Here is a 138,769-nt window from a genome sequence, read left to right as displayed (position 1 = left end):
CCAGGGCCTCAGTCATGCAAGGCAAGCGCCCTACCACTGAGCCACCTTCCCAGCCCTCTCCATCCTTTTAAAAGAGTAAAACTATTAGTCTCCAGAAAAAAGATGGCTCCCCAGGGTACCTCACTGACCTTCCCCTTTGTGTACTACAGAGCCCCAAAGTGTGCCACTTCTGGCCAGGTCCCCAAGCACCAACAGGAAGTACCCACCTCTGCCTGTGGACAAACTGGAAGAAGAGATTAACCGAAGAATGGCTGATGACAATAAGCTCTTCAGAGAAGAATTCAACGTGAGTTCATTGTTGAGGCTGGTGTAGCATCAGGGAGAAAGGCAGACCTCAGGTCAGGCCTTTTCACTCAGAAGTAAAAAATAGGTTTTTAATGGTTAATAGAGAAATTTTCTACCAGGTTTTTCTCACTCCCTTCCTGTTTGATCATAGAAATATTTAAAAAGATTTACTTCATCTGCCTCACGTTCCCATCCATTTATTAATCCATCCATCATCATATCTGTTACTTCATTTGTCTAATAAATACCAAGCATCTAATGTGTACCAGGTAACATTCCAAATGACAGAGATATAGTAGCCAGTCTACTCTGAAGGAATTCACTGCCACTAGGGAAACCTTAGTATGAGAATAGAAATAATTAATTGAAACAACAGTCTGGACATGAAAGAGTGGGCATAGTTGAAGGGTCACATTTTTTTTTAATGGTATTATTTAACTTCAGCTTGTGCTTGCTTAGCTTACTTACTCAGCTGGTGCTCTACCACTTGAACCATACCGCCAACCTTGCTTTTTGGTGATTATTTCGATAATGGAGTCTCAAAGAATTTTCTGCCCAAGCCAGCTTCAAACAGCAATTCTCTGGATTCCAACTTCTTTTTTGTTGTTGGTGGTGATGGTGGTCGTGAGGCTTGAACTCTGGGCCTGGGCACTGTCCCTCAGCTCTTCAGCTCAAGGATAGCACTCTACCACTTGAGCCACAGTGCCATTTCCTGTTTTGTGAGTGGTTTATTGCAGATAAGAATCTCATGGACTTTCCTGCCCTGGCTGGCTTTGAACCACAATCCTCAGATCTCAGCCTCCTGAGTAGCTAGGATTATACCAGTGTCCATCGAGAGACCTTTTATAGTCTTGAACAGGAGACTCCATGTGTTCACAGTAAATAGGAGTGAATCAGTGTGGACTAGGTCAGTCAAAGAACACAGGCCTCATCTTGAATCTTGAATATTGAGATTCATATTTTTATAACTCTCCAAAAAGCACAACATGGAAGTAGTGCTGTGGCTCAAGTGGTAGAACACTAGCATTGAGCAGAGGAGCTGAGGAGCAGCGCACAGGCCCAGAGTTCAAGCCCCACGACCAACAGAATAAATAAATAAATAAATAACAGAAAGCATAACATGCAAACCACCAGTTGGTAATCCCAACCCACCAGCTCAAAAGAAATTCCTTGAAGAAGCAGCAGGAGTGGCAGGAAAATAGAACTAGGGAACATTCCAAGATCTGAAACTAGCAGGAACAAATTATTAGGAGTAAAGAAAGCCACATTGAGAAAATTAACGAAGGACTCTGAGTAGCCTCAGAAAGGTCAAGAAAGTTGTGAAAAATAAAACTAAGAGAAGGCTAGGCTGGGGTAATATTCCAAAAAGAAATTAATTATTTACCTGACTCAAGTAAATATAATCCCTGTGTACATCACCTTTGTAATAACAATAAAAAATTTAAACAAAAAACACTAGACCAGACCATTGATCTCAGAGATTGTCTTGAAAGAATTAGAAAGCCATGAACTAAGTAGATTTATATTTTGAAAAGATGATTCTGGCTGCTGTATGGTAATAGCCCATGGAAGGCCAGAATAGTTGCAGGACATACAGGGCTTACTGCAGTTGTTAGATCAAAAAAAGCTGGTATACTTAATGGTTAAGGAGAGGGAAGTAGCTTGAAGGGCAGAGAACAGTTCCACAGTTGACCCATTCATCGACTAGATCATTGCTAAAGTGTAAGCTTCCTTCATACCTTTCTGATGTGCCATAGGTCAGCTTTGTCTTATGGAGTAGCCTTTTCATGATGCTGCCTTGATTTGAATCATCACATGGAGATAAAATGAAGTACAGTAAGGAAACGTGACTGTTTCTTTTACCAATGAGGAACAGTTTCCCAGAAGCTTCTGGAACCTTCCCTTGTCACATACTTGTTCTTAAACCAACCATGTACAAGGGAGATATAGGGTTATTGCAGCTGAATAAGACCAATCCATATTATTCCTGGGTCTTAGCCAGCGATCCCACAGAGTGGAAACTCCGGGCGGAAAGTGGAAAGGAGGAATAGTTAATTGGATAGGCATATCAGATCTACGGTGGAAGAGCTGTCTTGGGCTGGGAATGTGGCTTAGTGAGTGCTTGCCTAGCATGCATGAAACCCTGAGTTTGATTCCACAGTACCACATATACACAGAAAAAGCCAGAAGTGGCTCTGTGGCTCAAGTGGTAGAGTGCTAGCCTTGAGCAAAAGAAGTTCAAGGACAGTGCCTAGGCCCAGATTTCATGCCCCAGGACTGGCAAAAAAAAAAAACAAAAAACACTGTCTTCAATATAAAGAAAAATAGGAGAGCTGGGTACTACTGGCTCACACCTGTAATCCTAGCAATTTAGGAGGCTGAAATCTAAAGATTATGGTTCAAAGCCAGACTGGGCAGGAAAGTCAATAAGACTCTTATCTCCAATAAACTACTCAAAGAAAGCGGGAAGTAGCACTGTGGCTCCAAGTGGTAGAGCACAAGCCTTGAGCCAAAGAGGCTCAGGGATAGCACCCAGGCCCAGAATTCAAGCCCCAGGACTTTGGGGCGGAGTGGAGGGTGGGCGGTGGGGAGATATAGAAAGGAGGCAAGACTTAGAGCCAGGGACCATTACAAGGCAAGATGTAAGAGTGAATGGAATACCTTGTAGCTTTCTCTTTATTTTTTAAACTATTGAAGAAACCACACCATCTAATATTCCTTATTGATTGAGAACATTTACCTCATCTGGTAGGACAGCACCCAGCCTCAGCACCACAGCTGAATTTGGTAGACATGGTATTATTTAGATATCTGTAATATCACTTGCTCTAGGTAATGAGATATGTGATACTGTTGTCATATTTTTCTGTGAAATGCACTTTTTGTAGTTAATATTTCCTGATATCTCATGATAAAGCATTCCAATAAATCCTTGGAGAATAGAGCATTCCTAGAAATACAATAGAGAAATTGAGGTAGATTATAATGATAACCATTTGCTATGATAGCCATGGCTATTCATATTCATGAGCTCTTCAGGCTAGCACTGGGATAACAGGAAAAGAGTGACCAACATTGCCTGGATTCCTGGCAGTGAGTGCTATCTGGTAAATATTCACATGGAGCCTAAGTGTTTCTCTCTCTTTTGTTCCCATTACTCACTACTTAGGGATCAGCTAAGGTCCTGACCTCCAGTAAGATAGATAGTATGAGGACTTGCTTGAAGTTCTGTTTACTGAGATTTCAGACCCATCATTTAGGTACTTAACACTATATGGGTCTTCTTTCTGCATTGGCCATACTGTCACACAGAGCCATTTGTATACCATGCTAGACTTTTTACTTCCTTAGATGTTGACATCAACAGGAAATTGGAAATTTTTTTTTTTGTCAGTCGTGGGGCTTGAACTCTGGGCTTGGACACTGTTCTTGCACTCTTCAGCTCAACGCGAGCGCTCTACCACTTGAGCCACAGAGCCACTTCCCGTTTTCTAGTGGTTTATTGTAGATAAGAGTCTCACAGACTTTCTTGCCCGGGCTTGCTTTGAACCTCGATCCTCAGATCTCAGCCTCTTGAGTAGCTAGGATTATAGGTGTGAGCCACTGGCCAGCTAGATAAAAATAATTTATTGAGGGAGTGAGTGGGATATGGTGCTGGTGTCTCTCCACACCACTTCTATCTTTGGTAAGATTCTGGTTTGTAGTTTATTAGATTTTTTTTTGTAAGCCCCTTTCTGTCTTGGGGCTTGAACTCAGGGCCTGAGCACTGTCCCTGAGCTTTTTCAAAAGCTCAAGGCTAGCACTCTACCACTTTGAGCCATAACATCACTTCCAGTTTTCTGGTGGTTAATTGGAGGTAGGGGTCTCATGGACTTTCCTGTCCAGGCTGGCTTTGAATCGTGATCCTCAGATCTCAGCCTCCTGAGTAGCTAGGATTACAGGCATGAGCAACTGGTGCCCAGTTAGATCAGTTTTGATACCTAGCTTATGATGGGGAATTGAAGTCACCTTAATGCCTAGTGTCCCAATCTGTACTATAAAGCCCAATTCTAAGCTAGGATCCTGACTTTGCTGATGATCTTGAGCTTGTTACCTTATCATGAGGTTTTTCATTACAATTCTTCTATTCAGCCTTATCATGGGCATTTTAGGGTCTCAGCAAGTCTACCAACGCCAATTCCTCTCTGGCCCAGACAGCTAGAGAATTTGCTATTTTCAGATTATTCAATAAATACAGCAGGATACCTGCATGTGATATATTGTCTCCAAACTACAAAGTTTGGCTCAGTAAGCATTGCTTCTTCTCTTTAATGAGGAAATAAAAGTAGAGCAAGGAGTAGCAACTAGTCTTCTAAGTTGGAGGAGATATACTGACATGCTGAAAGCTGTTGACCTTCAGACAACTCAGCCGAGGTGACAAGCAACAGCTTTTTTTTTTTTTTTTTTGGGGGGGGGGTCCGGTCTTGGGGCCTGAACTCTGGGCCTGGGCGCTGTCCCTCAGCTCTCCAGCTCAAGGCTAGCACTCTACCACTTGAGCCACAGCACCACTTCTGGCTTTTTCTGTTTATGTGGTGCTAAGGAATCATGGTCTCATGCATGCAAGGCAAGCACTCTACCACTGAGCCACCTTCCCAGCCCCAAGCCACAGCTTTTTAATCTTTGTTTTTTTCACTCTCTGTCATATATCCAAGTTACGTAACTTTCTGCTTGTCAGGTTCTTTTGGCTTAATGTTATCAGCCTGATTGTCAGAATAATGTCAGAGAGTAAGGTCCTGTGAACCAATAAGACAAAGTCCTCATGAACTGGATCACAGCATAGATAGGTCAGGATTATTTATACTGAAGCAGCTCTTTTCATAAAAGGGAAATTTCAAGTAGTTTGCACAACTTAAAAAATACACACACAGCCGGGCGCTGGTGGCTCACGCCTGTAATCCTAGCTACTCAGGAGGCTGAGATCTGAGGATCGCGGTTCAAAGCCAGCCCGGGCAGGAGAGACCGTGAGACTCCTATCTCCAATAAACCACCAGAAAACCGGAAGTGGCACTGTAGCTCAAGTGGTAGAGCGCTCGCCTTGAGCTGAAGAGCTGAGGGACAGCGCCCAGGCCCAGAGTTCAAGCCCCACGACCGACCAAAAAAAAAAAAAAAAAAAAAAATACACACACACACACACACACACACACACACACACACACACACACACACACACACACACACACACACACACACACACACACACACACACACACACACACACACACACACACACACACACACACACACACCCATTAAAAGGGAGAGTCCATGTGTTAATCTGTCAGAAAAATTTCTGGAAAAGCAACTGCAAATCTGCAACTCTAACTTCAGGGTTTTTTGGTTTGTTTTTTTTTTGTCAGTCTTGAACTCAAGGCTTGGGTGCTGTCCCTGAGCTCTTTAATTCAAGGCTAGCTCTCTACCACTTTGAGCCACAGTGCCACAGTGCCACATCAATTTTCTAGCAGTTAATTGGAGATAAGAATCTCATGGACTTTCCTTCCTGGACTGGCTTTGAGCCATGATCCTCAGATCTCAGCCTCCTGAGTATCTAGGATTACAAGCGTGAGACACCAGCGCCCCACTCTAACTTCAGTTTTTCAGTTTACCATAATCTATTTACTGTCTGTCTGTCTGTCTGTCTGTCTATCTATCTATCTACCTATTTATCTATCTATCTATCATAAAGTAGTGTCTCATTTTGTAGCCAAAGCTGGCCTCACAATTCACCTGCCTCAGCCTTTTGAGTTCTGGGATTACAAGTGCATACCACCATGGCTGTCTTTTGTTGACTTTCTTGAAGACTGTTTGGTGCTTGTATGGAAGGTGACAGGAAACATCAATAGTGGTACTAGTAGTTATTGAGCATCCACTCTTATGTTTAGTTCTAAGATGTCCATGGATTATCTCTTCATTGTCCTACAACTTCCTTTTTGCCAGGGGTATGAGTGGGGAGCAGTGTGGGGGAGTCTCATTGTTCAGGCTGATCTTGATCTCTTGTTCTAAAGTGTTGCTCCTGCCTTGGCCTCCAAGTAGATGAGACTATAAATTATGTACCACCTTGCCTAGATGGCCTACACATTGCTAATTCTCTGTAGCACTAAGGACTTAGCTTTTTGGTAAAGAGGCATCACTACTTTGGGACCTTTCATTTGCTCTTTCTGTAATGGTCTTTATCCAGTGAGTTACAGAATCCCTGTGAGTATTTTGCTCCTTAAGAAGTAGCTCCTGGGGCTGGGAAGGTGGCTCAGTGGTAGAGCACTTGCCTTGCATGCCTGAGACCCCGGGTTCGATTCCTCAGTACCACATAAGCAAAAAGAAAAAAGCTGGAAATGGCACTGTGGCTCAAGTGGTAGAATGCTAACCTTGAGCTAAATGCTGAATCGCTGAGGGACAGCGCCCAGGCCCAGAGTTCAGACCCCACAACTGAAAAAAAAAAAAAAAAAAAAAGACGTAGCTCCTAATATGAAGCCAGTTCATGCCAAGACTACTTCCTTCACCTAGCCTGCAAAGGCAGTGTTCTAAGTAGCATATCATAGTCGTCTTCTGAGTTCTCAGTAATTAGTAGCTCAAAGTCAGAACCCAGTAATCCCTAAAAGATACTTTACCCAGTGCACAGTTATCATAAGAAATAATAAATGATTAGTTTCTTAAAGGAAGATAAGGGAGAGACTCAAGGTATATGAGTGTTGATATGTTCTGGTGTGATTAGTCCTCATAGTTGTCTGGCCTCCTCTGTATTAAAGAGACCCAAGCATAGAAGTTAGATGAGCAGGGCCCTTCCCCTATTCAGGGAAGTCTTATAGGACCCCTAAACTAAGCTGAACCATATGCTTCTCATTTTCATATTATTCTAAAATATTAAAGTGCTTTCCTTACTAGGGTAACTCTCCAGCAAGGACCACGTTGTAGATCCCATCAAGGACATAGTGAATAAGTCAGTAGAAAAGTTGAGCCTGGGAGCTGGGAAGGTGGCTCAGTGGTAGAGTGCTTGCCTTGCATGCATGAGGCCCTGGGTTCAATTCCTCAGCACCACATAAGCAAAAAGAAAAAAAAACAGAAGTGGGGCTGTGGCTCAAGTGGTAGAGTGCTAGCCTTGAGCTGAAGAGCTGAGGAACAGCACCCAGGCCCAGAGTTCAGGCCCCACGGCCGGGCCCCCCCAAAAAAAGTTGAGCCTGGCTGGTGGCTCATGCCTATAATCCTAGCTACTCAGGAGGCTGAAATCTGAGGATTATAGTTCAAAGCCAGCCTGGGCAGGAAAGTCTGTGAGACTCTTATTGCCAGTAAACTACTCAGAAAAAGCCAGAAGTGGCTATGTGGTTCAAGTGGTAAAGTGCTAGCCTTGAGTACAAAGAGGCTCAGGGACATTGCCCAGGCCCAGCCAAAAAAAAAGGTGGGGGGGGGGGTGGAGGGCGGGGAGGAGAAAGGAAAAGTTGAGCCTGTGAGGACTATGTATCACTACAATCTCCTCTACTTTGTGCTAAGTGTTTTCCGGCTCAAAAAGAAAAATGAGAAAATTCAGTCAAGAGAGTGGGGGAGAGGAAGAAAAAGGAGGGCAGGGAAGGAAGAAGGAACTAAGCCAGCCATCTACTGGGAAGGCATGGAGAGCTGATAGAATTGAAAGTTGAGTTCGAGTACAAAGCCTTGGAGGTCTCCTAGGAAAGTCCATGTTTCTTCCCAATTTTCAAATTCCTCGAAAAGAAAATCGAGCTCGTTGTTAGTCACTTAAGCTTGCTTGAGTCACTTAGCCCAGAGATACAGGGAAAACACATCAATCTATATGTCTACTGTCACAGATTATTATTTATATAATCCTCAATATTTGTATAATCGTTCTAAGCAAAATACAAGATTCAGGTACCAAAATGGAAAAGACCCTCATATTAAAATGTTAAATGTCTCTGTGACAATGCCATAAAAAAGAAACTCTTGGCCAGAGGTAGACAAAGTCATTTCTGTAATACTATAAAGAGCCTCTGTAAACCTGAGAGAAAAGGGAACTATTCTGGTGACAAATTAGCACCTCATGTAAGAAAATACAAATAGTTTATAAATATGAAAATATTAGCTGCTAAGGAAGTACATAAAACTGTTCAGGGTTTTTTTGTTTGTTTTGTTTTGTTTGCAGCAGTGGGGTTGGAATTGTGCTTGCTCCCCAAATGTTCTACTACCTAAGTCACATCCCCTGTCCTCAGATTTGAAAACTTAAGCTTGATATCAAGTATGGGCAAAAGTAAGGGATTCATGTGCTCTTAATCACAAATGGAGTTTAAATTAGTATAGCATTAGAAGAATGATTTGGCTCTGCCAATTAAAATATAAAATGTTACCGTGTCTAGCTTCTGAGATTCTAATAGAATAATTTTCCAGTGAACAAACATATTTGTACAAATGGTATTCATTACAGTTTTGTTTATAGTAGCAAATAAAATTAAAAATAAGTATAAGCCAAATAGTTGAATGGCTAATGATATCTTATAGCCATCATGAAATTCTGAACTGTCATTAAAATAAATGTGTTGCCTTAGAAAGATACATTATGTAAGAAAACACATAACAAATGAATATAGAAGCATAATCACAGGGGCTTGAACTCAGCCTGGGTACTGTCCCTGAGCTTCTTTTGCTCAAGGCTAGTGCTCTACCACTTGAGCCATAGCTCCACTTCCAATTTTTTGGTAATTTATTAGAGATAAGAATCTCACAAGCAACTGGGAAGGTAGCTCAGTGGTAGAGTGCCTGCCTTGCATGCATGAGGCCCTGGGTTCGATGCCTTAGTACCATATAAGCAGAAAAAGCTGGAAGTGGTGCTATAGCTCAAATGGTAGAGTGCTAGCTGAAGAGCTGAGGGACAGCACCCAGGCCCATAGTTCATGCCCCACAACTGACAAAAACAAACAAACAAAAACCAAAAAAAATCCCAGAAAACAAATTCTCATGGCCTTTTTGGGCTGGGAAGGTGGCTCAGTGGTAGAGCGCTTGCCTTGCATGCCTAAGGCCCTGGGTTCGATTCCTCAGCACCACATAAGCAAAAAGAAAAAAGCCGGAAGTGGCGCTGTGGCTCAAGTGGTAGAGCACTAGCCTTGATCTGAAGAGCTGAGGGACAGCGCCCAGACCCAGAGTTCAGGCCCCACAACCGCCCCCCCCCCCCCCAAAAAAAAAGAATCTCACAAGTCCAGTGCAGGTGGCTCACACCTATAATCCTAGCTACTCAGGAGGCTGAGATCTGAGGATCGCAGTTCAGAGCCAGCCTGGGCAGGAAAGTCCGTGAGATTCATATCTCCAATAAACCAAAAACTGGAGGTGACACTGTGGCTCAAATGGTAGAGCACTAGCCTTGAGCTTAAGAGCTGAGGGATAGCACCCAGACCCAGAGTTCAAGCTGCATGACCGACTTCCTTTCCCAGCTGGCTTCAAGACACAGTTCTCAGATCTCAACATGCAAAGTAGCTAGGATTACAGATGTGTGCCACTGGCTCCATGCTTCACAGTTAAGTTTTTAGGAATATGTGAGTAACTTTGTATGATAATGCAACTATTTTTAAGTTTGGAAGAAACTGAGCTGTTAACAGTAGCTACCTACAAGGGTGATAAAAGGAGAGACATGACAGAGAACTTTCAATTTCTATTAAGTTACTGATTTCTTTAACAACAAGCATATTCCTTTCATAATATTTTAAAAAGAAGGTTTAGAGATTTTGTTACTCAAGATCCTCCTGCCTCATGAATACTGAGATTACATGCATGTGCCATTACACGAGACTTGTTTTTATTTTTTGTTTGTTTTTTAATGAGAAATAAAGTTAATGGTCCACAATCTGCTTTAGTGGATATATAGCATCTAGAAGGAAGAAGCTGCTGTTGTTTTTCTTTTTTATCAGTTGTGGGGCTTGAACTCAGGGTCTAGACGCTCTATCACTTGAGCCATAGCACCACCTCTAGTTTTTGAGTGATTAATTGGATATCAGAGTCTCACAGGGACTTTTCTGCCCAGGCTGGCTTTGAACCACAGCTTCCTGAGTAGCTAGGATTACAGGCATAAGCCACTGGCACCCAGCTACTGTTCTTTTTTCAAAACTATCGGAAGGCTGTAGACAGGTATCTGTGAAAAGGCCTATCACCAAATGGGTTATTGTTCTGGAGAGAAACTGGACAGTAGGTGAACAGCTGAAGAAATAATCAACATAGGACATGACAGCTGTTTTCACTCATTTGACAAGCTGAAAAGAGACTATATAGTATTTCTCTAATCCTCATCATGGTTGGAAGTTCAGGTTATGGCTTTCATCGTGGAGCTGTAAACTAGAACTATTTTATTCACTAGCATTTATCTTAGGAAGAAGTGTTTAATAGAAACACTTTGAAAAGCCCTTATGTATTCAAGGCTTAAAAAGGTAAGAAAAAAAGGTGATCAAATTTGGATGGATCCTTAGAGCAAAAAGAGGTAGAGCCTGCCTGCTGAGCCTGGCCTTCTTCAAAACCCTATATCTTTAGTAATACAATTGAATTCTTGGATTGTCAGGTGAAGACAGGTGTGTCATCTTGTAATGGGACTATAAGGGGACATCTAAGTTGATTTTTTTTTTTTTTGGTCGGTCGTGGGGCTTGAACTCTGGGCCTGGGCACTGTCCCTCAGCTCTTCAGCTCAAGGTGAGCGCTCTACCACTTGAGCTACAGCGCCACTTCATGGGACATCTAAGTTGAAACTGGAGCAGAAGAGCCTCTGCCTTGGTGAGCTATACCACCAAATAAAGGCAGTCAGCCAAAGGAACTGTGGCAAGGGCTCTGGAATTCTATGTTCTATAGGCCTGGGAATGTGGCTTAGTGGTAGAATGCTTGCTTACTAGGGTAACTCTCCAGCAAGGACCACATTGTAGATCCCATCAAGGGCATAGTGAATAAGTCAGTAGAAAAGTTGAGCCTGGGGGCTGGGAAGGTGGCTCAGTGGTAGAGTGCTTGCCTTGCATGCATGAGGCCCTGGGTTCAATTCCTCAGCACCACATAAGCAAAAAGAAAAAAAACCAGAAGTGGGGCTGTGGCTCAAGTGGTAGAGTGCTAGCCTTGAGCTGAAGAGCTGAGGAATAGCACCCAGGCCCAGAGTTCAGGCCCCACGACCGGACCCCCACCCCCACCCCAAAAAAAAAAAGTTGAGCCTGGCTGGTGGCTCATGCCTATAATCCTAACTACTCAAGAGGCTGAAATCTGAGGATTATAGTTCAAAGCCAGCCTGGGCAGGAAAGTCTGTGAGACTCTTATTGCCAGTAAACTACTCAGAAAAAGCCAGAAGTGGCTATGTGGCCTGAAGCCCTGAGTTTGATTCCTCAGTACCATATAAACAGAAAAGGCTGCAAGTGGTGCTGTGGTAGAGTGCTAGCCTTGAGCAAAAAAAGCTCAATGACAGTGTGCAGGCCCTGAATTCAAGCCCCAGGACTGTCAAAAAAAAAAAAAACAACAACAACAAATTCTAGAGAAGGTGAGGGTTCCAGTTTTTCCAAAGGCAGAAAATACAGTAGTTGACATCTGGGTTTACAAGAGAAATATAAAAGAAATTATGAATATGGATGTTGTGTTCTTTTAAATAAATCTATTCTAAGAACTATCTTAGAGAGTAATAAATTTCCTATCACTGCAGATTGTTTTATGTACTGGTGACTTCTAGATGACAATTAGGCTTCAAATGTAAAAGTGAATATTACTCAGCATGTTTGGGAGATCTTAGGCAGCACAGTGAAGCAAGAAGAACTGCAAATATAAAAACAGAACACAAATTTTTCACCAGGAGACTATTAATTTCAGAAAAATCAGACTCATCGGGTTGATTATTAGAATTAGTAAGTCATTTTAGCAAGGTTGCTAGATACAAAAGCAATATAAAAATGGATGCATTTCTGTATATATGCCACAGACAGACAATATAGTAGAATTTTTTAGACTATGCCATTCAGAGCAGGATCCAAATGTAAAGTGCCTAAGAATACATTTCCCACAATATTTACAAAATCTTTAGAGAAAATGATAAAAATATTGGAAGACAGTAAAGAAAATAGTTTAGTGAAGGAATAGAATTAATGAATTTAAGGCTCAATATTGTAAAGATGTCAATTCTCCCCAAACTGATATATAGATTCAATGCAATTCCAATAAAAATCCCAACAGGTTATTTGTGGAACTTGACAAGCTGATTCTAAAATTTATATGGAGGAGAAAAGATCCAAGAATAGCCAAGACATTCCCGAAGAAGAAGAACAAGGTGAGGAGAACTGCCTTACCAGATATAACAAGTTATTATAAAATTTAGTAATTAAGACAGTTTTATATTGACACTGGGATAGACAGATTAGCCCATGAATAAAAAAATAGCCCACAAGTAAATCCAGAAATCTATTTGTGACAGAAATGCTGTTGCCATTTTGGTTGGGGAAAGGATGGCTTTTACAAGAAATAGTTCTGGATAACCAGGCATCCCTCTGGGAGCAAATGAAATGGCATGTTTTTCCCATACCAGACAAAAACATCAATCCAGGTGACATAGGATGAAATTTAAAGGACAAGACTATAAATTATAAAGACAATAGTGTAGGAACATATACTTGTAACCTAACAATATAAAATAAATTCTTAAAATTTTAAAGAAAGACTTAAAATGGATTAACTACATTAGAACACATAGATTCTGCTCATACATAAATACTGAAAAGGAAAATGAAAGGACAAGCCACAAACTTAGGAAGATAGTTTTCTAACAAAAATAACAGATAAAGAAAACCAGACTGTATAAAAAAAACTAATTGGCCAGGCATGAATGGCTCATGCCTATGATCCTAGCTACTCAAGAGGCTGAGATCTGAGGATCATGGTTCAAAGCCAGCCTGGGAAAACAAATCCAAGAGACTCTTTAATGAGCAAGCAAAAAACTGGAAATAAAGGTATGGCTCAAGTGATAGAGCACCAGACTTAGCAGAAAAAGCCAAACCAAGAGTGTGAGGTCTGAGTTCAAACCTCAAGAAAAAACAGATTAATAAGAAAACAATCCACTAGATGGGCTGGGAAGCTGGCTTAATGGTAGAGTGCTTGCCTTGCATGCATGAGGCCCTGGGTTTGATTCCTCAGTACCACATAAACAGAAAAAGCTAGAAGTGGTGCTGTTGTTCAAGTGGTAGAGTGCTACCCTTGAGCTGAAGAGCTGAGGGACAGTGCCCAGGTCCAGAGTTCAGGCCCCACGACTGGCAAAAAGAGAGAGAGAGGAAGGAAGGAAGGAAGGAAGGAAGGAAGGAAGGAAGGAAGGAAGGAAGGAAGGAAGGAAGGAAGGAAGGAAGGAAAGAAGGAAGGAAGGAAGGAAGGAAGGAGGAAAGGAAGAAAGAAAAAATAATCCACTAGAACATTGAGGAAAACACTGTAGACTTAGTAAATTGTAAAAGATGGTGAACTTCATTAAATATCAGCTTAAGTAGAAATTTAATTAAAATCTGACAGCAGATTAGGATACAGAACAAGTGGAACATTTTACATTGGTAGTAGTAGTAGTATAAATTAGTACAACTACACTGAAAACAATTTGCCCTCATCTGGTAAGCTTAAACATGCTTATACCTGGAATTTGTATACATATGCATGAAACACACATGCAAATTCATACTTGCAGCGGGATAGTTAACTAAGCAATGAGTATCAGGAGTAGAATGAGAAAAACAATACTTAATTGATCTCAAATTGGAACACTAAACAGTAAAGAGATGTGTCAGTTATACACAACCTGGATAATCCTTAAGAAAATAATGTTAAAACAGGAGGCTACAATGCTTGATAAGAAATGTGCTCATTATCTTACCCACGTAATTGTGACCCCTCTGTACAGTATTTTCACAATAAAAATATATTAAAAGAAACGAATGTTAGTTACTCCTTCATTATGATTCCATTTTTATCACAAAAATAGACTGAATAATAACAAAATTATATGGGATTAAAATAAAGGGAATGAAAAAGTTCCAAGTTTACTGTGAGAGGGTAAGAAAGATATCAGCAGGGTAGATGAGTCCAAAGAGAACTTCTAAGTTAAATTGAATGATGGATATAATTTTTTTTAATAAATTTGAAGAACTTTAAAAAAAATTGTGTGATACCAGTGGCTTATGCCAATAATCATAACTACTCAGGAGGCTGATCTGAGAATCATGATTCAGTTGAGCCAAGTCTGTGAGACTCTTATTTCCAATTAATCATCAAAAAGCCTGAAGTGAAGCTATTTGGCTAAAATAATAATGTACTGGCATGGGCTGGGAAGGTGGCTCAGTGGTAGAGCGCTTGCCTTGCATGCCTGAGGCCCTGGGTTCGATTCCTCAGCACCACATAAGCAAAAAGAAAAAAGCCAGAAGTGGCGCTGTGGCTCAAGTGGTAGAGCGCTAGCCTTGAGCCCAAGAGCTGAGGAACAGCGCCCAGGCCCAGAGTTCAGGCCCCACAACTGGACCCAAAAAATAATAATAATGTGCTGGCTTTGAATGAAAGCTAAGTGACAGTACCCAGGCCCTAGTATTGGCATAAGAGGCTTAAGCTCAGAGCCTGGGTGCTGTCCTAAGCTTTTGTGTTCAAGGCTAGCACTACCACTTGAGCCATAACTCACCTTCTGGCTTTTCTTGGTAATTGGAGATAAGAGTCTCACAGATTTTCCTACCCTGTCTGGCTTTGAGCCATGATCCTCAGGTCTATTTCCTGAGTAGCAAGGATTACAGGCACGAGCTACCTGTGCCTGGCTGATATTTTTTATTGTTGTTTGATTGGTTGATTGTTTTTTAATGCTGAAATTATTAGCCTTCTTTCTCAAGGCTTGAGTGAGACATTAAATGGTTTTTTGGTGCCATCTACTGGTTTTAGAGAATGTTATATCATCTAGTCTGCTCTTCTGGCTCTTGGGCTAGATTTTCATCCCAGACTTAGACTTTTTAGTCTAAACCTTTGAGTCTATTTCTGTATTCTCCAACAAAAGTCTTTTCTTGTTTCCCAATAAACAATAACTGAGATTTCTTTCAAACTTTTCTTTTAGGAGCCTTAGCCCACTGGGATAGTGTTTATCTTCATTATGACTGTTGGGAAGGGAAGGATAAGATGTTTATATGACCATATGAGGTAGTAGTCATTGTTATTTCTGACCTTTCTATACTAAAGAGTGCCTTCAAGAGTCTTCATGTCACTATCTCTTTTCTACATCACTTTAGATAGGGATGTACAGGAATTGTTAAATTGTAGAGAAGGGCTGGGCCCTGGTGGCTCACACATGTAATCCTAGCTACTCAGGAAGCTGAGATCCGATTATCATGGTTCAAAGCCAGCTGGGGCAGGAAAGTCTGTTAGCCACCAGAAAACCAGAAGTGGCACTCTGGCTCAAAGTGGTAGAATAACAAGCCTTGAATAAAAGCTCAGGGACAAAGTTCAAGCCCTATAACCAACCAAAAAGAAAAGAAATTGTAGAGAAGGGATGGTTTATCCTTCCCTGTGTCAGAATGGAAACCTGTGGAAAACTAGCCTGTGTGAAGGAAGAGAAGGCAAAGCGTGAGTGAATTGGAAAATTCCAGTCTTAAATATGGTTTCTGTTCCAAATAAGAGTTCAGCACCTGAGGTGGGGTGGGGAGAGAGAGGAAAGGAGAGAAGGAGGGAGAGAGGGAAGAGAAGGAGGAGGAGGAAGAGGAGGGGGGAGGAGACTCTTTCCTTCTCTCCCTTATATACTAATAAGCATAAAGTCAAAAGATAACTGTCCTTAATAAAATATAGACCCTCCAAGGTTTTAACTCTGGAAGGAAAAATCTCTTGAGTAGGTAAAGGCAGATGGACAGTGAGACCCTAATTCCACTTCAAGTGTTTTAATTTAATTTCTCTTACCAATACCATTCTGGTTCTCAAGAAATATATTTGTTCTCTTCTTAAGGCACTGCTTCCAGCTGATAAAAGTAGTTCCTATTGGACTGGCATTTCCTTTATCTAAGAGCCATCTTCTTTCTCTCCCTAACCCATTTCTCTTTCCATTCATCTTTAAATCCAGTAGATTTATAATTTACTTCAAATGCATCCATTGTCCTTTTACCATCACCTTTCTGTTTCCACTCCATAATTTAGCTCTTGCCATTCTTGTCTTATTTTCCAAATAACCAGAGTTGTTCTTTATCATGTAAATCAAATAATATTTTTCAAACATTTGGTGGGGGTTTTTTTCACCTACCAAAATCCCTACACAATGGAAATGAATAGTCTGATCTTTTCAAGCTCTTGTCTTCCCACTTCCTGCTATCCTACCAACCTCTCCTTGTGTGTGACACACCCACAGACCTTTCAGGTTCTCATACAATAGAGCCTTCTGCTTCTTGGTCATCACAGATTCTGTAACCTAGGCCTAGAATACTATCTTGCACATTCATCTTCCTAATAGATCCCTACCCTCGATGTAAATTTGGTTCTTTCTGATACTCCAAGAACATTTTCTTTTCTTTCATTGCATTTGTCATGATACGTGGTTATATATTTGTTTTAGTTATTTTATGTCTGACTTTGACCCACATTTGCATGAGTGTAAGAACTATGTGCATGTTTGGTTCACCACTGTTAACCTTGTACCTAGTCTTTTATTTGAGATAATGAAAAGTAACACATGAATGTACTTAACTTTTTACCTATTGCCAAATACTGAGGTGGTTCTCATTCTAAATAATGATAAAGTAAATGAGTTGAACATTTTATTTCCTTTATAGTACATTATCAGGAGTGGATTTGTTAGGTCAAAAAGTATGACTTTTTAAAGCCCATAAGACATATTACCAAATCAGTTACCTGAAAGCATGTCCAGGCTAGAATTTTAATCTATTTCCCTTTTGTTTTCTAGTTTTGAATATGTGGAAGATCAGAACAGTTCAAATAAAATTTAGCTTCCCACTTTCATCAAACTCACTTATTGAATGCTTATTTTGTGCCCTTTTAATGCTTATTAAGAATATAACATTTACTTATTGAGTGGCAGGTATTGGTTCCATTGTTACAGATGAGAAAGTGTAGGTATAGAAAGTTTTTTTAACAGATATATCGCTCAAGTTCACACAACTTGCCTCTCTCTTCTCAAAATATTTCATGCTTCTCCACTTACCTCCCTGTGCTAGCCCAGTTAGATTTACTCTAAAACTGCTACCCACTCAATATCCAGTGCCCCTTCTTCCCAGCTGCAGTACCTGTGTGGCAGTCCCCCTTCCATCCACCAGTCCTGCTTCCTTGACACATACTGTTCCAGGCTAGGGTGCTCTGCCTCTGTCAGACTCCTAATGAGAATATAAATTGACTATTTAGATCCCTCCTACGTGGTTTTACTCTGAGGGGCAGCACATCTCATCTTCACAATGATTACTATGAGTAAATGGCACCCCAGAAATACTTTTGTTGTTGTTGTTGTTGTTGTTGTTTGTGTGTGTGTGTGTGTGTGTGTGTGTGTGTGTGTGTGTGTTGCCAGTACTAGGACTTGAACTCATGCTCTTGGCTTGTGCTCTACCATTGAGCTCCACTTCCAGCTTTTTGCTGATTATTTGGCCATAAGAGTCTTAGACTTTTCTGCCAAGGCCAGTTTTGAACCATGATCCTTAGATCTCAGCTTCTTGAGTAGCCAGGATTACTCATAGGAGCCACCAGCACCCAACAGGATTGGGATATCCATTTTAACCTAGCGTAGTTCCAAGCCCCTGACCATATAGTAATTATGTAAAGAGCACACATTCTGCTCCTGGAGATTCTTGACTTTAAACTCTAAGGATCTTGAGCTATTGGGGAAAGATACAAAGTGTTTACTTGAATCTGTACCCCACACAGGAAGGTAGGTTTGATGAAGCAGGCTGCATGTTTGTTGTTTATTCCCATTAATAACTCCTCTGATTTTTTTAACCTTTCAGGCTCTTCCTGCTTGTCCAATCCAAGCCACTTGTGAAGCTGCCTCCAAGGAAGAAAACAAGGAAAAAAATCGATATGTAAACATCTTGCCTTGTGAGTGTTTTGTAGAATTTCCTGGACTATAACCTCAAATTATACCTGTTGACAGATTTTCTGAAGATGGAAAGAATCTTGCAGTTGGTCACAAGAAGCCTGTAGCCAGAATAGGGTCAGTCCTCAGGTTAGAGTACCCTGGAAATCCCATAGAGACAATTGAGACAGTTGATCAGGATTTCTGTTGCAGGCCTAAAGTTTCTAGAGTCCAAGAAAGATAACTTCATAGGATACAAGAGGATATGAGTGTAGTTTTTGTTGTTGTTGTTTTTATGTTGGTCGTGGGGCCTGAACTTTGGGCCTGGGCACTGCCCCTCAGCTCTTCAGCTCAAGGCTAGCACTCTACCACTTGATCCACAGCACCACTTACGGCTTTTTCTGCTTATATGTTGCTAGAGGAATCGAACCCAGAGCCTCATGCATGCAAGGCAAGCACTCTACCACTGAGCCACCTTCCCAGCCTGTAGTGCTCATTGGAAGAAATTCCAGTACAGAGTTTTCTTCAAACACTGAATTAATTTTCCCAGAGTTAGTCACTGCTAATCAGTTGTTCTTATCTAACAGGTATTTGGCTAGGTATTAGGCACATCTCCAGATAGGATGTGCCTAATCCAACGGGGTATGAGAGAAAGATATTTAAACTATTTGGGGGGGGGGGGGCGGGGGAAGTCAGTCATTGAGCTTGAACCCAGGGCCTGGCTACTGCCTCTGAGCTCTTCTACTCAAGGCTAGTATTCCACCACTTTGAGCCACAGCTCCACTTTGGGTTTTCTAGTAGTTCATTGAAGATGAGTCTCACAGGCTTTCCTGCCCTGGCTGGCACAACCCTCACATCTCAGCCTCCTGAATAGCTAAGACTACAGGCCACCAGCATCTGGCTTGAACTTTATTTTTATTGGCTGTTGAAAACTCTTTTTTTTTTTTTTTGTCCATGTGGGGCTTGAACTCTTCTGGGCCTGGACCCTGTCCCTCAGTTCTTCAGCTCAAGGCTAGCACTCTGCCACTTGAGCCACAGCACCACTTCCAGTTTTCTCAGTGGTTTGTTGGAGATAAGAGTCGCATGGACTTTCCTGCCCTGGCTGGCTTTGTTTGTTTGTTTATTGTCAGTCATGGGGCTTGAACTCTGGCCCTGAGCCCTGTCCCTACATTCTTCAGCTCAAGGCTAACGCTCTACCACTTGAGCCACGATACCACTTCCAGTTTTCTGGTGGATTATTGGAGATAAGAGCTTCACAGCCTTTCCTGCCCAGGCTGGCTTTGAACTGTCATCCTCAGGTCTCAGCCTCCTTAGTAGCTAGGATTACAGGCATGAGCCACCAGCACCTGGTGCTTTCTCTGTTTATGTGGTACTGAGGAATCAAACCCAGGGCTTCATGTATGCTAGGCAAGCACTTTACCACTAAACCACATTCCCAACTTCCAGCTTTTTTGAGTAGATAAGTATAGATAAAAGTCTCACAGACTTTCCTGCCTAGACTGGCTTCAAACCATAATCCTCAGACCTCAGCCTCCTGAGTAGCTAGGATTACAGGCATAATTCACTAATGCTGGGTCCTGCTCAAATTTTTATTGGTGAGATATGGGACCAGAAAAGTAGAGATTATTCTACTAGGCCCTTCCTATTTGCATACATAGATGAGTGTATATTTATTACATAGTTTTAAATACAGTTGGTATATTGTACACATTGTTCTGCCTTTTTTAACATTATTGTCCATTTGTCTATCAAGAAATATTTTTCTTTTTTTTCTTTTGTGCCATTACTGGGGCTTGAACTCGGGGCTTGGGCACTGTCTCTTAGCTCTCTTTTTTGTTTGTTTTTTGGGTCCGGTCATGGGGCCTGAACTCTGGGCCTGGGCGCTGTCCCTCAGCTCTTCAGCTCAAGGCTAGCGCTCTACCACTTGAGCCACAGCCCCACTTCCAGCTTTTTGTTTTTGCTTATGTGGTGCTAAGGAATCGAACCCAGGGCCTCATGCATGCAAGGCAAGTGCTTTACCACTGAGCCACCTTCCCAGCCCCTCTCTTAACATCTCTTGTAAAGTCTACCACTTGACTACTTGAGCCACACGACTACTTTTGGGTTTTTTGGTAATAAATTGGAGATTAGAATCTCTCAGATTTTTCCTAACTAGTCAGGTTTCAAATCAAGATCCTCAATCTCAGCCTCCTGAGTAGCTAGAATTATAGGCATTAGCCTGGCAACTGGTAATTTTTCCTTTTTATCAACTGTTTAGTATTCTGTACTTTGGATATATTATTCCCTTGTGGTAGAAATGTTTTTCAAATTTTGAGTGTTAAAAACAATATTGGGATGCCAAGCATGGTGGCTCACGCAAGTAATCCTAGCTACTCAGGAGGCTGAGATCTGAGGATCACGGTTCAAAGCCAGCCCAGGCAGGAAAGTCTGTGAGACTCTTATTTTTAATAAACCATCAGAAAACCGGAAGTGGTGCTATGGCTCAAGTGGTAGAGTACTCACCTTGAGCTGAAGAGCTGAAGGATAGAATCCAGAGTTCAAGCCCCAGGACTGACAAAATATATATATATATATTGAGGCTAGGAATGTGGCTTAGTAGTAGAGCACTTGCCTAGCATGCATGAAGCCCTGGGTTTGATTCCTCAGTACCGCATACCACATAAACAGAAAAAAAATAAATAAATAAGTGGCACCGTGGCTCAAGTGGTAAAGTGCTAGCCATGGGCAAAAGAAGCTCAGGATCAGTGCCCAGGCCCTGAGTTCATGCCCCATGACTGGTTGTGCGCGTGCGTGCGTGCGTGCGTGCGTGCGTGCGTGCGTGTGTGTGTGTGTGTGTGAGTGAGAAAACAGATATAATGGTTGTAATCGCAACTACTTAGGAGGTTGCCAGGTGCCAGTGGCTCATACCTGTAATTCTGGCTACTCAGGAAGCTGATATCTGAGGATCACAGTTCAAAGCCAGCCTGGGCAGAAAGGTCTCTGTGAGACTCTTATCTCCAACTAACTGCTCAAAAAACCAGAGGTGGAGCTATGTGGCTCAGAGTGGTAGAGCACTAGCCTTGAGCAAAAGAGGTCAAGGACAGCACCCAGGCCGAGTTCAAGCCCCACAGCCAACAAAAAATAACAAACCAACTACTCAGGAGGTGGAGTTCATAGTTTGAGGCCAGCCCTGGAAAATACTTAGCAAGACTCCATCGCTACCAATAAAGCTGGATTTGGTGGCACACATCTGTCAACATATAAGACGTGGTAAATAGGAAGATCATGATGCTTGCCAACCTGGACAAAAACATGAGACTCTAATTCAAAAATAATTAAAGCAGAAGCTGGGAATGTGGCTCAGTGATAGAGTGCTTGCCCTAGCATGCATGAAGCCCCAGGTTCAATTCCTCAGTACCACATATACAGAAAAGGCTGGAAGTGGCGCTGTGGCTCAAGTGGTAGAGTGCTAGCCATCAGCCCACAGAGGCTCAGTGACAGAGTCCAAAGCCCTGAGTTCAAGCTCCAAGACTGGCAAAAAAAAAAAAAAAAAATTAAAACAGAAAGGGTTAAAAGTGTGGTTCAACTAGTAGAGTGCCTAACAAGCATGGAGCCCTGAGTTCAAGCAGAATAAGAAAAAGAAAAAAAGTTTTGGAGTGACTTCTTTATGAACATGTGTCTCAGTCCACATAGGTCCAGATGACTTCACTGGCCTAGTTACATCAAGAACAGGAAGAAATCAAATTGTATTTAGTGAAGTATTAATTGCTGATTTTTTTTTCTAGATGACCACTCTAGAGTCCACCTGACACCTGTTGAAGGAGTTCCAGATTCTGATTACATCAATGCTTCATTCATCAATGTAAGGAACCCATGCTTTTCTGTTATCCTTGTGCATGACCTTGACTACCATCTGTTAACTTCCTTCCAAATGTATATTAGGAGGGATATTTGACATCTGAAGTTTCTTCTAAGAAACTTAATTTTTTGTGTGTGGGGGGGGAGAGGGGGGGAGTTGGTCAGTCGTGGGGCCTGAATTCTGGGCCTGGGCACTGTCCCTGAGCTCTTCAGCTCAAGGCTAGCATTCTATTACTTGAGTCACAGCCACACCTCTGGCTTTTTCTGGTTAATGTGCTGAGGGATTGAACCCAGGGCCTCATGCATGCAAGGCAAGCACTCTACCACTGAGCCATCTTCCCAGTCCCCCAGACTTAAAAATTTTTTAAGTGACCTGTTTTTTGACAGTCCTGGTGCTTGAACTCAGGGCCTAGGCTCTGTCCTTGAGCTTCTTTCTGCTCAAGGCTAGCACTCTACCACTTGAGCCACAGCTCTACTTCCAGTCTTTTCTGTTTATGTGATATCAGCCCAACTAACCTCTTTTTAAAAAACAAAATCAATCATGTAGTTTAAAATGAGTCATTTTTGTCATCATTCTCACTACCCATATAAAAATCCAAATGGAATCTGAATCTAAATGTTTTTCTCTGAGTTAGTGAACCCTTTACTGAGCTTTTTTCAAATAACTTAATAGTAAAATTATACAAAATAATAGTAAAATCAAGGGAGAACAGAACAATATCTGATTCCAAGTCCAGTTAGTCATGTCTAGTATAAACTAAGCCTGCTGGAAGGGAGGTGGTCCCAGACACTGTGGAGGGATAACAAGCAGAGGGCATGCATGGGTTCTGTAGCTTAGGGAACAAAAAGGTAGGCCAGTTTGACTGGTGACAGAAGGAGGCAAAGCAGAGCCATTACACAATTGGCAAGGAAGCGTTTAGCCTAGTCTTAATATATCCTTAAGAGTTTATCAGTTTTAATTACAAGCTTAAAACTTAAACAACTCTGCTCTGCTCTTGTTTGAACTAGAATAGGAAATTACTTCAGACTTAGGTCCCTGCTTTTATTTGACCACTACCTTAACTGTATTTGACATCATCAGCTTGGTGCAACCTAGTGTCCCATCTGAGCATCCTCTGTCATTGCCTGTGTTAACTGCTATATTGAGAGGGCCACAGGGTGACCCATGATCCTTAAATCTGGTGACTTTTCACTTTCCTAAGACTTCTGAAGTAAACACTACATTTAAACAATTAGATTGAGAAGACATTCAGCTTGAACAACAAAGAATGGAAAAGAAAATTACTGTCTGTTGTTAGTTTTTCAAAGACTTGTAGGAACCCTAAGCCCCTTGGTTTCAAGTTGCCCACCATCTGTAATGGAGAAGTTCATTGTCAACATTGGCTGTCCCCAAAAATGGTCTGCACCTGGTAAAGAATTCTCAAGAAAGCAGTCCTTTGTCCTTCCCACTGTCCTTCCCAGCTTCATCCCTGGAAGTACCTCTGATGTTTCTGTCTTGAAGCTCTTCCCTATTAACATTAAAACCTACATTGTCAAATGTTTATAAAGCATCAAACACATGGTGTAGCCTAGGAGTTGGTATTTGGCTATTCTTTTTTTTTTTTTTGTGAAGATACTGTACAGAGGGGTTACAGTTACATGGGCAGGATAATGCGTACATTTCTTACCAAGCATTGCAGCCTCCTCCTTTTGTTTACCCTTCACATCCCTTCCCAGCCTCCCCCCTCCCCCCCAATCCCAATCTTTCTCCTTCCCCCCCTTCCCCCCCCCCCACCAACATTGTAAAGCTCGTTTTGGACATGACAACTTGTACTTCTCATTGTTGCAACTGGTCCACCTGTATCTTTAAACAACTGGTGGCTATTCTTACACTAGTATTCACCAGTTCACTTTAAGAAGACTGCCTAGACCACTTGAGTTTTTGTAATCTTTGAGTTTTGTTTCCAAAGCTAGCTCTTTGGGAGTTCCTGGAATGGAAGCTTTTGTTTACTGCCTGGACTTTTTCACCAGGGAGACTTGTAAACTGGTTGAGAGTCAGACTGCAAATTTCATTCCTACTGACTTTTGGTTTTCACTTTTCTTTTTTATCCCTTATCCCTTTCCCCAGGGCTACCAAGAAAAGAACAAATTTATTGCTGCACAAGGTAAAGTAATGCTAACATTTTAGGATTAGCCATGATCCTATAGTGGGTTCAGGTTTTTTTTTCCTCAAATACTAAATGGATTAATGAGAATACAGTAAGTTTTCTATAATTATCATCTAAAAGAAATATAATCTGCCTTACAAGTTTACATTGAAGAGAATTTCATCTTCATGATTTAATATCCAAGGCCCTTTGAAAGTACTTGTTTTGTATATGTGTATTTAAAAGACTGCAGAAGCCTACACACACACACACACAATCACAATCACAATCACAATCACAATCACAATCAGATGAGACCTTCTGGCCTTATCAGTTAACCTTAGATTCTAGCCACACTACTTAGCGTTTCAGTTTGGAATCAGTCTACACAGAGTATCAGCAACCTCACTGATCCAGACTGGTTATTTTAAATCATAGGTCTGGAGCCAGCGCCAGTGGCTCACACCAATAATCCTAGCTACTCAGGAGGTTGAGATCTGAGGATCAAGGCTCAAAGCCAACCCAGGCAAGAAAGTCCATGAGATTATTTCTAGTTAACAACCAGAAAACCAGAAGTGGTTCTGAGGCTCAAGTGGTAGAGCACTAGCCTTGAGTGAAAGAGTTCAGGGACAGCGCTCAGGTGCAGAATTCAAGCCCCACAACTGACCAAAAAAAAAAAAAATCATAGACCTGAACTCCACTATTATTCACAGATAGGTAGTGGAGGGTCCCTCAGAGGAGGGCTCTGTTCCATGACCCTATAAACACTCTGCATCTATTCCCACAACCTGATATTCTTTTCTTTTCTTTTATTTAACTGTATTTTCTTTTTGTCTTTTCTCTTTGGTACTGGGGATCAAACCCAGAACATTGCACTTACTAGGCAAGTGCTTTGCCACTGATCTACATCTCAGCCCCACATATAACCTGACATTCTGGTGAGATGTTTTCAGAGACCCTAGCAAAGATGTTTTGATGTTTTCAGCAGCTGAAGAAATTTCATAATGTTATTGTTCCCTGATGCTAATTTATTATTAAATTATTTACCAAATATATATTAACCATCTACTATGGGCCAGGTTCTGGACTTAATAATGGAGATATGAAAGGAATAAAACCCTTCTCATCTAATACAGAGGTGATCATGTCTGTCTTTCCTGGTCAATTCTGTTCCCCATCTATGCTTTCCTGGTTTCCTTCCTAGACTTTTTTTTTTCAGTCTTGGGACTTGAACACAGGGCCTGGACACTGCCCCTGAGCTTCTTTTGCTTAAGGTTAGCACTCTACCACTAAGCCACATTCTCAGCCCTATTCCTAGGCTTTTTATACCAGCTAAACTTGAATAACACTCAGTATCCTCAGCATTCTTAAACCTTTTTCCTCTTGTGTTCTTTGATAGGCTTATGTGCCTTCTTCTGTTTGACTGGCTGCTGCCTCTCTTGAGCTCCTGAGCCACATTTTCAGACCATTTTGTGTACCTCTATCTGGATAATACAAGACTGTTTAGATTGAGTATCAGAAACTAAGGTAAAACTTACTTAGCTCCAAAACAACATTTTATCTTATATTCTTTGGCTACCAGGAAGACTACAATGTAGCCACCTAATTAGCAAACCAGATTCAGTAGTATGCTTTCTTGTTCCCTTTTCTTCCAGCACCATGCAATAGTCTGCTGACTTGTGCCTTTGTGCCTCAGCTTTGCACTCTTCATTCCTACTGGCTTTTCTCAAAGCAAAACTTTAGTCAGGGCTTTCCTGAAAATCTTGTAAGTATTTACCCTTCTTGCTAGGAGCATCCTTGCTTAGCCCAGCCTCTACCCTGTTGGAGGCTGGTACCTCTACTCCTTCCAATTATGGAATCTTTCTGCTTTATCTTCTACCACTGCCTGCAGTCTATACTGACCTTGAGGAACTCCTTATAGGCCCTAGACATGTCCTTTTTCTTGGTGCTATTCCCCCCACTGCCCCATGTTCTGCCCAACACACACACTTGCCTCTCCTCTCTCTTGCTCCCTTCTAAGCTCCCATCTACTTGAGACCCATGATACCTTCCAAATACCACCTTCTCCAGAACATGGTCCTCATGCCTGAAATGTGTATTTGGGCCCTATAAATATTTCTGGTGTATTCCTTTTTCTTTCTTTCTTTCTTTTTTTTGTCAGTCGTGGGGCCTGAACTCTGGGCCTGTGCACTGTCCCTCAGCTCTTCAACTGTAGACTAGCACTCTACCACTTGAGCCTCAGCCCCACTTCCAGCTTTTTCTGCTTATGTAGTGCTGAGGAATCGAACTGAGGGCCTCATGCACGCAAGGCAAGCACTCTACCACTGAGCCACCTTCCCAGTCCCTCCTTTTTCATTATTGTTTTTCTTTCATGTTTTTCTTCTCATATGGAGCATTTCACAAATATGCAAGTTCTCATTACTTGGGGACCACGCTAATATTTGTATTGTTCCAGTTTAAGTTATGAGCACTGTCTGTCTTTCTAAGACTTTTATTTGGAGATGGGGATATAGTTCAGTAGAAGAGCACTTATAATATCCTGTACTGAAAAATACCTAGCACCAATTTTTAAAATGTTTTTACTTTTACCAAAGGGAATAATTAGAGGAATAAATGATGAAAAGCATCAAAAGAACCAAAAGTTAGACTATCACATGAATGTGTCAAGGAAACCGGGCCCATGGCTCACACCTGTAATCCTAGTCACTCAGGAGGCTGAGATCTGAGGATCACAGTTCAAAGCCAGCCAGGGCAGGAAAGTCAGAGAAACTCTTATCTCCAATAAACCACTCAGAAAACCAGAAGTGGTGCTGTGGCTCAAGTGGTGAGAAAACTAGCCTTGAGCTGAAAAGCTCAGGGATAGCACCCAGGCCCAGAGTTTAAGCCTCATAACCGACAAAAAGAAAAAAGTGTCAGAGACCTCCCAGTAGAATTCCGTCTCAACTCTGAGTTCAGATAGTATTTGCTATTTCTATCATCACAAGTATATCAATATTACAGTGTAGCACAGAAAACAGTGATTATTATATAGTTTTTCCTCTTTTTCAGGAGTTAATGGTGCCTTGCTTTCCTAGTCACTTAATTTTCTTTTTAATAGATCACTAGACTGTCTCCTTAACTCGTTAGTAGATAGTATCTTCTCTAAGCACTTTATATATATAAAGTTTAATTTTTTTCAAGTTTAATTTTTTTTCTTAGAATCCTTTTAGGACTTTTTGTCTTCAGTTCCACAATTGCTCTATTGCCCTCTATCCTGGCAAACTTACCTAAGACTTCCCTTTACCAACACTCTGGTCATTCCATTAGCATTTCTGTTATTAGTGCCCATTTCTTTCTCTTTGTATGCTGCATTATTTTTGAAGCTTCCAGAAAAAGATTATATGGCAAATTCTTAATCTAGCCTGAAAAGATCGCTCAATCTTTCTGGAACTGAAGGGAAAAAGCAAATGCCATAATATGCACTAACTTGTCTGGACTCATAGTGTAGATATTCATTCTCAGTTATCTTATCCATGGAGACTACTGTGTTCTGTTCTTTTTTGGCAGCCTTCTTAACCCACAACCCTAGCGAAATGTTTGGCACATACGTGATGGATACAAAAGAAAAGTTTAGTTAGTAGGTGAATGGAAGGATAGGTAGGTTGGATATTCCACTGAGAACATGTGGACACAGGCTTCCAAAAGTCAAGAATAGGTATTCCCAATTTCCTAGCAGCTATCTTCCATTTAATGTGTGTTCTCATCTTTGCTATTGGCTTCTTTAGGACCAAAGGAAGAAACAGTGAATGATTTCTGGAGGATGATCTGGGAACAAAATACAGCCACCATTGTTATGGTGACCAACCTGAAGGAGAGAAAGGAGGTAAGTGGAGAAATGAGATAGCAAGTTGCAAGTCTTGTGGTATAGATGTAGCCAACGGGGTGTGCCCTGCTGTAGCTCTGAGTTTGAACATGGCTTTTTGTGGCTGTTGTGCCAATAGATCATACCAACAGAAAAAGGCTAATAAGTCTGTCAGACTTTTCTATGGCCTGGAAGTCTCAGAGTTCTCTAGATGCCATTCTCATGTCTGATAGTTAACTTGCTCTGATTCTAAAACAACTGGGAAGACTTGAGCCACTAGCCAAGGAAAAGCTTTTCTCACCTGGTTTCTCTAGTTCCTTGAGGCCTTCAGTATATCCTTAGCAGAAGGAATTTTATGGGACTGAGACCCTACAAGAGTACAGGAGAATCTGAGGATTGACCCTGACCCTGCAGGCTTTGACTGCTCCTTTTTCTTTTGTGTCTGTTAAATCTATTCCTGGCCTGGCCAGCTCTGTCACTGAGCCACAGCCGTAACTAGTGCCAGTCTGATGAGTCCTGGATCAACCCCCAGTGAGGAATCCCATTCATAACAGTCTTAAGGATGACTATTTTCCTTCAACCTGACCTCTGGCTCTTAGAAGCTGTCTAAGGCCTAGATAACAGAAGGACTTATGTTTATAGTCTGCAATAACCCATCATGGTAGTCTCCTCATAGTAGGCTACTGGTCTCAGGCATTCAGACAGGCTTACCCAAGAGACTGCACTGGGATATTATAAGTAAAATGGGTGTCAGAATGTATGTCTGTTTTTTTCCAGTGTAAATGCGCCCAGTACTGGCCAGACCAAGGCTGTTGGACCTATGGGAATATTCGTGTGTCTGTAGAAGATGTCACTGTCCTGGTAGACTATACAGTACGAAAGTTCTGCATTCAGCAGGTACTGACTGCTTCCTCCCTCTCCTGGTTCTTGTTTAAGATCTGCTGACCAGTAAAGGATGGGAATAGCCAGGTCATCCCCAGTCTTGATCTAGGTGCTCAGGAATTGCTAAGTGCCATGTATTTGCAACTTCTCTGTTAAAGCTAAGGGAGCAACAGTGTCATGATTTGGAAGAAAAATACATGTGGAGTTTGATTACCCTTAGTTGTGCAGGCCATATAAACAGGGAACATTGGGGTATAGGGCAGATTCCTGAGTGCTGGGCTCCCCTCTATTTTCCTGCTTCGAAGGCTCCTAAGAGCAAAGATATAGTGGACCTGGTCTGAAGCCTTTGCACAAAGGAGCTGTGGAAAGGAGACTTACCAAGAGTTGAAGTCCTGAATTTTAGCTCTGGCCTACCATTTATTAGTTCTGGGGCCTGAATGGGTCATTTAAGTTCTCTGACTTTGACCTTTATCTGGCTGAGTATAATAGTAATAGCTGTACCTAACTCATGCAATTACCAAAAAGAGCTTCTGTCCATTATCAAAACTTGTTCATTTTATTGTATCCTCCCTCTGCTGTCCACCCCTGGGTAACAGGGTAAATATGCATCTCCTCACTTCACAGGTAGGCGACGTGACCAACAGAAAACCACAACGCCTCATCACTCAGTTCCACTTTACCAGCTGGCCAGATTTTGGGGTTCCTTTCACCCCAATTGGCATGCTCAAGTTCCTCAAGAAGGTGAAGGCCTGTAACCCTCAGTATGCAGGGGCCATCGTGGTTCACTGCAGGTTAGTGTAGTTTGACCCTGAATTCCCACTTTCTGCCCCCTTGGCCAAAGCAGGGGGACATCACAGGGCTTCTTAAAGCAGATGCATGATTAAGCCCCAGGGCAGTAGACCCAGAGATTCTGAAGTTCTCTTGTAGAATGAAGTGTATGACTTGAGGAAAGCGAAGAAAAGGCAGTCCTCCAAGGCCAGGAGGGCAGAAGCTTGCTATAAAGCCAAGTGGCTACATTGAATGCTAGCCAAGTATTCTTGCTTCCTTCAGAATACCTAGTCCTGATAGAGGTCAGGAGTGCCCAAAAGATTGGAGTTGTTGGTTCCAGACCACTCATTCTGCTGCATTTGCAATTAGAGTAAAACCCTGGAAAAAGAGTCCAAACCTGTGGTGCCCTTTCCTGTCCACTGTCACAAGTCATACTGGCCGTTACATAACCCTTCACTCTTTGGCTACAGTGCAGGTGTAGGGCGCACAGGTACCTTTGTTGTCATTGATGCCATGCTGGACATGATGCACACAGAGCGGAAGGTGGATGTCTATGGTTTTGTGAGTCGAATTAGAGCCCAGCGCTGCCAGATGGTGCAAACAGACGTAAGTGGTCTTGGGATGAGAGGGGACAAAAGGTGGCATTCCAATACCAAACATTTGCTCACCTCCAGGCCATTTAAGTTCTCTGACTTTCACTTTTATCTGGCTGAGTATAATAATAACAGCCATGCCTAACTCTGTCTGAGATCAAAAGTTTCCCCATTACCACTGACAGTTTCCTAGGCTGTTGTAAATTATCAGAATCCATTGTGATTAAGGACCCTTATAAAATATATATGTAAATGACGCACAGAGCAGGTTGTGACTTCATGACTGTGGGAGTCAGGAAAGCAGCTGTCAATTCCACCAGACTTAATGATAAGGAAACAATCCCTGAGGAAAGCAAGTGTACCAAAGCCTACCTCCGCGAGCAGAAGTGAGATGACTCTGTGCTGTGGTCAGGGCACAGTACAGGGAGGTTGGCTGCCTGGAGGCTAGGACCTCACAGGCTTTGTACATCTTCAGCTTCTGACAGCCCCTGAAAACCTACAATCTATCAGCACCCCTGAGACAGACCAAGAGCCTACCTCTAGACAAATGCATACATTTCAAGTCCTACTTCACTGTGTTGGGCAATTAGAATGAATCATTTTATTCCTTTTGGGACCAAAGAAGTAGTTGTCAGAAATGAAAGGGGGTGGAGGGGTGATCTGGTGCCAACAAGGACTGTTACATGTACCTGAGAACTTCATCTCATCCATGTTTCAGATGCAATATGTTTTCATATACCAAGCCCTACTAGAGCATTATCTCTATGGGGATACAGAACTGGAAGTGACCTCTCTAGAAACCCACCTGCAGAAAATTTACAACAAAATCCCTGGGACCAGCAACAATGGATTAGAAGAGGAGTTTAAGGTGAGTTGGAGCTTGACAACCTCTTCAATCTGTCGAATGTGGATTGGGCAAAATGCAAGGCTAAGGAAGTAATAAACGTATGTCATGCTCTCATCCATAAGAAGTGCTCCCAGAAGCAAGGGAGTGTGGGTTGGGGGTGATGAGAACCATTTGGTTAAAGCAGTCCTTCTTATATTGTGATTATACACACATTCGAGTTCTGATTCAGCGGGCCAACACTGCTGATATATGGGTTACTTTGAAAAGCAAGGATTAAGAAGTAACCTCAGGGCTGGGAAGGTGGCTCAGTGGTAGAATGCTTGCCTTGTATGCATGAGGCCCTGGGTTCGATTCCTCAGCACCACATAAGCAAAAAGAAAAAAGGCAGAAGTGGCGCTGTGGCTCAAGTGGTAGAGCGCTAGCCTTGAGCTGAAGAGCTGAGGGACAGCGCCCAGGCCCAGAGTTCAGGCCCCACGATGGGACCAAAAAAAAAAAAAAGAAGTAACCTCAGAGCCGAGTTGCTGGTGGCTCATGCCTGTAATCCTAGCTACTCAGGAGGCTGAGATCTGACAATCTCGGTTCAAAGCCAGCCCAGGCAGGAAAGAAAGGCTATGAAACTCTTTATCTCCAGTAAACCACCAGAAAACCGAAGTGGAGTTGTAGCTCAAGTGGTAGAGCGCTAGCCTTGAGCTGAAGAGCTGAGGGACAGCCCTTAGGCCCAGAGTTCAAGCCCCAGACTGACAACAACAACAAAAAAAGAAGTAACCTCAGAGCCAGCTCTGGTGGCTCACACCTGTAATCCTAGCTACTCAGGATGCTGAGATCTGAGGATCGTGGTTTCAGAGCCAGCCTGGATAAGAACATCTGTGAGACTCATCTCCAAAAGCCACTAGAAAACCAGAAGTGGCGCTGTGCTCAAGTGGTAGAATGCTAGCCTTGTGCTGAAAAGCTGAGGGACAGTGCCCAGCCCCACAACCAACAACAACAAAAAGAAGCAGTAACCTCAGCCAGGCACTGGTGACTCACTGTAATCCTAGCTACTCAGGAGGTTGAGATCTGAGGATTGTGGTTCAAAGCCAGTTGGGGCAAGAAAATCCATGACCCTTATCTCCAATAAACTACTCAAGGAAAAAAAACAGAAGTAGCACTGTGGCTCAAGTGGTAGAGCCACTACTCTTGAGCACAAAGAAGCTGAGGTACAGCACCCAGGCCGAGTTCAAACCCCAGGACCAGCAGGGGAAAAAAAGAAGAAGTAACCTCAGAATCAGGAATTTGATGTTTTTTTCTAAAAAGTGTAAGACCATCTCTGTCGTCAGAACAATAAAATGAATGGTAGATGGGCAGTCCTTGAGATGGGAATGAAGCTTAGTGGTAGTATGCTTGCCTAGCATGCATGAAGCCCTGAGTTCAATTCCTTAGTACCACATGAACAGAAAAAGCCAGAAGTGGTACTGTTGCTCAAGTGGTAGAGTGCTAGCCTTGAGCAAAAGAAGCTCAGGGACAGTGCCTAGGCCCTGAGTTTAAGCCCCAGGACTGGCTTACCCCCCACCCCCTCACTGCCAAAAAAAAAAAAGGTGGGCACAGCTCTTCTTTTTTTCTTTTCTTTTTTTTTTTCTCACAGTCCTGGGGCTTGAAGCCTAGGTCTGGGTGCTGTCCCTAAGCTTTTGTGCTTTTGTGCTTTTGTGCTCAAGGCTAATGCTCTACCACATGAGCCACGGTTCTACTTCTAGCCTTTCATGGTTAATTGGAGAATCTCATGGAAGGAAGTGTCACTGTGGCTCAAACGGTAGAGCGCTCGCCTTGTGCTGAAGAGCGCAGGGACAGCGCCCAAGCCCAGAGTTCAAGCCCCATGACCAACCAAAAAAAAAAAAAAAAAAAAAGGAATCTCATGGACTCTCCTGCCTGAGCTTACTTTGAACCCCAATCCTCAGATTTCAGCCTTCTGAGTAGCTAGGATTGCAGATATGAGCCACCAGCTCCTGCCTCATAGCTCCTCTTTTTTTTTTTGGGGGGGGGGAGGTCCAGTCATGGGGCCTGAACTCTGGGCCTGGGCGCTGTCCCTCAGCTCTTCAGCTCAAGGCTAGCACTCTACCACTTGAGCCACAGCACCACTTCCAGCTTTTTTCTTTTTGCTTATGTGACACTGAGCCACCTTCCCAGCCCCTCATAGCTCCTCTTTTGTACTGAGATCCTTGCCACAGGGTCATAAAACTCAAGGCCTGAAGAGTTCCAGAGGGTCCACAGAAACCTGAAAGGCAGTATTTTCCCAAAATTCTCTTGACTTTTTACTGAGCTTTTTTTTTTTTTTTTAATATTTATTTTTTGTCAGTCGTGGGGCTTGAACTCTAGGCCTGAGCGCTGTCCCTCAGCTCTTCAGCTAAAGGCTAGCACTTTACCACTTGAACTACAGCACCACTTTGGGTTTTCTGGTGGTTTATTGGAGATAAAAATTTCATGGACTTTCCTGCCCAGGCTGGCTTTGAACCACGATCCTCAGATCTCAGCCTCCTGAGTGACTAGGATTACAGGCGTGAGCCACAGGCACCCAGCCTTTACTAAGCTTAAAGACAGAAGAAACAGTATTCTGACAATATGTAGAAATGGAAGTCGGGGCTAGGCAAAGAAGAGCAGCATGAGGTAGCTTAGAAGTGTTGTCGAGCATGGTCCTCTCAGGATGTTCCTGGGATCAGCAATGTCTCCCCTCCCCTTCCTCATTCAGAAGTTAACGTCAATCAAAATCCAGAATGACAAGATGCGTACTGGAAACCTTCCAGCCAATATGAAGAAAAACCGTGTTTTACAGATCATTCCATGTAAGAGCCCTCTCCCAAGCCTTATTGTCCCACCCATCAATTCCCTTCACCCATTCTACTTTCCAGATACTAGTTAATAGTTGATTTAGAATCATAGTATTGCCTCTTGTGACTCTCATTTTTTAAGTGGCTTTTGTAAATAAAAAACCATAAAAGCCAAAGGCTTTCTGTCCTCTTGGCTGGCATGTCCTTGCATAGCCAGGATTATATCTCCCTAGGGTTTAAGTAAAAGCAGAAAGCAGAAGAAAGAAAAAGATGGGGGGGGGGGGAAGGGGGAAGAGACAGAGAGGGAAGGAGAGAGAGATGTTGGTGAGTGGTAAGCCATTGTTCTTCCAGATGAATTCAACAGAGTGATCATTCCAGTTAAGCGGGGCGAGGAAAACACAGACTACGTGAATGCATCCTTCATTGATGTAAGTGATGGGATTCCCTAGGGCTTGCAGTGCCTCATATACCATCTTGGCAAGGATCATCTTTGAGATCAGGCAACATTTACTGAATTTATACCTGCCCACCTACCCTGAGCACTAGGCCTGTCCAGGCCCAAAGAGGAGAAGGTAGAGGAAACAGGGTGTATACCTGTGTGATTCCTAGAGGAGAAGCTCAAAACAGCCACAGCCAAGAAAGATGAAAAACCTGATCTTTCCCATTCCTACTCTTCTCATCCTGACTCTAGCAACTGCTTCCCTTCCCCAAGGTTTGATCCTTGACCAAAGGGGAACTCTACCTGGGATAGCGTACCTCCAAGGAGCCCCCATATATTCCCAGGGCCCTGTCTCACTGCCTCTCAGTAGGCCCATCTTTTCCACTCACTCTCCTGATTAAACCACCTTACCTCTGTGATTGATTTGGCTGTATAGGGCTACCGGCAGAAGGACTCCTACATTGCCAGCCAGGGCCCTCTTCTACACACAATTGAGGACTTCTGGCGAATGATCTGGGAGTGGAAGTCCTGTTCCATCGTGATGTTAACAGAACTGGAGGAGAGAGGCCAGGTGAGTTCAGAAAGAGCTTTTTGAGCTTCTAGAGATAGAATGGAAAGGGGAAGGAGGGGAACTAGATCTTTTCTTTTGATTTACACTATGCAGGTCTATTATCCAACCAGTTAGTGCCTGAGAAGTCATCAGCTTCTCCCAGGAGTAGACATCTAAGAGTAGTAACCTGAGTTTCTACTCAATTCCAGACAGAGCCTACCCTTTCAGTTTCTCCTACCTCTAGATTTCTTTCTTTGCACATATCCTCTCTACCCACTTTGCAGCCCGCAAGATGAGAGGCAAGGTACACAGCCACATCAGGGTTCTGGAGTGGAACGGGCTGAGTGTCCCTAAGATGAGGCCATTTCTCTGCTGGTGCACAAACAAAATAGTAAAATCTAGAAATAACAAAAGCAAGAAATGTGCAACTTCAGTATCAGGCCTGCGGCGTGTATATTTTTGTCGGCTGAGCAGGTTATTTGAAAGAGATGAAGCAAGTGGAGCATAATGAAGTATGTCCAACTGTGCTGCACAGCTTAAGAAAATTTTTTAAAGAAAGCCCTCAAATTTACTAACGAGTGGTATCATCTGGGGTTTCAAACGATAAAGAGACCTCAGATCCCTCAACTCCACTCAGCATAAACAAATATATCACTGCCAGACACCAGTGGCTCACACCTGTAATCCTAGCTACTAAGGAGGCTGAGATCTGAAATCGAGGTTCAAAGCCAGCCCGGGCAGAAAAGCCCATGAGACTTTTATCTCCAATTAACCACCAGAAAACCAGAAGTGGCTGTGGTTCAAGTGGTAGAGCACTTGGCCTTGAGCTGAAGAGCTCAGAGACAGTGTCCAGACCCACAGTTCAAGTTCCACAACCAACCAAAAAAAATCTGTCACTAATCTGAGCCAGTCTTTGTGGAACATTTTCTGTTACATGGAACCCCCTCCCTTCCCACAGTCCTAGGTGGCTGCAGTAAATGGGTGGTATGTTATGCCTGAGCATCATCTAACTGAGATCATAATCAATATAATGAGCCTGGATAAAGTAGCAAAGTCTAGTGAGAAAATTCCTTCTAAACTTCCATGAAGAGTTGGGACTTTTTAAGTCATTTAAAAAGTTATTAACCAAGCCGGGCGTTGGTGGCTCACGCCTGTAATCCTAGCTACTCAGGAGGCTGAGATCTGAGGATCGAGGTTCAAAGCCAGCCCGGGCAGGAGAGACCGTGAGACTCCTATCTCCAATAAACCACCAGGAAACCGGAAGTGGCGCTGTAGCTCAAGTGGTAGAGCGCTCGCCTTGAGCTGAAGAGCTGAGGGACAGCGCCCAGGCCCAGAGTTCAAGCCCCACGGCCGACAAAAAAAAAGTTATTAACCAACCTAACTTGCATTTTTTAAAAATATCTCTGGTAACATAAGGAGAACAAATAAATGAGCAAGCTAGAAGCCAAGAGGAACTATGGTAGGGCTGGTGCAAAGACTATCCTAAAGAGGATAGAGGGGTGGGTGAGATGGACATAACAAGGAAGAGTTAGGCATGTACCTTCTCATGACTCCCTGAGTTTGTAATCAATTAAAAATTAAACACACTAAATAGGCTGTTTCAACTACTAATTGTTCCTCAGTCCTTGTGTATGCCACTTACTTAGTTTGATAACAAGGTTTTGCACATTTTGGCTAACCCTGACATTTTATCATATCAAGATTTTTTTCCCCATTATAACCAGTCATTGAATTCTATAACTAGTCTTCCCAGACATATATAATGTACCTAATCAGCTGATATCCTACATAGGTTGTCATCAGTCATCAGTAGCAACACTGATAGAGTCAGAGTCTTGGGTTAAGGTCCTCGGTTTTGCAGTTATGGAAACAGACACCTGAGTAGCAAAGACCAGCTGAGACTGAGCTGCTGTGTTATCAGGACCTAGGTGCATGTCTGGTAGCACTCTCTAAGTCCTGAGAATGCAGATGACACGAGGGTCTTACATGCATCTCCACTATATCTCTTCCCCAGATACAGGATGAGAAGGCCCAGACCCAAAACTATTTAGTCAGATTATCAGACTACCATCCTTGAAGAGAACTTAGTGTGACCAAAGAACAGGAGAGAATTTTACTTCCAATTAACCAGAAAAAAGGTAAAAGTAGAGATGTGGCCCAAGAGGTAGAATGCTAGCCATGAGCAAAAATGCCAAGCTAGAGTGCAAGGCTCTGAATTTAAGTCAATACCTTTCTTTTGCTACTTATTTTTTCCAAGTTTTTCCCATTCAACACAAGTACATACATAGTTGAGAAATTTTTAATTGTTTATAGTAAAGAATCTCAGATCCTCTCCCAAAAATGCTGTAAAGAAATAGACTATATATAGGGCTGGGAAGGTGGCTCAGTGGTACAGTGCTTGCCTTTCATGCATGAGGCCCTGGATTTGATTCCTCAGCATCACATAAACAGAAAAGGCTGGAAGTGGCGCTGTGGCTCAAGTGATAGAGCGCTAGCCTTGAGCTGAAGGGCTGAGGGACAACACCTAGGCTCAGAGTTCAAGCCCCACAACCGACAAAAAAAAAAAGAGAGAGAGAGACTATATAATTATTTTGTTTTATCTAAATACTTATTCCTTGACTTGTTCTAGTATCTAGTATCTAGTAAATTCATTTACTAGATACTTACAAAAGAGCCTACCATGTGCCAGCCATTGAATAAGGTGTTGAGAATACAAATAAAGAGATAGCCTGTCCCGGGGCTGGGAAGGTGGCTCAGTGGCAGAGTGCTTGCCTTGCATGCATGAGGCCCTGGGTTCGATTCCTCAGCACCACATAAGCAAAAAGAAAAAAGACGGAAGTGGTGCGGTGGCTCAAGTGGTAGACCGCTAGCCTTGAGCTGAAGAGCTGAGGGACAGTGCCCAGGCCCAGAGTTCAGGCCCCATGACAGGACCAAAAAAAAAGAAAAAACAGATAGCCTGTCCCTACAGGGGACTATAGAGGGACTTGAGATAGGTGCAAGCAAAGACAGACTAGACTGTAAGCCATCTCTTGCCCACTAACAAGAAACCCGGGGGGCGGGGGGGGGGCGGGGGGGAGGTTGGGAAGGGATGTGAAGGGTAAACAAAGGAGGAGGCTGCAATGCTTGGTAAGAAATGTATTCATTATCCTGCCCATGTAATTGTAACCCCTCTGTACAGTATGTTCACAAATAAAATTAAATTAAAAAAAAAAAAAAAGAAAGAAACCCAGGGGCCCACAACCCTCAGGTACCCTTGCAGATTGAAGGGATCAAGATGAAGAGGATAAGGCTGTCTTCAAGCACCCTGGCTCAGTGGGAGTGTAAATGGGCTTAGGGTTTCTGAAGCAGGAGATTGACATGTAATCATGTTCAGGGTATGGAAACACCCCTTTGGAGAGTAGGGAGACCGAAGTTGGAACAAATATGTTCACTCTTCTATTCCTGATATCTCCGATTAATTCAAGTTGGAATTTAATTAGAATGGTGTGCAGTGATATGGTAATCCACCAAGTTTTCAGTGCCTTGGGGATTCAGTGTGTCAGAAGAGGTAACTGTGCTGAGAGGGACTAGGAGGCCTGTAAACAGTGCTACTCTGCCACATACAGTGTTGTAGTCCCTCACTTCTCCCATTCATCCCTCTAGGAGAAGTGTGCCCAATACTGGCCATCTGATGGCCTGGTGTCCTACGGAGACATCACAGTGGAGCTGAAGAAGGAGGAAGAATGTGAGAGCTACACTGTCCGGGACCTCCTGGTCACCAACACCAGGGTAAGATTAGTGGTAAGTGGGAATCCTCCTGCAGGAAATCAGAGCTGTCCCTCTTCCCTCATCTGATGATTCCCTTTCCTCCAAAGGAGAACAAGAGCCGGCAGATCCGACAGTTCCACTTTCATGGCTGGCCTGAAGTGGGCATCCCCAGTGATGGGAAGGGCATGATCAGCATCATCGCAGCCGTGCAGAAGCAGCAGCAACAGTCGGGAAACCATCCCATCACCGTGCACTGCAGGTACTGCTTGCCTTAGGTGGGGGCAGAGGGAAAACAAGGAGAGGCAGGCGGAAGGAGCATTAATGAGTGTCAACCTGAGGAAACCTCACATTGTGAGATGTGATCAGAGATCTGAGAGTTTGAATGTGGTCTAAGTGCTGGGGAACTAGTAACCCTAAGATAGTAGACTGGAAGTCAGCCTGATGGTACACACCTTATAATCTCAGCTTAGGAGGCAAAGGGGTAGGAGAAACAGGAATTAGAGGCCAGCCTAACCAAAGTTAGGCTGTTAGCTCAAGCAGTAGAGTGCTTGCTAGGAGGCCCTGGATTCAATCCCTAATACCAAGAGGAGAAATGGGCAAGGAAGTGTGTGTCAGCAATGGAGAGAATCAAGGGAAACCAACATCTGAGAGACCCATGGGTAGTACAGAGTCGGGGCATGGTCTTCTTAAGCCTGGAGAAAGGGGAAAGAGCAAGTATTTTTTAAATGGTTTGAGGAAAAGTGAACAAAACTAAGAGCATAAAGTAAAAATGAAGAAAATTTAAGAATTCTCCAGATATGAGCCAGAGTTACTGGTCACAGATGATGGGACCAACAATGGCCAGTAAGTTTTGTTTGGGGGAGGTCAGTTTTGTTTGGGTGAATGTGAATTTTATTAGTTCCTCTTCTTTCATCCTCTCTCAAGCCTATTCCAACACACACGCGCGCGCGCGCGCGCGCTTCCAGGTTGCGGAAGCCAGTGATCACTCCAGCCTTGTTATAGTTGACTTTTCATCAGCACTGCACAGTCAGTCACTCATCTCCCTGGAGCTCTAGTATGGCTTGTCTAGTTTTCAGCCTCATGAGCTATTTCTTCTCTGTATCCTACGCTGTTCCCATCCTTCCTGTGACCAAGACCCCCTCCTTAAAAGTTCAGGTCAAGGGCTGGGAAGGTGGCTCAGTGGTAGAGTGCTTGCCTTGCATGCATGAAGCCCTGGGTTCAATTCCTCAGCACCACATAAGCAAAAAGAAAAAAGCTGGAAGTGGCGCTGTGGCTCAAGTGGTAGAGCATTAGCCTTGAGCTGAAGAGCTGAGGGACAACACCCAGGCCCAGAGTTCAGGCTCCACGACTGGACCCAAAAAAAAAAAAAAAAACTTCAGGTCAACAGACCATTCCCCTATGTTATTCACCAAGTCCCCTGGGCTTTTATACCAATTTCCAAGTCTTTATCATCATTCAGCCTCCCCACCCCAAAATCCAAACTTAGGTTTCCCATACACAGCATTCTCATGCTATGTCTGATACTTAAGGTTCTAATCAGAACTACTATTTCTTCTCAAGCCTTCCCTAAATCAATAAGTAACAGATATATTTTCATTGCTACTTAACTCCCATGAGAAGCCTTGGAACTGGCCTGTTTTCCCTTTCTCACATCACATCTAACCCATTGCACATGATGTCATCTCAAAATCTGGTCTTCTTTACTATTCTCCCTGCACCTACCCTCTCCATGTCCTCAATACAGCAGCCTTGAGAGCTTTTTCAATGTAAGTCAAACCACACCACTTTTGTACATAGATCCCAGTGTGATCTGAGGGCTCCCTATTGGACCAGGCAGCAGGGTGCATTCTGGGCTGGTGTTCTCCTGGGGCTCTGACCCCACCCCACCTATCCCTCTTACATCATATATAACCACATTACCTCACCACCATTGGCCCAAGAGGCTTGTTCCAAGGCAGCTATGGTGCTTCATCCTCACCTTGTCCACATCTGTACTCACATGGCACTCTTTCAGCAAGCCTTCCCCAAGCACCCTGCTTGGGACTCTACTCCTCCTTCTCCCCTTACTGTACATCTTCTTGTCTGGGAGTCTGCTAAGCCTTACCCTGCCAAAGAGCAGACATTGACTGGTGAGAAAATCAGCCTGTGACATTGGATGGGGTAGATAGTGTCAAAGCCAGGGTTTGGTTTACCCAGACTTAAAAAGAAGATGACAATTTGCCTTGTGAAGGTTAAAATGTGTATGTGACTTAACTAAGTATCACTGTCCTACAATACTGTGAAATTTATGTAATCACTTAATCTCAATAAAAAATTATTTAAAAAAGAAGAAACACATGGAAAAGGAGCTGCGACACACACCAGTGAAGAAATGTTTATAAGGGAAAGGAAGAAAGGACTTGAATTCTAACCTGAGCCAGCAGTGAGCAGCTCAGAGCTTTGTCGTCGATACTGCTGATGGGATGGGATGAAGGTTGTCAACACAATCCCATAGGTAAATAGGAAGCAGGCACAGGAAAAGGCAGCAGGGGTACATGCCACCCCAAAACCATGCTGTCACAGGGCCCCTCTAGGCTAGAAGGCAGAGGTGAGCATGGGCGCTTGCCCCACCTGCCCTCTTCCCTAGTAGTTTCACAGACCACTCACCTTCCTAGCACTGGTCAGCCTTCCTGTGCTTCTTGCTGCATTCATCCCTCAGCACAGAGGGCTGGTAAGTACATCTGTCTGTTTCAGCGCCGGGGCAGGACGGACGGGGACCTTCTGTGCTCTAAGCACAGTCCTGGAGCGTGTGAAAGCAGAGGGGATTCTGGATGTCTTCCAGACTGTCAAGAGCCTGCGACTGCAAAGGCCACACATGGTCCAGACACTGGTACGCCAGTCCATGCCACTACACCAGCTGCAATCCTTCCCTCTCAGTGAGGAGCCCTTCAGAGGCCACCCAATAGACTAGCCACGGGCCCACTATTCCCCAAAGTGCCCCAAGAGGCAAGAAGTGCCTTGAGAGGCAGGATCACAGTTGGAGCATAGCCTCTGTCCTGAGAGAGGTGTACGGGAGGCTAGAAGGGGTCCCTGGGTGCCCCACAGGGCTTGCCTATGCTTTACCTCATTTCAAGGAGGGGAGGAGAGAACAGGACACAAGAGTATGTATCTTTGCCTTTGCTCTGGGCTCCCCATCACGAGATCTGACTTTTGATAGTCTGGCCATCCAGAAAAGTTTTCTCGAGTCCTGTAGAGCTAGAAATGTTTGAGGGGGAAATGAAAGGTGATTCTGAGGAGTTCTAGAGGAGATGCCACTTTGAGAGCCAGGGCACATCATCAGCCCAGCACACTCATGTCTGACCCTGCAGGGCCTACCACTGACCTCATCACTGTGCCCCGCTCTGCAGTCAGCCCAGAAGGCAGAGTTTCCAAAACTCTGGCTAACGGGTCAGCTGCAGATGTACGTCCTTCAGTTTTCCATTTTTAAAACACAAGCCAGTTAGGAACTACAGTTCCATATTCTCTTTGGTAACGTTGGCTTTCTTCCTCTCTACTCTCCAGGAACAGTATGAGTTCTGCTACAAGGTGGTGCAGGAGTATATTGATGCATTCTCAGACTATGCCAACTTCAAGTAACAGGAGATGAGGCTCACGGACAGAATTGCCTTTAATATTTTGTAATATTCTGTTTTGTTAATATACCCAAAATTGTGTATATATCTTATAACTGTTTTAGAAATTGGTACATAGGCTTCTATTACCTATTAGGTGGAGATTTTATATGTAAATGTGTTAGCACTGATAGTCCTTTTTCCAATGTTTTATTGGGGAATTAAATAGTGTGATGTTTGGATTGATATCGTGAAATCCTCAGCCTGGAAATTGGGCTGGTTTATTACTCTGCATTAAAACATCTGTTCCTAAAGAAAATAAACACAGCCGGGTGCTGGTGGCCCACGCCTGTAATCCTAGCTACTCAGGAGGCTGAGATCTGAGGATCACGGTTCAAAGCCAGCCCGGGCAGGAGAGACCGTGAGACTCCTGTCTCCAATAAACCACCAGAAAACCGGAAGTGGCGCTGTAGCTCAAGTGGTAGAGTGCTAGCCTTGAGCTGAAGAGCTGAGGGACAGTGCCCAGGCTCAGAGTTCAAGCCCCACGGCCGACAAAAAAAAAAAAAGAAAAGAAAAGAAACACAAAACCCATTCCAGGTAGCTCGGCACCAACTAAGAAAACAAGCACAAAGTTCTCAGAGCTCTTGAGGAAATGGTCGTCCCGGTGCCCCAATGAAAACCTGTGTCCTTTCCTTCACTGTAAATTACCCCTCCTCTCTCCAGCCCACTCCTGCCATCTCCTACATCCCAGCAGCCCCCTGTGGGGAGTAATGGGACCAGAGCGGTATCTCTGGCACCACACTAGGGATTATCAGGTAATAAAAGCTTTGACTCCCTGCGGAAATGTCTCTCCCTTTGTCTGGGGTGGAGCAGCCAGAAGTTATGGCTGGGACTCTAGGCCACTCTTGTCCCGGCTGTTGCTGCTGTCAGTTCTTCTGGTCCAGCTCTCAGCTCTGAACAGTACCTGGAACTCTGCTTTCTTTCCACCCCATCTTTGTTCCAGTGATCCCAGTGAGCTTTGCTCTCTTGGGAAGATAACCAAGGTTTTGTGGGTTTCTCTAAGGGCAGGGGCCCAGGGGAGAGAGAAGCTTAGTCATGGAGCAGGAGCTAGTCTGTCTGACCTGTCCAGTCCCTGGTACTTTGCTCCAAAGCCATCTGGGTTGTCATTTCATGTTTTGCTAAGAGGGACATGAAGGTAAATTCCAGAATCAGCCTGGGAGGGACATCAGACCTCCCTGAAAAGCTAAATATGTTTCTCAAAGAAAGGGACCAGAGCTTTCCCTGGGAAACAAGTTATTCTGGTTTGGATTTCTCCAGAGGGTAAAAGGGCAGTACAGAACAAAGCCCCGTTCTTTCTAAATAAGTGTCAGGGACATTAACTGAAGCATTCTGTCAACCCAAAGCAGAACACAGCCAGAGGCTCAACTAGAGTTGTTTTCACTACATAATAAAGCAAATGTTTTCCTAAAAATTACCTAGTTACCTAGGAGCTGATGGCACACACCTGTAATTCTGGCTCCTAAGAAGGTAAAGTTGGCTCAGTGGTAGAGTGCTTGCCTACCATGCATGAGGCCCTGGATTCAATTCCTCAGCACCACAGAAAAAAGCTGGAAAAGAGAGATTTTGCTGGGTGCCAGTAGCTCACGCCTGTAATCCTAGCTACTCAGGAGGCTAAGATCTGAGGATCACAGTTCTAAGCCAGCCCGGGCAGGAGAGACCGTGAGACTCCTATCTCCAATAAACCACCAGAATACCGGAAGTGGCGCTGTAGCTCAAGTGGTAGAGTGCTTGCCTTGAGCTGAAGAGCTGAGGGACAGCGCTCAGGCCCAGAGTTCAAGCCCCACAACCGACAAAAAAAAAAAAAAGGTAAAGATTGGAAGCTGGGCGCCGGTGGCTCACACCTGTAATCCTAGCTACTCAGGAGGCTGAGATCTGAGGATCACGGTTCCAAGCCAGCCCAGGCAGAAAAGTCCATGAGACTCTTATCTCAATAAACCTCTAGAAAACCAGAAGTGGTACTGTGACTCAAGCGGTAGAGAGCTCGCCTTGAGCTGAAGAGCTGAGGGATAGTGTCCAAGCCCAGAGTTGAAGTCCCACGACCAACATTAAAAAAAGAAGAAGGTAAAGATTGGGAAGACTGTTCAAGGAAACCCCAGCAAAAGTCTGAGAGGTTCCTTCAACCAATAGCAGAACATGGTGCCACAAGCCAGTCATTCCAGCCAAGAGGAAATTGTAAGTAGGAGGACCACAGTCCAGGCAGAATCATGAGGTTCTATTTGAAAAATAACTAGAAAGGCCAATGTATTAAAAGCCAGAAAGGAGATGTAGCTCAAGTGGTAGAACCTAGCTGAGTAAGCACAAGACCTTGAGTTCAATTCCCACTACCTCCAAAAACAGTTGTATTAAAATCACCCAGTTATTAAAGTCTGTGTATTTCCCAAAACAATGACATTGAATGTCCTTTCCTCACAGACATTTCAAATCCCTGATAAGTCAATTTGGAAAATCACAGCAGTGCCCATCCCACCCCCACCATGACTGTCACAAGATTTGATGCATCTGTTTGTCCAATGACTCTAGCCACCACAATGCCATGGCTGACCCTGCCCTTGTATTTGCTGGGCAATCCAAATGCGGAGATTGGCTATTAACCCTGTAAACAAGCCTCCAACCCCTGGATATTGATGCTGGTGATGGAAGCCAAGCTACTGACGCAGGCCAGGAGATTGAGAGCCCTTTCCTGCAGCCCACGCTGGTTCCGTCCATATCTATGACTGGGCCTGCGTTGAGCACAAGATGAGCAGTTAGAACCCTAGGGGACAAAATTACCCCCAAGGAGACTGCAGGTCTCTCAGCTACCTCCCCCCCCCATATGCCCCCTTGGAAGGGAGGCCACCCTGGGTGGGTACTATCCCAACAGCCCACCTCCATGGGCAATGATCCCACCCCAAGGACAGGACAATTTTATAGGTGGTGGGAGCTCTTGGGAAAAGTAATCTTCCACAGACCTCTCTATAAGCAATTTGGTTCCCCACTCTTAGGCTCCTACTTTTCTACTGGGCAGACCCTTCAGTGGGATTCACTGCCCCTCTCTAGGCCTCAGTTTTTCTTTGGTGTCAGGGAGGTCTTCACAGGCCCCAAGGTCAGGAGCTTGAGGATGCATCCACAGAAGTCGGAAGATGGGCTGGGAAGGTGGCTCAGTGGTAGAGCGCTTGCCTTGCATGCTCAAGGCCCTGGGTTCGATTCCTCAGCACCACATAAGCAAAAAGAAAAAAGCTGGAAGTGGTGCTGTGGCTCAAGTGGTAGAGCGCTAGCCTTGAGCTGAAGAGCTGAGGGACAGTGACCAGGCCCAGAGTTCAGGCCCCACTACCGGACCCAGAAAAAAAAAACAACACAGAAGTCAGAAGATGAGACAAGGGCATGGACTATCCTGGAGTAGGAGTCCTATGACTTCAGCAAACCAAGACAGCATGAACGAGGTTAAAATAAAGGAATTTTATTAAAGTGCCAAACAGATTTGCAAATGGGAAAGCACAAGTTCCATTAAACTGAACCAGCATTCCCACCAAGGGAAGGCAGGCTTGAGTGTTCAGAACAAGAAGCCATGAGCCATGTGCAGCTTAGTCTTGGGGGAGGTGAATAGGATTGAAGCAAGTTTGGCACAAATCAGAGTGATCCTAAATTTTTTTAAATCCTTTGCAGTATTCTACTCAGGAAACAATACTAGTTGCTGCAGTGTTTCAGACATTGAAAAGTATTAGATTCCAGAAAATCATTCCTCTTGGATTCAGTTCTCAATGTATTATAGGTGTGACAGTTTTACTTATCAGTAAAGCTGAAAAAGACCTTTGTGTTCAGGGTCTTATGCTTTCTAGGCAAGTGATCTACTTGAACCATGCCTCTATTCTTTTTTCTTCTTTTTCGATAGGGTCTTGTTTATTGCCTAGGACTGGCCTCAGACCTTGATCCTCTGACTTCCATTTCCTACACAGCTGAGTTTACAGGTGTGAACTTCTATGTCCAGCTGTTTTGATGATAGGATACTGCAGATCACTTCTGGAATAGTTGGGATTATAAACATGAGCCACCACACATAACCATTTGCCTTCCTTTTTGACTACTACCATTTTGATTTTTGTTTTGACTTTGGTCATTGGGAAGATAGGGGATGGATGTGAGGATCTGTGTGGGGACCTTAGAGTCAGCAGCAGCTTGGTGTTTGCTCATGAAGTAGATGCTGTGGAATGGAAGGGTCAAGTTCCCCCCTTACCCCCCTGCTTTAAAGACGTCACTGAAGTCTGGGCCAGAGCAGGGGGTGGAGCCAACTGATCAATAAATCCTAGAGCTGTCTGGCTAGGGTCCTGCAGCGCCTGAAGGAGTCACTTCATCCAGCTTTTCCTGGGTGAGTGAGGCTGTTCCCCCTAAGGCTGGGGCTTCTGACTCTAACTCCATTCCTCCTTTCTTCTCTCCCAAGCCCTGCCACCCTTAAACCAAGAGGAGAAAGATCCCCCTTTCTCCACTCCCCTTCCTCTACCCTGTGTGCTTGCCACCCTGGCCTCAGAGGGGCAAGAGGCTGACACACTTTTCCCATTCCCCACCATGTTCTTTCCACATCCCCAACAATCATAGATGAGAGGGAGTTCTCAGAGAAAGGGCAGCATCTGCCATTCTGGTTTCCTAACACCAGTGGTCCAAATGTCTCCACTGCTGCCCTATCCCATAGAGAACATCCATCTTCCCATCCTTGGCTGGAAGTCTGTTCCCCTCTCCAACCTTACATTTCTGGAACTTCCTGAAGGAAAAAGATGGGTCTGATCAATTGGGAGAGCCATCTTAGCTGGCAAAGTTGCCAGCTGCTTAGCTGCCTTTGTGCAGGACTCTGGGAGAAAGCTGATGCTCTAGAGCATCCTCCCCTGGCACAGGCCATGATCTTTCAGGATTTAGAGGCCTGGAGGCCTGAGATGAAGTGCAGAGTGGCAGAAAGGGAAGAGCTTGGGGAACATTAAAGGTTCTCTGAGGAGCCAGTTGGCCAGGCTGATCCTTGGAGGAAGGTGAAGAGGTTGTAAGTGGGAATGTCAGGGTCCTTGAGTGCTGTCCACTGTCCTTGAGAGCAGCCCTGCCATGGCCCGCTCGAAGCTATACCTCCTGCTGCTGGTGCTGCTGCTGCTGACTGGCCATCCTGGGCCCTCAAGGGCTCAGCATTGGTCCCATGGCTGGTACCCCGGAGGAAAGCGAGCCCCCAGCTCATCCCAGGACCCCCGGATTGACCTTGGGTCCTCAGGTGAGTGATAGGTCTCCCTCCCCTGACTGGGAGGAAGAAGATGCTGGGCGTGGGGATGAAGGGACACGCTGCAGCCTCTGTTCCATTCTGAGAAAATGTTTTGGGTCCTGCAGCAGGTAGCCTACTCCAGAGTGATCACAGCCTCCCAAGTGATGCTATGGCATCTTCTAAAGACCCTATGCCCTGGGAGGGCAGGACCAGGGCCCAGTGGTCCCTCCACAGGAAGCAGCACTTGGTGCAGACACTATTGGTAAGTGGGGTGAGACCTCAGCATTCAATTCCAGCCTCTGGTCACCAGCAGCCATCCTGACTGGGGGCTGGGGAGAGGAGAACCACCATTGGGATTCTCCTGGCCCCCACCCTCTCCGGGTTCTCTATTCATTAGTGGAGTAGGATGTAATGGTACTCCCTAAATAAGAGTGGCAGCTTTGAGCCCCTCCTGGGGCAAATATATGTCAAAGCAAAATATATGTCAAAGTGGGCAGCCCCTCTCCCATCCAGTAGGAAGAGGGCAGCGGCGATCAGAAAGCCATAGCCCAGGACATCTGTGGGGAAGTGGCTGATTACTCCCCTGCAAATCCATCATTACTAAAGAAGAAAGTCTAAGCTCCAACGAGGCCTACCAGTCCTACCTGTCGCCTCTTAAGAGCTCAGGACTTCACGCATCAGGTTTAGGACAGACAGACAGCCTGCCCACACGTGGAAGATCCCCACGCTGGGTCCTCAAGCTCCTGTGGGAGGGGGCGCGTCTGACCCTCCGGGCGGGATGACAGGGGAGGGGCCCGGGAGGGACCAGGACGCCCAGTGATTCGTTCGCCCCTCTCTCCGCAGAACGCAGCGCGAGCGCAGCGTCCCGCCGCCTTTCAATAAAAAGTGTGAACTCTCAAGTTGTCTCGTGCGTTCCCTCCCTAGACCACCCCAGCTGAGAACCCCAGGGAGCGGGACGGACAGGGGCGGCTGGAGGGCAGAGAGACGGCGGAGGCCGCGCCCCGGAGCGCCCCGCCGCCGCTGCAGGGGGCGGGGGAAGAGTAGCGATCGTCGGTTGGGTAGCCGCGTGGTAGCTCCGCCCATGAAGGGGCGTGTCCTCGAAGGGCGGGACTGGAGGCTGCAGATCCCAGGGTGCTTTGCGACCGCTTCCGGGCTGGGCGTGAGCGGACGCCGGCATGCTGCGCGCGCTGAGCGCCGTGTGCGCGCGGCCTCCGTGCCGGCCTCCGGCCCTGTTACTGTTGCCGCCGGCGCGCAGCCGCAAGACCCGCCATGACCCGCCTGCCAAGTCCAAGATCGGGCGCGTGAAGGTGCCGCCCGCGGTGGACCCGACGGAGTTGTTGGTCGTGACGGAGCGTTACCGGCAGTACCGCCAGACCGTGCGCGCCCTCAGGTGTGTGTGCCCGCAGGCCGGCGGCCGGCGCGCCCCGGGGGAGCGTTGGGGCGGGCGGCAGGGTGCCGACTGGAAGCGCGTCCCCGCCCAGGCAGGAGTTCACGTGGGAGGTGCGGAGGAAGCTGCAGGAGTCCCGAACCGGGGTGCTGGAGCGCAAGGTGCGGGAGGAAGCCGCCGAGCACCAGAGGCTGATGGCCTGGAACCGGGCGGAGAACCAGCGGCTGCACGAACTGCGGTGCGTGGCGCTCGGGGCGGGCAATCCGGGCCTGGGGAGGCAGGGGTCCCGCTCAGCCCCGACCTTCCCCCTCTCCCCGTTGCAGGATTGAGAGACTGCGACGGGAGGAGCTGGAGCAGGAGCAGCGGCAGGCCGAGGAGCAGGCCCGTCGAGCCCTGGAGGAGCAGGCTCGGCTGCAGCTCAAGGAGCAAGAAGTGCTGCAGCTGCAGGTGGGGGTGGGGCCGAGGTCGTACGCTGGCTGGGGAGAGAAAGGAGTGCCAGCAGGAGCAGACAAGGGGAAGGGCTGCGCTGGGCTTGACCTTGAGCATGATAAAAAATCATTGAAGGATTGGAAGTTCCAGGTCAGGGTTGACTCGTGAAACCTGAAAGCAGGGGAGTGATCCCACAGTAGTAGATGGAAGAGAGAAGGACACGTTTGAGAGGGGCTTAGGGGAGACCAGGAAGTGATAAGGGACTGAGTCTACCACTGGGGACAGAAGGTTGTCACAACTAGTGCTTGGGGTTCTGATTGAGGTGTCCTGTGGATGATGGTGTAAGAAAGAAATATGGCAAGGATACCTGGGATTTTCTAGGACAGCGGGATTCTGAAGAGGTCCTCGGCTCCAGGCACCCTTCCCCAGAGACAACAGGAGCACGCTGTGCCTGGCATACAGGGCTCACATGCAACTGGCCTTTTCTCTCCTCATAGGAAGAGGCAAAAAACTTCATCACCCGGGAGAACCTGGAGGCACGTATAGAAGAAGCACTGGACTCTCCAAAGAGCTACAACTGGGCCATCACCCGAGAAGGGCAGGTGATCAGGTCGCAGAACAGAGGCTCCTAGGGGCCCAGTAGGGACAAGTGTGTATGTGTGTGTGGGAAAGGGAGGGCTAAGCTTGCTCTGGAGCAAAGCACTGCCTATGAGAAAGGTTTGGCCTTTCCTGGGCAGCTCTCAACCTCTGGTCTCAAGCTCATCATCACTTGGCCAGAAATTCCCAGAACCACAGTCATATACAGCCTCAGGACATCAATAACCCTAGAGTGGTTTCTGTCTCACAGGGCAACATCCCTGCACATAGACAGGGCTGAGATACATGAGCCACTTGTGACCTGCTGTCTGCTTTTGTAAATAAAGATTTATTGGAACACAGCCTTCCTCATTCATTGACTGCATTTATACTGGTACCATGACAGAAATGAGTAGTTGCAACAAAGTCTGTATGACTTGAGGCTTTAGGATACTAGCTCCAAATGGGGATAGTCAATTACCTAGTAATCGACATAAGCTAACCAATGACGGAGAGTCTGCTAGACATTGCTGGCCAAGGTTTGGTGTGTCTAAGACCCTTTGAAAGCAAGGGAGACTCCATTTCTCCTGGTAGTTCTGTGTGCAGCTTCAATGATGTACACCATTTGTGGTGCTCCTAGTGTTTTGGGACCACTCAACAAATGGTGTTGGTGCAGGAGGCCTAGTTGGCCAAGGCTTTATGAGGTCAGGGTGGCTTGGCAAACCCTTTGATGATGCCCAGCATGGAGCTGTGACTCCTTAGTATTTATTTCCACTGTTGATGTTGATGCAGATCCTCCTAAAGAAATAGACTTTGACAACAACACATAGCCACCATCCCAATGCTGGGATAATAGGCTGCTGATTGGTCAACAGCACTTCTCGGTGCACAGGTAGACTCAGTTCCTACCCAGTCCCAACTGCAGTTATGTGACATCCCATGATGTCTAGCAGAGCCCTGGACAGTTAGATGGGCGTGGCCTTGCTCCAAAAACACCAGGGGTGCTAATGATTCTTGCCTCTCCAGTTGATAGAATGTATCTCCAGCCCTGCATTACAGCTTGACAGTTCCTCCCAGAATTACCCTTACTTCAGCTGTCATGTGGGCTTTAACTTCCTGTGTTCTCAGAGTAGGCCTATATATGTCCGCTGGATTACAAGGGTCAGAATTTCCAGAACCAGGTAGCTCAGTGGTAGAGTGCTTGCCTCACATGCATGAGGCCCTGGGTTCGATTCCTCAGCACCACATAAGCATAAAAAGCCAGAAGTGGTGCTGTGGCTCAAGTGGTAAAGCACTAGCCTTGAGCTGAAGAGCTGAGGGACAGCGCCCAGGCCCAGAGTTCAGGCCCCATGACCGACAAAAAAAAGTTTCCAAAACCATACTTGGCTGCAGGCTGGACCACCTACAAAATCTCTTGCTCAAGGTAGATTTGGCCAGTCACTGGTGGTTCATGCCTATAATCTAGCTGCTCAGGAGGTTGAGATCTAAGGATTGGGGTTCAAAACCAGCCCAGACAAGAAAGTCCATGAGACTCTTACCTCCAGGCAACCACCTGAAAACTACCTGAAGTGGAGCTGTGGCTTAAACTGATAGAGCACAAACCTTGAGCAAAAAAGCTCGGAGATGGCACCTATGTGCTGAGTTCAAGCCCCAAGACTGATAAATAATAATAGATTTGGGGGCTTCCAAGTAAACACATTTGGAATCATACCCAGATATAAGAGCCTCCACAAGAACTAAGGAGGCTCATGCACAGGAACTAGCTGGTGTTTTGCTTGGGGGAGGGGAGGCATGCTGTTCCCCAGGAACTTTCCTGAGTAGACAGTTTTTCTCTAGGATGGTCAGTGTCTGCAAAATAACAGGTTGCTTTTCAGGTTGGATGTGAAGGTTCTTTACTTCTACTGGGTGAAGACAAAGTGCATGTAGTGGTCTAAGTGGATAGGAGAGGGATGCACTTGCCAGGTTAGAAGGTTAAGGTGCTGTTCTATAAGGAGACCCCGTGAGGCCTGGTGAAACAAACCTAAAGCCGTTTCCCCTGTTCATCTGGGCTACTCCAAAATTTTTGCATAAAACACAGTAAAAAGTATCTAGTCCCAGGAATATTTGAGAAAGTTCCCTCTGAACTGACAAGTGCATTAAAAAAAGATAAATAGGACTGACTGCCACTGAAGTAATTCTGGCAGGAAGAGTCAAGTTTAGTTAAGGCCAAAGCAATATTGCAATCCCAAAATCCTGAGACGGGCCTAGTAATGGTGCTGACATTTCCCTGAAGAGTGCCTTAACAAGTCAGCAGCACAGACAAATGCCATAAATAAATAATTATAAAGTGAGTATCTAGTCAAAGGCCAGAACACTGCCTACACCAACTTTAGAGTTCAATTTATAAGACCTTGAGGTCAAGAATTTGTGAGCAGCTTGGTGCCAAGTGGCTCATGCCTATAATCCTAGATACTCATGAAACTGAAATCCAGAAGATCATAGTTCAAGGCCAGCATGAGCATTAATGTTTTTGAGAGTCCCATCTCTTATATAACCAGCAAAAAGCAGGACTAGAGGTATGACTCAAGTGGCAGACCTCCAGCCAAGCAAGCAAGCTGAGCAAGTACAAGGCCATGAGTTCAAATCCAGTACCAGAGCCCAGGAAAATGACATAAAGTCAAAGGTGATATTCTACATGACTGTAGTCCCAAACTGAGAAAGAGAAGACAACTGCATTTCAATGTTCAAGGCCAACCTGGGCTACACAGCCAGACAATGGTTCCTCCTGCAAAAGAAAAAAGAAAAAAAAAAAATCAGAGATGCACAAGCCCCACTCTCAATCAGCACTACACAGTAGGTAGCAGTCAGATGTCTACTCATCATCCCCAAATGGTTGTGCATTTTCTGTTACTGGGTTAAAAACTAGCTTGTAAAAGGTTCTTGGGAAGTAATATTTTAGTTTACACTTTGCATTTTTAATTTGTGTGTGTGTACACGGGCACAGCATATGCCAATTCTGGAGCTGGAACTCAAGGCCCAGGCACTGTCCCTGAGCTTTTTTGCTCAAAGCTAGCACTATACCATTTGAGTCACACCTCCAGTTCCAGCTTTTTGCCAGTTAACTGGAGATAAAGTGTCTCATGGACTTTTTTGTGCCTTTGCTGGTTTTTAACCTCAATCCTTGGATCTTAGCCTCCTGAGTAAGCTAGGATTTCAGGCATGAGCTAGCAGCACTTAGACATTTTTATCTTAATTTTTTTGTGCCAGTCCTGGGGCTTGAACTCAGGGCCTGGGCACTGTCTCTGAGCTTCCTTGGCTCAAGGCTAGTGCTCTACCACTTGAGCCACCAGGCTACTTCAGGCTTTTTTTGTTGTTGTTGTTATGTAGTACTGAGGAATTGGACCTGGGGCTTCATGCATGCTAGGCAAGCACTGTACCACTGAGCCACATTCCCAGCCCTATTTTTATTATTTTTTAATACAGTACTTTTGTTTGAATCCAAAGCCTTACTTACTCAAGTGCCCTACCACTTCAGCTTTTTTATGTTTGAGACAAGTTCTCCCTGTTACACAGGCTGGTCTCAAACTTGTAGCCCCAAGTAGTCCTGCCAAAACTGAACCACTAGTTACACCTTAGATCCATACTATTACTCTGAAGAAACTAGAGAACAGCCTCAAATTCCTACCGTGGACTTGAGAAGAATTATGTGCCAAATGCAGTGAACACAAGATCCACCTGCAGTTCCTCTTATCTCCAGCAGAGGGAAATATCACCAAGATAGTAGCACGGCTCTTAAAAAAATATGATGAAAAAGATTGTTAAATTTGACACTACTGGGCTGGGAAGGTGGCTCAGTGGTAGAGCGCTTGCCTTGCATGCATGAAGCCCTGGGTTCGATTCCTCAGCACCACATAAGCAAAAAGAAAAAAGCCGGAAGTGGCTCAAGTGGTAGAGTGCTAGCCTTGAGCTAAAGAACTGAGGGACAGTGCCCAAGCCAGGGTTCAGGCCCACTACCAGACCCCCCGCCCCCAAAAAAACAAAATTGACACTACTAGTGGGAGGAGCCTGTAATCCTTGCTACTCTAGAGGCTGAGATCTGAAGATTGTATTTCAGAGCCAGCCCCGCAGAAAAGTCCATGAGACTCATCTCTCCAATGAACCACTAAAAAGCTGGATGTAGAGCTGTAGCTCAAGTGGTAGAGCACTAACCTTAAGCACAAAAAGCTCAGAGACAGTGTGTAGGCCTTGAGTTCAAGGCCTGGGCTGCCTCATGCTCCTTTTCTAGGGCAGAGGGGCTGACATAGCAAGCCTGCTCTCTCTAATGCTGGCTCTCATTCTTCCTTCTGCACACATAGACAAAAAAACCTACCTTTGCTGTCATTTACTACACAGCAGCAAAACACTAAGGCTAGCACGCTACCACTGAAGCCTCAGCTCTACTGTCAACTTTTTTGGTGGTTAACTGGAGATACGAGTCTCACAGACTTTCCTGCCTAGGCTGGCTCTGAACCACGATCCTCAGATCTCAGATTCCGAAGTAGCTAGGATTACAGGTGTGAGCCATCAGCGCCCACAGCTTCTGTCTTCTTCTCTGAGCACTCAGGTCATCTTCACAAAGAAATCTCTGCTGCCTGCCCTAAGAACATTATTCCCTTGTTCTCTGTAACATTTACTAGTCCACCACAATTCACTTACTTATTTATTCTGGAGTTGAGGTTGAGCCTTATGTGTTCTACCACTGAGACCACCCCATGTTCACTACTATTAGAATATCATTATGCTTTATCTCTAGTTCCTGTTTGCTTTTAGTTCCTACAGCAAAACACCTGAGATAATGAACTTAACAAGAGAAAAGGTCTGCTTGGCTCACAGTTTCAGAAGTTCGAGTCTACCTTCTGTTGGCCCTGTTACTTACATCAAGCAGCCTGTTATGGCTGAGTACCTAGTGGAGCAAAAATCCCTTACTTCATGCCAGCAGACTAAAAAGAGAGCAGTGGCTGGGGTTCTGCTTCACCTTCCAGGGCATGGTCTCAATGGCCGAAAGCCTCCCTCTCGGCCCCACCCTGTAAAGGTTCCACTGTGCCCAATATCACCATCCTGGGGTCCAAGCCCCTTTGTTTTTTTCTCTCTCTCTCTTATTTGCTGGTAATGAGGTTTTCATTCAAGGCCTTGCACTTGCTCAGCTTGTTTGTTCAGCCGGTGCTCTACCATTTGAACCACGCTCTTTGCTAGTTATTTTTGGAGATCAAGTCCTGGGCTGACTTCCAATCATGATCTTCTGGATCTTAGCCTCCTGGGATCAAAAATGACAGGCATGATTATATGTGTGAGCCATCAGTGCTCAGCTTGGGAGACACACAAGATCAAAACCATAGCACTGGGCTGGGAAGGTGGCTCAGTGGTAGAGCGCTTGCCTTGAATGCATGAGGCCCTGGGTTCGATTCCTCAGCACCACATAAGCAAAAAGAAAAAGCCAGAAGTGGTGCTGTGGCTCAAGTGGTAGAGCGCTAGCCTTGAGCTGAAGGGCTGAGGGACAGCGCCCAGGCCCAGAGTTCAGGCCCCACAACCGGACCAAAAAAAAAAAACCCATAGCACTACTGGCATATGTTTATTGTTTCACACTTTTCCTTCTCCACTAGTAAATAAATCTCATGTTGATAGAGATTTTTCTCTGGTGCTAGGGATCAAACCCAGCGCCTCATGCATGCTCCTTACTTATGCGAGTCTCTTGGGTTTAGCTTAAGTGCTGAACTACTGCTCCAGTCCAAGGGCAAAGATTTCATCTGCTTTGTTCACTGGTATTTGCAGACATCTGTGATGGGACCCTGGCATTTTCAGATGAGGATTGGGGAGCAGAGGAGAGCGTGCTGGCTGTGTGGGGAACATTCTGTGATGGTAATTCAGGGACAAGTATTAGCTCAGGTGAGGTCAGTGTGCCCACAGAGTGGGTGGGAGGCCTCTCTAGGACCGCTGCTGGGGCAAGCCGTTGGCCTCCTAGGCTGAGAATACCAATGAGCTGATGTGAGTGGGAAATGAGCTGATTTGTAAGCCAGTCTGGCCTGATGGCTTCTTCAGTGCTGGACAGCTCTGCAGTAACCCGGGGTCGTGACTCAGGGTTGGATGGGCACTGGAAACTTCTTGGCCTCATTGGCCTCAGTGGCTCCTGGAGGAGGGCGAACACACTGCAGAAGGGCGTGGGCTGCCTCATGCTCCTCTTCTGGGGCAGCGGGGCCTACACATCAGCTGAGGTCTGTGTGGCAGTGCTTGCTCTGCCACCCATCTCCTCTGCCTCCCCTTCCTAGAGCTGCGTCCCCGGGGCTTTATGAATTAAATACCCTGCTTGCTAAACTCCATCTCAGGCTTCTCCCTGCCGAAGGGAGAAGGAGAGCCAGCCTTAGAGAGACCGGAAATGCTCTACCACAGCGCTGCTGAATAGCTGGAAAGAGTGTCACCCTGGGCCAGGGGTTCTCTGCAGCTGAGGCTGCCCATTGACCACACTCTAAGAAGTAGCAAGTACTTTTTTTTTTTTTTTTTTAAGAGAAGTTCGGACGGGGCATTCTTTTTCTTATCCACACCATTGACTAGCACTTAAGAGAAATCTTGGGACTGGAAAGGTGGCTCAGTGGTAGGGCGCTTGCCTTGCATGCATGAGGCCCTGGGTTTGATTCCTCAGCACCACATAAGCAAAAAGAAAAAGCCAGAAGTGGCGCTGTGGCTCAAGTGGTAGAGCGCTAGCCTTGAGCTGAAGAGCTGAGGGACAGTGCCCAGGCCAAGAGTTCAGGCCCACGACCGGACCCCAAAAAAAAAAAAAAAAAAAAAAAAAGAGAGAGATCTTTTTATTTTATTTTTTTTTTTCTGCTTATGTGGTGCTAAGGAATCGAACCCAGGGCCTCATGCATGCAGGGCAAGTGCTTTACCACTGAGCCACCTTCCCAGCCCCTTAAGTTTTATTTTATTTTTTTAAGATACATTTAAATGTGAAGAAAGTGGGCCAGACACCAGTGGCTCTTGCTTGTAATCCTAGATATTCAGGAGGCAATGATGTGGAGAATTACTATTTGAGGCGAGCCAGGAGAAAAAGTTTGCAAGATTCCATCTCAATCAACAGGTGGACATGATGGTGTCGGAGTAAGCCTGTCATCCCCGTTACACGAAAACTGATACTGCGCTAGGCGCTGGTGGCTCATGCCTGTAATCCTAGCTACTCAGGAAGCTGAGATCTGAGGATCATGGTTCAAAGCCCGGCCAGGCATGAAAGTCTGGGAGACTCTTATCTCCAATAAACCACTCGGAAAACCGGAAGTGGCGCTGTAGCTCAATTGTTACAGTGCTTGCCTTGAGCTGAAAAAAAGGAAAGGAAAGGAAAAAGAAAACTGATAGTGGGAAGACTGTGGCTCCAGGCCAACCTCAGGCAAAGCAGTTCATGAGTCCTCATCTCAATAGAAAAATATCAGCTACACCAGAAGCATCAATAGGAGGATTGTGGTCCAGACTGGTCTGGTGAAGAGCAGAAGTCTATCTTAAGAAAAAAGGACTTGCCGGGCGCTGGTGGCTCATGCCTGTAATCCTAGCTACTCAGGAGGCTGAGATCTGAGGATCGCGGTTCAAAGCCAGCCCGGGCAGGAGGGACCGTGAGACTCCTATCTCCAATAAACCACCAGAAAACCGGAAGTGGTGCTATAGCTCAGGTGGTAGAGCGCTCGCCTTGAGCTGAAGAGCTGAGGGACAGCGCCCAGGCCCAGAGTTCAAGCCCCACGACCGACAAAAAAAAAAGGACTTGAGGTGTGGCTCAAGCAGAACACTTGCCTATCTGACACAAAGCCTTGAGTTCAGACACTATTACTGACTGACAAAAATTAATTAAAATGCAAGGAAAAAAAAAAAAAAAGGTCCAGCTGGGCGCCAGTAGCTTATGCCTGTAATCCTAACTATTCGGGAGGCTGAGATCTGAGGATCTCGGTTCAAAGCCAGCCCGGGCAGGAAAGTCTGTGAGACTCTTATCTCCAATAAACCACTCAGAAAACTGGAAGCGGCCTGCACACACACACACACACACACAAGTAATAGGGCTTGAACTCAGGGCCTTGAGCTCTTGCTCGGCTTTTGCTGCCCACGGCTGATGTTCTACCTCTCGGACCATGCCTCCAGCTCCCTAAATGCTCTTTAAAACACAGTAGACAGCAAGATTTCATGCTAACCTAATCATTGCTATAACCTGCAGGAGATACATCTAAACAATCTTTGGACAGTTCCAACAGCTGGCGCCATAGGAGGTTACCTATGAGTTGGATCTGCGGCTAAGCCCCGAGAATTGCTAATTGCCTGGTAGCTTGAGCCCATCTCATAGTTGAGGAAGGGCTGACTTGCTTTCAGAGGCTGGAGAAGATGTATATGATCTTTCTTTCCCATCCAAGTTTCAGAGGCTGGGTGGGGTCCAGTGTCCACTTTCCCCACTCTGCCATCTCTTTGAGGCATTGGAAGTGTGGAAAAATAGCCCTTGGTTGGGCTGGACACCCCCTCCCTGTCCTTGGTGGCTCAGGCCACTCACGTTCCTGCTCACGTTCCCCGAGGCTCCACGACCATTAGCCGACGCGGTGACCTTCACCCTGGCCTGGGCCTGCAAATGAATGGGCCTGACCCGCCGTGACCAGGCAAGCGGCCGCCCTCTTAGAGGAGGCTCGGCCAGCACAGCGCCCCGGCATAAAAGGCCAGGGTGGGAGCGATCGCCAGCAGCCGTGGACCCCGAACCCGGACGCGCCCACACCATGGCTGGCCCCAGCCTTGCCTGCTGCCTGCTGGGCCTCCTGGCTCTGACCTCGGCCTGCTACATCCAGAACTGCCCGCTGGGCGGCAAGAGGGCCGCGCTGGACCTCGACGTGCGCAAGGTGAGCTCCCCATCCTGGATCCTCGATGCCGGCCCCCCTGTGTGGGGAGGGGCGGGCCACCCCCGCCCCCTGCCTCGGCCCAGGGGGTCCCCGGGGGCTTGGTGGACGTGGATTCCCGCCCCGGTGAGGCTGAGACGCGACCCCCTCCATCCGCCCCCTCCCGCCCTGCGCCCCCCGAGGGCGCCCCAGCGCCTCTCCCTGACTCCCGCCCTCCCCGCAGTGCCTGCCCTGCGGCCCCGGGGGCAAGGGCCGCTGCTTCGGGCCCAGCATCTGCTGCGGGGACGAGCTGGGCTGCTTCGTGGGCACGGCCGAGGCGCTGCGCTGCCAGGAGGAGAGCTACCTGCCGTCGCCCTGCCAGTCCGGCCAGAAGCCGTGCGGGAGCGGCGGCCGCTGCGCAGCCGCGGGCCTCTGCTGCAGCCCGGGTGAGCGGGCCGGGCGGGGTGGGGGCGGGGGGCCGGGGTCCGGCGGGATCGGGGCGCGGGGGGGGGGCATGGGACCTTCCCCCCCCCACCCCGTCCCCGCTCCGGCGTGACTCCCGCTGTCCTCGCAGACGGCTGCCGCTCCGACCCCGCCTGCGACCCCGAGGCTGCCTTCGCCGAGCGCTGAGCCCCACCGCGCCCCTCGCCCCCCGCCCGGAGTAATGATAGTAAAATAAAATGGATCTTCCTTCTCCAACCTGACTCGTGTGTGTCTCCAGGGTCTGAGTGGGAGGGAGGGGCACTGGGGGTGGAAAGGTGCCCTGGCCTGGTTCCCCCCCCCCCCACACACACACACAGGCCTGTGACAACGAAGAGAAGAGCCACAGGGCCCAGAGGGGACGCTGGGGACTGTTCCAGGTGCCACCATCCCTAGGGGGATGGAGAGGCACTGACCGGCCTGCCCAGCCCATGGGAAACCCCAGCTCCCCACTCCCAACACAAGATGGGACCTGCAAGCTGCCTGAAGAGCTTCCAGACCCCGTGGCTGCTGGCGGCTTGCGCCGGGCTGTGAGCTGAGGATCCTGGCTCAAAGCCAGCCCGATCAGGAAACCCTTTTTTTTTTTTTTTTTTTTTTTTTTTGCTAGTCCTGGGGTTTGAACTCAGGTCCTGGGCACTGTCCCTGAGCTTCTTTTTCTTTAGCCACAACACCACTTCTGGCCTTTTCTGTTTATGTGGTACTGAGGAATTGAACCCAAGCTAGGCAAGCCACTCTACTACTAAGCCACATTCCCAGCCAGTCCTTGACATTTTATCTCCAATTAAATAGCTAAAAGCTAGGAGTGGAATTGTGGCCAAGTGGTAGAGTGGCAGCTTTGAGCAAAAAAGCTAAGGGACAGTGCCCAGGCCCTGAGTTCAAGCTCTAGTATAGGCAAGTGGGCACACACACACACACACACACACGGAACTTTGGGAAGTCCCAAAAGACAAGAGTGTGAATGAATGGACAAGGACGGGGTCCACCTGGTGAACGGGAAGCTGGCAGTGCAGACGGAATGACTGAATGACTCCTAGAGGAGATTTGAGCCATACATGGAAAGTTAGGGGAACAGGGCTAGACTGATAGGGGTGATGGAGGGGGGCACCCCAAGGGCCTTATTTTCCCCAAGAGTAGGACTCTCAACCAGGCCCCAAGGAGGCCATGGAGCTGTCTTCTGGGGGAGCTGAGCACAGGCAGGGCCATCTCCAGTGCTGGTCTGAACCCAAGGGCCCTACTGCCTATGAAGTAAGAGAATCTGCCCAAGCTAGGCACCCTCCAGGAGGACGGGCAACCCTGAGAGTCCACCCTGAAGAATGAGTCCAAAGCCAAAAGGAGGAAAGGCCTAGCAACAAGCTGTATCCACAAAATGAGGAAAAGAAGAAAGACAATCAGCAACTAGTGATCACTGAACACAACATAACCAATAGAAAAATAATTAGAGACAATGATTGTTATCTATAGGTAAAAAGAACAAGACACAAAAACAATGATTATGAGCTAGGCACTGGTGGCTCATTCCGTAATCCTAGCTATGCAGGAGACAGATCTTAGGCTCAAAGTTTGAAGCCAGCCCAGGCAGGAAAGTCCAAACGACTCATCTCCAATTAACTGCCAGAAAAACCTGATGTGAAACTATGGCTCAAATGGTAGAGCTCTAGCCTTGATCGTAAAAAGCTCAGGCCCTAAGTTCAAACTCCAGGACTGGCAAAAAAAAAAACAAAAAACTATGCAATTATATCTAACAATATATAATATTCTATCTATTTTTTTTCTGGTCCTGAGGCTTGAACTCAGGGCCTGGGCACTGTCCCTGAGCCTCTTTGTGCTCAAGACTAGCACTCTACCACTTGAGGCACAGTGCCACTTCTGGCTTTTTCTGGGCAGTTTATTCAAGGTAAGAGTCTCACAGACTTTTCTGCCCAGGATGGCTTCAAACTATGATCCTCAGATCTCACCCTCCTGAGTTGCTAGGATTACAAGCAATGAATGGCAATTTTTAAAAATTATCTTTAAATAGTTGCCCAAAGCAGTTGCCACGTAACAAAGCAGCTTATGAATACAATGCGTCTTGATGTTATCACCCCTTTCAACATTCTCACTTCACCATTAAAACTTTTGAAGCCAGAGATGTCTAAAAAACCTTACACTCAACAACTAGAGAAAGTGTGGCTTTAAAGGTGCACATATGAAATGCTCACAAAACCAACCCTGCACTTGTCATGAAAGAAGGCAATTATAAGGTAGGAGCCAACATTATACTGATTATAATCCCTGACCTCAATGCATAAAATTAAAGAAACTGAAAGGATGATTAAAGAAAATTCTCATGTGTCTGCATTTCAAATACATATTAGAAAATAACCCTGGGGTTAGCACTGTGATCATCATGAAATTACTGATACTTAGAATAGGGAGGGTAACACTGGAGGGGACAGGAAGACATCAGGTTGTAGGCAGAAATGTGTAGGTGTATACCTTTGTTGCTGGAGGTGACAGGTAAGGGACATTGCATCAAGCTATGGTGCTTACTCGGTAGCTGGGATACCATGTTGAGTCTCTCAAACTTTTATGTTCAGGCTGGCCTTGAACTGCAATCCTCCAAACTCTGCCTCCTAATTAGTTAGGATTAAAAGCTTGAGCCAGCATGCCTGGCTAAATGTGGATTTTATTTTTATGTTCCTGGGTCTTGAACTCAGGGCCTGGGCACTGACCTTGAGCTTTTCTGCTCAAGGTTAGTGCTCTACCACTTTGAGCCACAGCACCACGCCTGGTTTTCTGGTGGTTAATTGGAGATAAGAGTCACAGAATTTCCTGGCCAGGCTGGCTTTGAACCATGATCTTCAGATCTCAGCCTCCTGAGTAGCTAGGATTACAGGCATGAGCCACCAGCGCCCTGCTGAATTTGGATCTTTTATGTCCCCAAAGGCCCACGTGTTAAATTTCCCCAGCTTGATTTTATTGGGAGACAGTGGAATATTAATTAATTAATTAAGAGCTGGTACTAGGGCTTCAACTCAGGGCCTCACACTCCTACTTGGCTTTTTCATTCAAAATTGGTGCTCTTCCACATAGTTCCAATCTAGCGTCTTTTCTGGCATGAGCCCCTGGCGCCCAGCTCTTTTCTTTTCTTTTTGAGATAGGGTTCCACCAAGGGCTAGCCTTAAACTAGAGATACTCCTTCCCTAAAGCTAACACTACCACTTTGAGCCACAGCTCCACTTCCTGCTTTTTTTGGCAGTTAATTGGAGATAAGAGTCTCGTGGCTTTGAACCAGTGACAGGCACCAGTGGCTCATGCCTATAAATCCTAGCTACTCAAGGTTCAAAGGATCAAGGTTCAAAGCTAGGCCAGGCAGAAAAGTCCGTGAGACTCTTATCACCAATTAACCACCAAATAGCCAGAAGTAGAGCTGTAGCTCAAAGTGGTAGAGCACTAGCCTTGAACAAAAAAGCTCAGGGAGCCAGGCGCTGGTGGCTTACACCTGTAATCCTAGCTACTCAGGAGGCTGAGATCTGAGGATCACGGTTCAAAGCCAGCCCGGGCAGGAGAGACCGTGAGACTCCTATCTCCAATAAACCACCAGAAAACCGGAAGTGGCGCTGTAGCTCAAGTGGTAGAGCGCTCGCCTTGAGCTGAAGAGCTGAGGGACAGCGCCTAGGCCCAGAGTTCAAGCCCTACGACCAACAAAAAAAAAAAAAAAAAAAGCTCAGGGACTGAGTTCAAGCCCCATAACTGACCAAACAATAAATAAAAATAAAAACAAACAACTAGAAACTTGGCTCAAGGCTCTGATTTCAAATCTTGGTATCACCAAGACAAAACAGTATGTATATGGGCAAACTTTTGCTGGACATAGGAAGCTCATGCCTGTAATCCTAGCTACTCAGAAGGGACAGATCGGAAGGATTGTAGTTCGAGGCCAGCACAAGCAAGAAGTTAGTGAGAGCCTACCTCAACTAATAGCTGGGAAGGAAACATAAATAGCAGGATCACAGTACAAGCAGGCTCAGGTATTTACAAAGACTCAAATCAGAAAATAACTGAAGCAAAAGGGGCTGGGGTATGACTCAAGTGGTAGTTTGCTTGCCTAATAAGTAATATAAGGCCCCGAGTTCAGATCCCAAGACCACTAAAATATAGCAAGGGGAGGTTGATAGTGTGGCTCAGTGGTGGGACACAAGCACAGGGCCCTGAGTTCAATCCTTAGCACAAAAAAATAGTGGAAATTAATAAAACAAAAGCTATTAATATTTTTAAGGCATTAACTAGCCTTTGTTGAGATTCAACAAAGCGTGTGTTTACTTGTCCTGGGGCATGAACTTAGGGTCTCGGTTCTGTCCCTGACCACCTTCTTCTACTTCTCCTTCTTCTCCTTCTTCTTCTTGTCAGTTGTGGGACTTGAACTCTGGGCCTGGATACTCTACCACTTGAGCCACAGCACCACTTCTGGGTTTTGTTTTGTTTTTTGGGGGTCCAGCCTGAATCTGGGCCTGAGCACTGTCCCTCAGCTCTTCAGCTCAAGGCTAGCGCTCTACTACTTAAGCCACAGCACCACTTCCGGCTTTTTTTCTTTTTGCATATGTGGTGCTGAGAAATCGAACACAGGGCCTCAGGCATGCAAGGCAAGCGCTCTACCACTGAGCCACCTTCCCAGCCCATCACTTCTGGTTTTTGAGTGCTTAATTGGAGGTAAGAGTCTCACAGGGTCTTTTCTGCCTAGGCTAGCTTTAAACCACAATCCTCAGATCTCAGCCTCCTGAGTAGCTAGGATTATAAGCATGAGCCATCAGTACCTGGCTCCTGACCTTCTTTTTGCTCAAGGCTAGTTAGCACTATACCATTTGAGCCACAGCTCTACTTCTGGCTTTTTGTGGTTAATTGGAGGTAAGAGTCCCATGGACTTTTCTGCCAGGGCTGGTTTTGAGCCTCAGTAGTCAGATCTCAGCTTCCTGAATAGCTAGAATTACAGGTGTGAGCTACTGGCACTTGGCTCATCAGGAAATACTTTAGAGAAGATGCTGATGTCACCACTTTATGAAACAGGAGGCGTGGAGGCTTGGGTACCTTGCTCTGGAGTGTCACTAGCTGTGGCAGCCCCTGCACTCCTGGAGGGGCTGGTCTGTGCTGAGCACAGACCGAGCAGAGCTTCCTGAGAGTGCTCTGTAGCCGGGTCAGGGGACTCCAGGGAGGAGGGAAGGAAAACAAAGGTGTCCAGAGACAGAGAGCAGGGTGGGGTAGGCAGATGTAGCAACATCTCAGAGGAAGGACTTGACTGATCTGGAGACAGGTGGAAGAAAACAGGTGGCAGAGGCTCTACCTTGGAGTAGGAGGCTCTGAATCTCATTGTGAAATGTGCAAGCCCAGACACGAGGCTGGGGATTAGATCCAGTGCAGCCAAACCACATCCCTCTTCTACCTCCCTCTGTCACAAAGAACTAATAGCCTTCCCTTAGGTCTGGCCCTACCAGCTCTACCCCATTTAGGGGCAGACCTTAAATAGGCCACATGTGGAGAACGCAGGAATCCATGGTGGGGAGACACCTGCCCGGCCCTGCCTCACCTAGATCCACCTGGTCCCTCTCTGCAGGGGTCAAAGGTGAAAGCCAAGGGAGCACTGAGGAGGCCAAAGCACCTGGGCTCTTGGGTGGGCAGTTTGGGTCACAGGCTCGGCCCCTAGCCTGGGTGGAGGGAGTCAGCCGGCCATCTCTCTGCCTGTGCTCTCTCCTGGCGTCAGTGTCTGCAGAGAAAGCCATATAGCCTCTTGTGGACCCAAGTCTTGAAACAAGACAGCCAAGGAAAAGACACCCTGGAAGATGGAAGGTTCCCAGGGCTTCAGGGACAGAGGACACAAGGGAGGGAAGAGAAGCAAGGAGGGTCAAGGGGCTGGAGGGAAAGGAAATGAGGGGATGAAGGGGATGGAGGTCAGGGACGAGTACTGGAGACATCTTTGCCCTGTGTTCGAGGACGAGAGGGTCCTATGTGTGGGAGCCAGTGCGTGTGTGAGGTGAATATGGACCTAGTGATCCTCGTGTTCATCTGTCATCGCTGTGGTTTCTCTGGGCACACCTATGGGTTGGGCCTGGGTGCTGTCCCTCAGCTCTTCAGCTCAAGGCTAGCGCTCTACCACTTGAGTCACAGCGCCACTTCCGGCTTTTTTTCATTTTGCTTATGTGGTGCTGAGGAATTGAACCCAGGGCCTCAGGCATGCAAGGCAAGCGCTCTACCACTGAGCCGCCTTCCCAGCCCTCACACCTATGGTTTTTTAACGGTGTCTGTCTGTGGGTGAGGTCAAGAGTCATGGACATGTCTCTAATAATTTTTTTTTTCAGTGCTAGAGAAACCAGGACCAGGTGCATGCTAGGCAAATGTTCTAAGCCCTCGCCTGTCTTGTCTGTTTTTCTGAGTGTGTGGGCTGCATGGGGCTGCTGTACATGAGTTTGCAGCTCTGTTCTCCCTACAGTCTCTCTCCCACACTGAGGGCCTTAATGGTTGCGGCACAGGACAAATAGTAGCCTGTGTGCCCTCTGCTAGGTACAGTGCTGTGTCCTAACCCACTCCACACACAAGCCCAGCCTTGGATGGAATAGGCCTTGCCCTGGGAATCTGAGAGCCCGGGTGAGGTCCCTGGGGTGGAAGTGAAGCCTGCCCTGCTCTCTCAGCTTCTGTCATCTCTCTCCATCCTTCTGCTTTATCTCTTGTGCACCAATGCCTTCCCCCTCCCTGCTTTTGTTCTTTCTTGTTGTTGTTGGTCCTGGACCTGCCCCCAGGTTGCACTGGTTCCTTCCTGCCTGCCTGCCTCCTTCCCTCCCTCCCCCTCTACCTCTCTCTCCTTCCCTCCGTCCCCACTCCTCTCTTTTCCTGGGGCTTGAACTCAGGTCCCTTTCCTTTTTGTTCAGTCTACCACTTGCCCCACAGTTCCACTTTCAGCTTTTTTCCGCTGGTTTATTGAAGATAAGAGTCTCATAGACTTTCCTGCCCAGGCTGGCTTCAGCCCCTTCTGAGTCGCTTAGGATTATAGGCGTGGTTTTAGACGTATCTTTGCTGGCCTGAAGATGGTTTCCTTTATCGATTCTGTTCTTTCTCTGGGGTGGATCTGCCCACAACTTAGTACCTCTTTTTTTGGGGGGGGGAGTGGGGGGGAGGCGGTCCTGGGACTTGAACTCAGAGCTTGGGCACTATCCCTGAGCTTTTTTTTTTGTCGGTCGTGGAGCTTGAACTCTGGGCCTGGGCACTGTTTCTGACTCTTCACTTGAGCCACAGCACCATTTCCGGTTTTCCGAGTGGTTTATTGGAGATAAGAGTCTCTCAGTCTTTCCTGCCCAGGCTGACTTTGAACCGCGATCCTCAGATCTCAGCCTCCTGAGTAGCTAGGATTACAGGCGAGCCACCCGCGCCTGCACCTCCCTGAGCTTCTTTTGCTCCAGGCTAGCACTCCAGCGCCACTTCTGGCTTTTTCCTGTGTATGTGGTGCTGAGGAATCGAACCCAGGGCTTCATGCACGCAAGGCAAGCGCTCTACCACTGAGCCACATCCCCAGCTCCTGCCCACAACTTAGGATGCAGGAACCCGCCAGGGCGGGGTAGGGGATCTGCGCGCCCTTTCCTTCTGCCCCTCCCTCCCCACCCCTAGAGACGAGACAGACACCGCGGTGCATTTCCAAGGTTTATTTCCGAGCTGCGGGCGGGGCGGGGGGGGGGGCGCGGGCGGGACGGCTCAGTAGGCCCCGGGCTTGGGGGGCTCGGCGGGCTCGGCCGCCCCAGCCAGCTGCACCAGCCGCAGAAGCAGCGCCCCGGCCGGGCCGTCCAGCTGCGTGGCGTTGCTGCGGTCGCTGGCGCGGGCGCGGCGGCGGAAACCCTCGCGGCACTCGGGGTCCGTCACGCAGCTCTCTGCGGAAGGGAGGGTGTGAGCGCGGGGCGCAGGGTGGGCGCAGCTCCGCCGGGGCCTCCCGCCTCCGCCCCGCCCCGCCCTGGAGCCCTCCCCCTCCCCCTCCCCTCTGCCCCCTTCCCCGGGCCCACCGTCGTTGCAGCAGAGGCCCGCGGCTGCGCAGCGGCCGCCGCTCCCGCACGGCTTCTGGCCGGACTGGCAGGGCGACGGCAGGTAGCTCTCCTCCTGGCAGCGCAGCGCCTCGGCCGTGCCCACGAAGCAGCCCAGCTCGTCCCCGCAGCAGATGCTGGGCCCGAAGCAGCGGCCCTTGCCCCCGGGGCCGCAGGGCAGGCACTGCGGGGAGGGCGGGGGTCAGGGAGAGGCGCTGGGGATGGGGATGGGCGGGGGTCCTGGGTTCCGGCTTGGTTGGGGCTGATCAATGGGGCCACAGGACTTCTTGGTTTTCCCATGACTGAAGCCCAAACGATAATAACTATCCTCACCTTTATCAGGGGCTGCGTCACGAGAGATCCTCTCTCTCCAGCTCTGGGACATGGGGCACCCCTCTCTGCCTGAGTGTCTGACCCCGTCTGAGCTCCATGTACACTTTTCTCTAGTCCCGAACTCCTTTGAGCCCTAGCGCAATTCCCTGTGCACCCTGTGCCCTGCAGAGGACCCTGTACCCCCATCCAAAACACATCCAGACGCTGCCTCCTTGTTTCCTGGCCTGGCTCATGGTCTCTTTGCTCACTGGATCAGGGCCTGCCAGGCTGGTAGCAGAGGCACTAGCCCAGGAGGGAAGGCATAGATCCCCGGTGCCTCAGGCCTCTGAAGAGAAGCCCTGTACAAGGAAAAGCAAGCTGAGGAGACTGCCCATGTGCCCACTCCAGCTTGTTCAACAACTCCATGTTGAGCCACTTAGGTGCTGGGCAGGACTGAACAGAAAAATTCAGATTTACTTCAGCTCTGCCAGCGCTAGGATCAACTGGGCACCAGCTGGCCACACAGCCTAAGAGAATTGGGTCGGATACCGAGTAGGACTTCTGCACAGGAGGCTTGGCTTGCACAACCTGCTCAGGCAAGCTCAGAACAATGGCTGTCTCCTGGGGTGAGTTTGGACTCCTGTGGCTAGAACTGGGTAGGATAAGAAAGCCATCGATACTGCAGCCAGTCCAGATGAGAGGACTCCACAGGCACCGCCGAGGCCTTGCCAGCCAGTTCCACTTGATTCAGCTCCAAGCCCACTTGCTGGGGAAGCATTTCTCACCATCCGGTGCAGGAGCCCTTGATGCCTGTCTGGCAGCCTGGTCCCTCCCCCCCACCCCAATGGCCCTTCTGCCCAGCCGTGCCTCCTCCTCTCAGAGGCCCCATCTTAAAAGCTGCCTCCTCATGACTTCCCACTTTCCTAGCCCCTGCCTTGGGGTCCCAGGGCACTCTTGCACCCAAGCCCCCCTGAGCTCAGCCGCAGTGGTACCTGTCTCAGCTCCATGTCAGACATGGCCCTCTTGCCACCCCGTGGGCAGTTCTGGAAGTAGCAAGCCGAGGTGAAGGCCAGCAGGCCGAGGAAGCAGACGGGCAGCATGGTGTCGGGCATCCTGGCACCAGCAGGTGAGGTTGTGCACGGCGCTGCTCAGCTGGCTCTGTGCCTCTGCCTCTGCTCGCTGCCTATTTATGTCCGCAGGTGTTCCCTGCGAGGCAACGTGGCTGCCACCCCCCCCTCCCCAGTGACTCCCCAGGAGCCCACGGCCGCCAGGTCCCAAGCCGTCAGCAGTGATTCAGGCGTCTGGGGACGCACGTGGGCCTGTCTGTGTGGAGGATGGTGGAGGAGGGGGCAGGCCGCTGGGCTGTCATTGACCATAGTGTGACAGGAACAGCTGCCAGTGTGGCTGTGACACTGTGGGCTCCAGCAGAGGGACAGACGGGGGTCCCCTGCGACTGTCTCTGAACATTCTAACCGACCAGAAGGGGTGGGGAGCTCATAGGTCCCATCCACTGGCACAGCCTTTGAGAGGAGCCTAGGGGGGCCCTGTGGGCTTAGGCACGGGGTCAGGCCCAGGAGCTGTGGAGCAGGGGACAGCCAGCTGAGCCCTGCAATAGGACAAGTGGCCTAGAATAACACGCTTCGTGGCAAGGACAGAGGGCTCCAGGCGCCCTCATGGGCAGCCACAGTCATGAAGTCAAGAGAGGGATGCAGAATTAGGGGGAATGGCCCTATGGGGGTGCAGCAAGGCATCAGAGGAAGGCCTGGATGCTCCCACACAGGCTCCCACAGAGCAGGGTAAAGAGAGACTCAGGGCCTGAGACTCAGGACCTTGCGGACAGCTTCTTGGGGTGTGCCACATGGTTTCCCCAAATCTAGTTAGGGAGCTAATGTAGGGAATGAGAAATCCAGGCCCAGGAAGGATCAAAGGTGTGGGGAGAGAGAGCCTTGTGGAACCTGACAGTCACGTGCTTAGGGGCTCCAGACCAATACCATTTCAGGCCTGGGGCGAGGCTGGGGGACCTGGGCCTGGGGGAGGAGGAAGAAGCCATAGTTAGATGGGACCTGGCCTAAGAAAGCGGTGTGAGAGTCTGGAAGGTTTTTTGGTGCTTTTTTTCTTTGCTTTTTGTTGGTGGTGGTCATGGGCTTGAACTTAGGGCCTGGATGCTCTCCCTGAGCTCTTTTGCTCAAGGCTAGAGCTCTACCACTTTAAGCCACAATGCCACTTACAGTTTTCTTGTAGTTAATTGAAGATAAGAGTCTCACAAACTTTCCTGCCCAGCGTTAGCTTTGATCTAAGGATCAAGGTCTCCTGAGTAGCTAGGATTACAGGTTTGAGCCACCAGCACCTGGCATTGAGTCTAGAAGTTTTAAAGAGGCTACAGCCTCCTTTCCCAGTCACTAGAATGTTGTGGTGTTGGATCCACTGCTCATGATTCAGGCTGTGCCCAGCCTCCAGCTCTCCTGGCCCTCACAACTTCTTGCTCACCTTCTCCAGGGGGACAGCCAAAGAGAACATGGCACCAGATCTTTCAGGAATGACCTGTTAGGAACTTGAGGACTTTCTTTTTTTCCCTTGAGACAGAGAATCACTGTGTAGTACAATCTGGCCTCAAACTCTCAATCCTCTTGCCTCTCAGCCTCCATTAGTGCTAGGATTACAGGCATGTGCCATCTCACATAAATCTAGAGCTGACACATGGCCCAGCTACCAGTGGGATGGAAAGGAGTAAAGCTTGGTCAGAAACTTGCTCTACTCCAGCTCGGCAGGTCGTGAGGGAGATGGAGAAAGGAGAGTCCCATTTCAGGCTTGCCCAGTGCCCTTGCCTTTACCCTTCCTTCTTTTCTTCAGGTCCCAGTTATCATCTGACAGATTGAAGGGACAGCTCTGGGACAGGCCAGGACTCTCTCTACTGGTCCACAGTCCATTTTGAGGCCTGCTTCCACTCCAGGCCCCTTTAAAAACTCCAGACTCAGCCAGGCAACAGTGGCTCATGCCTGTAATCCTAGCTACTTAGGCAGCTGAGATCTGAGGAGTATGGTTCAAAGCCAGCCTGAGCAGGAAAGTCCATGAGACTCTTCAATAAATCACCAGAAAACTGGAAGTGGCGCTGTGGCTCAAGTGGTAGAGCGCTAGCCTTGAGCTGAAAAGCTCAGTGACAGGGCCCAAGGCCAGAGTTCAAGCCCCATGACTGGAAAAAAAAAACCCAAAAAACAAAAAACAAAACCCTCCAGATTCCACCTCTCTACCTAGGCTGGAGGGATGGCTTCAGTTAGTGCCTACTTCTCAGAGCCTTGATGCCTTTAGTGTGCTGACTGGTTACATTTCTTTTTTCTTTTGTTTTTGTCGGTCATGGGGCTTGAACTCTGGGCCTGGGCACTGTCCCTCAGCTCTTCAGCTTAAGGCTAGCGCTCTACCACTAGAGCTACAGTACCACTTCTAGTTTTCTGAATGGTTTATTGGAGATAGGAGTCTCTCGGTCTCCTGGGCTGGCTTTGAACTGTGATCCTCAGATCTCAGCCTCTTGAGTAGCTAGGATTACAGACGTGAGTCACTGGAGTCTGGCCCTGTTTATTTATTTAATGTGCTATCCTAATTTCCTATTTCCCTGGTCTCTCTGTTTCTGTCTGTGTCTGTCTGTGTCTGTCTGTCTGTCTGTCTGTCTGTCTGTCTGTCTGTCTGTCTGTCTGTCTGTCTCTCTCTCTCTCTCTCTCTCTCTCTCTCTCTCTCTGAGATGGGGTCTTGCTGAGTAGCCCAGGCAACTTCAGACTCATGATCCACCTGTTACTGGTTTGAGACATAGGGACCCTCCACTTGAGTTTTCAGTATCAGGTCTTTGATTTTGATTGCAAAATAAGAGTTTCCAGACAAGTCACAATGGTAAGAAAACTTGGCAGAGTTTTATTGAGTGAGCAAGCAGGCAAGCAGAAAGGCACAGGCACACACTAACGGATGAGTGTGGGTGTGCAAAGGGAGACACACAGCTCGGTCATCAGGGCTATATATGATAAAGGCAGGGTTTGACTTAAGGTTATTTTAAAATGTGTTTTTCTTTGTTCTTACACATTTAATCACTTTTTTGTTTTTTGGGGGTCCGGTTGTGGGGCCTGAACTCTGGGCCTGGGCGCTGTCCCTCAGCTCTTCAGCTCAAGGCTAGCGCTCTACCACTTGAGCCACAGCTCCACTTCCGGCTTTTTTCTTTTTGCTTATGTGGTGCTGAGAGGAATCAAACCCAGGGCCTCAGGCATGCAAGGCAAGCGCTCTACCACCTTCTCAGCCCCTTAATCACTTTTTAAAAAACTATTTACTATCCCCCCCCCCCACTTCCCTCTCCCCATTTAATCACTCTTTTTTTTTTTTTTTTTGGTCATGGAGCTTGAATTCTGGGTTTGGGTGCTGTGCCTCAGCTCTTCAGCTCAAGGCTAGTATTCTACCACTTGAGCCATAGTGCCATTTCCCGGTTTTCTGGTGGTTAATTGGAGATAGGAGTCTCATGGACTTTACTGCCTGGGCTGGCTTTGGATTGTGATCCTCAGATCTCAGCCTCCTGAGTAGCTAGGATTACAGGCGTGAGCCACCAGCGCCTGGCCATTTAATCACTCTTGGTATTATGCTTTCATCATCTGTGTTTGGGGGCTCTAAGACTGGCCTGCTCATTAAACTTTGATCATTATGTTTCGGTGATGGGAATCTGCATGGTTCTCATAACCCAATGCTGCCTTCAAGGCTCACTTGACACCTGCCCCCCCCCCCCCCTCCAGGGCCATTTTCAGAAGTTCCTGACTTGGAGCAATTCTCAGAAAAACCTCATCTGGGCCCTGTCTGAAAGTATGCATTGTCCAGAAGGAACTTTTGTCCAAACTGCCTGATACTGAAATCCTGGAGCCCCACTTTCTATGCCCCTTGTATCTCTGTCCAGTGTTACTTGGCAACCCTCTACAGCAATGATTAAATCTGATCTGATCTGTTGAAGTGTTTCCTTTCTTTCCATTCATCCACTTGCTCTCTGCCATATGCGTTTCAAGACAGATCTTCTTTAAGGTAAGTACTTGGTGCCTGGAATCATTTTTCCAGGTATTTGCTTTTCTGTGATAAATGTCTTTCTTTACGATGACCTTGCTAATTATTTTGGGCCAGAAGGCAAGGTCAGATAGGGAAAGCTGCTCTTTTTCTTTTCATTTTCCTTATACAAATACTGTAGCTTATGAAGGAGTATAGAGATGAAGGCAAAGTAGATTGCCAAATAATAGTGTTTGTTTCTGAATTCCTGGCTGTTTACTATGCTTCATTTTCTTTTCTTTCTTTCTTTCTTTTTTTTTCTTTTGTTGTTGTTTGTGAGGCTTGAACTCTGGGCCTGGGCACTGTCCATCAGCTCTTCAGCTCAAGGCCTAGCGGTCTACCACTTGAGCCACAGCACCACTTCTGGCTTTTTCTGCTTATGTGGTGCTGAGGAATTGAACCCAGGGCCTCAGGCATGCAAGGCAAGCGTTCTACCACTGAGCCACCTTCCCAGCCCCCCTTGTATTCCTTTTTGTATGTGTCATATAAGTCTCAGCTACTCCAACTACAGTTGGCTTTATTTTCTTTAAAAAAAAAATTTTTTTTTACCTTTAAGTAGTTGTACAAATGGGTTGTCGTTTGACAAAGAGTTAGCTTCGTTTTCAGACGAAACGTGCTGCTAGCCCAAAGCACAATGTTCTCTCTTCTCACCTGTTTCCTATCTGTGAACCATCCACCATGAAGACACACGAATGCTTTACCACTTGAGCCACAATTCTAGTCTGGCATTTTGCTAACTGGAGATGGAGTCTCCTAGACTTTTCTGCCTCCATCCTCCAGTTCTCTCTCAATCTCCTGAGTAGCTATGATTATAGATGGGAGCTATTGGTGCCCAACTATAAAATATTATTGCAAAAATAAGTAAAAAAGCAAATGGAGGGAAAACAGTTTTGATGACTCTTTTCTCTATTAAAACCCGGCACTGAGGCAAGGTTCAAATCTAGAGACTCTCAGTTTCGTTGAGTCCTCCAGCGTTTGCTAAGGAGAAACCCGGGCTTCTCCCTGGTGCTGGGGGACTGGGCTCAGGTCTCTGTCTCTCCCTCCTTAGAAGCAGCCAGCCAGAGCGACCAAGCGACCAGAAAAAGCCTTGGGGACGGGGTGGGTTGGGGTGGGGCGGATCAGAGGTGAAGTCACTAAGGAAAGCCTAGCGAGCGGGGCCTGCGCAAATTGGGCTGTGCGGCGGGGACTCACGGCGCGGCCCGCCCCGCGCCGCCGGCCTTAACGAGGCGCGCTGTGCCCCGACTACTAAGAGCGCCATGAGCGCAGCCCGCGGCCCCCGGGGCCCCGGAGCGCGGCGCCCGGAATCACTCAGCACCATCAGCCCGTGGGCGGGCGGGGGCGGCCGCGGCTCCCCGGCTCCCTGCCCGCCGCCGCCCGTCCCCGGCGGGGAGGCGCGGGTGGAGCCGGGGGTCCCGGGCGGGCACGAGGGGACCTGGCCCCCTCGGCCGCCGCGGGGGTCCCCACGCGCCCTCCCGCCGTCGCGGGCGACCGCAGAGGAGGAGCCTTGGGACGCGGAGGCCACCGCTCAGTGAAGGCTGCCCAGGATATGCCAGGGTCTGGGCCACTAATGTTCCCGGGGAGAGAGGGCCGGGAGGGTGCACCCCGAAGTGAGAGCTTGTGTAAAGGAACGGGTTGTGTGCGCGTGCGCGTGCCTGTGTGAGCATTTGTGAGTGTGCGTGCGTGCCAGCCTATGCGCACGAGCGTGCGTGCGTGTGTGTGCCCTGGCATGAGTTACGTGGCAATCAATCCGAGTCAGCCCTTTACATGCTTTCTTCCTTGAACCACATTAAACCCCACGAGGGAGGAGTATTTCTATCTCTGTTCATAGACAGGAAACTGAAGGACAAGGAGGTTGAGTCATTTGCCCAAGGAAGGATACAGGTACCAGTCATTCCACTGTCCCAAATTGTGGGGGTGACTAAGCCAGCAGGACACTGAATTCATTTATGAATAACTTTTATTATTTATTTATTTGTCAGTCATGGTGCTTGAACTCAGGGCCTGGGCGCTGTCTCTGAGCTCTTTTCATCCAAGTCTAGGGCTCTACCACTTTGAGCCACAGCTCCACTTCTGGCATTCTGGTGGTTAAGTGGAGATGAGTCTCATGGGCTTTCCTGCCTAGCTTTGAATTACAGTTCTCAGATCTCAGCCTCCTGAGTAGCTAGGATTACAGGTGAGAGCTACTGGGCCCAGCTTGCCACCACCATTCAATTCTGAAGATCAGGAGTTCACACTGGGCATAGCAAGGTTATCCTTTATTTCCTTCACAATGTCTGGGGCCTCCACTGGAAAGAGTGAATGGCAGCAACTGGAACCATCTGGACACTTCTTCATGCTGAGCACCTGGGCTGGACACATGCCAAGGCACACTGGGTGTGCTGACTCCAGTGTCTACTTCCTGTGGGCTGTGGGGTTCTCACATCTTGGTGGACTCCAAATAAATGGATTCAATCTGAAAGCTTTGCATGGTGGCTCAGGGCTTCAAGAATGAATGTTTTAGAAAACAAGACTGAAATGAGTGATATGGCATCTTATGACAGCCTTGGAAATCGTCCAAGGTGTATTCTGCCATACTGGATGGTCAAAACATCCACAAGCCGTTCAGACATTAAGAAAAGGAACCGAGGGGCTGGGAAGGTGGCTCAGTGGTAGAGTGCTTGCCTTGCATGCCTAAGGCCTGGGTTCGATTCCTCAGCACCACATAAGCAAAAAGAAAAAAGCTGGAAGTGGTGCTATGGCTCAAGTGGTAGAGCGCTAGCCTTGAGCTGAAGAGCTGAGGGACAGCGCCCAGGCCCAGAGTTCAGGCCCCACGACTGGACCCACAAAAGAAAAGAAAAGGAACCGAATCTACCTCTATCCAGCAAAGTATGCCCAGATAATTGAGAAGCAATAATGTAAAACTAATCACAGAGATGGGAAGTCAGGAGAGGAGAAGCCTGAGGTTTGGGACAGTTTTTCCCAAGGAATATTGAAAGGGGAGGGTGAGCAATTGGAGAGCTTTGGGGACACCGCTTTTAAGAAGGGGTGCAGCCCTGCAATTCTTACCACAGGCCAAGCTGAATCAGCCTGGGCCAGGCTGCCCCCATGTTGCTTGAGGAAGGAAACCTTGGGGGTTCAGGCATCTTAGATCATTTCCATCATCTCATTACAGAAGGTCACCATTGCACACACAAGCACGTGCCAGAGCATCTCATCTCCCCAATTGCTCATGCTCCGTTCACCTCCTGAGTCCCCAGAGCCAGAGCTCCTTCAGCCTGAGCTCATCCAGTAGGTGGGAGAGAGGAAGGCAGGTGAAAGGGGTTCTCTCTGGAGGCTCCTATTTTCTGAGACAGGCTAATTACAGTCTTCCTAATTAATGAGCCATGGGGTTGCATTTCATCTGCTGAGTCAGAGCTGTTATCTGGGCCCTGGGCCTAAGGGGAGGGTACCAAGAGGAGGAGAGGAGGTTGGAGAGATGGAGGCCAATTTTCTGTCCTTCCCTTTTCAAGCCCAGTTCTCTCCACCAGTTGAGAGGGTCTCTGGTCCCAACCCATTCTTCCTATTCTTGACATCTTTCTGGGACTTTTTGCCAATCTGTCTGTCCCTCCTGCCTTCCCACTCTGCCAGGACCACATGGACTCATTGGGTACCAACTCATACGTGCTTTCCATGTCACTCAGCTGGGGTCTCTGTGAAGATGGCAAGCCCATTAGGGCAGCTTCACACCACTGCACCTGGCCACAGCCTGCTAAAGACCCTCCCCATGACCTCTCTCAGTAACTGCATGCAGGTGCTTTTTCAGCCAGGTTAACCTGCAGAGCCCTTATTAAGGGAAGAAACTTTTTTTTTTGTCAGTCATGGGGCTTGAACTCTGGGCTTAGGCACTGACCCTGTGCTCTTCAGCTCAAGGCAAGGGCTGGCTTTGAACCGTGATGCTCAGATCTCAGCCTCCTGAGTAGCTAGGATTATAGGTGAGGTGAGCCACCAGCGCCAAGAACAGCTTTTATTCTTATGCCCAGAGGCACATAGCTGGGCACAGGCTGCTTATGAAGTTGATATCCAATAGTTCTACTCTGATGCCTACATAAGGAGGTTCCTGTATATTATGTGGCCAGTGATTTCTCACCAGACTGGTGCTGACAATGCCTGTGGATTCCACAGGAGATGACCCAACTACAGAACTACAGCAAGTCAGAGTAGTTCTGAGTGTGATTTAACCTCGGTTTTCTCCTAACCTGAATTGTATATATTACTGCACATATTGATCGGGACATTTTGCTCAATACTAAATTCTTGACTTTGGCTTTTTAACTTTTTTTCAGGGCCTCATGAATGTTAAGCAAGCACTCAACCATTGAGCTATTTTTTTTTGTCTTCTCAGCAATGGAAAAAATATATATAACATTTCCCTTATACTAAAAGTATGGGAAAGGGAAAGCTCCAAAATGCTTGTGTAGTCATCCCTTGGAAGTGCACTCTGCTGTTACTCTTCTAAATCTTCACAGAAAAATTTCTATCACAAGAGCTGCGTCCCTGTGCCACTCTGAGGATCCCCATCCATCAGGTGTGCCCCGCGTGTATATGACAGCCTGGCTTCACTGAGGGAGGCTGGGATGAGAATGGCAGGCCGGAGCCATTCTAGGCACCTCCCCACCCAAGACTTTAAATTGTACTGGGCTTTACAAGTGCCTCAGACTTGTGAGCTAGGTGCTCTACTGAGACAAACCTCCAACCTTTTCCACTGGTTGGGGTCATGGGGGTCTGAACTCTGGGCCTAGGCGCTGTCCCTCAGCTCTTCAGCTCAAGGCTAGCGCTCTACCACTTGAGCCATAGCACCACTTCCGGCTTTTTTCTTTTTGCTTATGTGATGCTAAGGAATCGAACCCAGGGCCTTATGCGTGCAAGGCAATTATTCTACCACTGAGCCACCTTCCCAGTCCCTTATCTTATTTTTTTCATCTTTCTTCCCTTCTCCTTCCCATTTTCCTCCTCCTCTACCTTTTTTGGACCAGACCTGTGGCTTAAATTCAGGGCCTGTCCCTGAGTTCTTTTGCTCAATGCTAGCACTCTACTACTTGAGCCACAGTTCCTCTTCTAGCTTTTTGGTGGTTAGTTGGAGATAAAAGTCTCACAGACTTCTCTTGCCCAGGCTAGTTTCAAACAACAATCCTTAGAACTCAGGCTCTTGAGTAGCTACCATTATAGGTGTGAGCACTGGTGAGTGCCCAGCTACACTGGTTATTCCTGAGATTAGGTCTTGCTTCCTGCTTAGGCATGTGCCTGGACTGTGATTACTCCTATTTTTCATTTCCTGTTGTAGTTGGGAGATGTATGCACCAGCATAGTCTTGTAGACTCTTCTGAGCTGGCCTGGAACTGTGATCCTCCTGATCTCAGCTTCCAGCCACAAGACAGAAGAGTTTAGCAGAGGCTGAGGAATAGCTAATGTCCAGCTGCTGGGACCAGAGGAGTGAGGCTCAGGCCTGGGTGATTCCTCTCTCCCACTATCCTGCTGGCCCCCCACCCCCCACCCCACCATGTTGCAGCAGTTTTCTGCAGGCCACTGCAGAGACAAGTCTCACTGTGTTCTTATTTTGGCCTAGAACTTTATGAATGATACAATTGGTCTACCACTGAACTGTCCCAATACAGTAGCTACTAACCAATGTAATTTTCAAATACTTGAGATGTGGCTAGCTGGTGAGACTAGAAAACAAGTCTTAAAATGTTAAAGTTTAGTTATATGTGGCTTAACTTCCTCTCTACTGGACTATATGATTTCTGCTAATTTCCAGCTCAGCCCTTCCCCGACCCACACAGAACCCCAAGGGAAGACGCAGGCAGCAGCAGGCCCGGGCCTGGTGCTGAGAGGGGGTATAGACAGGGCGGGGCAGGGCCACATCCTGCTCATAAGACACCAAGGGAGCGCGACAGGAGGGGCCAGCCTGTGGCAGCCCCATCCCCGCCGCAGTGGCCATCACAATGACATTCAGGCCAGTCACAATGCTACAGGCAGTGGGAGGCAGAAAGGCTGAACAGCACGGGGGCGGTTTACTCCAGCGGCAGGTCTCTTTGTCTGCAGACCTACTTACAGCAACTCCAGCGTCAGTGGACCCCGTTTCCTGGGGAATGGCAAGGCACCCAGCAGCTGAGTGGCCTCAAGCTGGAGAACTTTAGGAAGAAGCAGGACAGGTGTGGGGCTCAGGGAGGCTTCCTAGCCCCAACACCTCGGGGCTACAGGGCCCAGATGTCCAACTGCAGGGAGCAGGGATTCTCTGTCAACACCGAACTGCTGCTGCTCTTCTTCCTGGCGATTTGGTTCTATTTCTTCTACTTTCAGGATTAATTCTGACAGAGGCTGGAGGCAACAGCAGCTGGCATGGCCCAGCTCCTGAGAGGACAGGGAGTGGCTGGGGCTAAAGTCTTGGCCTCACCGTGCGACTGACCAGGCTTCATCTTTGCACCTGGAGGATGGAGAGCTGGAGACCAGAGCCAGCTGGGCGCCTTGGCCTCATCAAGCCATCTTGCCTGCTCTCCAAGGGTTTCAAATGGGATGTGTACTTTGTGCTTGTGCCTCTACTGAGCAAAAGACATCAGAAGGGAGAGACATCCTGCAGACCTCATGGTCAGGAGAGCGGGAGGATCTGTGGAAGGCAGCAGCACAGAGAGGCTGTGGGTCCCAAGTCATGTGTCAACGGAGTTGAACTCTTGTGTTTACTGGGAAGCTGTTTTGTGCCTGGCCCTGGGTTAGGATGAAAAATAAACTGCCCTTGGGACAACTGGCAACAGGAGAAATTGCATTTTCATTTTCGTTTTTGTTTTTTGGGTCTGGTCGTGGGGCCTGAACTCTGGGTCTGGGCGCTGTCCCTCAGCTCTTCAGCTCAAGGCTAGCGCTCTACCACAGTGCCACTTCCGGCTTTCTTTTTGGTTATGTGGTGCTGAGGAATCGAACCCAGGGCCTCATGCATGCAAGGCAAGCACTCTACCACTGAGCCACCTTCCCAGCCCTACATTTTCATTTTCTAGGGAAGAGAAATGAAGGCTAGTGGTGCTCCATTGGGTGTGGTACGTTTCTGGTGAGAGTGGGTGAAGAGCACACGCTTTGGGGAAATGTAAGGTCGCGAGGACCCGGGTCCTGTGTGCTCCAAGGGGCTGCCGGACCTGAGCTTCCTCTTGTTGGGCTGCTGTCATTAGACAGGTAGCTCCCCAAGCCCACAGGGAGTAAGCAGCACCACTACCCAATGCCAGCCCTCAGCCCTGAGGACATGGGGTACTGGTAAAAAAGCAGACTGGTCTTGAGACCATGACAGGTGGAGGGTTGGATCCCCACAGTCACACACACAGGAAAAGGCAGGCATGGAAGGTGGTAGCAGACTATCCAGACATTCCACGCTGAAAGGCAAAGATGTACAGGGCCTCCCACCAGTCTTAGCAGTGGCAAGGTAAGCGCAGTGTGACAAGGGGACACAGCCACCTCTGCACAGCCACTTGTGTGAACACGTCCCAGGAACCCCAAGATACACAACCCTGTGTCTATCAATCCTGGGATCTGGACTGGAGCTATGGGTGGTTTGAAGGGACAAGGACCTGCCCCCAGAGACTGATGACCAGCTGTTCTTCTGTTCTTCCCCACCAAGCTTGGAAGGGAACAGGGATGGTGTAGTGTATTTTCTCACTGACATTTTCCCCATGAACAGGATCTTTATGACAAGGTAAACTGTTGTAGGAATACTTATTTTCTCTTTGGGACTCCAGAAAGCTAAATTTTGAATGAAGTCTCTAAAAAGTTGTGTGTGTGTGCGTGTGTGCGTGTGTGTGTTTCTGAAAAGAACTTGCGCTGTGGCTTCAGCAGTTGCAGAAAGAGCTGACGCATGCAGGCAGTTGGCCAGAGAGAGGCCACTCATCTCCCTACCAGCAGTGCCCACAGCAGATCCATGCCTGCAGTTCTCAGGTCCCGCCCTGAGATGCTCCTGTCCTTTTACACAACTGGTACGCAAAACAGCCTGGTGGGTTGTAGTGACTGCTCACAGTTGCCCTGCGACAGCCACTTGTGTGGATGCAGGTGAGGACAGGAGTATGAGAACAAACAGGCACTCTATCCAGCGGACGCTCACGGTGGATGTCAACCATTACTTTATTAAGGCTCTGATGATATCTGCTATCTGCCGGTGGTGATGGTGGTGGTGGTGGTAGTTGGGGAAGCTGGGTCATGTGCTCCACAACTCCCACTGTGGTCCACTTCTGGGTGACTGTGAGGCAGAGGATCTCTGTGAGATCTCGAGCCATAGTCCACTGTGCTCTACTCACAAGGCTAGAAGAAGGTGTGTGCAGATAGCTTAGGGGCCCTCAGCAGGAGATCCCTGGGGCCCGGCTCTGGCTGGGGAAAGGCAGGGAGGTCCTAGGAGGTTAGGACACCCCCCTCGACTATGCCCAGCTTATGGCTTTTTTATCCTGTTGCCACCTGAGCCAGGAGTGGAGTGCTCCCCACTTAGTGACCATGCTGTACAGTGAGGTGCGACAGTCCCAGGAAAGAGGCCACTATGTGCTTGTACCAGCCAGGTCACAGGCGCACTGAGCCCTGCTCCTGACTCCCCTCGGCTCCTCCTAGCAACAGGGCTCCTCAGGTTGAGGATGATCACTCAGAAGTGGACTCGCTGCACATCCTGGCTGGCGACTGGCTGCTGACAGGTCGTGCACATGATGGGCAGAGAGCGCTGCTGCTCACCCAGGCAGGGCCGGCAGAGGAGGTGGCCACAGGGTAGCTGGTACACAGGCTCCTTTTTGAAGTAGGGAGAAAATACTCTTTTGCAGGAGGCACATTCAGGACCAACATCGCCCCTGGACTGCTCTGGTGAATCAAGAGAATGGCCAGGTTAGGGATGGCTGCTCCTCAGTCCAGGCTCCACAGCAGTCTGGCTTTGTCCCTCCCCCGCCCATCCTAGCTGAGCTGAGCTGGCAGGACTGGACCTAGGGAGACTCTTCTCTGCCACTGTTGACCAAGTCTTGGTGCTATTCCTATGACTGCTGGAGAAGAGCTGGGTCTGAGGGCAGCTGGGCAGTAGTAAGATAAGGCTTTTCCACATCTCTCAGCAAGGTTCTTTCCTGCCAAAGCTGAAGCACAGCACAGCACAGCTCAGCGTGATACCATAAACCAGCAAAGGGAAAAGCACAAAGGTTCCTTACACCGGGACCAGGGAAGGACAGAGCACAGGGAAATTACCAGGGGGCAGGCTCCTGTCTATCTGTAGCCCCTTCCTAGCCCCTCAGTCTTCCTGGGCTCCGCAGCCTCTTGGGCAGCTCCTCCCTTGCACAACTCTCAAAGGGCCTCCTGAGCGAGGAGAGCACTCCCTAACCCCCACCAGCCTCACCTGGGACTCTTCCTCCCCTGGGCCCTTGCCTTCTTCCCTTATCTAGGGAGTCCAACTCTTCATTCCCAGTTGATGGTAACTGCTCTACAAATCCAGGCTGCTCAATGTGTCCCTTCCTCCCTGGCTTACTCCTGCATTTTTATCCTCACCATCTTTCCTTGAAACTGTGACCCTCTGTCTCACCAGCACAACCTGATCCTACACTTCATACAAACTGGGGCACTCCTCGAGCCCCTGCATGGCCTACCCAGCCTCCCGGCCTTTGCATCCACGCTTGTCCTTTAGAGTCCAGTCATTTCAAATCTCTTCTGTACACTTGGAGGCTGTTGGTCTTCAGATTGTGCCTATAGTGTCCTGTAGCTCAGATCACACAGCCTCTCGGCATACTAGAGAGGCTTGTGACCCTTTTCCTGTGCTCTTGAGCTCTCAGCTCTTCTCATGCTACCAGTTACATGACTGTGCCTTAGGAACCTCTTAAGGGTGAGGACATATGAGATTCTTTCTCTGTTCTCAGGGCCTAGCAAAACACCTCACAGCAGAGCTCAGTCAGCATGTGATACATAGGTCTGACATCTACACAAAGAGTATGCCTACCAAGACATGAAGTTTGGCTTGGAAAAGCAGCTGCAATGTGATACAGAGTGCTGCCCTGCCTCAACATCCCTGAGGCTACAGGTGAAAAAGTGCCTGGCCTTGGCAATTTCCCTTTAGCCAAACATGAAGCAACCTTAAAGAAATGGGTGTCTTTCACATGCACTTTAGCCAAGAATCACATAAATCAGCAGGGCACCAGTATAATACCTATTATCCTAGCTGCTCAGGAAACTGAGATCTGAGAATCATGGTTTGCGGCCAACCTGTGAATCTTATCTCCAATTAACCAGCAAAACAGCTAGAAGTGAAGGTATGGCTCAGTGGTAGAGCACCAGCCTTGAGTGAAAAAGCTAAAGGAGATTGCCCTGGCCCTAAGCTCAGTAAAGTTGGAAAGAAAGAAAGAAAGAAAGAAAGAAAGAAAGAAAGAAAGAAAGAAAGAAAGAAAGAAAGAAAGAAAGAAAGAAAGAAAGAAAGAAAGAAAGAAAGAAAGAAAGAAAGAAAGGAAGAAAGGAAGGAAGGAAGGGAAAGAAAGAAAGAAAAGAAAGAAAGAAGGAAAGAAAGAAAGAAAGAAAGAAAGAAAGAAAGAAAAAAGAAAGAAAGAAAGAAGAAAGAAAGAAAGGAAGGGAAAGAAAGAAAGAAAGAAAAGAAAGAGAAAGAAAAGAAAGAAAGAAAGAAAGAGAAGGACAGAGAGAAAGAAAGAGAGGGAGGGAAAGAGGGAGGAAGGGAGGGGGAGGGAGGGAGGGAGGGAGGGAGGGAGGGAGAGGGAAGGAGGGAGAAAGAAAAAGAAAGGAAAAGAAAGAGAAAAAGAAAAAAAGAAAGAAAGAGAGAGAAAGGAAGGGAGGGAGGGAGGGAGAGGGAGGGAGGGAGGAAGAAAAAGAAAGGAAAAGAAAGAGAGAAAGAAAGAAAGAAAGTAAAAGGAAGGAAGGAAGGAAGGAAGGAAGAAAGGAAGGAAGGAAGGAAGGAAAGGAAGAAAGAGCGAGCTGGGTGCCAGTGGCTCACACCTGTAATCCTAACTACTCAGGAGGCTGAGATCTGAGGATTGTGGTTCAAAGCAGCCCAGGCAGGAAAGTCTGTGAGACTCTTATCACCAATAAACCACCGGAAGTGGTGCTGTGGCTCAAGCGGTGTAGAGCTCGCCTTGAGCTGAAGAGTGCAGGGACAGGGCCCAAGCCCAGAGTTCAAGCCCCACGACCGACCAAAAAAGAAAGAGAGAGAGAGAAAGAGAGAGAGGGAGGGAGGGAGGGAGGGAGGGAGAAAGAAAGAAAAGAAAAGAGCAGGGTGCCGGTGGCTCACGCCTGTAATCCTAGCTACTCAGGAGGCTGAGATCTGAGGATCGAGGTTCAAAGCCAGCCCGGGCAGGAAAGTCCGTGACTCTTATCTCCAATAAACCACTAGAAAACTGGAAGTGTGTTTGTAGCTCAGGTGGTAGAGCACTAGCCTTGAGCTGAAGAGCACAGGGACAGCACTCAGGCCCAGAGTTCAAGCCCCATGACTGACAAAAAAAAAAAAAAGAAAGAAAAGAAAGAAGGAAGGAAAGAAAGAAAGCCGGGCATTGGTGGCTCATGCCTGTAATCCTAGCTATTCAGGAGGCTGAGATCTGAGGATCAAGGTTCAAAGCCTGCCCAAGTCCCCTGAGACTTTTTTTTTTTGTCGGTTGCGGGGCTTGAACTCTGGGCCTGAGTGCTGTCCCTCAGCTCTTCAGCTCAAGGCTAGCTCTCTACCACTTGAGCTATAGCACCACTTCCAGTTTTCTGGAGGTTTATTGGAGATAAGAGTTTCATGGACTTTAAGAGTTTCATGGACTTTCCTGCCAGGGCTGGCTTTGAACCACGATCCTCAGATCTCAGCCTCTGTAGTAGCTAGGAAGCCACCTGCGCCCAGCCCTTGAGACTCTTATCTCCAATTAATCACCAGAAAACCAGAAGTGGTGCAGTGGCTCAAGAGGTAGAGCACGTGCCTTGAGTTGAAGAGCTGAGGGGCAATGCCCAGGTCCAGACCGACAAAACAAAAACAAAACAAAAAACCCACACCTGAGGGTGCTGGTGGCTCATGACAATAATCCCAGCTACTCAGAAGACTGAGATCTGAAGATCACAGTTTGAAGCAAGCCAGAACAAAATAATCCAAGAGACCCTTATCTCTAATTAACCAGCAAACAAACCTGAACTGGAGGCATAGACTGAGTGATAAGAGTACCCTCCATGAGCTGAGGCCCAGAAATCAAACCTGAGTACCGACACAAAAACAACAAAACGTACCTGTATCACAGAAAATTAAAGGCCCTAATTCTCTCTAGCACAAACCAGGTAGAAAACAAAGGCCATTGGGGGGGGGGGGGCACACTCGGGGAGACACAGGGTGTGACCAGTGAGTGACAGTGTGATCTCAGATGAAACTGAGAGAAGACAGACTATACATAGAGCATGCAGGACCTCAGAGTTACAAAGAGGTCAGATTCTACTCTAAGTTCAATGGCATGCTATGGGAGGATCCAAAGAAATGGATGGTGGCTGTGGGGAGCAGTAGGAGCTACTGCAAGGACTAGAGGAGAGAGAACAGGAGCTGGCAGCAGGCTGGCAGCCCAGGGAATCACAGCAGAGACTAACCTGAGATGTACTATAGAGGAGCATGAAGCAGACTCATTGGAATTGTCAGAAACCGGGGAAGACTTCCATGTCAAAGGCTCACATAGGTGGAAAAAAGTTCTTTTTTTGTTTGTTTGTTTTGGTCAGTTGTGGGGCCTGAACTCTGGGCCTGGGCACTGTCCCTCAGCTTTTCAGCTCAAGGCTAGCACTCTACCACTTGAGCCACAGCACCACTTCTGGCTTTTTTCTGCTTATGTGGTGCTGAGGAATCGAACCCAGGGCCTCATGCATGCGAGGCAAGCACTCTACCACGGAGCCAACTTCCCAGCCCCCGAAAAAATAGTTCTTTACAAAAGTGAAGGAGGGCAAAAGAAAGCCTTGGAGGGAAGACAGGACAACTCAATTAGAGTGATTAATCATGATACCTGTGAGAAGAGAAGAAGCTAGGAAGTAGCTGTCATGAACAAGGGTCTAAGCTCCAAAGAGAAGCAGAAGCTACAGGGGCAGTATTAGACAAATGAACTTTCACTAGTCTGACAGAATACAGAGAGAAGAGGGTCCAGGGCCAGAGTGTGGTAGAGAGAGAAGTTGGCAATGGAAAGTGAAGGGACATGGGCACCAGTAGCTCAGTGAGGCCTGTAATCCTCGCTACTCAGGAGGCTAAGAATTTAGGATTGCAGTTCAAAGTCAGGCCAGGCAGGAAAGTCCATGAGACTCACCAATTCCAATTAATCACACAAAAAGCCAGAAGTGGTGCTGTAGCTCAAGCACTAGTCTTGAGACAAAAGGAGCTTAGTTAGGGACAGTACCCAGGCCCAGAGTTCAAGGCCCAGGACTGGCCAAAAAAAAAAAAAAGGTGGCTGGGAAGGTGGCTGAGTGGTAGAGTACTTGTCTCACAAGCATGAGGCTCTGGGTTTGATTCCTCAGTACCACATAAGCAGAAAAAGCCGGAATTGGTGCTGTGACTCAAGTGGTAGAGCACCAGCCTTGAGCTGAAGAACTGAGGGACAGCGCCCAGACCCAGAGTTCAGGCCCACAACCGACAAAAAAAAAAAAAAAAAACAAGTGAAGGGAAACCACTGAAGATAGGGAAGTCATGTCATCTGAAGGCCAAAATAAAAAGTGACACTAGTCTGCTACATCACAAGATGCTAGGGGGCAAGCTGCCAGTCACGATTTTTGGGGGGGAAAGGGCAGTACCAGGGTTTGAACTCAGGACTCTGTGCTTGCTTAGCTTGCTTAGCTACCACTTACCCACTTACCCATGCCTCTAGCTCTGTTTTCCTACTGGTTATTTTCAAGATAAGAGTCTCACAGACTTTCTTACTCAGGATGGCTTCAAATATCAATCCTCAGATCTCAGCTTCCTGAGTATCTGGGAAGCCCTCAGCATCCAGCTAACTGATCACTTTGACAGGCAAGTTCTTAGTAACAGTTAAAGTAGAAACAATCAGAATGGGCAGAAGTAAGACAGGGAGATGGTCTAGAATCCAGACCACACTAGAAGGCACAGGTTTGCATCAGCAGGAGTTATCAAGTACTTGAAGTTTCAGCTTATACAGCACCCCAGCATTCCAGTTAGGTCTTCTCATTTGTATCTGAACAAATTCTAATATTCCATTACCCTTCTATGTTGATGGGAGATGTTGGATGGGAGACAAACTAGATTAGGAAAACAAAGAGAAAGGTGCTAGACACAGTGGTATATGCCTGTAATCCTAGCTACTCAGGAGGCGAAGACAGGAGGATCATGGTTTAAGGCCTGCTTGGGCAAAAGCAAAAAACCCCTAAACTAAAAGCAAAAGGACTGGCTCAAGTGGTAATGCACTTGTCTACGCATGTTCAAGACTCTGAGTTTCTGAGTTCAAATACCAATACTACCCATCCTGCCACTGTAAAAAAGAAAAAAAAATCCTCAGGAGAGAATAATAAACATTGGATCTTATGAAGAAAACTGGGCAGAGAGTAAGTAGACCAGAGTCCACAGAATAACAGGTCTGATTGTGAAGAGTCACCTGCCTAGGTAGCCCCGCCACTTCTCCCTGAAGAAGGAAAGAGAAAATTACAATGAAAGGGGAGCTGGTCATGCAGACACACAGAGCCCCAAGAGACCAGGCCCAGCATCCTGCACAGACAAACTATTCATCCTATGACCCCTGGCAGATGGCTGGCCCAGGTTACCCGAGATGGCGCCTGGCCTCCCAGAAGTGCTGTTCCCTCTTGTGCCCAGGTGCTGGAGCTGCCCCCGGGTCAGCCGGGTGGTGAAGGAGGGCATGGAGCCAAGGGTGGACATCAAGGCAATTTCCAAGCTTTGTGACAGCTTCTGCTCATGAGACACTGGACCTGTTAAGAGATATGTAGACCACAACATCCAGAGAGAAGTTTGGCAAGAGAAGCCACAAGTCTTCTGGGGACTACAAAATAGCCCTTCCAACTTCAGAAATAAAGAAGTGTAAAGAAATTCCTTCCTCTTTTCTCCCAGGGATATGGCACAGCCTTGGGAACCCCAATAGCTGGGCAGGAGGGGGCCACCTTGTGGCACTGCTAGAGAACTGCAGCTGCCTTTCTTTTTTCTTTTTCATGGAGTGGGGGGCTTTGCACACTCTGAGTAAGTACCGTCCAACTGAGCTAAATCCCCAGCCCCCAAATATGTCTTTCTATAAAGGCCTCCTGCTGTCTAAGGAAATGGGAAAAGCAATGGGCAGGCTCTGTACTTCTGCCCCCTGCCTCCATCTTTCCTCCCCAGCAGACAGTCTTCTATTTATGTATATCTTCCCTTCTGGAGTTCCCATCCCTGCAGAGCTGCTTGCCTGCCCACTGTAGGTGTTGTGTCCTTTCTCTGCGGGTAAGTAAAGCATGTAGACCAACCTTGGTTACTCACTCTGACCAGGTCATCACCATCTAGGTTAAGTGAGCAACAGAAAGCTAAGTTATGGCTGGGCAAGAAAGGGCTCAGGGGCCTGGGAAGGTGGCTCAGTGGTAGAGTGCTTGCCTTGCATACATGAGGCCCTGGGTTCGATTCCTCAGCACCACATAAGCAGAAAAGCTGGAAGTGGCGCTGTGGCTCAAGTGGTAGCTGAAGAGCTGAGGGACAGTGCCCAGGCCCAGAGTTCAGCCCCCACGACTGGCAAAGAAAGAAAGAAAGAAAGAAAGGAAAAGAAAAGAAAGAAAGGGCTGAGGACCTGTCTGGTGGCAGGTCCCAAAAAGGGAGTAGCATGTTTTATTATAGTTTGTATACATACAAAGACAACTTGGGGCCTTAAAAGAGAACGCTTAGTGTGGCCCTCTGTCACACCAAGCCTGTCAAGGCCAGTACCATGGAGCTAAGTATTTTTCTTCCCATCTGATCCTACTGTACTTAACATGCTTCCAGAGTTTCTGGGGGTCGTTCGTTAGCTAAAATTTATTCTCAAATCCAGACAAATAGCGATTATAATGCACAGTATGTGCATAACCTTCTAGAGAAAAATGGGAAATTAAAGAATGATACAATTTAAACTAATTTTCATTAGGAAAAAAAAAAAAACTGTTAAAGCCAGGCGCCGGTGGCCCATGCCTGTAATCCTAGCTACTCAGGAGGCTGAGATTTTAGGATCACAGTTCAAAGCCAGTCTAGGCAGGAAAGTCTGTGAGGCTCTTATCTCCAATTAATCACCGGAAAAACCAGAAGTGGCACTGTGGCTCAAGCCTTGAGCTGAAGAACTTAGGGACAGCACCCAGGCCCAGAGTTCAAGCCCCATGACTTGACAAACAACAACAACAAACTGTTAAGCTATCTCCCATAGTACTATAAACTGTTATCCAAGACAGTCTCTAAATATGTAAAGTACAGATTATTTTAATACTAAGAAATTGTTTCAGAGTATGGAAAATAAAAATTTCCAACTTTTTTTTTTTTTTTGCCAGTCATGCGGCCTGAACTCTGGGCCTGGATGCTATCCCTCAGCTCTTCAGCTCAAGACTAGCACTCTACCACTTGAGCCACAGTGCCACTTCCGGCTTTTTCTGCTTATGTGGTGCTAAGGAATCAAACCCAGGGCCTCATGCATGCAAGGCAAGCACTCTACCACTGAGCCACCTTCCAGCCCAACTTCTTTTTTATGAAGCAAAAAATTACAAAAAAGCCTGATCAAAGATGCCTTGCTTTTGTCTACCATCAGACAACAAACTGGGAAAATGCATTTTCAGCTCACATCAAAGATAAAGGGCTAGACTTCACAATATACAAAGAGTTCCTAGGAATAATAAAAAAGATCAACAACTAGGGGAAATTGGAGGAGGGGTTGGAGGCATGGCTCAGTTGGTAAAGTGCTACTAATGAGTAAAAGTGTCAGGTACTAAGTTAAAGTTTCAGTCTTGAATTGAAAAGAAAAAAGAAAAAGAAAAAGAAAAAAGATAAAATGGGATAAGAGGCCAGGGCTGGTGGCTCTCGCCTGTAATCCTAGTTACTCAGGAGGCTGAGATATGAGGACTGAGGTTCAAAGCCAGCCTGGGCAGGAAAGTCCTTGAGACTCTTTTTTTTGGGGGGGGGGGGGGCGGGGTCCAGTCATGGGGCCTGAACTCTGGGCCTGGGCGCTGTCCCTCAGCTCTTCAGCTCAAGGCTAACGCTCTACCACTTGAGCCACACTGCCACTTCCAGTTTTTTTCTTTTTGCTTATGTGGTGCTGAGGAATCGAACCCAGGGCCTCATGCATGCAAGGCGAGCGCTCTACCACTGAGCCACCTTCCCAGCTCCCATGAGACTCTTATCTCCAATAAACCACTAGAAAACTGGAAGTGTCACTGTGACTCAAGCGGAAGAGCGCTCGCCTTGAGCTGAAGAGTGCAGGGACAGCACCCAGGCCCAGAGTTCCAGCCCCACAGCTGACAAAAAAAAAAAAAATTGGGATAGGAGACTAAGTGAAGTGGTACATATTAGTAATCTCAGTACTCAGGAGTCTAAGACAGGAGGACAGAGAAGAGGATGGAGAGTTTGAGGCCAGTGTAGGCTATACTTGCAAGATCCTACTGCAAAACAAATAAATACCCATCAGAAAATAGCTCACAGTAAAGGAAGCATAGGCTGTTTTTTTTTTTTTAATTTTAATTTTATTTTTTTTGGGAGGAGTCCTGTCGTGGGGCCTGAACTCTGGGCCTGGGCACTGTCCCTCAGCTCTTCACCTCAAGGCTAGCGCTCTACCACTTGAGCTACAGCGCCACTTCGGGCTTTTTTCTTTTTGCTTATGTGGTGCTGAGGAATCGAACCCAGGGCCTCATGCATGCAAGGCAAGCGCTCTACCACTAAGCCACCTTCCCAGCCGTTTTTTTTTTTTTTTAAATCATGTGAGGAATGCTCAAGGCTCATTAATAAGAGGTTTGAAATTAAAGCAATACAAGACACTGTTTAACCTATGAATTAACAGTGTGAACAGTTTGCCAATACTGTTAGTAGAGCCATGAGAAATGTCACATCACTGGTGATCGCCAAAGGGCAATTCACCAACATGTGTCTGACTTACAGAATCTATCCTTTGACTCAGAAATTCCAAATGTAGGATCATGTCCTACAGAGACATCTGCAGAGATGGAAAATTGTATTTGTACAAAGTTAATTCTGTGTAGCACTATTTTTAATATCCCCCAAATGAGAAACAACTTAACTGCCCATCAAAAGGAGGAAAGAGGACTGGTTGTTTCATTTTGTGTGTACAAATTTTTTTTCACTTTTTAAAACTATATTAATATATTGCTTATTTTTATGAAGTTAGTGTTAAGGTTTAGTTAAAATAGAATAGTGATAAAGTAGTATAAAGACTTCTTTTGTGAAATCACCTTTAAAACTCTTACCTAATCTTAGATTCCAAAAATTCCTCTTGCTTCAATTTTGTAGTTGAAAGATATTACCAATTTTCTCTATTCTCTGTTTTAATCAGTATTTGCCCTAAGTCATTCACTGCCTTGAAGAGAATATCCTAATCAAGGCATTAGACTTTCTGTTCAGGCTGTCCTCAGTTGAAAAGACATTTTTAATTTATAGTTCCTTGTTTTTCTTTGCTCCTCCTGTCTTTTACTAGATTTAATATATTCCTTGTCAGTCTTATTTGGAACACATGAAAACCACGATAGACTTTTGTGCAGGGCTTCAGGATATGAACATGAACATGGGGTTCAGCAACGGCTCCTAAACTGAGTTCAATAAGCACATGAAGTTGGGCAGGGTAAGTGGGGAGAAAAGTCAAGCTTAAGCAAAGCTACTAAACATGTTCAGCTTCAGAGGTCCTAATGGCAAAGCACTAGGGAGGAGGCAGGAAGCCAGAAGGCCTAAATCTGATACTCAGGAACACTGCAGTCTGCTGCTTTGGGATAGCTTTTCTTTCCAACTTGGAATCTTCCCACTTTTCTGGGTGCTATGGCACCTCATGGGGAGGTGAGGCACCTCTGCCAGTGCTCCTCTGTGAAGGTCAAAAGATACCCTGGAGGAGTCCCCTGATACCTGAGGAGCCAAAAAGATGTCCTCAGAAAACAGTCTGCTCTAGGGACAAGTGTCTCTCCTCTCAGGTGTGACCAAGGAGACTAGAGCCAGAAAAAAGTGTAGACCTAGCCATGCCACAAAAAGGGAGCCTGAGGCAGGCGAGCCTGCCAGTGTGACTAACACTAGATGAACGGGGGAAAAATGCAGATGGAGCCAAGGCATAAAAACATACAGCTCCTCCAAGGCCTCCAAACATTTTGAGAACTGAAGACAAAGACAAAGCATCTAACAGACTGAGAAAGAAGCATGGGAAGTAGCCTGACAATTAAGCTACAAAGCATATAGCTAAGGAGGATCATCTAGTGTCTGCAAGCCATGGACACAGGACAGGGAGTTACCTGTTGAACAGTCCATGTACGTCAGGCCAAGCTCACTGATGGCTTTCATCTTCTTGGTAGTGTGTTCTGAGGTAGTGGGTGAGACCAGAGGGTATATGCTGGAGAAACAGGAAGCATTTGTACCAAGGCTGCTATTCGAGGCCTGTCCAGCTTCCTCTAGCTTCCTTTTCCGAGAAGACAGGGCAATGATAGAAGGGGTCACTGCTGATGCAGTCTGTGCTCTCCCAAGTAGATGGCAGCCAGGGATAGAGTGCTGGAGCAGGAAATGATCAATGCGGGCTTTCAAGGAAGTGTGGGGCAGGGGCTGGGAGTGTGGAGTAAAGGCTACACCTGTGAAAGGGTCGCTGGGCACCCGGCCCCACGCAGCTTCACTACGGTTGCACTTCTCCAGGGTGTTCTGGTCGATGACCTTGCCAGAGGGCAGCAGCATGGGGCAAGTCATGATCTCGAGGGTGATGGGATCCAGAAACTCCTCAGGCACATCCTGAATCTCCTTAGCCAGCCCCTGGAGGCCCAAGGGGGCCTGTGGGTGCTCAGACTGGCCCCCAGGGGCACAATCACTCTCCATGGGCAAGGATGGAGTCTGAAAAGCTAAGACTTGAGGTAGGGTCTCTGAAGCCACTAACAGGACACTGTCTATCACATCCTGAGAGCAGGTCTTGGCTGGCTGACCCCACACCTCTAGCCGTTTGATGCAAGGAATGCCACTGCCTGTCACATGGGTGATGCAGATCCTGAGGTGGGCCACGTGACTAAGGGAAAGAGCCCCCTTATTCCACAGCTCCTGGGCTACAACAGCAGGAGAGGGCAGTGTGACTTCCACTGGGCTAAAAGGTGGCCTGGCCTTGAAGCCCCTGTGGCTGAACACTACTTGGTTCTGGTTTCTCAGTAAGACTTTGCCTACCAAGGTGAATGCTTCCTTGTCTGGGACAGATGGCTCAGATAGGCCCAGGGCCTGGCACTCAGATGAACTCCAAGAGGCTCTGCTGGATAAGGCAGATGTGTACATTTCCAGGCCAGTGGCATTTTGGCCTCCCCCAGCTGTGAGGTCTATGTTAATCCTACAGATTTCCACATTAAAAGGAAAGGAAACTGTCACATAGACTGGTGGCTTAATGAAATACTCGGTCCTAAAACCATGGCTTCTTTTTGTGAGGTCTTCAGAGATGAGATTTTCAACTTCATAGCCATCAGCTGAGATCTAGATTTAATGACATATAGGACATACGCTGATCCAAATGAAAACAACTGATTTTCAACTTCATAGCCATCAGCTGAGATCTAGATTTAATGACATATAGGACATACGCTGATCCAAATGAAAACAACTGATTTTCAAGAATTAAGGCGCTGTGCTGTCATCGGTCTTTAATGTCACTTTTTATTTTTCTTTCTTTTTTTCTTTTTCCAGAACTGTGGCTCAAATGTAGGGCCTCACACTCTTGTTTAGCTTTTTCACTCATGGCTGGCCCTCTACTACAATGCCTCTACAATGGCTTTTTGATAATTTACTGAAAATGAGAGTCTCACAGACTTTTCTCTCTGTGCTGGTTTTGAACCATGATCCTCTGGATCTTAGCCCCCTGAGTGGCTAGGATTATAGGGTGAGCTAATGACACCAAGGTAGGAACTTTTCACTTCTAAAAAACAAACAAAACAAAGAAACTCCTTAAGGAAGTTTAGAGTTCCTTACTTTCAAATTTCCTCTACTGAACTGAACTGTCTACGTTTTTTTTGTAAAATACCCAAAATCACATCAAAAGCTCTAGGCAACTATGTCCCCAAGCTGGGTGTGGGGTGGGCATCTGTAATCCCAGCATTTAGGATGTGAAGACAGGAGGATACAAGTTAGGTTTTATACATTCTGCCTTATTTTTTAAAATTTTTATTTAAATTCAAATAAAAAATGGCAAGCCAAGCGTGGTGGCACATACCTGTAACACTAGCACATGGGAGGCTGAGGCAGGATGATACTAGTTTGAGGCTAGCCTGCACTACACAGTAAACCTTGTATCAAACAAAACAAAAAGCAAAACAAAGCCTCCACTACACAGTAAACCTTGTATCAAACAAAGCAAAAAGCAAAACAAAACAGAACCAAACGTTCTGTAATATATAGTGAGGAGTCTAAACTACAAATACAAACTATTGCTTCTAGCATTAGAAATTAGCAAAAGAGAGTGGAGGTGTGAAGGCTCACTCCTATAATACTAGCACTCAGGAGGTTGTGGCAGAAGGATCATGAATGGCTTTAAGACCAGAGTTAGACTCTGTCTCAAAACAAATAAACAAAGAAAAAGAAATTAGTAAAAGAATTAGGGGAAAGAGAGTATTACTACCTTTGCTATGACTTTGGGTAGCACTATGAGATCACCCAAGGAATTACACAGTGACAAGGACTGGCATGTAGTTGAGTGGCAAAGTGCTTGCTTAGCAAGTTCGATCCCCAGTACCAAAAATGAAAAGACCAAAAAAAAAAAAAAAATCCCAGCACAAAATGAGTTACAGATCTCCTTACATGGTGCTTTATACTTCTAGAAGTATGTTTGCTCCATGCTTACCTAAATATTATCTGGTAGAATCTAAAGGTGAAAGTACAGTAAGCTTAAATGAAGTTCCATATACATGAGAGAATATGGAGAAAATATATACTCAATACTGAAGTGTACATCTTCAGTTTACCTTGTTGCAGTGAATTCTTGGTCTGAATTGCGGAAGACAAAGATTTATTACCATCTTTGTGGCTGCAAGGATAGATTCCAAGCATCAGAAACAGCCTTAAACAAAAAATGAAACTTGGTATTAGACAAGTTAAAGCTCAGTTCTAGGCACCGGGCGCTGGTGGCTCACGCCTTGTAATCCTAGCTACTCAGGAGACTGAGATCTGAGGATCATGGTTCAAAGCCAGCCCGGGCAGGAAAGTTCATGAGACTCTTATCTACAATAAACCACTAAAAAAAAAGAAGTGGTGCTGTGGCTCAAGTGGTAGAGCGCTCGCCTTGAGCTGAAGAGCGCAGAGACAGCGCCCAAGCCCAGAGTTCAAGCCCCATGATCGACCAAAAAAAAAAGCTCAGTTCTAAACTTTTAGGAGTTAATTCTGTAAGAAAAAAAAAAAAGGAATCATAGAACAAAACCTGTAATACAATGTCTCGTAGTCCATCCTCTCTATGCATCCTAAACACAATGTTGGGGGATAACTAAACACTGCAGGTTGTGAAGGAGATTTCTATTGCAGACTTCTCATCCTGGCAAAGACTGCTAGTTTTCTGGCTGATGCTATACCAAAAACCTGGTGGAGGCAAGGTCTGCCAGTGCTGCCATAGGAGCTCCCTCCTGGACAGGGACAAAGGTGGCTAGGCTCAAAAACAAACAAGCAAAATCCTGAAAGCCTAGAATGGGAAAGGTCACAAAAAATAGTCACAGTGGTGCTAAGCACAGTGGGTTCACTGACGATTTTTATTGGGAGTGGAGGGATGAACTCAGAGCCTCCTTCTCTTGCTTGGCTTTTTGTTTGGCTCCCCCTGCCACGACTGATACTCTTAACACTTGAGCCACATCTCCACTTCCAGTTTTTTTGTCTCCCCAGGTTAGCTCTGACCTGTGATTCTCAGATCTCAGCCTCCTGAGTATATAGGATTAGAAATGTGAGCCATCATGCCTGGCCCAAATATTTTCTTATTAACACAAAACAATCAAGCCAGGTACTTGTGGCTCATATCAGTAATCCTAGCTATTTAGGAGCTGAGATCTGAGGGTCACAGTTGAAAGCCAGCCCAGGCAGGAAAACTCCATAAGATGCTCATCTCCAATCAACCACCAAAAAGCTAGAAGTGGAGCTGTAGCTTAAGTGGTAGAGCACTAGCCTTGAGAAAGGAAGAAAGAAAAAAAAAAAAGCTTCAGGGATAGTGCCCAGGCCAGAGTTCAAGCCCCAAGGTCCACACATGTGCACATGTCCACACACACACACACACACACACACACACACACACACACACACACACAAAGAGAGCAAGCGAGTGAGTGAGTAAGCGAGTGAGAGAGACAGAGAGAGAGAGAGCGAAGCCAGGAAATGGTGGCTCACACCTTTAATCCTAGTTACTAAGGAAGCTGAAATACCATTCAAAGCCAGACTACACAGAAAAGTCTGTCTAAATCCATCTCCAAAATAACTAGTAAAAAGCAGGGCTGGAAGTGTGACTTAAGTAGCAGGGAGGGAGGCAGCTGTGAGCAAGTAAGCTGAGGGGGTATAATGTTCTAACTTCAAACCTCAGCACTGCCAATAAAACAAAATAAAAGGAATCACTGAGAAGATTGTACTTTCGTTTTGTCGGTTGTGGGGCTTAAACTCTGGGCCTGGGCACTGTCCCTCAGCTCTTCTCAAGGCTAGTGCTCTACCACTTGAGCCACAGTGCCACTTCTGGTTTTCGGGTGGTTAATTGGAGATAAGAGTTCAAAGCCTGTGCTGGCTTTGAATCACAATTTTTAGATCTCAGCCTCGTGAGTAGCTAGGATTACAGCCACCATCAGGCTATACTGTTTTTTTTTAATCAAGTTATACTGAATGCAATTTAGAGCAATTAAAGAGCTATTATGACTCCTTTATGATAAAAACAAACACAGCATTTATTTTCTGTTTCTTCTTTGTCTATTCTTCGATAGTACTAGGGTTTTGTGTTTTTTGTTTTTGGGTTTTTGTTTTGTTTTTTTTTTTTGGTCAGTAATGGGGCTTGAACTCTGGGCCTGGGCATTGTCCCTAAGCTCTTCAGCTCAAGGTAGGCACTCTACCCCTGAGCCACAGCATCACTTCCAGTTTTCTGGTGGTTAATTGGAGATAGAGTCTCATGGACTTTCCTGCCTGGGCTGGTTTTGTACAGAGAGCCTCAGCTCTCAGCCTCCTAAGTAACTAGGATTATAGGTTTGAGTCACCGGTGCCCAGAAATACTAGGGTTTTAACTCAGGATCTCACACTTGCTAAGTTGGTAATCTACTACTTTAACTGTACCCCTGATGAAGCTGCTCTACCTTGCAGAGAGGTAGTCAACTCTAGTAATTATCTAGTAAAGTATATGAGCCTAGAACTGATCAGACTAGTTGTTCTCCACAGTACTTACCAAAATGTAATGTGAGGGAATATATCCAGAGCCTTCAGTCAATCCAATGTTAATTCTCTTCAGTCCAGCCCAAGTGGCAGCTCTATCCTTCTCCCAGGTAACCTTGGGGGCTGTTGCAGGGCATATCCAATACCACTATATCACAAATTTCTCAGCATGGATCCTCAACTGTAGCAAGAATAAATGCAACATATTAACAAAAATTAGGGGCTGGAAGTATACCTTACCTTCAGTGGTAAATTATTTGCCTATCAGCTGTGAAGATCTGGGTTCACTCCCCAATAGTGACAGTGACAAGAAAACAAATTCAGTAACCAATCCATGAAAACTTGAAGAACACCATGGTAATGGAACACACTAGCTGAGAACCATATTTGAATATCTAAAGCATATCCTTTGGGGGTAAATCTGATCAAAGATACAACAAGCTACATACTGGTGGCTCATGCCTTAATCCTAGCTACTCAAAAGGTTGAGACATTAAGGATCACAGTTCAAAGCTAGCATGGGGAAGAAGGTCTATGAAACTCTTTTTTTTGGGTCCGGTCGTGGGGCCTGAACTCTGGGCCTGGGCACTGTCCCTCAGCTCTTCAGCTCAAAGCTAGCACTCTACCACTTGAGCCACAGCGCCACTTCTGGCTTTTTTCTTTTTGCTTATGTGTGCTGAGGAATCGAACCCAGGGCCTTGAGCATGCAAGGCAAGTGCTCTACCACTGAGCCACCTTCCCAGCCCTCTATGAAACTCTTATCTTCAATTAACTACCAAAAATAGCTACGAGTGAAAGTGTGGCTCAAGTGGTAGAGAGCAAGCCTTGAGCACAAAAGCTCAAGGACATTGCCCATGCCCTGAGTTCAAACCCCAGAATCAGTACAAAAAAGAAAGAAAACCATAAATTTTTTTTGGGGGGGGTCCAGTCGTGGGGCCTGAACTCTGGGCCTGGGCACTGTCCCTCAGCTCTTCAGCTCACGGCTAGCACTCTACCACTTGAGCCACAGCGCCACTTCCGGCTTTTTTCTTTTTTGCTTATGTGGTGCTGAGGAATCGAACCCAGGGTCTCAGGCATGCAAGGCAAGCGCTCTACCACTGAGCCACCTTCCCAGCCCAGAAAACCATAAATTTAATAGAAGATATCCTTCCTGTGTAAGACATGGCTCTGTAAGGCTGGATGCTGTTTTGTTAGGCAGGCATAACTATCATTTTCTGTTCTACATGGATCCTTTCTTGGAGACCCAGGAAGAAATGTATCCTTCCATCTCAGTACTATAGTAATTGCTTTTCACAAACAAGTCAGTATTTACCATCTGATCAAAAGTCAAGTTCTTTTACTTTGGCTTCTATAAAACCAGAGTCAAATCTGTAACTTATCACTCAAATGTCTCTTGCCCTAAAATCTCTACTTATTTTTATGTCATATGTCAATGTCATACTTTGTTATGAATGAGTTTTGTTATGAGTCTTCTTAAAATCACTTTAGAACAGGATGGGGTATAAATCATCTCCTTTTGGTAAGTATTTACCTCAGCAGCAACCCTTATTATAATATTAAGGTAAACATTTTAAGTAGCATTATGTCATGAAGTTTTTGTTTCAGTTTTGTACAAATAAAGCATATATTTAATCTAGCATGAAATGTATGTTCCTATTGTTGGTCTTGATATTTAAAAGTATACTCAGATCTCAGGGAAGAATATAGAAGAGTAACATTTGAACTATGGATAATTGTGCTTGTGTTTGGCAGCACAGATTAAAACTGGGATAATATAGAGAAAATTGGTATAAACAACTAAGATACAATACTAAGCACAGCAACAACTCGGAAGAGGGACAGCTGCTACATCCTAAGGGTGCACTGGAGTATATATGCTTAACTACAGGATCCCAGAGAAGAGAAGAGGAAGAGTCCTAGATACAATCATGTAAAGAGGGATTGTAAGAGGCAAGATCAAGAAATACTTTTTTTTTTTTTTTTCAGGAAATACTATTTAGGGAGGAAGGTGGCTCAGTGGTAAAGTGCTTTCCTTACATCCATGAGGCCCTGGGTTCAATTCCTCAGCACCACATAAGCAGAAAAAGCTGGAAGTGGTGCTATGGCTCAAGTGGTAGAGCACTAGCCTTGAGCTGAAGAACTGAGGACAGTGCCCAGGTACTGTAGTTCAGGCCCCATGACTGACAAAAAACAAAACGTAAAACTCCCACTTAAATGGCTGCAGATTTTCTTTTGAGATGCAGTTTCACTGTTCCCAGTCTAGTCTCAAAGTCATAGGTTCAAGTGATCTTTCTACTTCAGTCTCTTGAGTAGATGAGACTATACATACAGCACCATACAGGGCTTGAATATATCACTGGGCTAGAGGAAACAGGAGTATGAGGAAGGCCTTGAATGTCATCTGAAGGGGCTTAAATGACCTCTGTTTGCTGAAACAATATTTCTCAAATCTACAGGTCAAGAATTTACAAACATTATTAACTGAGTTATAAACATTTGTTTGTTTCGATGTAAATTCTGGGGCTTGAACTCAGGATCTGGGTGCCATCCTTGAGCTTTTTTGTTTTGCTCAAGGCTAGTCCTCTACCCCTTGAGCCACAGCAAGCAACACTTCCAGCTGTTTTGTGGTTAGAGATAAGAGTCTCATTAACTTTCCTAAATGGGCTGGTTTTGAACCAGAATCCTCAGATCTCAGCCTCCTGAGTAGCTAGGATTACAAGTGCCTGACTTTAAACAGTATTTTTTTAATTAAGTAGAACAGAAAGGAAATAACAGAATTTACCACACGTAAGGGTGAGCATTATTCTCTGAAACTTTTGCTTCTGTTATGTAGAGGATAGATAGATAGATAGATAGATAGATAAGATAGATAGACTGACAGACAGACAGACTTGGTTTATTCATTCATTCAAAGTTTAAACATAAAAGGCATTTCTAAGGGTTTCCAAAAAAGTTTGAAACCTACTGATCAGAAAGAAGTAGTAGAAAGCTTATAATCAAGGGGGGAAAATGACACTAATGAAGTCTACCATTAACCTCCTAGATGACAAAAGCAATTTTGAACCACTTAGAAACAATTCATCCTTCAAGGGCTCCCTTTCCTTTGGCTGATGTGTTCCCATGTCCTTTTTGTACTACATGAGGAGCTATTTTGCAAATGGCTGCCTGAAAACAGCAAAAATAAGCATCAAGGTACAAGCTACTTAGAAATAAATGGATACTCTCAAAGCTGGGTGTCAGTGGCTCACGCCTGTAATCCTAGCTACTCAGGAGGCTGAGATCTGAGGATTATGGTTCAAAGCTGGCCTGAGCAAGAAAGTCCATGAGACTCTTATCTCCAATAAACCACCAGGGGCTGGGAAGGTGGCCCAGTGGTAGAGTGCTTGCCTTGCATGCATAAGGCCCTGGGTTCGATTCCTCAGCACCACATAAGCAAAAAAGCCGGAAGTGGCACTGTGGCTCAAGGGGTAGAGCGCTAGCCTTGAGCTGAAGAGCTGAGGGACAGTGCCCAGGCCCAGAGTTCAGGCCCCACAACCGGACCCAAAAAAATAAAAAATAAAAAATAAAAATAAACCACCAGAAAACCAGAAGTGGTGCTGTGGCTCAAGTGGTAGAGCACTAGCCTTAAGCTGAAGAGGAGTTCAGGGATAGCACCCAAGCCCAGAGTTCAAGTCCCATGACCGACCAAAAAAAAAAAAAAAAAAAAGGATACTCTTGTTTGTCCCTTGATATTTTCTCCCTTTAGTTTGAGGGGTAGTCTTCAAAGGGAGGAAAATGGATAATTCATATATTGTATTACTGAGCATCTTGCAAGGTGTTCAAGGCTACTTTCGAAGAAATTTTATATATATATATATATATATATATATATATATATATATATATTTTTTTTTTTTTTTTTTTTAAATTTAAAAGTTTCTTGTCGGTCATGAGGCTTGAATTCTGGGCCTGGGCGCTGTCTCTGAGCTCTTCAGCTCAAGAGGAGAGCACTGCCACTTGAGCCACAGTGCCATTTCTACTTTTCCTGCCTGGGCTGGCTTTGAACCTTGATCCTCAGATCTCAGCACTACGGAGGTGGAGGCAGGAGTGGTTAAGAGACCCTATCTCAAAAACAAAAAAACAACAAAACCAGAAACAAAGGGCTGGGCATGGTGGTATATGTATATAATACCAGCTACTTGAAAGATGGAGATGGGGGCAAAGTTGGCACAAGACCCTAGCTGAGGGCTGGGAAGTTGTCTCAGTCAGTAGTTGAGTGCTTGCCTCACATGCATGAGGCCTGGGTTCAATTCCTCAGCACCACATAAACAGAAAAAGCCAGAAGTAGCGTTGTGGCTCAAGTGGTAGAGCGCTAGCCTTGAGCAAAAACAACTCAGGGACAGCACCCAGGCCCTGAGTTCAAGCCACAGGATCAACAACAACAACAAAAAAAAAACCCTAGCTGAATAACTAAAAACAAAAAGAACAGGCACATGGCTTAAGTTGTACAGTACAAGCAAGAGGCACTGAATTCAATCTCCAGTAACACACACACACACACACACACACACACACACTCTCTCTCTCTCTCTCTCTCTCTCTCTCTCTCTCTCTCTCTCTCTCTCTCTCTCTCTCTCTCTCTCTCTCTCTCTCTCTCTCTCTCTCTCGGAAGTAATGGCATGCATTCAGAAATTTAAATATCTAACACTAGATTAGTGGGCTATGTTGAGACTTTTCCTTCTGTGTGTGGCGAAGTTGAGAGGAGTAGCTTAAAAACCTGGACTGGTTCCTGAGGTCTCAGGATGATATCAGGGATGATTGCACAAGCCACATACATGCTCAGGTATCTTCTGTAGCTGGCAGTCTGTACAGGTCTGGATATTCAGATAGAGATAAACCTTTCTCCTCTACCTCCCTGTACCTGAGCTCAGGAAGGGGAAGGGAAAGAAAGGGTCAGGTAGGGATCCAGATGTGGACTGACCAACTATATTGATGTACTTAGGACTGGGAGGTTCCTCAGCATATGGGACTTTCAGTGGTAAAATTGGGAAAGTCCTGGGCAAACTGGGATGAATTGGTTACGCTGTTCAAATACTCCCTGAAGCTTGAAGCAATGAAATAAGCACTGCTGCTACTGTTGAGGTCAAATCCTGGAGGTGGGGGAAGTGTAGAAGGATAATTTGGAAGAGAATAAGGTGACCATGACACTTTCTGAACACTAGAACATCCATTTTCCTTAGGCATACAAAGAAGTTGCAATAGCAGACTTATACAATCTGATACTGATTCTCACAAAAAAAAAAAAAAAAGTAATTCTGGCAGACACACATATTTTAAAGACTGGGCTCAAACAGGTTAGAGGAAAAAAGGAAAAGATTATCTGTCAAATAAAAGAAAAGCATTTAACCTCAAAGAGTAGGTGGAATACCAATATGGTGAGCAATTTTATAAATTGAGCACTTCAGCTTTTAAAGACACATAATACTTCTTATAATTTCTAAATTGAGTTACCTGTCCACCCATGAAAAAACGTGTAACTTATGCACATTTTTCTTAGAGCTGGTTAAAATGAAAGGCAGCTGCTCCCAGCCTATTTCTACCAGTGAGAGGTGTGCAAAAAGACAAACAAGCATAGGCTCAAAAAGAAGTTTGTAATTTTGTAAGTTGTTCAGGTGAGTCACACTTCAAAGGTTTAATGCATTGAAGCACTGTGTCAGGCACAAGTAGACAGCTTTGTTTTTGCAGTGCTAAGAATAAAAACCAGGACCTCGCATATGCCAAGCAAACACCTTATGCAATGAGCTATACCTTCATCCCATGAACAAAGCTTTTACTTTTTTTTTTTTTTTTGGGGGGGTCTGGTCGTGGGGCCTGAACTCTGGGCCTGGGCGCTGTCCCTCAGCTCTTCAGCTCAAGGCTAGCGCTCTACCACTTGAGCCACAGCGCCACTTCTGGCTTTTTTCTTTTTGCTTATGTGGTGCTGAGGAATCGAACCCAGGGCCTCAGGCATGCAAGGCAAGCGCTCTACCACTGAGCTACCTTCCCTGCCCAAAGCTTTTACTCTTAAGAAGATGGTGCAGGTGGCTCATGCCTAGCTACTCAGGAGGCTGAGATCTGTGGATCATGGTTCAAAGCCAGCCCAGACAGGAAAGTCTATGAGACTCTTATCTCCAATAAACCACCAGAAAACCAGAAGTGGCACTGCGTTCACCTTGAGCTGAAGAGCTCAGGGACACCATCCAGGCCCCGAGTTCAAGCCCCATGACAAGAGAGAGAGAGAGAGAGAGAGAGAGAGAGAGAGAGAGAGAGAGAGAGAGAGAGAGAGAGAGAGAGAGAGAGAGAGAGAGAGGAGAGAGAGAGAGAGGAAGGGCAGGAAGGAAGGAAGGAACCCCATAGGTAGAGCTAGGCACCAGTGCTCATACATCTAAGCCTAGCTACTCAGGAGGCTGAAATCTGAGGATCATGGTTTGAAGTTAGCCTGGGCAGAAAGAAAAGTATTAGATTTAGCTCTAATTAACCAGGTTTTTTTTTGTGGTTTTTGTTTTTTTAAGCTGGAATGGAGGTGTGGCTCAAGTGATAGAGTGCCAACCTTAAGCAAAAAAGCTAAGGATAGTACCAACCCCTGAGTTCAAGTCCCAGTACTGTCACCAAAAAAAAAAAAAAAGGTAGGTGTGGTTGCATATACCTATAATCACAGCACCCCCATGACTGAGGCAGGGCAATCACAAGTTCAAGATCAGCTTGAGCTACACAGTGAGAATCTGTCTCAAATTAAAAAAAAAATAGGTAATAAGTAAACACAAAAGATTAAAACAAGACATAAACAAGCATCCTTTTTCTTCTAAAAAGGATTTGTCAAGATCTCTAACTTAGGGCTGGAAATGTGGCTTAGTGGCAGAGTGCTTGCCTAGCATGTATGAAGCTCTGAGCTCAATTCCTCAGAACCACATAAACATAAAAAGCAACAAGTGGGGGCTGGGAAGGTGCTAGCCTTGAGCTGAAGAGCTGAGGGACAGCGCCCAGCCCGAATTCAGGCCCCACAACCGGACCCCCCCCCAAAAAAAGCAACAAGTGGTGATGTGGCTCAAGTGGTAGAGTGTTAGCCTTGAGCAAAAGAAGCTCAGGAACAGTGTCCAGGCCCTGAGTTCAAGCCCCAGGACTGGCAAAAAAACAATCTATAGCTTAATCACTGCCTAATAACTATCAGCAAAATTCTGTAGCATCCTAAGTGAGGTGACCAGGCCCTAAAATACAAACCTAACACTAACCCTGTCCTTCCCCAAGTACTTTACTTCATGCTCTTTTCTCTCTCCTGAATTTTCAACTTATCTTTGACTCTAACACCCTATCTTCAGCATATTGATCCCTTCTGTCACAGCCCTCAAAATAGTGATGCTGTCTCTGAGCTGGCAGACTTAGCAAATAGTATTCCATTAACCCTGAATTTCAAATAAACATTGAATTTTTCTATATATAAGAATGTCTCACCGGGCGCCAGTGGCTCATGTCTGTAATCCTAGCTACTCAGGAGGCTGAGATCTGAGGATCACAGTTCAAAGCCAGCCCGGGCAGGAAAGACTGTGAGATTCCTATCTCCAATAAACCACTAGAAAACTGGAAGTGGTGCTGTAGCTCAAGTGGTAGAGCGCTTGCCTTGAGCTGAAGAGCTGAGGGACAGCGCCCAGGCCCAAAGTTCAAGCCCCACAACCGACCAAAAAAAAAAAAAAAAAAAAAAAGAAAGAATGTCTCCTGTATTATTTGGGACATACTTACAACTAAAAAAGCTATTAGTGAGGCTGGGAAGATGGCTCAGTGGTAGAGTGCTTGCCTTGCATGCATGAGGCCCTGGGTTCGATTCCTCAGCACCACATAAACAAAAAGAAAAAAGCTGGAAGTGGCACTGTGGCTCAAGTGGTAGAGTGCTAGCCTTGAGCTGAAGAGCTGAGGGACAGTGCCCAGGCCCAGAGTTCAGGCCCCATGACTGGACCCAAAAATAAAATAAAATAAAATAAAAAAGCTGTTAGTTGAACACACAGACAATGAGGATCAAAAAGGAATTTCCTTAACATAAGGGTTTATGAAAAATCCACAGCTGTTATCAAACTCAATGATGAAAGATAAAGTATTCCTCTAAGATCAGGGGACTGATCTGACAAATATGGCTACTTTCATTACATCTATTCAGTATCTTACTAGAAGTTCTTGTCAGAATATTTAGGCAAAAAAGAAGAAATAAGAAATCCAAAGTAGAAGGAAAGATGTAAAACAATCTCTATATACAGGTAACACAAGCCTATATGGAAAAATCCCAAAGAATGCACACTATAATAAAAAAATCTTTTTGAGCTAATAAGTGAATTAAGCAAAACAGTAAGTTTTGACATTAGTCTTTGAAAATCAAAGACCCACAGAAGCTGGGCACTAGTGACTCACATCTGTAATTCTAGCAACTCAGGAAGCTAAGGTCTGAAAACTGTGAAGCAGCTTAAACAAATAAATTGATGCGATCATAAGACTCAAATTTTATCTCCAATTTACTAGCAAAAAGCTGGAATTGATGACATGGCTCAGTGGTAGAGTGCCTGCCACTAGTGAAAGGACAAGGCCCAGTACTGGCACTAAATTTAATGGAGTGGTGGTATTTCAGTTAGCATGAGTGGTGAAATCCTCTCTGAGGGAGTGATCTTCATAATGAGATCTGGAAAATAATAAAAGATTCCTTATAAAAGAAATTCTTACCAAGTGCTGGTGGCTCATGCCTGTAATCCTAGCTACTCAAAAGGCTAACTGGGAGTCCAGGAAAGTCTATGAGATTCTTATTTTCAATTAACCAACAAAAAGCTGGACATGAAGTTGTGACTCAAGTAGTAAAAATGCTAGCTTTAAGTGAAAAAGCTAAGGGACAGCACCCAGGCACTGAGTTCAAGCTCTGGGACTAGCACTAAACTGCCTCGGCTCCCTACACTAAACTACAAACAAACCAATAAGGAAGAATGAGCAACGAAGGACAGCCAACTCAATGTAAACAAGAATTCAGACATTCAGTCTAGAGGATGTGAAAAACAGCACAGATGAAGGAAAAATCCTGAAATGTAAGTGAAGCTTAGAGATTCTTATATTACACAAAGTAAAGGACAATTTTCTTTTTCTTGTCAGGCTTGGGGCTTGAACTCTGGGCCTGAGTGCTGTCCCTTGGCTCTTCAGTTCAAGGCTAGCACTCTACCACTTGAGCCACAGCACCACTTCCAGTTTTCTGATGGTTTCTTGGAGACAAGAGTCTCACAGACTTTCCTTGCTCGGGCTGGCTTTGAACTGCGATCCTCAGATCTCAACCTCCTGAGTAGCTAGGATTACAGGGGTGAGCCACTGGCGCCCGGCTAGGACAATTTTTTTTAATTGGTCTTAGACTCAAAACAGAGAGAATGATAGTAAACAGAAAAAGAAAAATTAAATACGACTTACTAGACCACAGGACATTTTAAGATTTTTTTTTTATTTACCAAGAATGAAATGCATAAACTAGCTACTTAGTAGCCAAAATTTACTACTGGTATAGATTACAAATAATTCATATTCAAGCTTCAATGCCGCAGAAGCATAACTACTTCTCCTTAGCAGATGTTTTTATATCAAACTTACATTCTAGCTTTTGTAATTGGGAATACAGGTTGAATGTTCTTTATCCAAAATGTTTGGCATCAGAAATATTTCACATTTCAGGTTGTTTCAGATTTGAGAATATATGCATAGACTGCCAAAACCCTAAAAATCCAAAATGCTCTGAAACCACATAAGAAAGAAAAAGAGGCCAGGCGCTGGTGGCTCACGCCTGTAACCCTAGCTACTCAGGAGGCTGAGATCTGAGGATCGCGGTTCAAAGCCAGCCCGGGCAGGAGAGACCGGGAGACTCCTATCTCCAATAAACCACCAGAAAACCGGAAGTGGTGCTGTAGCTCAAGTGGTAGAGCGCTCGCCTTGAGCTGAAGAGCTGAGGGACAGCACCCAGGCCCAGAGTTCAAGCCCACGACCGACAAAAAAAAAAAAAAAAAAAAAAAGAAAGAAAAAGAGGGGCTAGGAATGTGGTTTAGGGGTAGAGTGCTTGCCTAGCATGCATGAAGCCCTAGTTTTGATTCCTTAGGACCACATAAAACATAAACAGAAAAGGCTGCAAGTGGTACTGTAGCTTAAGTGGTAGAATGCAAACCTTGAGCAAAAAAAGCGGGGCATGACACCTGGAAAGGTGGCTTGGTAGAGTGCTTGCCTAGCATGCATGAGGCCCTGGGTTCGATTCCTCAGCACCACATAAACAAAAAAAGCCAGAAGTGGCGCTGTGGCTTAAGTGGTAGAGCACTAGCCTTGAGCTGAAGAGCTGAGGGACAGCGCCCAGGCACAGAGTTCAAGCCCCAAAACCGACCCCCCCCAAAAAAAACCCCACACATACACACACAAAAAAAAAAACACACAAAAAGAAGCTCAGAGACAGTGCCTAGGCCCTGAGTTCAAGCCCCACAACTGGCAAAACAAACAAACAAACAAAAAAACAAGAAGAAAAAGAGAGGGAAGTAGGGAGGAAGGAAGAAAGAAAAGAAAAAGAAAAGGAACAAACCTACATAGGCTAAGCAGGCTTATGGCTACCATCCCAGCTACTCAGAGTTGGAGTTTAGAACTATGGTTCAATCAAGGCCAGCCTGGGCAAGAACCTACCAGAATCAATAAGCTGGACGTGGTGGTACATGCCTATGGTCCCAGAAACTTAAGAAGGCTGCAGGTAGGAGGATCATGGTTTGAGAGTGGCACTGGACTAACATACACACATTAAAAACAACAACAAGAAGCCTGGGGCACCAGTGGCTCCTACCTGTAATCCTAGCTACTCAGGAGGACAGCCAGGGCAGAAAAGTCTGTGGGACTCTTATTTCCAATCAACCACCAGAAAACTAGAAGTGGTGCCATGGCTCAAGTGGTAGACTGCTGGCCTTGACCTGAAGAGCTGAGGGACAGCGTCCAGGCCCAGAGTTCAAGCTCCATGCCCAACAAAACAAAACAAAACAAAAGCCAAGTCCAGCGCCGGTTCATGCCTGTAATCCTAACTACCTACTCAGGGGGCTGAGATCTGAGGATAGCAGTGAACTGCTATTCAGGGTAGAAAGTCTGTGAGACTCTTATCTCCAATTTACCACCAGAAAAACCGGAAGTAGCATTGTGGCTCAATTGGCAGAGTGCTGGCCGTGAGCTGAAGAGCTGAGGAACTGCACCAAGGCCCAGAGTTCAAGCCCCATGACCGACAAAAAAAAAAAAAAAAAAAAAAGACAAAAACAACAACAACAACAAAATGACAAAACCCTATCTGAAAAATAACTAAAAGTGAAAAAACCTCTGGGCATAAATGACTCATACCTACAATCCTAGTTACTCAGAAGGTTGAGATCTGAAGATCATGGTTCAAAGCCAGTGAAGACAAATTTAAGAGACTTTTATCTTCAAATCCAGCAAAAAGTTCAAGCACTCATACTGGCACACACACATGTATGTACACAGACATGTAAGAACAAAACAAAAAGAACAAGAAACATTGGATGCATGGTTCAAGTAATACAGCATCTGCAGAGCCAACATGATGCTGAGTTCAAAACTCCAGTATTGCCAACAACAAAACATAAAAAGTTTCAGATTTTGGAGTACTTAGGATTTTTTTATTTTTGGATTAGGGATGCTCAAACTACACCTGGTAAGGTATACACCTATTGCTTTTATGAGTACAAATCCCTCTGGGAGCACTTCAGAGAGCAGTGGTAAACACTTTCTCATGGAGATATGCCAGCTTCTCTAAGCGAGTTCGTTTCAATAGTGGGAGCCACTCCCAGTAGGATAACTCTACCACACGATACCCAAGCCGAACTAACTGCCGCCTCTTCATATTGTGCAGTCCAAGCAGATCTCTGGAACCATAACAATACTGGTTTCTATTTGTCAGCTGAATGGCTAGTTTCACTAGTGGGGTCTCTTTCTGGACTGGGGGACAAGGATCAGCCACTTCCATAGTACCCAATCTATCTGCTACATTGCAATGGTCACCCTCCATGGTTATGGGCCCTTTGTTGTCTAACTCCATGGGCTTCTGGCTAGCCTTTGACTCAATTTCCCCCTTGAAATAACTTCTTGGTTTCCCTTTCAGCAACTGATTCATCAAGTCATCTGTAAGGCTGACTCCCACATGCTTAAGTCTTATTTTGGCTACATCTTCAGTTGGTATGGCATCTCTGTTAAATGGTAAGGGCTTCATGTTAGCATCGAGCTGGACCTCCATGTCAGAGGACCGAGTATGAGGCAAAATCATATGGTGCATGATGTACTGGGGGCCACCCAACATGGTCTCAAGTAAAGAGAAAGCTTCTAGGAATTCAGGCTTTGAGGTCATATCCTTTCTTGCTAAATTCCACAACTTTGCAGATGCTTCTTTCTGAAGGTGAGAGCTGAGACGATTGCCTCTATAATCTGGACACTCAATGCCAACTGTACCATCAAGAGTATACAGTTCCTTACTGAGTTCAAACTTACTTCTCTCCTGGGCCAACCTGACAAACCCTGGACTCAGAGCAATGTTGATAAACTCTGTTGGAAAGTACTCTGAAAATGCCAGGCCCAGCAGGCAAGTAAGCAGGTGTTCTGGGTATTGGTTGAATTCAGGCATCTTTCTGTGAATCTCATTTATCAGGCTAGAATAAAATTCTTCTGTGTTGGGTGGCTTATAGTTAAGAGTTCCAAATGACCACAAAATCTTGGCTACATCTTTACTTCGACAATGTGCTACCCGAGAAGGCAAAGAGGCAGCCACTGCGTTCATGACTCTTTCATCCAGGAAGCGTAAGGCTGAGCAGGCAAGCGTCAGGTGCATGACACCTTGCACTCCTAGGGAAGGAATTCGCTGAGGAGCAATCTCTCCAAATTGCTTCATGAACTTTACATGATCCATGTGAGTGAAACGGAACATTTTAAGAATATGCACTAAGGCATGACTACTAAGATGTTTCATGTCCGCACAAGCCAAGTCTCCAATTTTCCGCATGACAAATTCAGACAGACTACTACTTGACTTAAAGAACCCCAAACAGATTGTGCCAACTTCCTCTAAATTGATCAAATCTATGTACTTAACAATCAGTGATTCTAGTTTTTGCATTAGGTCTTGTGGTGCCTCACGATTTTCACCTACAATATAAATTAAGTGAATCAGCTGGGACAAGGATAGATCTTTCCAGTGCAAATTAAGGTAACTAAAAAAAATATTTAAAAATCGAGGTGCTTTGCGGCCCAAGTATCGCCAAAGATCAGCCACCAAGAGAAGCTGATCTAAACTCATCTTCCACACCTGATGGCAAAACCTGGTTTCATATACATCTAGAATTGAATGGGAGCGAGGGATTCCTAAAACAACAAAGGCTTTCAAAATACTGATCAAATCTTCAGTATGGAAGAGTTGTATGTTCTTCATACTCAGCTGGCATAGCAAGGCAAAGCTGGCCCTGGGCAGCAAACCAGGCTGCTGCTCAGCAGGCAAAGTGCTCAGCTTACAGAAATAATCAACAATGACTTCAGGCTGAAGGCTATTTTGATAAACTGTGACTTTGTGCAAAATTAGTTCACCTTCTGAAACAGACAAGGGCTGACAAGTCTCAGATCTGGTATAGCTGTGTAGCTGGTACTCTGGCCTTAGCTGCAGGAAAACCCGGGTGTCTTCTAAGGAGTCAAACACTTCTACATCTTCTTCATCAACCCTCAGTGAGCCTGGCTGCCATGTGCTGGCATTGGAGATAGAAGCCTTGCTGAATTCCAAACCCAGGAGGGCACGGCTGGTTGTAAGTCCTCTTTGAGAAGAGGCTATACTAACAATGTTGTTAACTTTTCTGGCAGTATAGTGGAGGCTATGTTGCTCTGGAAGGTCCTGTCCCCCTTGCTGTGTCCTGCCGCCCATATTCCAATATGCCATACTTTGGGTTGCACTGTAGGCAAAAGGACTGCAAAATACTTTGTATTTTACAGGCTTTAACAACTTGAGAGTAGTTGTCATTCTGGTGTGAGGACTGATCTTTCTGGCAGGCAGAGCACAGTCCTCATAGGTCTGATCAGGTAGTTTCTTGTCTACATGGTGCTTGATTAGAGCTGGACAGTGAGGTGTTCCACATAAACTGCCCGGAAATCTTCGGAATACCACAAGAGCCATGGATCACAAATGACTGGGCCAGAATTGGTGCCAGATACTGAAAAAAGGGTAGATGAAGAATAAATGGCTTCCAATCACAATACTAAAACTTATAAGAAACAGATACAAACTACAAGGCTGTCCACACAAAGTTCAATGCTAATGAATACCCAAACCACAAGCCACCATGTATCAAAGATAAACCCTTCCTTGCATAAAGGCACAGGAAAACCCCAAACCCACGAGTTCTTAAGACACCTGCTTGATCCAACTTACTACTTGGTTGTAGAAAAGTCACAGTCAGTTGCTTGCTAACACAACAGGAATGAAAAAGAAGATTGCCAAAAGAAAGCTGGGAAAAGAATGAGCAATTCCTTTCATCCTTTAACAGCAACAAAAAAGTATAGTTGGAGAATAAGATATTTATAAAGCCTACTACACTAATAGCACAAATGAAAAAGTGTTTTAGTTCTTTTTTTTTTCCTTTCTTTGTCAGTCATAGGGCTTGAACTCAGGGCCTGGACACTTGTCTCTGAGCTCTTTTGCTCAAGGCTAGCACTCTTACCACTTTGAGCCACAGTGCCACTTCCAGTTTTCTGGTGGTTAATGGGAGATGAGTCTCACCAGGACTTTTCGGCCTGGGCTGGCTTTGAACCATGATCTTCAGATCTCAGTCTCCTCACTATCTAGGATTACAGGCTTGAGCCACCAGTGCCCAGCTATTTTTTTTTGCCAGTACTAGAACTTGAACTCAGGGCCTTGCATTCTTACTTAAAGACTTAGACTTTTCTCCTATAGCTGGTGCTCTACTACTTGAGCCACACCTTCAGTTCCAAGTGTTGTAATTAAAAAGAAGAGAGTTTTTCTAATTTGCCTGCCCAAACTGGCTTTAAGCTCAATTTTCAGATTTTAGTCTCTTGAGTAGCTAGAATTATAAGCACCTGTTCTCCTAGTGTTGTCTGGGGGTTTTTGTGTGTTTTTTTTGTTTGTTTGTTAGTCATGGGGCTTGAACTCTTCAGCTCTTCAGCTCATGGCTAGCTCTCTACCGCTTGAGCCACAGTGCCACTTCCAGTTTTCTAGTGGTTTATTGGAGACAGGAGTCTCTCGGACTTTCCTGCCCAAGCTGGCTTTGAACCGTAATCCTCAGATCTCAGCCTCCTAAGTAGCTTGGATTACAGGCATGAGCCACTGGCACCCGGCTTTGTTTTGTTTCTTTTTTTAAACCAGTCCTGGGGATTGAACTAGGGCCTGGGCACTGCCACTGAGCTTCTTTTGCTCAAGGCTAGCATTCTACCACTTGAGCCATAGTGTTACTTCTGGCTTTTTCTGTTTATGTAGGATGGAGAAATTGAACCCAGGGCTTCATGAATGCTAGGCAAGTGCTCTACCACTAAGCCACATTCCCAGCCCTCCTAGGCTTTTTTGGTTTTTTTTGCCAGTCATGGGGCCTGAACTCTGGGGCTGGGCACTGTCCCTCAGCTCTTCAGCTCAAGGCTAACGCTCTACCACTTGAGCCACAGCACCACTTCTGTCTTTTTCTACTAATATGGTGCTGAGGAATCAAACCCAGGGCCTCATGCATGCAAGGCAAGCACTCTACCACTGAGCTATCTTCCCAGCCCCGTTTTTTTTTAATGGTTTATAATACATTATTATTTATTATTATTATTTATAAGTAGTTGTACAAAGAGGTTACCATTCAATATGCTTATGAGTGCAATGAATCTTTTAGAAAGTTTTATTGTCTAGCCGGGCGCTGGTGGCTCACGCCTGTAATCCTAGCTACTCAGGAGGCTGAGATCTGAGGATCGCGGTTCAAAGCCAGCCCGGGCAGGAAAGACCGTGAGACTCCTATCTCCAATAAACCACCAGAAAACCAGAAGTGGCGCTGTAGCTCAAGTGGTAGAGCGTTCGCCTTGAGCTGAAGAGCTGAGGGACAACGCCCAGACTCAGAGTTCAAGCCCCATGACCGACAAAAAAAAAAAAAAAAAAAAAATTATTATCTTTAAGTAGTTGTACAAAGGGACTGCCATTCAACAAAGTACTTTTTTTTTGGGGGGGGGGGTAGGTCCTAGGGTATGAATTCAAGGCATAGGCTGAGGGCTTTTTGTTGTTGTTGTCATTTTTGAGGGCTTTTTTTTTTTGCCAGTCCTGAGGCTTGAACTCAGGGCCTGGACACTGTCCCTAAGCTTCTTTTGCTGAAGGCTAGCAGTCTACCACCACAGCGCCACTTCTGGCTTTTTCTGTTTATGTGGTAGTGAGGAATTGAAACCAGGGTTTCATGTATGCTAGGCAAGCACTCTGCCACTAAGCCACATTCCTAGCCCTAGGCTTAGCTTTTATGTTCAAGATTATGGCTCTACTACTTGAGCCACAACTCCATTTCCATTTCTATTTTTTTAGTAGTTAATTTGAGACTTGCCAGTTTGAGACTTTCCAGCCCAGGCTGGCTTGGAACCATGATCCTCAGATTTCATCCTATTGTGTAGGTAGATTACAGGCATGAGCCACCAGTAATGGCAAACTTTTTGTTGCTGTTGTTGTTGTTGGTCATGGGGCTTGAACTCTGGGCCCAGGCGCTGTCCCTCAGCATTTCAGCTCAAGGCTAGCACTCTACTTGAGCCACAGCACCACTTCTAGTTTTTCTGGTGGTTTATTGGAGATAAGAGTCTCACAGACTTTACTGCCCAAGCTCGCTTTGAACCATGATCCTCAGATCTCAGCCTCCTGAGTAGCTAGGATTACGGCGTGAGTCACCGGCACCCAGCTATGAATGACCACTTCTAAAAGGTAGTTGAGACCAACATTAAAATGACAACGTTGTCCAATTAAAATTTGCCATTAAGCCGGGCACTGAGGGCTCACACCTGTAATCCTAGCTACTTAGGAGGCTGAGATCTGAGGGTTGTGGTTTAAAGCCAGCCCAGGCAGAAAAGTCTGTGAGACTTTTTTTTTGGGTCCGGTCATGGGGCCTGAATTCTGGGGCTGGGCGCTGTCCCTCAGCTCTTCAGCTCAGGGCTAGCACTCTACCACTTGAGCCACAGTGCCACTTCCGGCTTTTTTCTTTTTGCTTATGTGGTACTGAGGAATTGAACCCAGGGCCTCAGGCATGCAAGGCAAGCGCTCTACCACTGAGCCACCTTCCCAGCATTTTCAGCATTTTTTTTTGGTCTGTCGTGGGGTCTAAACTCTGGGCCTGGGTGCTAATCCCAGCTCTTCAGCTCAAGGCTAGCGCTCTACTACTTGAGCCACAGCAACACTTCAGTTTTTTCTGCTTATATGGGGCTAAGGAATCAAACCCAGGACCTCATACATGCGAGATAAACACTCTACCACTGAGCCACCTTCCCAGCCCCTCTGTGAGACTCATCTCCAGTAAACCACTGGAAAACTGGCAGTGGCACTGTGGCTGGAGTGGTAGAGGGCTAACCTTTAGCTGAATAGCTGAGAGACAGTGCCTAGGCCTAGAGTTCAAGCCCAACAACTGACAAAAAAAAAAAAAAAAAGGAAGAGCTCCACTGTCATCTTTAGATTTTTTTTTTTTTTTTAGGAAGGCAGTACTTGGATTTAAACTCAGGGCTATACACACTCATGAGGTAGGTATTCTACCCACCTTGAGTCATTCTGCCAGTCCTTTTTGTATTGGTTATTATTATTATTTTTTTTGTCGGTCGTGGGGCTTGAACTCTGGGCCTGGGCGCTGTCCCTCAGCTCTTCAGCTCAAGGCGAGCGCTCTACCACTTGAGCTACAGCGCCACTTCCAGTTTTCTGGTGGTTTATTGGAGATAGGAGTCTCACGGTCTCTCCTGCCTGGGCTGGCTTTGAACCGCGATCCTCAGATCTCAGCCTCCTGAGTAGCTAGGATTACAGGCGTGAGCCACCAGCGCCCGGCTGTATTGGTTATTTTTTATGGCATCTTGCTTTATTCCTGAGTTGGATCCTCCCTCCTATTGGTGCTTTCCCACGTTAGTGGAATGACAGACATATACCACCATGCAAAGCCATTGGCTGTGAATTTTTTTTTTTTTTTGCCAGTCCTAGGGCTTGAACTCAGGGCTTGGGCACTGTCCCTGAGTTTCTTTGGCTCAAGGCTAGCACTCTACCCCTTGAGCCACAGCACCACTTCCGGCTTTTTCTGTGTATGTGGTACTGAGGAATCGAACCCAAGGCTTCATGCATGCTAGGCAAGCACTCTACCACTAAGCCTGGATTAATTTGGTTCTTTACTGTGACCTATGAACCATTTTGCCCAAGTTTCAACCCATGTATCAGGTGCCACAGACCAGGGGTCAGCAAACTATACCTCAGGGCTCAAATCTAGTCCTGTACCTATTATATAAGTAAAGGCTTATCAGAATTTACTCATAGTTTAAATTGATTTTCCTGTCATAAAAGCAGAATTATTTGGATTTATGCAAGTATTTACTGTCTAGCCCTGTATATAAAAGGTTCATGACCTGCCAAAGGCCAGTGGCTCATACCTGTAATCCTAGCTACTCAGAAGGCTGAGATCTGAGGACCACAGTTCAAAGCCAGCCCTGGCAGGAAAGTCTCTGAGACTCTTATCTCCAATAAACCACCAGAAAACTGCATGTGGTACTGTGGCTCAAGTGGTAGAGAGCTAGCCTTCAGCTGAAGAGCTCAGGAACAGCACCCAGGCCCAGAGTTCAAGCCCCACAACCAAAAAAAAAAAAAAAGGTTCATAGCTTTCTGCCGTAGAGCATTAGTTGGTTAGTTAATTTATTTTGAGGTGCTAGGGCTAAAGTTCTAGGCTTCACATATGCTAGCTAAGTGTCTACCTCTGAGTCCGGTCGTAGTCTGTAGTCCTTCAATATATCTTAGAAACTAGCTACTAAAAAGTAACTTTGTCCCTCAGTTTGGGGTTTTGCTTTTTTTTTTGGTCTGGTCTTGCTTTTTTTTTGGTCCGGTTATGGGCCCTGAACTCTGGGCCTGGGCGCTGTCCCTCAAATCTTCAGCTGAAGGCTAGCGCTCTACCACTTGAGCCACAGTGCCACTTCCGGCTTTTTTCTTTTTGCTTATGTAGTGCTGAAGAATCGAACCTAGGGCCTCAGTCTTGCAAGGCAAGTGCTCTATCACTGAGCTACCTTCCCAGCCCCAGTCTGGAGTTTTGAATCCAGGGTCTTGTACATGCTAGGTAACTGCTTTAATATTTTCTCTTTACCCTCTCACCCTTTTTTTTTGGGGGGGGGGGAGGGGTGGTCCGGTCGTGGGGCCTGAACTCTGGGCCTGGGCGCTGTCCCTCAGCTCTTCAGCTCAAGGCTAGCACGCTACCACTTGAGCCATAGCACCACTTCCGGCTTTTTTTTTTTTTCTGCTTATGTGGTGCTGAGGAATCGAACCCAGGGCCTTATGCATGCGAGGCAAGCACTCTACCACTGAGCCAACTTCTCAGCCCCTCACCCTTCTTTTTTTTTTTGAGACAAGACCTCACTAATTTTTTGTCTGAGCTAGCCTGGAATTCCTGATCCTCTTGTCTATGCCTCATGGTAGCTAAGATTATAGGCATGTATCACTGCATCCAAGCTGAGAAATAACTTTTTAAGAATCTCCCCTTTTATTTGTATGTCCCTTCCCCATGGTATAACCCCTGCTTTCACTGTATTTGATGTTGTTATAATTTGGAGGGGAAAGGAAAAAACAAATCGTTTAAATAGGGATACAGGTGGACCCATTGCAACAATGAGACATACAACTTGTATGTCTAAAACGAACTTTACAACTTTGGGGGGGGGTTGGGTGAGGGGGGAGGATGGGATGGGAAGGGGAACAAAAGAGGAGGCTACAGTGCTTGATAAGAAATGTACTCATGGGCTGGGAAGTTGGCTCAGTGGTAGAGCGCTTGCCTTGCATGCCTGAGGCCCTGGGTTCGATTCCTCAGCACCACATAAGCAAAAAGAAAAAAGCCGGAAGTGGCGCTGTGGCTCAAGTGGTAGAGCACTGGCCTTGAGCTGAAGAGCTGAGGGACAGTGCTCAGGCCCAGAGTTCAGGCCCCACAACCGGACCAAAAAAAAAAAAAAGAAATGTACTCATTATCTTGCCCATGTAATTGTAACCTCTCTGTACAGTATTTTCACACAAAAAAAATAATAATCTCCCCTTTTAGCATGCATTAGTTGTACAAGGGAAGGGTTTTCATTCTGACATTTCCACACATGTAAAAAATGTACCCAATCAATCTCACTTCCTCTAATCTTCTCCCTTATCTCCCTTCCTTTTTCTCAAAACAATTTCAATAGTTTTCATTGTTCTATTTTCAAGTATGCAAATGAATCTGACCATATTCATCCTCATTTGCCCCCTTCATTAGCTCTTATAATTCCCACTGGTGTTCCTCCAATAGATGGTGTGAGCTTGATTGAGGAAAAACAAAAAATGTTATACAAGACAGAAACTATTAGCTGGGCACAAGTGGCTCACAACTGTTATCCTAGCTACTCAGAAGGCTGAGATCTGAGGCTAGTAGTTCAAAGCCTGCCCAGACAGGAAAGTCTATGAGACTCTTATCTCCAATTAACCACAAAAAAAAGGTAGGAATACATCTGTGGCTCAAGTGATAGGGTGCTATCCTTGAGCAAAAAAAGGGATAAGGTCCAGGCCCTGAGTTCAAGCCCCAGTACTGGTACTAAATTAAAAAAAAATTATAAGGAAACTATATTGACAGGAAAAAAGGTAGGGGGAGAAAGTATAGGGAGGTTGGAGAGTGATATAAAATAGAGCCTCTGGGAGGCTGAGATAAAAAAGATCACAATTGGAGGCCAGATAATGCAGAAAAATCCACAAGACCTCTTCTCAACCCACAACTGGGTAGAACTGTATGTACTTACTATGTGAAAGACTGAGGTAGGGAAGATCATGGTTCCAGGCAAAGATAGACAAAAAGGTCCAGGAGACTCATCTGCACAGGGGGAAGCTGGATGCAGTGGAGCATGCCAATGATCCCAGCAACAATGAGAAACCCACAGCAGGCAGAGCCAGAGTCCATGTACATGCCGGAGTGGGAAGTGAAACCTTATTCTCAAAACAGTGAGTGAAAAACAAGGTTGGAGGCATGGCGCAAGTGGTAGAGCACCAGCCTGGCAAGAATGAGGCCCTGGGTTCAAACTTCATTATTGGGGAGGAAAAAAGCATAGAGTCCTGAAGTTTGTTATACAGAAGTCAAGAGATATAAAACTCAGACATCAAGCCAGGTTCCAATGATTCATACCTGAAATCCTAGCTCCTTAAGTGGGTGATATCTGAGGACTGTGGTTCGAAGCCAGTTCAGGAGGAAAAGTTCCTGAGACTGTTATCTTCAGTAAACTACGAAAAAGCTGGAAATGGAGCTGTGACTCAAGTGGTGGAGCTATAGCCTTAAGCAAAAGAAGTCCAGGGATAGTGCCTAGGCCCTGAGTTCAAGACCCAGGACCAGTACAGAAAAAAAAAGTTAGAAATCAATAAATACCAACAAGGCAGAGGAGTTGGCTGCACCTGTAGGTCTAGCTACTTGGAAGGCTAAGGTGCACAGGAATTGAAGACCAGCCTGGCAAACATAATGACCCTCTTTAAAATAAATATCAAGAAAGAAATAGCAACACAAATGTATTATGTGAAAGCAGCTGCTCTATTGCTATGGTAAAATTAAGAGAGAAACATTTTTCTATTTAAAATTTCTTTTAATCATGTTGCTATAACATTAAATCACATTTTAAAATACACCGATAAATGTCAAAAGAAACAGATCAATAGGTGAAAGTATTCAGGAACAAAGATGGAGAGAGGCCAGACGCTGGTGGCTCACACCTGTGATCCTAGCTACTCAGGAGGCTGAGATCTGAGGATCACAGTTCAAAGGCACCCCAGGCAGGAAAGTCTATGAGACTCTTATCTCCAATTAACCACCAGAAAACCAGAAGTGGCGCTGTGGCTCAACTAGCACTCACCTTGAGCTGAAGAGCTCAGGGAAAGTATCCAGGCCCAGCGTTCAAGCCCCATGACTGACCAAAAAAAAAAAAAAAAGAGAGAGGAAAAGGAATAGTGTTATAAGCTCCACTGATAGTTTAAATCATAAAAATGTGCAACTTAAACAAAAACTAAACTTACAAAATGCATGGAATAACAAGAAATTACGTATTATTCAAAAGACAATGAAATAACATATGGAAAATGTGGAAAAAATATAGTAAAGTACTTCCTACTATCTATAGAACTTTATAGATGTCCAGTAACAGAAATGGTGGGTGGCAAGGAATCTTTGAGGCATGAAGTACAAAACTGTAATTGGTAAACTGGGGCCACTTACTTTTTTCAGCAGGCAACTTTTGGAGTTATACTAAATACCATATCAACACATCTACTGTGGTCTAAAGTATAGCACTTTAAAAGTTAGGTCCTGAGTACTGTGGAAAAGAAAAACAGAGAAGCAAGGAAGAGAAACAGTAGGGTAAAAAAGTAGGAGGAAAGGCACTGGGAAGGAATGGAGGTGGGGTGTGCCGCCCAGGTAGAGCAAACATATCTGAGAGAAAGTTAGAGCTTCTCTTCACTCAAGGACTGCAAAGAATCCACTAGTTCAAAAGAGAGACTATGAGATGTTCTATTAACTCTGGGTTCTTTTTCACTAAAGACTCAAAGACATCTGATGTCATTGCACAAAGCTCCTTTCCTAGTTTAAGTGCCCCAAGTATACTCTCCTTCCCAGTGCCACTTTAAGAGTCTTAATCAGTGTATATTCTCAGAACAGAGACTTGCATTCCCGAAAAGCACTGCCCGCTGCCCACTGATTGATGTGACTTCATAAAAACAAGGAATTTACCTTTCTATTTTCCAGGTGCAGGTCAGAGCAAGTCCAAATAACTTCAAGGGGAGCAGGGCAGAGGAAGGTAACCATGCCAACTGTAGATTAAGTGTATAACACCCTCAGAATATACAAGTTCCAGACACCAAATCGTTGTCTGTCTCCCCCAACCCTTTTCTCCTTCCTTTTCTTCCAGGGTTGAGAATCAAACCTAGAGCCTCACACATGCTAGGCAAGCTCTCTATCACTGAGTAACATACCTAATCTCTAACTTTCTCTAGAAGCAGAAGTGTCTCACATTAAACGCCCTTAGCTATTATTAAGTATATTAACAGGGCTAGTTTCTTCTGCTTCTACATAGGTGAAGAGCATACCAGAGGAGTGTACTAGTATTAGGAAGGTTAAGCACACATGTAAAATTGTTTAGTCAAAGTATCACGTACTGAGCTAAGTTAAACAAAAACCAAATCTAGCAAACCATTCTCTTTTCTTCATTCTGGTTTCAGTGCTTATAAGAACAAAAACAGCCCATACAATCATCTGTTAAAATTTTGTTAGCGTACACAGTCCACTCCTTCTAAGACTCTGTCATTCCTCTATCAGGATGGTAACAGGTGTAGGTAGATATAAAGCCCAAAGATGATTCTGTTAGAGTAACTGCTTTTAAAGAGTTTCCTAGGCTGGGTGCTGGTGGCTCACACCTGTAATCCTAGGCTGAGATCTAAAGATCACAGTTCAAAGCCAGCCCTGCCAGGCAAGTCTATGAGACTCTTCAAATAACCACCAGAAAACCAGAAGTTGAGCTGTGGCTCAAGTGGTAGAGTGCTGGCCTTCAGCTGAAGAGCTCAGGGACAGTGCCGAAGCCAAGAGTTCAAGCCCCACAACTGAACCTCCCCCCCAAAAAAAATTTCCTAAGGCCCTGGATCTGGAAAATCTCTCATATAAAACAGAGTCCTATTGGCCCATATAAATGAGTTTACTAAAAGCATGACAAAAAAAGCCGGTGGCTCACGCCTGTAATCCTAGCTACTCAGGAGGCCGAGATTTGAGGAACACAGTTCAAAGCCAGCCCGGGCAGGAAAGACTGTGAGACTCCTATCTCCAATAAACCACTAGAAAACCGGAAGTGGCGCTGTAGCTCAAGTGGTAGAGCGCTGGCCTTGAGCTGAAGAGCTGAGGGACAGCGCTGAGACCCAGAGTTCAAGCCCCACGACCGACCAAAAATAAATAAATAAATAAAAGCATGACAAAAACCCAGGCATGTAAAGAGAAGTATGTATACCCACAGTCACAAGAAAAGTCTCAAGCAGTTCCAGTAAGTATTACTGTTAGTGCACTAAGCACATGGTTTTACTTGCTTTTTCAGTGTGCAAGACTGTACAGCATATTCTTTTAGACAAGCCAAGGAGGAACTTCAAAATTCTTTGATATCATACTTGTTTTATTTATGTGATAAAAGAAAAGGTTTTGTTGGGAACTAGAAAAATAAATCACTAAATAGGGAAGAGAAACCTTCACTAACAAATATACAGCAGTCCTGCTTAATTGCCAAAGACCTCACTTTATCAGCTGTATGAAGCAATACAGTCATCAGGTTTTATTTTCATATATTAGGCAGGAGCAAATCATGAAGGGCTTTCCTAATGGGATCCAGCACAGTAAGGTACAGACCTGCCTCTGGAAAGGGAGCATTCTTATCTATTCACACTGTACCCAAAGTGCAGAAAACATGACTGGAATTCCAAACACCAACCACAGTGGATTCCAAAGGCCTACAGTGAATGAACAATGAAGTGCCTCTTGGGAAGACCCGAGAAGAATCTACTACAGGGGGGCCTTCACAAAGCTCCCTGACTCAGCAAAAAAAAGAGCTGTTGGATTTTGCTCAGGAAAAAAAAAGGGTGGGGGAGGCAAGGGAAGAAATGTCATTCCCTATCCCTGGAAAGAAAAAGGGGGGGGGGGGGGAGAGAGACAACAATACTAGGTTTTTGCAACCTGAAACTGCTAAAAATAAAGAAAAGGTATGTAAGTCGGCGAGGTGGCTCGTGTCTATGATCCTATCTACTCAGGGGAACTGAGATCTGAGGATTGTGGTTCAAAATCAACACAGGCAGGAAAGTCTGTAAGACTCTCATCTCCAATGAACCACCAAAAAGCTGGAAATGGAAGTGTGGCTCAAGTGGTAGAGCACGAACCAGCCTTGAGAGAAAAGGCTAAGAGACAGCACCCAGACCCTGAGTTCAAGCCCCAGTACCGGAGCACACACAAAAAGGTTTGTCGTGGGGCTGGGAAGGTGGCTCAGTGGTAGAGCGCTTGCCTTGCATGCTCAAGGCCCTGGGTTCGATTCCTCAGCACCACATAAGCAAAAAGAAAAAAGCCGGAAGTGGCGCTGTGGCTCAAGTGGTAGAGCGCTAGCCTTGAGCTGAAGAGCTGAGGGACAGTGCCCAGGCCCAGAGTTCAGGCCCCACGACCGGACCCCCCCCCCAAAAAAAAAAAAAAGGTTTGTCGTAATCTTCTTTTCTTTACTGAAGACTTACCTTGTCCCAAGTACTAAACCAATTAATGGAGAGCATCGCTGCTCAAGGTACGACGTTGGAAACAACAGCTGGTTGGAAACAACAGCATCTCAGGCCCTACCCCGGAGCGGCGGACTCAGAAATGTCCGAGGCATTACTGTGCACAAAGGATTCAGGTGTGGAGAGAGGTGAGAGGGAGATCTCACTACATCTTCACACTGCCCTGGGAGCCACGTACAGTTACAATTCTCACTCAGCACCGGGGCAGGTTCCGGTCGGGTCGCAGGACTCGGGTGGCGAGCGTGACCGAGGCTCTCCGGGACCGGGGCCTGGGCGCACGCCACGGCCTGGACGCCCCAGCAAGGCTGGAGGCTCAGCCTCCGGACCGGGAAACGGCCGCCGCGACCTCCTCCCCAGCCGCTGCCACTCACCTGAGCCTGGCCAAGGCGGGCGCCGCAATATGTGGCCTAGGACCCTGCAGGTTGAGGAGACACGGCCGCTCCTCCACCAGCACCGGGATCCTCAGCGCCACTTCCGGCTTGCCGTCCGCTACTTCCGCCTGCCAGGCGAGGGACGGGTGCAGAAGAGGCTCAAAAGACTCTGCCGCGTTTTCTAAGGACCAAGTCCACTGGAGGGCATGAATGAAAACGCTGGGACGTCTGTGCCCTCCGGGGTAAGAAATAGCACCTTGAATGGGTCACCCTGGAAGTAACTGAGCATCGTAGATACAGGTTTGAATCTGGACATCAGGGTTTTATGACTTCGGGGAACTCACTGTAAACTCTCAAAACCTGGTTTCTCAGCTATACAGTGAGGCTTACAATGCATTTATAATACGGATGTATCTATAAAGTGCTCTCAGGAGAATTAGTGATGGATAGGCCAGACTATTTGGAAAAATGGATGTGATGAGTTAGTGCTGGAGACCAGAACTGTGATGGGTGAGCCAGGCATCTCCTCCCGCCTCCACCGCCCCCCCTTCACCCCAACACCATCACTGTGGTCTCATACCTGGGTTGTTTTGGGGATCCTAGGAAAGAAAGAGACTGCCGAAACTCCACTTCATCAGAAGGGCCAAAGCCAGTCACCAGTGGCTCATGCCTGTCAGCTACTCAAGAGGCTAAAACCTGAGGATATGGGCTTGAAGTCATCCCTGCCAGGAAAGGGCTCTTCTCTCCAATTACACACACACACACACACACACACACACACACACACACACACACACACACACACACACACACACACACACACACACACACACACACACACACACACACACACACACACACACAGCATAACTGGAGCTGTGGTATAAGTAGTAAAGTACCAGCACTGAGTAAAGTTCAGGGACAACACCCAGGCCCTGAGTTCAAGCACCAGGATTGGCATACAGACACAAGAAGGGGGCAGCAGGGGCAGAGGGCAGCCTCTATTGCCATATCTGAGGGCTGAGGGTACTTGAAAGTTGCTGATGAGAGTTTTCATATCTTGTCCCTGCCATCCATTCAATGGGTTGTGGGGGAGACCCAAAAATCCTCCCTCCAGGGGCTGGGAAGGTGGCTCAGTGGTAGAACGCTTGCCTTGCATGCCTGAGGCCCTGGGTTCGATTCCTCAGCACCACATAAGCAAAAAAAAAGGTGGAAGTGGCGCTGTGGCTCAAATGGTAAAGCGCTAGCCTTTAGCTGAAGAGCTGAGGGACAGGGACCAGGCCCAGAGTTCAGGCCCCACGGACGGACCCAAAAAAAAAAATAATAATGCTCCCTCCAGACAGCATCTTATCAAAGTTATATAGAGGGCTGGGAAGGTGGCTCAGTGGTAGAGCACTTGCCTTGCATGCATGAGGCCCTGGGTTCGATTCCTCAGCACCACATAAGCAAAAAGAAAAAACGCCGGAAGTGGTGCTGTGGATCAAGTGGTAGAGCGCTAGCCTTGAGCTGAAGAGCTGAGGGACAGCACCCAGGCCCAGAGTTCAGGCCCCACAACCAGACCCCCCCCCAAAAAAAAGTTATATACAGAGGACATGACCTGGCCAAGGTGAGGGTCCAGCATCCTAACTGCTGAACTTTGTGGAGAGCAGTTTGCCTGGCACCCCAGACCACTGATGCCACTGCTTGAGGGGTCTCTCAATAGGTCAGACCAGGAAATGCTTATTAGTTGTTGATTACAGGTCTGTCTCTGATAGCAGCGGCCAGACAACAGAAAGCCCATCTCTAGGAGATGTGAGACAATCCTATTACTCTTTGCCAAATACTCAATTTCCCAATCTCCCTTGAAGTAGGAGGAGCATATGACTCAGTTCTGACCAACAAAATTAAAAGGGAGAGATGCTGACACGATTATGGGAAAGCTTTTACTTGCCTGATAAAGTGATGCAAACCAATCCCTTCACAAGATGGCAACCACCTTGTGGCAAGGAGGAAGCAAGCTAGTATGGGAGAGTAAGCCTATCTAGGTCCACAATGAATCAACTTCTTTGACACCTACACCCAGACTTTTCCCCCAAGGAGAGGAAAAATGAACCACTAAGATACTATAAATCAGGGCTGGGAAGATGGCTCAGTGGTAGAGTGCTTGCCTCACATGCATGAGGCCCTGAGTTTGATTCCTCAGCATCACATAAACAGAAAAAGTTGGAAGTGGCACTGTGGCTCAAGTGGTAGAGCACTAGCCTTGAGCTAAAGAGCTAAGAGACAATGTCCAGGCCTAGAGTTCAAGCTCTACAATCAACAACAACAACAAAGATACTGTAAATCAGGGATGGGAATGTGGCTTAGTGGTAGAGTGCTTGTCTAGCATGCATGAAGCCCTGGGTTCAATTCCTCAGTGCCACATAAACAGAAAAAAAGCCGGAAGTGGTGTTGTGGCTCAAGTGGTAGACCGCTAACCTTGAGTACAGAGAGGCTCAGGGACAGAACCCAGACCCTGAATTCAAGCCCCAGGACCAGAAAAAACAAAAAAAAAAGATTCTGTAAATCAAGTTGTGTTTCCTACAGCAAAACACATTATTGATTGTGTGGCTTTGAGGACAGAAGCAATTCTGGAAAAGGACAACTCACTGCTATGCACCACACTTATCAGATCCATTTTGTTACTAATTGCAAACCCATTCTGTCCTTTTATACCTTCTTCCCTCAACAATATGCCAGTCACTGTAAAGTGGCTTAGATAAGTTCAGGCTGTATCTAGTCCTGCCAAAGAGAAAGCCCCATTGGGTAGAAATATAGAACAGTTATTCTACACACACACACACACACACACACACAATATAGAACAGTTATTCTACACACACACACACACACACACACACACACACACACACACACACACACACCAGCTTGGGGGAAGTGCACAGGAGCTTGGGAAATGTTTACTCCAGCTTTGCCCTCTCCACTGCTACACCTTACCTCCTGCACCTGCAAAGACACAATCAGGCCACAGAATGCCATTCAAGAGGCTTTCTCCAGTTTATTTCTTTGGGAAAAGAAAACGAAAAGTCTTTCCATCACATATGGTAGATATATATATATATATATTATATATATTTATATATAATTTATTTTGTGGTTGGACATCCCAAAGCTGAGTCTGTTCATATTTTTATTTATTTATTTTCCTACTAATGCCTTCTTTTCTCCCAGTCCCTGTGGCCCAGGCCCAGGTTCTGGGGCAGGTGCAATGAGGAGTGGGGTAGAATAGGCAGTGGTTGCCAGGATAGCCTCCCATCCAGCTCAGGAACCTGATGAGGACCACCCAGAAGGGGCTGTGCAGAGGGTTGGAGGCCATGAAAGGGGCACTCCTGTTTTTGTGGGGGTTGCACAGCTCATTAAACAGTCACCAGTCATGGGAGGAGGCTGGTCAGGGGCTGGGGGACTTGCTCACAGTAGTTGCCAACTCTCTCCACTCTGCCCCCCAAACTCAATCTTGGGGGTGGAAGAGAGAGTGAAAAAGAGAAATACAAGGACTGAGGGCCAAGCCTCCTCCAATTTTTATTGCTGGTGAATTAGAAATTTACTTTCTTAGAAGGGAAATGGGAAATTCCCTTCCTATCTTGGGGAGATAGACTCTGAGAAGGACCCCAGAGAAGGAAGTGACATTGGCTGCTCCAACCCCTACTGATGGCCATCCCAGGCCTCCCTGGGCAAATACTGAGCCAACTCAGAGCTTGGCAAGGAACCAAGAGGTCAGTGTTCCTCTCAGGCCAGCCTTGTTCTTCAAGGGCAATCACATCCTACCTGCTCTGGCCCTTCCCCAAAACAAGGGCCTCGGGCTCAGATTTGAGCCAGTAGAACTGGGAAGTGGGCAGTGCACCAAAGGTCAAGCAGAATTTCCTACTAGAAGAAAGGTGAGACTTTGAGGAAAAGGCAGCCTGGGAAGATGATGTTCTGAGCGTGAAAGCAGGAGGCTGGGGGGGAGTGAGTGAAGGAAGACACAGGAAGACATCACAGACACTCATCTGACCTCAGAAACTGGGCAAGGGTAGTGCCTGAGAGGCAGGTTGCACTTAATAGCTGTAGTTAGAGCTGGACAGTGGCCCTGGGTGTGGGGTTAGCCAAGCAGTGAGGGGGAGGGAGGGCTATTGCCCTGCAGAATTCTGGCCAGAAGGGTAAGGGTAGAGCTAAGAAGCCTCCTCCTTTCCTTAAGAACTGGAGGGCAGATCTGTCCTAGGTACTGAACTTCCAGCCCCAACCCTTCTCTCCCCTAACACACACATAGAGACATACACTCAGGACCAGGCCAGGCTCTGATGCCTGAGCCCAAGAGACCTTGGGGGGAGGGGCTGGGCAGGTAGCCCTCTCAACCACAGGCAGGCCATCTGCTCCCTCTTGTCCTGCCAATCTGCCCCCAGGGAGGGGAAAACCAACCACATGAAGGAGAGAGACTGGGAGCCCAGGATCTGTCAGCATCAGCAGACCCGTGCAGGCCCCCTCAGGCTGCACAGCCTAGGAGTACAGAAACTGGACACAAGGTGGCCAACGGCAGCATCCCAGACCCCCCTAGAAGGGCTGGGGCATCTCCTGGCACTACAGGCCTGCTGCCTCCATCTCCAACAAGGGGCTTCCCAGAAAGGGAGCACACTCCCTGCTGCCTGGGCCCTCAAACCCATGCACTCTGATTCCCCCATGCCCTCCTTGGGAGGAGGGGTCCACGTGGCTGCCCATGAGGGCAGTGCTAAAGCTGGGGGGGGGGGCGGGAGGAGCCTGGTCACAGCTGCTTTGAGAACCTCTTTGGTCTGGGGATATGGGGGACATGGGGAAGGGAAATGGAGGGAAAGGGATACTAGGACCTCAGGCCTTCCAACGGGGTATTTGTCAGAAGGCCATGAGCCTAGGTGAAGGATCAGATTTCTGTGGACTCGATGCGCTCAAGCCGAGAGGGGGTCCAGGCCTTCTTCTCCTCCCCATGCTGGGGGGTAGGTGTGCTTGCACCCCCTGAGGCTCCACGTTCCCGCAGCCGCCGCTCCAGCTGCTGGTTGCGCTGATACATCTCCACGTAACTCAGCTGTAACTGCTTCTGGTACTCGATCACTTTCTCCTTCTCCTCCAGCCACACACGTCGTTCCTCTGCAAAGCTGGCACCCTGGCGCTCCCGGGCCCTCCGTTCAGCTGCCAGCTCGGCCTGCAGCCGCCCCACCTCCCTCCGCAGGGCCCGTGTCCCGTTCTCCCCACCAGCATCTACCTCCCCATCCACAGAAACTAAGGAGGCAGCAGCCGTCACCCCAGCCTGTCGACGCATCTTGGCCTCATCACTCTCACAGGTGGCCAGGGCTTCCTGTGGCTCAGCCAGGTCTACAGGGGTGAGCGCCGGTTTGAGGCAGGCAGGGGGCAGCTCTCCCTCACTCAGCTCCAGGCTGGCCTGTTTGCTGCCGAAGGAGTCCCTCAGGCTGAGCAGCTGCTCCTCCTTCTCCCTCAGCGAGGCTCGGCCTTCCCGCAGCTGTGAGCGGAGCCCCACGATCTCACTCAGCTTCTGTGACACGTCAGCCTGTGAGTCCTTCAGCTGTTGCTTCAGGAGGGAAATCTCACCAGCCTTCTGACACACCTGGGCAGGGAAAGGTAGGAAGAGAAACCAGGGTAAAGACAAAGCTCTGCTCAACCCTCAATCCAGCTCAAGCACCAGGGGCACCCAGCTTCCCTGCCAGCCTCAGTCCACTTCAGACAGACAGGGATGACACACCGGGCAACCTGCAGGGCTCAGGACGGACATGGCTGATCTCACAGAATCAGACACTCAATTGATTTGGTTCCCTTACTCCTTTCACTCCTCCCGTGACAGTTCTGGTCTACTGCTATGGGGTTTTCTAGAGGAACAGAAGGAAGGGGAGATGGAGAAGGCTCAAACCCCCTGCCCGCACCTCCCACTTAGTTTCCTCCATCCGGGGCAAGAAGTCGGCCTGCTCCTTCTGACAGGCGGCCACCTTGTCCTCTAGCTCTTCCCGTTGCCGCATCAGCCGGGCCGCCTCCTCCTGCAACTGCTTCTTGTCCTGCTGCAGCCGCAGCACTTGCAACTGTAGGCCCTGCTGGGCACGCTGGGCACGGCGGGCCACCTGCTGCAGCTTCCCACTGCATCCCTGTCGCAGCTCGGCCAGCTCACGCTCCCACGCCTTCTGCCGCTCTTCTAGCACTTGGGCCACAGCAGCCTCACTCTGCTCCAAGCTGCGTCGAAGAGCTGCCACCTCCTGCTCCTTCTCCCACAGCCTCTCCTCCAGCTCCTGGATCAGTGCACTGGGCGAGGGTGGTGAGCAAGCTGCAAATGGTAGGCCTCCACCTCCGCCCTCCCCAGACCCCAGGTGGCCTGACCGCCCCATGGATGATGATGACCCGCTCTTGCTGGAGGCCCGCCCACTGTCAGACGTGCCCAGGTCCTGGTAGCCTGACCCCCCACCGCTGCTGCCACTACCGTAGCTGGCAGTGCCAATGCGGTTGATGTGGCTGGTGGAAGCACTGAGGGGGGCCAGGTGCTGGCTGTAGTTGGAACTATAGGTGGGCAGGCTTGTGAGTGAGTTCCGGCCTGAGTCTGAGAGACCACCTCCACTCCCCCCGGCTGGGGTCATGGTCCGAGACTTGTCCAGTCCTCCCTTGAGGCCACCTGGGGCCTGTCGTCCCTCAGGGGTCCCATTGGTCTGTGGGGGACACAAGTTCTGCATGGAATGGAAATTCTTGGGTACAACAGGCTTGAAGGCTGATGGCCGAACTAGTGGCTCTGAGCACTGTGTAAAAGCAAGAGAAGGGGGAGTAGACATCAGAAGAAGACCTTAGCTTGGCCCCAGCCTCTTCTCTTTGGTCTTGTCCAAGCACCACCTTCTATTCCTACTAGATCTCCACCCAGAGGCTCCTCATGGCTGTCCTCACTTTAGCTCTCTCCTAAGCCAGATCTCTCTGCCTTGGATCCAACAGCAACACTTAGGGCCCCACTCCTCAGCCCCCCAGCCCAGCCCCCAAGAAGGCCCACCTCACCCTTCTCTCTGTGCTATCTCCCCCCCTGGCACGATGCTGTGAGGCTCCCAGCCTCTGGTGACTGACCTGGTCTAACTTGCCCGAGGTTGCTAGGAGCTTAGGTGGGTGGTTGGGCTCACGATACTGTGGTGGGGCCTTGTCACTACCACTGCTGCTGCTGCCGCCGCTGCTGCCCACCACATTGCCGCAGACATCTGTGTGATCACTGCCCCGCAGCTCGCCATTGAGGTAGAGGGAGTTGGCGAGAACTTTGTCTTCTGAGGGGTAGCGGCTGGGCCTCTCCCTGCTGGCCCCGCCACCACTCCCTCGGGGGCCAGGAAAACTGCCCTGGCTGCCCCCACCCCCTGTGCGGGTGCCCACGCTCTTCATGGGGAACTCCTGGGCATGGGCCACCCCGCTGCCCACACTGCCCATGGCCAGGCGGGGATCTGGAGGGCCAAGCTCAGAAGGCCGTGGGGCAAAGGCCAGGAGGGGGTCCCGCCCTGGGTCGGCACGCACAGGCAGTGTCTCCAGCTTCGCCATGACTAAGCCAGGGGGGCACTGTGGGCACAGGTGGGAAAGCAGAGAGATCAGACCCCATTCCCAGTGCCAAGCCACCCCCAGGCATTCAGCCCCTACCCCACTCTGCCCTTCAGTGTCCCCTTGCCTACAATGGGTACAAGATCTCGGGGCCATCCAAGGTGAAGGAATAGGCTGAAGAGTGGTAATGTGGGCTGCCTGATACCCCAGGATGCCATGCACAAACCCTCCCATCTGGGCACAGTTCAGTACTCCACTCCTCAACCATCCCATCCATCATGAGCCTCTGCCTCAGGAACCCTCTCTCTTGCAATTCCCAGAATTTAGGGGCTCTTTAGGTCTGGGCCTCTATATCCTAACCTCAGGACTGGGGAGATGTGGTGGGAAGAGGAGAGCAGTATAGGAATCAGATAGAGAACCTCACAAGTTAAAGGGGAGACGTAACAACCCTATCCAAATATTGACGTGGGGTCCTTCCCAGCCCCCTTTAACCTAAGGTGTTGCAGTCAGGGGCAGGGGTGGAAGCTCACTACCGGCGCAGGCTTCCGTCCTTGCCTTTCCAAGGGGGGTGGGGGGCCGATGGGTCCTCAAGCCTGGGACCCTCCGAGGCCCGGTCTGGAGGGGCCGAGTGGTTCGCTCTCACAGTCGGGGCTCGGCCCGAACCAGCGGCGCGACTTCGGACGAGCTGACCGAGTCATCCTGGACTGCAGTTTTCTCCTCTGCGAAATGGGAGAAACAAGAACCTACCTCGCCCAGCTGCCGCGCGCCAGGCGCCGGGAGGCGGCGAGCGCGCGCGGAACCGGGGTCTCGGGGTGGGCTGGGCGGAGCCGCGGCTGCGGCGCAAGCCGGGGTCTGGCGCGGGCGCAGCGGTGAGCATGCGGACCCACGCACCCGGGCCGCGGCGGGCAGCGGAGTGACAAGAGAACCCTCTCGGAAGTCTTCCCAACTGGGCTGCACGGGGCCAGCCCGAGGGAGGGACCCCCGCCCCGAGATCCGTACCACGTAGTGGTCCCCCCGGCAGGCGGAGGTTGGAGGAGGCCCGGGGTCCGCAGCGCCCGCCAGCAGCGGGAGCCGCCCTCCCCACCAGCGTTGCCCACAGGTGGGTGGGGCCTCAGCACCCACCAGCCCCCTGAGGATCCCGCCCCGCCACGCTAGGAATGCACTGCCACCAGGAAGACTTCCTGGATTGCCCCTCCCCCTTCCCTGTGGACCTTGACCCCTGCTCAGTTCACGGTAAAGTCCCCAGAGTCAGTTCTGGTGTGTGTGTGTCCCCTCTCCCAAAGCCACCCTACAGAAAGGGCGGGGAGGGGGTGGGGAGGAGAGCTGGGCCTCAAGTTACCTGGGCTCCCAGAAGCCCCACTTCCCGGTTCTTTTGTTTCAGGTCCTCACCTGCCTCAGAAATCTGCATAATCCAGCTGAAATGGGAGGGGGGGGAGTGCACTAAGCAGTGCCAGCTGCTGGCTACATGCTTAGATGCATGTGTCAGAAATCAGAGGGGTCACCCTTCAGAACTGTAACACCCAATCCCAGCAGAAACCAGGAAGGGAGCCCCTCCCTTTCTCTAAGGTGAGGGGCCCTGGTGGCACTACCTCAAATGCTCTAAACTACACTACACTCATGCCTAGTTCACATGCTGTGTCCTTCCTATCAGACTCCAGACCAAGGGAGCTTGCCCTTCAGTGTCTTCTGATCATGCCAATAATAACAGCCCTAGATGGTGGGAAAGTTTACCAGTAAGTTGATCTATAACCTTGTAGAATTCCATTCTCTCAGCTGTCCTCAAAGGTGTGGAGAAAGGCAGGTTGCCACCCTCCCCCCTTGGGCCAGTTCAGCTGGAACTAGGCTGGGGCATGAGAGGCAGCTAGAGCACAACTGAAGTGCAGAGCAGACAGGTGCACCACGCTGACAGAGCTGTCTCATTAAATTTTGTGCTCCAGGGGCTGGGAAGGTGGCTCAGTGGTAGAGCGCTTGCCTTGCATGCATGAGGCCCTGGGTTCGATTACTCAGCACCACATAAGCAAAAGAAAAAAAGCCGGAAGTGGCACTGTGGCTCAAGTGGTAGAGCACTATCCTTGAGCTGAAGAGCTGAGGGACAGCGCCCAGGCCCAGAGTTCAGGCCCCACAACCGGACCCAAAAAAAAAAAATTTTTTTTTGTGCTCCAGGCCTCTCTTGCCTCTCTCTAGACCCTGCTCTACCTCCACCAGTCAGCATACTCACAACTACTTGCTACCTTTCAACCTTGAAACTTCTTCCTACCCTAAAATGCCCCCTTTCTCTTACCATCCCTGAGTGTTTCCTCAGGGATACAAAAAGAGGTGGGGAGGCTGGGACTAGAAGGATGGAAGCTGAATGGTCTGAGGTCTGGCACCCGTGGGAAGGCCTGGGCAGAGTTTGGGAAAGAGGAACTGGCAAAAACCTCATACAGCCAGGGTTCAAGTGGAGGGGACTTGGTAGGAGTCTGGGCTGGGGTCCCAGGGTGGTGTGACACCCTTAACATGACAAGGGAAGATTGCTTAGGAGAAACAGGTGATTTTGAGAAGAACAAAAATACCTCTCACGCACTGGGTGGAGAGACTGGGATGTCAGCATCCAAGGGTGGTGTGGGTGGGCCCAGCATTGAGCTAGGGTGGCAGAGTCCCAGAAGTCTAGGAGGCAGTGTGGGAACAGGAAAAAGGCCAGAAGAAGCTGATCAAGAAGGGGAGGGCTTCAAGAATGTGGGGGCAAGGCACACCTGTAGTCCCAGCTATTCAGGAAGATCATTTGAGCCCAGGAGTTCAATGCACTCTGGGCAACATGGTAAGACTCTTATCTTTAAAAAAAAAAAAAAAAAAGTGGGGGCAGCTCTCAGTGTTAACAAAAAAGAGCATTGAAGAGTGTGCCCTGGATTTGGCAGCTAAAGACATCATTGGTGTCTACTTCAGAAAAGTGGTGCATAGGGGTGGAAGGGTGCAAAGAGAAGATGCAACAGAGTTCCCTGCTAAAAGAGGCCAGAGAATGCTGTCACTTAAGGAGGTTTGGGATCCAAGGGCTTTAAAAATATATATTTTGGTCAGTCGTGGGGCTTGAACTCTGGGTCTAGGCGCTGTCCCTGAGCTCTTTAGTTCAAGGTGAGTGCTCTACCACTTGACCCACAGCGCCACTTCCAGTTTTCTGGTGGTTAATTATAGATAAGAGTCTCATGGACTTTCCTGTCCAGACTGGCTTTGAACTGTGATCCTCAGATCTCAGCCTCCTGAGTGGCTAGGATTGGGGTTGGGGGTTTAGCTCAGCGGAAGAGCACCTGCCTGGCGAGTGCAAGGCCCTGAGTTTGGTCCTCAGCTCTGGATAAAAAAAAAAAAAAAGGCAACTGAATAGCTAGGATTACAGGTGTGAGCCACTGGCACCCAGCAAAAAAAATTTTTTAAATTAAATATTAAATATGGCAAAAACTTGAGTATGCTGATATGCCAAAGGCAAGGATTATTTAATCCTAGGCAGACCTAGGCAAGGGCCTACCAAGGGGGCTGTACCAGGCTTAGGTGTAAAGAACCTGAGAAATGATTTTTTGTTGTTATTGTTGTCGGTTGTGGAGCCTGAACTCTGGGCCTGGGCGTTGTCTCTCAGCTCTTCAGCTCAAGGCTAGCACTCTACCTCTTGAGCCACAGCGCCACTTCTGGCTTTTTCTGCTTATGTGGTGTTGAGGAATCTAACCAAGGGCCTCTGGCATGCAAGGCAAGCATTCTATCACTGAGCCACCTTCCCAGCCCTCAGAAATGATCTTGATCATGAATGATGGGGATAATGTCTGGGGAGATGTAAACATAATGTGCAATACAAACAGACAGCATCACCTACTCTTAAGATCCAGGAAAGGAGAATTGGGCCATAGGTTGGAAGATGGTCTTATGCTTCTCTGCCCTACAGTCTTGCATGAAAACAAGGTCCCAGGACCTGAGCTTCAGTTTCTTTGTGCTCTGAGAAATTCACTCCCTGGAGCCTTGCTCCCCAAAGAACTTTTTGCCTTAATTTTAACATATCATGGTCAACCCTTTGTAAACATACCCTATCTTTTGCCTCTTCCAAGCTTGGGCTGCTGCAACTTTTCCTCAATAACCCTGGCACAGAGCTGGAAGGACAAGGAGGAGGATACATTTCCCTGACAAATGGGAACTGAGCAGAAAGGAAGGACTGAAGTTCCTCTGTGGGCCAAGATCCTGAGGTGGTCCAGTCTCACGACATCACACTGGGATAGCAGCCTTTTGCCTGATTATCCCTGTTCCATCAACTGTCAGTGCTGGTGACATTACATACAGCAGTTAGCAGCCATAAAAAAAGATCAAATGGAGACCCCATGGGGGTGGGGGTGGGTCACACATGCAAGTCCCTCCAACCCACAGTGACCACCCTGCCTAGCAACACTTGAGATCTCAAGCCCCCAAGCCCAACCCATTCCACATCCTGAAGGTCTTAGCATGGTCCCTGTCAATACCCTTGCTGGGGTCTCCTCACTGGCTTTCTCCACCCCCTCCCCAAGGTGCAGCTAGGGACTCTTTCTAAAGGGCAAAGCCAATTTTGTCCCTGCTGTAGCCAAATCTTTCCATAAGCAGTGTTAAGCACAGGGAATGTAGTTCTGGTGGCATCAGCTCCAAGTGTAAATCGCAGCTCGACTGATCACCTTATACAGGTGATTTCACCTCAGATTCTCACACTTACCTTGCAGGAATTTTAAGAAGTAAGTGTATCATGGGTAAAATATCTGGTAATTCTCTTGCCCCCCCCCCAAAAAAGAGCCTGCAGCAGAGGACCCACAGCTTGTCCTGTGCCCATCCTGCATTTCTCTCCTGATCTGAGCCTCTCTTCCACACACCACCTCTTCTCAGCTTTCTGCCCATCCTAATCCTTCTGGCACCAGTCCAAATGCTGTCTCTTGGGATAGCATCCCTGATACCCCAGGGGTCTTGGAGCACTTGGCTCAAGGATACCCTAGGGTTATTTCACTGAGACCTTCCCAAGGCTGGCCTGTGGGTACTCTTGGGGAACGAATGATATCTTAGGGGGTCTTTAGACTCTGACATGAAGAAAATTCAGGGCAAATGCACATGGGAATGTTAGGAACTGTGCAAATAGGCAATTAATCCGAACAGGAATCAGGAAGGGCTTCCAGGTAGAAGGACTGAGAAGGAAAGGGATTCAGGGGGCACTATTGGGCCTTTTGGGGTGCAGAGATCTCCAGAACTTCTTGGTTGGGATGTATGAGGGAAGATCCATCTTCCCTTGGAGGTATGAGCAACCGAAGGGGAAGAGACCCTATCCTCCTCCATCCCAGCTCTGATGAAGCCGGTTTTCAGGACTGAGGGAGCCGACAGCGCACCCCTCTCACATCTTAGCACACACATACATACATACACACACACGCACACGCACACGCGAGCCTCAGCTGTGCGGGGGGTGGGGGGAGGAGGGCTCGCCATTCACCATCAGCCCACAGCGCAGAGCGCCAATAGAGAGAGACCCCGGCCACAAGCCATTAGCAGAGGTGCCAGGGGGTCTCCAGGGTGGGGGAAATCCCGCCCGCACCTCTTCGGGCTCCCGGACAACGCGCGTGGCCCCGGGGGGCGGGGCGCGGAGGGAAGAGGTGACATAATCTGGGCCGCACCCCCTCCGGCCGCCAGCTCCCCCTGGCCGGGCGAAGCATCCATGACATCATCAGCCTCATCTCCTCTCCCCTCCCCCCGGGACCCTAGCAGCGGGACGCGCCCCCTCCCCAGCTACGGGTCCAGCCAGACGCGTCGCGCAGTGCAGCGGACACGGAGGCGGGTCAGAGCCGGGAGGGGCGCCGCGGTGGGCCAGCCCCACTTACTCGCTGTCTCGGGGTCCTGCGCAGGGTCTCCGACGTGGACTCCACCGGCTCGGCTCTCTGGCGCAGTCCGAAGCCCGCCCGGCGGGGCGCGCGGCGCGGGCCCGGCTCCGCTCTGCGCCCCTCCCGCTCCCCGCCCGGGTCCCGCCCACCAGCGGCTGCGGCAAACGCGGGCCCGCCCTCAGGCCACGCCTCCCGGAGCCGCCAATCCCCGTGCTGGGGCGGGGCTCCTTAACCCCGTAGTCGCTGCACGCGAGTTGACACTTGGGACCCCCACTGTCTCGCCCGCTCGGAGGCGCCAAAATTCCGCTGAGTTCCTCGGCTGCCAGCTTTTTCTCGCCCTACCAAGCGCTCTGGGCTCAGCCCCCAGTCTCTCTCTCTCTCTCTCTCAAATCCAGCAAGACCGCGCCTACCCTGACTCCCCCGACCCCCCATCGTTTTTAGGCAATAGGGAAATGAGCGCTTTGGCTTGAGGAAGGGGATCCCGAGTCAGCCCCGAGCCCTATTCTTTGGGATGTGCTCTTCCGGACGAAGCCTTCCAGTGGACCGCCTTTGAGACCCTGAGACTCTGCAAGGTCCGGGCGGATTGAGCTGGTGCAGCTGGATCTGATCGAACTCCACTAGGAAAGATCCGTCGGCGCGCGAGGGTCCCTGGCACGCTCGTGGGAGGCGTGGAGGGCCAGTAAAACTTGCTGCTGCCGAAGGCTGTCAAGGAGGCGCGCCGAGGAAATAAGACACTTATTACTCCAGAAGGGTTGGCGTGCCTTCATTCTGCGCGGTGGGCCTGGTGTCAGCCCCCACGTTGCATCCCAGAGTGAGAGGAAGCAAGGTGGGGACTTGTTTTTCACCCGTAGCGCCGGCCTGCCGCAGTTACTGCGCGGGGTGGGGAGAGGAAGTGCCCCGAGGCTCGGGAAGACGGACCCGAGGAAGTAGCTGGCCTTGGACTACAGCCTTAGCCTCCTTTAGGGTGGGGAAACAAACCACGCCGGAGGCTCTGCGTCAGTAAAAAGCCTGGAGGCACCAGGGTCTAGCCTAAAGACCGCAGCACCTTCATTCTGGCTAAGATTTTAGTTCATTCTTCCTGCTGTGACGGCTGATGTACTTTTATGTCTTACTGTTTTCTGACGTTCTCCACATTTGCTTTTATATTCTAGTGATTCCTAAAACAGAAAGCCTTTTTTATTGGGGGGGGCGGTGTCGGTTGTGCGGCTTGAACTCAGGACCTGGGCACTGTCCCTGAGTCTCTTTGTGGTCAAGGCTAGTCCTCTACCACTTGAAGCACAGTCACAGTGCTGTTTTGTTTTGTTTTGTCGGTTGTGGGGCCTAGTGAACTCTGGGCCTGGGCGCTGTCCCTCAGCTCTTCAGCTCAAGGCTACCACTTGAGCCAAAACGCCACTTCTGGCTTTTTCTGCTTATGTCGTGCTGAGGAATCGAATCCAGGGCCTCATGCATGCAAGGCAAGCGCTCTACCACTGAGCCACCTTCCCAGTCCCTACTTCTATTTTGAGTGGCTAACTGGAGAGTCTCAGGGGGATTTTTCTGCCCGGCCTGGCTTCGAACTGCGATCATCAGATTTCAGCCTCCAGAGAAGCTAGGATTACAGGCGTGACCCACTGGTGCCTGGCAGTAAGCTATTTTTAGGTCTAATGGTTGCCTTTAGATTAAGTAAGGCAAGCAGGCAAGCGCTGATGGCTCACACCACTAATCCTAGCTACTCAGGAGGCTGAGATTTAAAGATTGAGGTTCCAAATCATCTCTGGCAGCAAAGTCTGTGAGTTTCTCATTTCCAATTAATCACCAAAAAGCCAGAAGTAGAGCTGTGACTCAGTGGTAGAGCACTAGGCTTGAGTACAAAAGCTCAGGGATAGCTCCCAGGCCCTGAGTTATATATGCACTCTCTCGTACACACTCTCTCTCTATATATATATAATATATATAATATTATATATACATTATAGTTTATTGCACGTCAATGACCTAATTTTTTATGTTCTTTTATGTAATGAGAAACTTTTTTGTGTGTGCTGAAGTTTGAATTTTTGCTTGTTAGGCCAGCACTCTTTTCTACCTAAAGCATGCCCCCAGCCTCAAGTGACACATAATTATATTTGTGGGGTTATTATACGACATTTAACATATCTTTTGTCCTCAGACCCACTTACATTCGTCTACTTGGACTACGATGATAGACTCAGTTTTTTTTTTTTCTTTTGTCAGTCACAGGGCTTAAACTTGAGGCCTGAGTGCTGTCCCTGAGCTCTTTTGCTCAAGGCTAACACACTCTACCACTTTGAGCCA

General features: G+C 47.2%; 7 protein-coding genes across 17 annotated transcripts in view; 3 read left to right on the top strand and 4 right to left on the bottom strand.

Annotated features, from left to right (window-relative positions):
• Ptpra (protein tyrosine phosphatase receptor type A) overlaps nt 1-43,163 on the top strand; it is a 121,122-nt gene extending 77,959 nt beyond the window's left edge. For both annotated transcript variants that reach the window (XM_070006895.1, XM_070006896.1), the window contains 16 exons: nt 150-286; nt 18,234-18,324; nt 22,066-22,142; nt 24,246-24,282; nt 28,029-28,126; nt 28,883-29,002; nt 29,612-29,778; nt 30,226-30,361; nt 31,067-31,216; nt 33,915-34,008; nt 34,345-34,421; nt 34,869-35,003; nt 38,625-38,750; nt 38,837-38,988; nt 41,463-41,598; nt 42,270-43,163. In XM_070006895.1, coding sequence (XP_069862996.1) covers nt 150-286; nt 18,234-18,324; nt 22,066-22,142; nt 24,246-24,282; nt 28,029-28,126; nt 28,883-29,002; nt 29,612-29,778; nt 30,226-30,361; nt 31,067-31,216; nt 33,915-34,008; nt 34,345-34,421; nt 34,869-35,003; nt 38,625-38,750; nt 38,837-38,988; nt 41,463-41,598; nt 42,270-42,344 — 1,808 coding nt within the window. In that variant the 3' untranslated portion in view covers nt 42,345-43,163. The remainder of the gene's footprint in view (nt 1-149; nt 287-18,233; nt 18,325-22,065; nt 22,143-24,245; nt 24,283-28,028; nt 28,127-28,882; nt 29,003-29,611; nt 29,779-30,225; nt 30,362-31,066; nt 31,217-33,914; nt 34,009-34,344; nt 34,422-34,868; nt 35,004-38,624; nt 38,751-38,836; nt 38,989-41,462; nt 41,599-42,269) is intronic.
• A 5,583-nt stretch (nt 43,164-48,746) lies between these two features.
• Nucleotides 48,747-50,342, top strand: Mrps26 (mitochondrial ribosomal protein S26). The gene is made up of 4 exons (XM_070007746.1): nt 48,747-48,978; nt 49,070-49,213; nt 49,299-49,422; nt 49,902-50,342. The coding sequence occupies exons 1-4, from the start codon at nt 48,764-48,766 to the stop codon at nt 50,034-50,036; spliced, it is 618 nt and encodes a 205-aa protein (XP_069863847.1). The 5' UTR covers nt 48,747-48,763; the 3' UTR covers nt 50,037-50,342.
• Nucleotides 50,343-58,724: 8,382 nt separating this feature from the next.
• Oxt (oxytocin/neurophysin I prepropeptide) lies at nt 58,725-59,482 on the top strand. Its single transcript, XM_070007745.1, has 3 exons — nt 58,725-58,844; nt 59,065-59,266; nt 59,395-59,482. Exons 1-3 carry the CDS (start codon nt 58,725-58,727, stop codon nt 59,448-59,450), a joined length of 378 nt encoding a protein of 125 aa, XP_069863846.1. The 3' UTR covers nt 59,451-59,482.
• A 7,531-nt stretch (nt 59,483-67,013) lies between these two features.
• On the bottom strand, nt 67,014-68,763 carry Avp (arginine vasopressin). The gene is made up of 3 exons (XM_070007744.1): nt 68,638-68,763; nt 67,316-67,517; nt 67,014-67,186 (listed from the first exon to the last, which is right to left on the bottom strand). The coding sequence occupies exons 1-3, from the start codon at nt 68,755-68,757 to the stop codon at nt 67,014-67,016; spliced, it is 495 nt and encodes a 164-aa protein (XP_069863845.1). The 5' UTR covers nt 68,758-68,763.
• Nucleotides 68,764-80,797: 12,034 nt separating this feature from the next.
• On the bottom strand, nt 80,798-123,182 carry Ubox5 (U-box domain containing 5). 4 transcript variants are annotated; one of them, XM_070006891.1, is made up of 6 exons: nt 123,093-123,182; nt 97,189-97,356; nt 94,760-94,854; nt 92,078-93,278; nt 87,410-87,571; nt 80,798-81,529 (listed from the first exon to the last, which is right to left on the bottom strand). In XM_070006891.1, exons 3-6 carry the CDS (start codon nt 94,811-94,813, stop codon nt 81,321-81,323), a joined length of 1,626 nt encoding a protein of 541 aa, XP_069862992.1. In that variant the 5' UTR covers nt 94,814-94,854; nt 97,189-97,356; nt 123,093-123,182; the 3' UTR covers nt 80,798-81,320. The 4 variants fall into 4 exon arrangements, with proteins under 4 accessions (XP_069862992.1, XP_069862993.1, XP_069862994.1 ...); XM_070006892.1 differs by lacking the exon at nt 123,093-123,182 and adding an exon at nt 120,164-120,246; XM_070006894.1 differs by having other exon boundaries at nt 81,413-81,524.
• Fastkd5 (FAST kinase domains 5) lies at nt 107,591-123,181 on the bottom strand. 2 transcript variants are annotated; one of them, XM_070006889.1, is made up of 2 exons: nt 123,093-123,181; nt 107,591-111,412 (listed from the first exon to the last, which is right to left on the bottom strand). In XM_070006889.1, exon 2 carries the CDS (start codon nt 111,373-111,375, stop codon nt 108,934-108,936), a length of 2,442 nt encoding a protein of 813 aa, XP_069862990.1. In that variant the 5' UTR covers nt 111,376-111,412; nt 123,093-123,181; the 3' UTR covers nt 107,591-108,933. The 2 variants fall into 2 exon arrangements, with proteins under 2 accessions (XP_069862990.1, XP_069862991.1); XM_070006890.1 differs by lacking the exon at nt 123,093-123,181 and adding an exon at nt 120,164-120,240.
• A 2,922-nt stretch (nt 123,183-126,104) lies between the features above and the next one.
• Nucleotides 126,105-136,599, bottom strand: Lzts3 (leucine zipper tumor suppressor family member 3). 6 transcript variants are annotated; one of them, XM_070006885.1, is made up of 6 exons: nt 136,475-136,598; nt 134,677-134,740; nt 131,190-131,353; nt 130,182-130,655; nt 129,014-129,868; nt 126,105-128,700 (listed from the first exon to the last, which is right to left on the bottom strand). In XM_070006885.1, the coding sequence occupies exons 4-6, from the start codon at nt 130,635-130,637 to the stop codon at nt 128,002-128,004; spliced, it is 2,010 nt and encodes a 669-aa protein (XP_069862986.1). In that variant the 5' UTR covers nt 130,638-130,655; nt 131,190-131,353; nt 134,677-134,740; nt 136,475-136,598; the 3' UTR covers nt 126,105-128,001. The 6 variants fall into 6 exon arrangements, with proteins under 6 accessions (XP_069862986.1, XP_069862985.1, XP_069862988.1 ...); XM_070006884.1 differs by lacking the exon at nt 134,677-134,740 and adding an exon at nt 131,974-132,049; XM_070006887.1 differs by lacking the exon at nt 134,677-134,740 and having other exon boundaries at nt 129,077-129,868; nt 136,475-136,599.
• Nucleotides 136,600-138,769: the final 2,170 nt, after the last annotated feature.

The sequence above is a fragment of the Dipodomys merriami genome, unplaced genomic scaffold (assembly GCF_024711535.1).
Source record: "Dipodomys merriami isolate MVZ:Mamm:240054 unplaced genomic scaffold, mDipMer1.0.p SCAF_7, whole genome shotgun sequence".
Taxonomy (NCBI): domain Eukaryota; kingdom Metazoa; phylum Chordata; class Mammalia; order Rodentia; family Heteromyidae; genus Dipodomys; species Dipodomys merriami.
Note: the sequence above shows the minus strand (reverse complement) of the source record. Positions and strands in the feature narration are given on the sequence as shown.

Excerpts from the sequence above, each read along its gene's own strand:
- Mrps26 (XM_070007746.1), top strand. The coding sequence starts at position 48,764 with ATGCTGCGCGCGCTGAGCGCCGTGTGCGCGCGGCCTCCGTGCCGGCCT. Across the intron at positions 48,979-49,069 it reads CAGACCGTGCGCGCCCTCAG|GCAGGAGTTCACGTGGGAGG; the intron begins GTGTGTGTGCCC and ends GTCCCCGCCCAG. Across the intron at positions 49,214-49,298 it reads CAGCGGCTGCACGAACTGCG|GATTGAGAGACTGCGACGGG; the intron begins GTGCGTGGCGCT and ends TCCCCGTTGCAG.
- Oxt (XM_070007745.1), top strand. The coding sequence starts at position 58,725 with ATGGCTGGCCCCAGCCTTGCCTGCTGCCTGCTGGGCCTCCTGGCTCTG. Across the intron at positions 58,845-59,064 it reads TGGACCTCGACGTGCGCAAG|TGCCTGCCCTGCGGCCCCGG; the intron begins GTGAGCTCCCCA and ends CCCTCCCCGCAG. Across the intron at positions 59,267-59,394 it reads GGGCCTCTGCTGCAGCCCGG|ACGGCTGCCGCTCCGACCCC; the intron begins GTGAGCGGGCCG and ends CTGTCCTCGCAG.
- Avp (XM_070007744.1), bottom strand. The coding sequence starts at position 68,757 with ATGCCCGACACCATGCTGCCCGTCTGCTTCCTCGGCCTGCTGGCCTTC. Across the intron at positions 67,518-68,637 it reads CTGACATGGAGCTGAGACAG|TGCCTGCCCTGCGGCCCCGG; the intron begins GTACCACTGCGG and ends CCCTCCCCGCAG. Across the intron at positions 67,187-67,315 it reads GGGCCTCTGCTGCAACGACG|AGAGCTGCGTGACGGACCCC; the intron begins GTGGGCCCGGGG and ends TCCCTTCCGCAG.
- Ubox5 (XM_070006891.1), bottom strand. The coding sequence starts at position 94,813 with ATGGTAATAAATCTTTGTCTTCCGCAATTCAGACCAAGAATTCACTGC. Across the intron at positions 93,279-94,759 it reads CAAGAATTCACTGCAACAAG|ATCTCAGCTGATGGCTATGA; the intron begins GTAAACTGAAGA and ends CATTAAATCTAG. Across the intron at positions 81,530-87,409 it reads GAGGCCAGGCGCCATCTCGG|AGCAGTCCAGGGGCGATGTT; the intron begins GTAACCTGGGCC and ends TTGATTCACCAG.
- Fastkd5 (XM_070006889.1), bottom strand. The coding sequence starts at position 111,375 with ATGGCTCTTGTGGTATTCCGAAGATTTCCGGGCAGTTTATGTGGAACA.
- Lzts3 (XM_070006885.1), bottom strand. The coding sequence starts at position 130,637 with ATGGCGAAGCTGGAGACACTGCCTGTGCGTGCCGACCCAGGGCGGGAC. Across the intron at positions 129,869-130,181 it reads CCTCGGGCAAGTTAGACCAG|TGCTCAGAGCCACTAGTTCG; the intron begins GTCAGTCACCAG and ends GCTTTTACACAG. Across the intron at positions 128,701-129,013 it reads TGGAGGAAACTAAGTGGGAG|GTGTGTCAGAAGGCTGGTGA; the intron begins GTGCGGGCAGGG and ends TTCCCTGCCCAG.